The sequence below is a fragment of the Porites lutea genome, chromosome 8 (genome assembly GCF_958299795.1).
Source record: "Porites lutea chromosome 8, jaPorLute2.1, whole genome shotgun sequence".
Lineage (NCBI taxonomy): Eukaryota > Metazoa > Cnidaria > Anthozoa > Scleractinia > Poritidae > Porites > Porites lutea.
In genome coordinates this window covers 11,574,852-11,716,619 of record NC_133208.1, presented here as the reverse complement: position 1 = coordinate 11,716,619, position 141,768 = coordinate 11,574,852, and the positions used below count along the sequence as shown (strand labels likewise).

The 141,768-nt window shown below is 39.2% G+C and overlaps 9 protein-coding genes across 18 annotated transcripts in view; 5 read left to right on the top strand and 4 right to left on the bottom strand.

Moving 5' to 3' along the window:
* Nucleotides 1-29,659, top strand: part of LOC140946757 (uncharacterized) — a 54,105-nt gene extending 24,446 nt beyond the window's left edge. For 3 of the 6 annotated variants that reach the window (XM_073395867.1, XM_073395864.1, XM_073395869.1), the window contains 18 exons: nucleotides 1,269-1,362; nucleotides 2,200-2,325; nucleotides 3,367-3,499; nucleotides 4,647-4,927; nucleotides 5,276-5,391; nucleotides 6,275-6,405; nucleotides 7,879-7,969; nucleotides 8,099-8,170; nucleotides 8,700-8,868; nucleotides 9,513-9,692; nucleotides 11,142-11,438; nucleotides 12,151-12,426; nucleotides 13,240-13,308; nucleotides 14,689-14,856; nucleotides 16,826-17,036; nucleotides 24,851-25,068; nucleotides 25,454-25,593; nucleotides 26,568-29,659. In XM_073395867.1, the coding sequence (XP_073251968.1) occupies nucleotides 1,269-1,362; nucleotides 2,200-2,325; nucleotides 3,367-3,499; nucleotides 4,647-4,927; nucleotides 5,276-5,391; nucleotides 6,275-6,405; nucleotides 7,879-7,969; nucleotides 8,099-8,170; nucleotides 8,700-8,868; nucleotides 9,513-9,692; nucleotides 11,142-11,438; nucleotides 12,151-12,426; nucleotides 13,240-13,308; nucleotides 14,689-14,856; nucleotides 16,826-17,036; nucleotides 24,851-25,068; nucleotides 25,454-25,593; nucleotides 26,568-26,882 (3,087 nt within the window). In that variant the 3' untranslated portion in view covers nucleotides 26,883-29,659. The remainder of the gene's footprint in view (nucleotides 1-1,268; nucleotides 1,363-2,199; nucleotides 2,326-3,366; nucleotides 3,500-4,646; nucleotides 4,928-5,275; nucleotides 5,392-6,274; nucleotides 6,406-7,878; nucleotides 7,970-8,098; nucleotides 8,171-8,699; nucleotides 8,869-9,512; nucleotides 9,693-11,141; nucleotides 11,439-12,150; nucleotides 12,427-13,239; nucleotides 13,309-14,688; nucleotides 14,857-16,825; nucleotides 17,037-24,850; nucleotides 25,069-25,453; nucleotides 25,594-26,567) is intronic. The other 3 variants (XM_073395866.1, XM_073395868.1, XM_073395870.1) reach the window with 3 other exon arrangements.
* A 2,973-nt stretch (nucleotides 29,660-32,632) lies between these two features.
* LOC140946305 (ZP domain-containing protein-like) lies at nucleotides 32,633-40,355 on the bottom strand. Its single transcript, XM_073395402.1, has 6 exons — nucleotides 40,163-40,355; nucleotides 37,119-37,247; nucleotides 36,402-36,770; nucleotides 35,479-35,701; nucleotides 34,301-34,581; nucleotides 32,633-33,832 (listed from the first exon to the last, which is right to left on the bottom strand). Exons 1-6 carry the CDS (start codon nucleotides 40,209-40,211, stop codon nucleotides 33,654-33,656), a joined length of 1,230 nt encoding a protein of 409 aa, XP_073251503.1. The 5' UTR covers nucleotides 40,212-40,355; the 3' UTR covers nucleotides 32,633-33,653.
* A 12,383-nt stretch (nucleotides 40,356-52,738) lies between these two features.
* Nucleotides 52,739-66,407, top strand: LOC140945937 (ZP domain-containing protein-like). The gene is made up of 5 exons (XM_073394998.1): nucleotides 52,739-53,086; nucleotides 58,512-58,892; nucleotides 60,214-60,433; nucleotides 62,183-62,481; nucleotides 64,074-66,407. The coding sequence occupies exons 1-5, from the start codon at nucleotides 53,014-53,016 to the stop codon at nucleotides 64,157-64,159; spliced, it is 1,059 nt and encodes a 352-aa protein (XP_073251099.1). The 5' UTR covers nucleotides 52,739-53,013; the 3' UTR covers nucleotides 64,160-66,407.
* A 1,059-nt stretch (nucleotides 66,408-67,466) lies between these two features.
* On the bottom strand, nucleotides 67,467-82,629 carry LOC140946090 (KICSTOR subunit 2-like). Of its 2 annotated transcripts, none has more exons than XM_073395165.1 (13): nucleotides 82,545-82,622; nucleotides 80,705-80,823; nucleotides 77,872-78,015; nucleotides 77,394-77,557; nucleotides 74,856-74,939; nucleotides 74,682-74,735; nucleotides 73,353-73,491; nucleotides 72,294-72,410; nucleotides 71,727-71,821; nucleotides 70,984-71,146; nucleotides 70,544-70,642; nucleotides 69,199-69,310; nucleotides 67,467-68,584 (listed from the first exon to the last, which is right to left on the bottom strand). In XM_073395165.1, exons 1-13 carry the CDS (start codon nucleotides 82,552-82,554, stop codon nucleotides 68,520-68,522), a joined length of 1,365 nt encoding a protein of 454 aa, XP_073251266.1. In that variant the 5' UTR covers nucleotides 82,555-82,622; the 3' UTR covers nucleotides 67,467-68,519. The 2 variants fall into 2 exon arrangements, with proteins under 2 accessions (XP_073251266.1, XP_073251267.1); XM_073395166.1 differs by lacking the exon at nucleotides 67,467-68,584 and adding an exon at nucleotides 68,852-69,095 and having other exon boundaries at nucleotides 82,545-82,629.
* Nucleotides 82,630-82,697: 68 nt separating this feature from the next.
* On the top strand, nucleotides 82,698-98,014 carry LOC140946083 (V-type proton ATPase subunit H-like). Of its 2 annotated transcripts, none has more exons than XM_073395159.1 (19): nucleotides 82,698-82,776; nucleotides 83,138-83,216; nucleotides 84,234-84,315; nucleotides 85,041-85,149; nucleotides 85,736-85,825; nucleotides 85,952-85,995; nucleotides 86,149-86,218; nucleotides 87,208-87,312; nucleotides 87,814-87,908; nucleotides 88,661-88,771; nucleotides 90,120-90,207; nucleotides 91,018-91,089; nucleotides 91,985-92,032; nucleotides 93,829-93,881; nucleotides 94,536-94,614; nucleotides 94,741-94,787; nucleotides 96,416-96,517; nucleotides 96,625-96,738; nucleotides 97,386-98,014. In XM_073395159.1, the coding sequence occupies exons 2-19, from the start codon at nucleotides 83,147-83,149 to the stop codon at nucleotides 97,417-97,419; spliced, it is 1,413 nt and encodes a 470-aa protein (XP_073251260.1). In that variant the 5' UTR covers nucleotides 82,698-82,776; nucleotides 83,138-83,146; the 3' UTR covers nucleotides 97,420-98,014. The 2 variants fall into 2 exon arrangements, with proteins under 2 accessions (XP_073251260.1, XP_073251259.1); XM_073395158.1 differs by having other exon boundaries at nucleotides 87,811-87,908.
* A 151-nt stretch (nucleotides 98,015-98,165) lies between these two features.
* On the top strand, nucleotides 98,166-100,310 carry LOC140946084 (octopamine receptor beta-2R-like). The gene has a single exon (XM_073395160.1). The coding sequence runs from the start codon at nucleotides 98,927-98,929 to the stop codon at nucleotides 99,989-99,991; it is 1,065 nt and encodes a 354-aa protein (XP_073251261.1). The 5' UTR covers nucleotides 98,166-98,926; the 3' UTR covers nucleotides 99,992-100,310.
* A 3,173-nt stretch (nucleotides 100,311-103,483) lies between these two features.
* Nucleotides 103,484-105,180, bottom strand: LOC140946230 (octopamine receptor beta-2R-like). The gene has a single exon (XM_073395322.1). The coding sequence runs from the start codon at nucleotides 105,039-105,041 to the stop codon at nucleotides 103,962-103,964; it is 1,080 nt and encodes a 359-aa protein (XP_073251423.1). The 5' UTR covers nucleotides 105,042-105,180; the 3' UTR covers nucleotides 103,484-103,961.
* Nucleotides 105,181-106,766: 1,586 nt separating this feature from the next.
* On the bottom strand, nucleotides 106,767-117,588 carry LOC140946725 (uncharacterized). Of its 2 annotated transcripts, XM_073395831.1 has the most exons (8): nucleotides 117,457-117,588; nucleotides 115,770-115,902; nucleotides 115,091-115,163; nucleotides 112,916-112,970; nucleotides 112,749-112,827; nucleotides 109,708-109,869; nucleotides 108,319-108,390; nucleotides 106,767-106,962 (listed from the first exon to the last, which is right to left on the bottom strand). In XM_073395831.1, exons 1-8 carry the CDS (start codon nucleotides 117,580-117,582, stop codon nucleotides 106,871-106,873), a joined length of 792 nt encoding a protein of 263 aa, XP_073251932.1. In that variant the 5' UTR covers nucleotides 117,583-117,588; the 3' UTR covers nucleotides 106,767-106,870. The 2 variants fall into 2 exon arrangements, with proteins under 2 accessions (XP_073251932.1, XP_073251933.1); XM_073395832.1 differs by lacking the exon at nucleotides 108,319-108,390.
* Nucleotides 117,589-118,508: 920 nt separating this feature from the next.
* Nucleotides 118,509-136,434, top strand: LOC140945657 (protein mono-ADP-ribosyltransferase PARP14-like). 2 transcript variants are annotated; one of them, XM_073394677.1, is made up of 9 exons: nucleotides 118,509-118,682; nucleotides 123,314-124,627; nucleotides 127,420-127,653; nucleotides 127,938-129,658; nucleotides 130,698-130,886; nucleotides 131,819-132,989; nucleotides 133,516-134,433; nucleotides 135,100-135,414; nucleotides 135,833-136,433. In XM_073394677.1, exons 1-9 carry the CDS (start codon nucleotides 118,664-118,666, stop codon nucleotides 136,105-136,107), a joined length of 6,156 nt encoding a protein of 2,051 aa, XP_073250778.1. In that variant the 5' UTR covers nucleotides 118,509-118,663; the 3' UTR covers nucleotides 136,108-136,433. The 2 variants fall into 2 exon arrangements, with proteins under 2 accessions (XP_073250778.1, XP_073250777.1); XM_073394676.1 differs by lacking the exon at nucleotides 118,509-118,682 and having other exon boundaries at nucleotides 123,289-124,627; nucleotides 135,833-136,434.
* The last annotated feature ends 5,334 nt before the right edge of the window (nucleotides 136,435-141,768 follow it).

Sequence of the window (141,768 nt, the reverse complement as noted above, 5' to 3'; positions counted from 1 at the left end):
CTTACTCTGTAGTCAAGTGTGTAGACTATAGGAATAATGATGTTTTTCCTGTAAGAGTCAATTATTGAGGAGATGTCCATGTAATATAATATACACTGTAGCTCGTTTGTTTGTGGGCTAAACCCTGTCATGTGACCATTCAAATGAAAACCTATTTAGCAGTCCTTTCACATGGTGCTTTCGGTGTTTGGTATTTGCAAAATGAGGTTTAGATTTTTTTTCATATGTATGTGGACAATCAAGGAAATTTAAGAGCTAAAGGAAACTCTAAGATCACCTTGAAGATAAACTGTATTGGTGTTTAAAACATTTTGTTTCCCCACTAGCTTGCTGTAGGCACCATAAAAGGAGTACAAAGACTTGTGGGAACTATTTTTTTTCAACTCTGAGTACACCCAGGATATATTTTAAAAAGTTTTTATTATCAATGATTATTCTGCACTTCTTTTACTAATGAGTACTATGAACGATAACTATAAATTGCAAAACAGTTTGTTTTAAGGTACTGAAGGTAGGTTAAATGTCTTGAACGACGGTATTTAATTGGCTCTTTTTAATTGAAAGTATATCTTAGTTAAATGTATGTTGTGGTTCAAAGATGTTCATCTCCCTTTGTCTAAGATTTTGCCGGGTTTAAAATGGCCAGAGAACAATTGTCGTTGTTAAACGCGAAGTGTATTCTATACCATGCCGTTCGTGTTTTACATTTTTTTTATAGCCTGCATCGCAAATAATGTTCTCACGATTTTCTTTTTACTTTTCCTTTCTTTGTTTGAAATTCTAACATCCCCTATAGTGATGCATTCGGGGACTGTATACCTTCGGAAACTTCCAGGAAAACCTCTCTTCCATCTTTCTTGGAATTCAAACAGTTGCAAAATTCTGCTGCGTTAGTTGGGCTGATGATCTGAGGTGCTACTTGTAAGGGCCGTGGTTAATTTCGACGTTTAGTAGGCTCATTTTTGTGGCAGTTGTAAGAATTGAAAATTGGCTCCTGCTGACTATCACTCAAATCAAGTACTGGGAGGGTATACTTGGTGGAAGAGAGGAACTATAGGTGGTTTTCATGCAATCTCGGGAGACAGAAATAACAATAGTGAAATGAACAAATGCTGGTGGACAGACAAAGCGAGCTAATGAGCGATCTTTTGTTTACCGTCCACCAGCATGTCGGCGATGACGTAACGTGAAAACCACCTATTTTTCGTCTAAGGATGAAGCTCGTTAAATGCGCCTTTCTTTTTGCTTTTCTTTTTATTTTTTTTCAGTCTTTAGTAAAGTGGTCTCCACCTGATGACGACAATAAGTGCTTAGGAGAGGTGTTCCTAACGATGGATCCAAAACATCGAGGATCCCCCACTGGTAATAATAACTCTATCTAATGTAGAGTTTGTCAAACAGAACTTGTCCACGATGCCGGCCATCTTTGCACTCGCTTAAAGACTGATGGGATAGAAGCGATGTCACGTGGTTTCTCAGGGAGATAAACAAGTGATAAAATCTGACTCGATACAAGAAATGGCGGTCGAGTTTGTTAATTCTAAACAACAAAAAATGAAAAACTTTTCGTCTTTAAGACGATAATGGTAAATTATGGGTGGAAGTGATCATTGCTACTTTTTTTGATGCAGTAGCGGCCTTAGATGTCCTCACAGTAAGCAGTAATGACATAAAACTTGTCGAAACTCGAACGACTTGACTGCGAAACGACTTGACTGCGAAATTACTCCTACTGGCAAATTTTTTTCTTTTGTTTGCCCCTAAAATACCACGTGACATTGCTTTTAGCCCATCAATCTTAAAGCGCGTGCAAAGATGGCGGGAATCGTGAAAAAGGCGAATCTTTCCTGACGTCATTATTTATATTTTTTCCGCATTAGCATACGACTTAATCCATAGAAAGCTTTGCCTTATGAACAAATTATGATCAAAAGTTGAAAGAGCTTGTTGATTTTAGCCATTTGTACAATTTATAGCTCTTTGCAAGCAAAGGTGAAAGTGCTTCAGTAATTTTACGTTTTGTCGAGGACGGGAACACAAGACAACAACTTTCTTTTTCTTCTCCTGAGCTTTGATAGAGACCTTTAGAAGTGAGCTCCAGAAAAATTTGCCAACACGAATTAAACGAGATGGTATAAAAGCGATAAAGTTTGAGTCGCCGTTGGTTGTTGCTTAAGGTCCCTAATGTTAATGTTACAGACCCTTATCCCACGTATGGTCTGAAGGTGATTGGTGGAAAAATGACAGATGACGGCAAACTAGGAGCGTTTGTCACTGAAATAAGAAAGGGAGGTCCAGCTGATAGACAAGCACAACTGCAGACAGGTATAAATTAAATGATAATGCGTACTCTCTAGATGATAAAAAGTGCAGTAAGCTTATACAGTCTACCTATTTAAAGGCCTATCGTAAAATTCCGAAAATAAGCCCCTCCATTTATAAGCCCCTCCAAATATAGGCCCCCCAATCCGGTAACGCAAAAAACCCTCCATTAAATCGCCCCTCCAAATATAAACCCCCTGGGGGCTTGTACGTAAAAAATTGCCCGCAAATACAAAGTAAAACGAAGCAAAAACGGTAAGTTTACTTCCAACTACTAGGCTAGCCCAATCGATTTTGAAACGCAAATTTCCCGCCGTAGATAAGCCCCTCCGAATATAAGCCCCTCCAAAAATAAGCCCCTTAAAAAAGGCCTTTGAAAAATATAAGCCCCTTGGCTTATTTTCGGAATTTTACGGTATTTGATTTTTGCTGAATTGTTCTTGCGGTTTTAGGTACGTTTTTAAATAGCGTGTGTAACCTAGCCTAAGGAATCGCCTCTGTTTGTTTGTTGCATTTTATCGGCGATTTTCTGCGCGAGCATTAGCAAAATCCTTTATTGGCGGATGTGGTATAGGCTGCATCAAAGTGGACAAATGACACCATAACGCCGAGAAATTCGCATCAAAGGTCACCTCGAAAAAGAACCAAAATTGTTCCTTAAACTTTTACTTGATAGATACATGTAGATAAATTTAAGATTTTATTTAATTGCTGGTAAATACGTTTTGCTGTTTGTGGCAAACAGTAATGTGAACTGCGGAAATACGAATTTATTATGACCATCGCAGTGTAATACTAGCAATTTAAGCATGTCTCATTCCTTTCACGGGTTAAAATGAACTCAACAAATTAGTCTGCTCCCAGTAAACAAGTCTTCATCGCTCAGTTACTGAAGGGCTAACGCAGAAGCCATGATGGGTTCGAATTCCTCTGAAGCCCTGAGTTATTTGGGTTAACTTAAAATTGCTTTCATTACACTGCGACGATCATATCTTTATTTCAATTTACTTCAGACAGTTATAATCCGTTAATTTGTTTTTGCAGGGGATGAAATTCAGGAGTGGAATGAGCAGTCACTAGTGGACTGTACTTTTGAAGAAGTTGTAGAAATTATAAACTCTTCCATGGAAGACAATCAAGACAGTAATGAACTTCATCTGATCATCTGCAGAGATAAGTAAGACACCCAGTTATAGACAACTATTACATTGATGACATTATGCAGTGACTGAAACTGTGTTGCCTAATTTCAAACTCAGGGATCTGGGTACGAGTCCGTTTTATTATGGGATAAACATCACGCGATCCGCAAGGTCAGAAAGAGGAAAGCGAGATATACAATATTCTCAAGTTGGGCGTTTATCGGGCCTATATTGAACGAGATACAGCTATTCAAAGACTCAAAAATTACTAAGAAATATATCAGACGTTCGGAAGGTGTGTGCGGCAATCCACGTATCTTTTGGCAAATTTTCAAGTTTTTAAATTGCTGTATCTTGTTCAATATTGGCCCCATTGACACCAATCTTGAGATTTTTCCTAACCGCAGTGTGCTCTTTGCTACTATGTGGGTTCGTGGTGTTTATTCCATAATACACGAAGTCGTACTCAGCCCTCCTTGGTTTGAAATTAGGCCATGCGCGCCACTTCGCGCTGGTCCTTTGAATGCAAGCTCTGCTCTTCATGCTCAGCCCGGATATTTTTCCCACCGATTTCTTGAAAGGATTTGTCATAATTGAGCGCAACATACTCCCTAAATATCGGCTAAACGTTATAAATCTGGATATGAGCTTTTCTGACTGACAGAACTCCAGCAGCTCGTGTCGATCGTTCTCTGTCCTCCTGGAGTTACACCCAAAGAGGTGTCCCGCAGGGGACTAACCTGGGCTTAAGTGATCCATAGAAAATTTCATTATCAGGAATAAATTCTTTTACAAGCTGTTGTACATTATTTTATACGTAAGGACGGCAGAAAGAAGAGGATGGCCAAACGTTTGTGTGTGTGGTTTTATTATAATCATTGAGAATATATTCATCATGAGAAATTTGACCGATAGGCTTAAAACGGTGGAAACCGGTGTGGATCCGCACCTGTGCGTGGTGTTTTGTCGTCATTTTCACTTGTTATTCTGGTCTCTCACCAACACACACAAACACGTAAAATAACTCTTGTGATACTGCCCTTTGAAATAAACGTAGCGCGATTTGTAGCGTTAAGAGGCGTACTTGAAACACGGGCAAAGGATTTGAACCTGACAGGTCTTGTTCCTCATCCTGCTGGTCTACTAGCTAAGCTAACCAAGTTGATAATTTTCTCATTTCAGGAGTAAATTTCCATCAAAGAGGACCCATTCACCTGTTAAGTCACCAAGAGGACAGGAAGTGAGGCGGGAATCTCCAAAACAGGTCCCAATCAGTGAATCCCCGACAAAGCGTGAGCAGCGCATGTCACCCTCCACAGGGCTCGTGTCACTGCAACAGGACAGAAGATCCCTAGACACATCTCCATCGACACAAAGGGATAACACCACAGGAACACCAACCTCAAGGGAGAATGGGATCCCTCTGACTGGAAAAAATGAGCCGTCATCTTATGAACCAGCAGGTTAGTCAAAACTTAACATCAAATCATTAAACAGTTTCACTTTAAAGGTGCTGTTTTATGGCTGGCCAGTAGATTTTTTGCCAGCTTTGTTTTTGCTCTTTCTGATGGGCTGACAGATTCTTGCACCACTTTCTCAGCCAATCAGAGGTTAGATGTGACTTAATTGTACACGGTTTTTCGCGCACTTGGCACTGGCCACCAGTGTTTGCGCCGAAGTTTGATTGGTTCAATGGCCAGGGAAAATAGTTTTGGTTTGTTAAAGAGTGCACTATCGGCAAGCTTAGTTAAGATGACATGTATTATCATTTGTTTGTCTTGTTTATTTATTTAATTATTCGTTTGTTCAAGATGATGATTTCTTCTTTGGTGGTGGGCCCTCACCTGATGATAAATCCAGCAAGTCTGTCAGGCAAGGAACCACGCCTCAGCAAGGAAAGCCATCAAGAATCACTGGACGAATACAGGTAAATTCATTCCTCATTGCACCGGGACGGTGCGGCTGAAAGATAAATGTTTGATTTGCCACCCTAAGGGGCGAACGTTGAATTTAAACGAAAACTGCATATGTCAAAAATGTGATCGCTTCTTCTAAAGATCATTTACCGTGTTAAACGGTAAAAAGATCAAAGGAAGAACGAAAAAAAGGTGACCAACGGTCTGTTAGTGCTACCATTTCAGCTAAGTGTGCTGGAATACAGTTGACATTTGTGGTTAAGAAGTCATCTAGTTAATTTTATTTACTTGGAATTGAATCCCAAGCAGTAAAGAAAGGGAGTGTGTAAGGAACGGATGGGGGACAGGCGCGGGTCTAGCCTGCAGCAATACCGTCACACATACACTAATTCTCATCAAATTAGTATTTACTGGTTTTGAGTTATTCCAGAAGGTGTGTACGGGCCAAGGGCCAACCAGATGTTTTCAGTGGCTTCAAAACACTCCAATATAAAGTGCCAACAGACGTCAATGTTTTCTTAGTAATGAATTAAAATTTATTTTTATGCGAAGGAGCTAAGGTATACGAAAGATTCAATTTATTTAGCTTTAGCCTCAAGTTTCTTATTTGAAGAATGAGAAAAATATGTGCGTCGTTTGCACTCATCGTTAAACGGAAGTTGACATTCAGCCTCAGACGTCGAAGCTTCAGCCGAACGGCCAGAACAGAGCTAGATCTTATGAAAATCTGACGTTTTCTGTTCGCGAGAATACAGACTGGGAAAATTGAAAAAAATCCTGGATGTTTTTAGTCTCTCTCCTCCTTCTTTGGCCACGTTGGGAAGTATACGAGTGCTACAAAAAAGAAGAATAGCTCAAGGTTAACTGATCATTACTGCACTGTTTGTTTGACAGCTTCGACTGTTTTATGATGAAGATGCTGCCAATTTAAATGTGACTGTTATTGGAGGTGAAGGCTTGGCACCTAAAGAGTCCACGACCCCGCCCAACCCATATGTCCGGATTTACTTTCTTCCTGATAAAAGGTATAGATGCGTAGGTCTCTTGTGCTTTTTGCTGAACTAATGTCATTGGCTTCTTTTGTTCTTTTGTTTTGTTTTTTGCGTTGTAAAAAAGGCGGCTCATTTGGTTAGGTTGCTGTGCGTTAAAATGCTCGCGATTCGGAGCTCTACAAGGCAATTTAAATTAAAAATGGAGTAAAATTGTGTATAATATTGACTCAAAATTGTGAAATCCTGTGTGTTTTGAACACCTAATAGTTTGTAAGTACTGTTGATGTCAAGTTACAATATGGGGTTTTAGAAAACCATTTTTGGAAACATTTTTGAGTCAAGTTTTGTGAACTGATTAAACTCCTTAGAAGGCGTAGAAATAGTAGGGCGCTTTAGATTCTAAGACTAGGACGACTACGAATACGAGATTTTCTAAATACTAAGTCGCGCTCGCGCGTGAACCAGCGTCATTTTGGCGGGAAAACGTGATTTTAGCGAGAATAGAGAGCTTTAGATTTGAGGACGAGTACGAGTATGAGATTTAACTTAAAGTTTTTGCTCGTGTTCTCAATAAAAAAAGGCACCCCGGAAAGCTTCATTTTACTTTTTTTCACCCCAAAAAGTTAGTACGGTTTTTTTTATAGTGATAGGGGTTAAGCCCGTTAAGCCTTCTCCCGATAGAAAAATGATAAAAAGCTTCTTACATTTGATAACTTGTTCCCGCCACTACGACATTCTTGCTAAAATTCTTAGTAGATTGACGATGGCTATCACTTTTTCCGCCAAAATGACGCTGGTTCACGCGTGAGTAATACTCAGCATTGAGAAAATCTTGTACCTTTTAAAAAACACTCTAATGTCGTACTGGCGGAAACAAGAAAGAGAAAGTTAGAAGTTTATCATTTTGTGATCGGGAGAGGGCTTACCCTCCTTCACTAACTTACTACTTCGCTAACTTTTTGGGTGAAAAAATGTACAATGAAGCTTTCCGGGATTTCTGTTTTTTGAGAATACGCGAAAAAACTCGAATGAATCTTGTACTCGTAGTCGTCCTCGTCCTTGAATCTAAAGCTCTCTATTATTACGTTACAATAGAGCGATTTTCGTGTGACCTTGAAAAATGGTTTCGATAGGTGTTCTTTATTTGTTTTATCAGCCAATGGATGAAAAGATCAAACCATGGACTCTTCGTTTTCCCGCCAAAGAAAACCCTAATATGGAGAAGACATTGTTTGATTGGCCTAACCAACCAAAAGCCACGCGCGTTTGTATCCGTTCGATAAACCAATCAAATCTCTCTCTGTCCGTTCGTTTGTTGTGTCTGTTTTGTTCGCGCGTTTTTATTTCAAGGTCATACGAAAATCGCTCTAACAAAGCCATAGGACGTTGACGTTTTAACCTTCGCATATTTGGCTACTCTTAAATCTACGCCTAACTGACGTGAAAAATATATATATGATATCTTTCCTAAAGTAAATGTTTTTGTTAAAACATTTTTTACTTTAGTATGCAGAGTAAGCGCCGAACTAAAACTGCTATGAAGTCAATGAATCCTAGATGGAATCAGACTTTCGTGTATCCTTGTAGGCCTCAAAAGGTGAGAAAAATAATCTTTTTTTATGTTGCTTATATTATAAAATAATTCTGGTTAACAGATTGCATTTTCTTTATTCTTTAGTAGATAGACCACCGTAGTATATCTCAGTAAGCAAATTTTGTTTTTCAGTTCAGTGGTCGAGCTCTGGAAGTCACTGTGTGGGATTACGACAAAGTCGGGTCCAGTGAGTTTATTGGCGAGGTAAATGTTCCAGCTACGATTTAAAAATACACATCGTTAAACAGCGTTTTATAAAGGTCTACAAGGCACTCTGTTAAAGATTTACCTTTTACAGTCGAAAAAAACCTCCTTGTGCGACCACGTCTCATACGCGTCCACCTCCGATAAGCAACTGCTAATCCAAAACACCAAAGTTTTTCAAAGCCTTATGGGTGTAACTTCTCGTAAACGACCAGTTTTCAGGGTGACGGTTGGATTTACATTTATTGCAACCTAAAAATTGCATGCAATACATTCTCTTCAAAAGGTAGATGTGTCCGGACGTCCTCTAGTAAAAGACCTCCTGCCGTTCGACTCTCGTAAGCGACCACCTCTCGTAAGCGACTACTAACCCTTCGCATTTCGGGTGGTCGCTTACAGGAGGTTGGGCTGTATTTACAACATTGTTTAGCTTTTGCTGTCCAGTGCAATCATACCTCTTACCGAAAACAATGTTATGTTAAGTTATGTTACGACCAGCTCTGAATGGCATTTGTTTCTCTCGCTCCAGGTTGTATTGAGTATGGCCGAGGCGAACCTTGATGGGAATGGGTACTGGTACACACTGAAGAATCATGAAGACGAAAATGATCCTCTGGTTCCGCCCACTCCTAACCAGTCCCCTCACAGCTCATTTAAATTGAAAGGACCGAGAGGGCCTGGTGAGCCTGGAGAACAAGGTAAGCGAGGATGGAAGACCTCTATCAATTAAAAGCTCGTCTTTGTTTTAAAAAAGGATGTAAAGGTTTAGTCTAACAGTTATCAAAATAAATAAGTTATCAATCTCTTTTCTAGTTTCTTCTCACACTTGGCCCCCGTTGTTCAAACGCTGGGTAGCGGTGTCCACCGGATAAATCCCTACACAGCGGATGAGTGTAAGGGAAACCAATAGGCTCTTTGCATGACTTGATCACGTGACCAACTTTCGGTAAACGCGAAAACAGTTCACTTTTAAAAAATTTTGTTAGCACAAGCTGAAAGAGCACATTAAAATTAGGTAACCTGAGAATTTTCAGCGGTATATCTCAAAAGTAGAGATTGCAACGGCCGCCGAAAGTTTGAAGCATTTGTATGAGATAAACAACTTTTGCCATCCTGTCACGCTTGCATGGTTTTCCATACAAATCCTTGTAAATTCCAAAATTTTTAAACTGTCGTTAAATCTTTCCTTTACGCATTGGAGGGCTTAAATTGCCTTTATGAACTAAAAGGAGATTTGAGCCCTGTAATGGATGGATAGAGATTTATCCAGTGGATAGCGTTATCCACCTTTTGAACAGCTGCGGCCTGGTGGCTGATTTTGATAATCTTTGCTTTTTTTAAGCTGGTTCCCCTGGTTACGGCAGTGACTATGACGAAGAGCCGAGACTCACTCCTAATGGACCAGCGACTAGTGCCCAGCGTCCATACCACTCACCCGACAGCGAACTTTTAAAACAACAGCTGATTGATCATCATCGCGACAGTCCCAGGCCTCCTTTCTCTCAACCACAGATGGTGCAAGGTATGATGGGACTTATGATATACTGTAAATTCTCTATTTAGGGGCTCTCCAAGCATTTTGCATTTCAAGCTCGTTTGAGGAGGGGCGCTTAACAGCCGGGAGGGGGCTAATTTAATTCAGCGAAGATGATGGTCTCAGTACTCTATAAATAACTAGAACGCAAAGGGGAAAAGCTCAAATACGTGAAGTTAGAGGTCGTGCATCCGAAGATCAAAAACAAACCCGCAATTCCAGCACGTGAATAAGTTATACCGGATCAGTCCTCCACATGAAGTGTTACAGCAGTGATTGAGTAACACAGTCTATCACTACAGTGCGACTTCTATAACCAGGGTCACCTGGACAAAGTTGAACAATTGGATGACAGGAAATAACAATACATTCCGAGAAAGTTAGTTGTCAATCATGATTACCACGAAATGAAATCAACAACATGGATCGATTTGAACTCGCTGAAGAAAACCCGCGTTTCCTGTGAGGTCCGTTAGAGCGTTGACGGAGACGAGAAATGTAAACGTTAGTAATATTTTTGAGTTGCGAAGAAATTGCTGGTAGATGAAAAAATAACTGTTTGTGTCAAACAAGTACATCTCTTAGGTGTTATATGTAAAAGTTCGATTACAACCGCATTGTCTGCTTTCTTGAAAAACGCTTGCTATTAATATTTATATTTTTCGCTTCCAGTAATTTATTGTTTGTTTTTTTTTCGAGCTGTTGATTTGCCCACAAGCAACACTCGTGAAATGTATTGTTATTTTCTTGTAATCCGATTGGTTAATTTTGTCTTAGTGGCCCCGGTTGCAGTAGCTGCACTGTAACTTTCTTTCCCTGAAACGGCGAGGGGCCCTTATTAGAGGATTCACGGTAGCTGGAACACAATAAATTGTCGCTGCTTGTTAAAGTGTTTAATACATACATTTGATTACCCATAACGGAGTGTCTTTTTACTTGTTTTACCATACAAATATTAATACAATACTTCTGTATTTAACGACGGTACCACCGTGGGTAAATGAACACAAACGCTACAAACTCTACATCGCCATGTACAAAACCTGAATTACGAGGATACCCGGCAAGCCCAAGCGCTTGGCGTTTGCAAAAGATTAAAGTAAAGCACTGCCAGATTAGTGGGAAAGATAAACCAGCTTGATGATGTAATACTACCAAGCGAAGAGGAAACTAAAGTTAAATGAAATAATTATTTAAAGCCTTCTTTTAAAATAATTTGTGTTTTTTGTCGTATATTAAACAGCACGGCGTAAACTACATTTCATAGCAAGTTACCTTCCGTTATGTTTAAATCCTTTATGAATAAAGTAATTTTCGAACTTTTTTGCCATGATAAGCACAGCCCTTTATGTACGCGCTTCTCATATTTAAACTAAAAACATTTGCATATTTGTAAGGGCAATTTGTGCTAATCGTACTGTAACTACTTCGTTTAAGCTTACACTGTCAAGCAATATCATACGCCTTCTACTCATCATCTGTCCCAGTCTCCTCAACCGAGCTACCCACATTACGCCGTTGACCCAAACAGAATGCAGCCACAACAGTCTAGACCCATGCCTTCCCACCAACATGGACCAACAGGCCGCTTTTACGACGAACGCACATCCCCGAGTATGCAAGGCTATAACTCCCCTGGATCGTACTCCCCTGGTAGAATGTCCCCTAGCGGAGGCCCCGGGGCTAAAAAGTCCCGGTTGTTGCCGCAATTGCCTCCAGGAAGGGAACCGATGGGTAAGACATTCAAACAATGAAAGCGCAGAGGCACAGGCTGGGTAACCAGCTTAGGCTACCTGTGTTAAGACCACTCACACAGCACTGACGCAACACCACACTGTTTTACATTTTGCCCGGTGGATGTTTAAAAATCAGTGAATTAAAATTCATGTTATTCCCCGTTAAAAGTTTCTTTGAATTTGATAAATCAATCCGCGTTATTGTGAATGCTAACGTTTTTACCTTTTTAAACCCTTCTCTCGACCTTAAAATGTGTTAAAAGCTTTATCCTATAAAGCTAAAGATACGTTGAAAAAAACATTTTAGGATCAGAAAAAAAAATACGAAGGATGACGTTAACTTCTGCCATAACTCTGTTCAAATAATAAACGGTAAACACAACATGCTGAACTAAGACTGAACTGAAAACTAGTGGAATCCTCATTTAAAGGAGCCTCGTGAAGTTTCTGCATTTGGAATATTTTGCCTTAACTTTTTGTTTGTGGTCCATAAAGCCACTTTAATCTCCTTCAGCTAAAACCATTGTTTTTAGATTGTTGTTACATCCTAAGTGTTTCTTACTTTCACCAAACTAATATATTGAGGTTTTTTCTATTGCAAGATAATTTCGTTATAGTTGCAAAGTAATTTTAAAATATCTTGACAAAGCTCCTTTAACAGTAGTTTTGCAGAATGACATAAACCCTAACACTAAGTATCTAAACTATAGATGAAGAAGATCGAGCCCGACTTGCTAAACAGAAACTTAAGGAAGTTGATCCTGGTAGAGCTAAACTGGTCATTGGTGGCGCTAAAGGCAGGATAGCTTATGGCCAGGCCTCGGAAACCGCTTATGCTCAGCAAGGTGAAGGCTTCTATGATCCGAGTATGTCTCCGAGGCCTGGGCGCCAGTCTCCGAGGCCTAGAGCGAGAACGGGGAGTCCACCGTTATCAGAGAACAAACCGCATCCTCTGGGTCACCATCAGGGGCTACATAACCCTCAAGGTAACACTAAAACCAGGAAAATAACATGAATTAATATCAGTAAATTAGAAATAATAGTAAAATTACTGATAATAAGAATGAGAATGATGATGACGATAATAATAATAATAATAATAATAATAATTATAAATATTTTCAAAGTTGTAATGATTTAACTGAGTTAACGTTCGTATTTTTTTTTCTTATTTACCTAAAATCGTTTTACAGGAGGGATTAAATAATTATAAAGTTAAGAGCTGTTAATCAATAGTTTTCGGTAAACTAATATTCATTTGACTCATTTCACATTCAACTTGCACTTTTTCGAATAACACAACTTTTCTTTTTCATAAGTTTAAGTTAAAAGATAAACGTTTGTTACACTTTAAGCTCTCTGGTGCATGGTGCCGCACTTGATCACCTCCTTAATTTTTTTTAGTCAAAAATCTCAAAACAACCTAATTGCGCTCTTTCATCTCTTCATAAAGTTAAAATAAAGATACAGGTCCTTATTGAACAACGTCGGTAACTGGTAAAAGTACACAGTAAACTGGCAAACCAGCGGCCGACGTTGCTTAATTTAACCCCCTCCTCTCTCCATCAGTGATCGATTTTTACTGGTATTTAAAGCTACTTAAAGCAACACGGAAAAGAAAGATGTCGTTCAAGGATTTGAAGTCACATCTGGTAATCGAACACGGAACCCCCCGTAAAGAAGGCCGCGCATTAACCGACAGTGCTAATCCTTGCTTCTCCCTTAATACTTACAGTGACAACGTTAACTGCTGATCAGTTGTCATAAATTCTAACACTGCTACAATGTTACTGTTATAGAACGCATGTACTCACCTGATATGACCACGCATGAGCATGGAGTGCCATATGAAAGTCACAGAAGACCTCGTGAGTTCACATGTCACTTATCATCGCCTTAATCTTTTACTGCTAGACTCCAGTCACGTAACACCGTTTCTCATTTGCGTGACAGCACAGAAGAGTCTATGTTTGCAGTCATCTTAAAGGGTTACTTGTGCCAAGAGCGTTTATGTTGCGTGACGACAATAAAATACTGCACTCACCGCTAAAATTATAGGCATTTACCACCTAACATTGCATGATAAATATCATTTTTGCACACCTGTATTAAAATGTTAAGTGCCTACCTTAAAAATTAAAACATAATACATTACCATGAGGACACGCCTAACCAATCGATCAAATAAACTGGATAACCTTACAAATAAACACTTTAAATAAGCTTTTTAGTCAAAAGTGTTTGGTGGTGGCGTTTAGAAGTTTCCGAACGAAGTACAAACGGAGCCCAGATGTAAATTCTGTGTTTTTCAGTTTTCTATCGTCATCTTTCACAATTTGGCCTTAAAACGCATTCTGATAAAACCAGTTGATTGTTTGAATGTACAATAGAAGTCATACCATAAGTAGGTTGAATACTGGAGACGACAACAACCTGCTTTGAAGTCGGACGGATCATCAGAGTCGAAAGGCCATCGTGGATCTTGTGACCAGAGTCGAAATGAATCGTGTATCGCACCGAATCTTCAGTTCATGAAAGCAAAAGTTATCTGTTGACTTGTTAGTTGTCGCGGACTCATTGTCCTTCCCCCGCGTTGTCTATTGTTGGGTGTCCTAGACTGAACTCCTTTCCTTTCTCCGTTCTTGTCTGCCAGCGTCACTCCTTTTTTACTATCCGCGCAAAACCATTTCTTGCCGGTAGGATTTTACGGTTCTCAATTTTCAAAACTTTTAAGAACTTTAAGAGCTCTACCAGCTTGTTAATGATGAGTTGTTTTTTTAGGTTAAAGCATTTTTTTCCATATTTATTTTTTCCTCGTGGTGCAGAAATGCGAGTAACCCAGTGATCAACCGTCATTCCATCTTGGGTTATGTCAGGCCTTGGTTGTTCAAACGTTGGATAGCGCACCGGAGAAATCATTATCCAGCGGTTAAGTATTAGGAAAACCAAATGCATTATCCACTGGAAAGAGATTTACCCAGTGGGTAGCATTCAGTGGTGGATCCAGGGGAGGGGCCCGGGGGTCCGCCCTCCCCCCTTATTTTTAGACCAAACTGAGGCCCAAAGGGCCAAAAAAATTTTTTTGGAGACCGCCCACCCCCCCCCTTTTCTCAGGGTCTGGATCCGGCACTGGCATTATCCAATTTCGAACAACTGGACCCTGTGTTTGATGTCCAGCTTTACCTTATAACCTATCAAACGAAGCTGCAGTGAAGAGTGACTAATGTTCTGTTCTTATCTTTTGTCAGAGACTGCTCCCACGCGGCGCCGTAACAGCCTGAGTAGTTTACCGATCAACGATTCTGAAGGGGAGCGGGCGCGTAGCCCATTTCCTATTCCTAGTCCAGTCCCTCTCGGCCATGGCAGGAGTCAGAGTAGTTCGAGCTTGCATGACAAAGATCGTGGACTTCCCAATGGTATGTGTTGATATGAAGTTCTTAGATTTTGTTAGTTTTCCTTTGTCTCAACTGTTGTGCTATAAATCGGTGCCAAATTGAGAGCCCAGACAAGAGACGATTGGAAGAAGTCTGCAAAGTGCAACATTTTTTGGCAACTTCTCAGGCAGTTTCACTTTGTTCAGATTTCCTTAAAACAACTCGGAGCTACTTCTTTTGAAAGAAATCGCTTCCTCTTGTTTGAGAAGAAAGGACTCCAAGTACTGTTCCTTACAGTTAAAATGGCTTTTCTCTTTTATCTCAGTCTATTTGCTTTTTCGTTTACCGTTGTTTTGTTTTTTTGTTTCTCTTGCTACTGACTTCAATTCTCTAGCTATTTTTCCCTTCTTGGACCATTTTGTAACATAGCTTATGCGAGACTAACAGAACTTAACCAGCAGTCTGATTTACATAGCAGTCTTATTTTATAGTCTTAAAGGTGTCTAAAGAGCGATTTATGTGTACGTAACACCACTTATTAGCAGTGTGACGTAGGATACAACAATGGACCGTATTTACGTTCGCGCTATTAACAATTACCAGCGCCCCATCCTAGGATATAACATCCCTAGTTGGACCGTATTTCTTGGTCATGCTAAGAATAAGTACCAGCAGCTCGACCAAAGGTATAACATAGGACCGTTTTTTATGGTGATGCTAATAACAATTACCTGCCCGAAAAAACAGAATCATTCGATTTAACAGTCTTTAATGAGTATCTCATATTTTTTAACATGAAAACTTTAGTCATGGTTATAAATCTTACCAGCATCTTTACCTTTCGGTTATATAATGTACTTACCAGTAACGACAGAGTAGTATAATCGCGCTTTACCAGCAGCTTTGCCTTAGATAATGTTATAGACTTATTTCACGATCATTCATAAACGATTGATGTATTCCTTTACTTGTGATATGCAGTGCTTTAACTGAGGCGATTAACTGATTTGTAACGAAAATGGTCCATTTCTGTCGGGCAACACTGATCAGGGATAAAAACTGTTACTTCAATTTCTAATGCTAACTGTTATTGCTGGATCGAAGGTAAGTTCGGTCTTTACTTTTAATCACTTCCAAACTCATGTATCTGGAATCTTACTGAACTCGTTTTCTTTGATGCCTCTGTTCTCTCATATTTCAATGCTTCTTTCGACTTTTTCGTCTGTTTTTTTCTTTAGCTGAGAATATAGCACGGGAAAGATAACTATTATGACCTTTACGCTTAAGATGCAAGATGAAAGCGATTGAAATTGATGATTAATCTCAGGGTTGTCAAGATTTTACAAAAATTTATCAAGCGGCTTTTGAATTACCGTGAAATTTGTTTGCGTGGACTAAATTACATACAAAAATGGTAAAGAAAGCGGCCGACCGCGCGCTAATCAAATTTTTTTTATCTCGCATTCTGCCAAAGCAATGCCTCTTTTTTTTTTCTTACACAGTTTCAAATGGAATCAAACCACTATGAGATCAAACTACATTTCCAGATCTCATCATTCTCTTCAAATGTTAGCCAATTATGTTGATAGAATGTCTTTTCTCCGTTTTTATGACCCTTAAAACTTTGTTTCGAAATATTTCTAAAACGCTTTCTTTGAATTTGTTCAAACTTTGCCATAATTGAGGCAACTAAGGGAGGTACAAGCTCCCTTAAGCGATTTCTGATTTCCCGGTGCCGAGAAATACAAAGGCATTACGTTGCCATAGCAACTCCGATGTCAATGAAACAAGAGTCACAACATATTTTAGTACAGCTGTAGCAACCTTATTCCGATATCTTTGTTAATGCCTACGTAGTAACCGCTCAAAGTGGGGAAGCGTACTCCCTAAAAAATTCAGTCCAGCCACCTTTATAATAGTCGCAATAAACATCAGTAAATATAACCCAATGTTGAAGGTGAGTAAATGAGTAAACACTGACGATTTTTCTCCTTACCCCTCTCCTTCACAGGCAAGCTGCTGGTTCATGAAGAAGCTCGTTCCGGAAGTGTTAATGATCTCCATGTCTTCCCTACAGGAGGCTTCATCAAGCCTGCCCGTGGCACGGGACGCAGCGAGAGTTTTGGCGGGAGTGGACGAAGCAGTCGGTCATCGTCAATAGCAAGCGACAGGAGCGGCAGCTTAAACAGCATACCAGGCTCGGTTACTAGTTCTGAGAGTAGGTAGGTACCGCTGACTCGTTATTTTGTATGTTTGTTTGCAGCGCTGTCAAGGAGCTCTTTTCATGATACTGAAAGTCAATATTTTGAACTAAAATAGAACTTAAAATATTAGTCATCAAAATAGAAAAATAGCAAAAAGGTATTAGTAGACTATAAACAAGTGAGGATGTCTTTGGATGGACAAAAGTTGTCATGGATTCAAAAGGACAAACCTGAAAAATTTAGGCTCAATTAAGATGCGAAAATGTGATATAGGTCCTCTAGGGATCTTTCGTTATTTATGGGGATGACCGGGTCGGGAAAAAAGCTACCGGGCTCTGGGATTTTTTTCTTAGTTCCTTATATAGTCTGATGGACTGGTACTACCATCTTATACTTGTTGATGTTAAAAAAGAATTAATGTTGCAAAAGTAGCGTTCAAAGCAGCAGTGAAAACTGCTCACTCGTCACCATTTGATTGCACATAATAATATCATGTAATGTACAGTGGATCAACAAAACAAACAAAATGGCCATTTGAGGTTGCACTGAAGACTGAATCTGTGTTCTGTCGAACTGCACCATGGGACTGTTTTGGAGACAAATTCAAACTCAGTTTCCTGTGCAACTTCGTAATAACCAATGAATAAACAGATAGCAGACCCAAAACAATCCCATAATGCAATTCAACACAACATCGACCCAGTCTTAATCACAGATTCGCAGGTAAGGTGTCAATCAATCAACACCCAGGATCAAGAAGCTTCAAGACCCTCACGATTTTTACTTGTCTTCCTGGCATGTGGCGTGACTTGTAACTTAGCTTTTGTCAGAACTCGTTACTTGCAATTAGGAAATCGAAAAGGCGCAAAGATGTATCAAATTTCGATATTTATTTTTACTTTCGATTTTTTTTTCAATATTATTGTTTTAAAAAAAACTGAATTGGCGAGGTGGTTTTAAAATGGACCAAATTTCGATTTAAATTTCTGGTTAGCGAGGTTACTATTACTTGCTTAGTTCAGATTTTCGTTTTAACAAAAAAATAAAATTACTCATGAAATGTATAAAAAGGTTTGGGTTTTTTTTATCAGCCAATGGTATATTACAAGGAATACTTCAAAAAAGGTCTAAATCTGACGAGGACCAATTACTAATTTATATTTGAAAATCAGAATTGCCGGAAACGTTCACTGATTGTGAGCCTTATGCTGAACAAGGACGTTTCTACCTTTTAGTCTGCTTATAAAAATATAAGGCGCGTTATTCAACAGTTGCTTTCCATTTACTTTAAAGCAAGAAGCCAAAGCGATTTTTATTCGAGAGCCTTTTGCTTTTAAGTCCGACGCTCTCGCGATGTTTCTCCGTTGACAATATCATCATCTCTTCAAGTGCTAAACGATGAAGTTTACGGCTTCAGAATATCGCGATGTGCTTATTGAAAGGATATTTTAAATAATAAACAAAGGCACTAAAAAAAACCATAGCTTTGTTTAAGATGAATCGAAAGAAGGCTGTGGTAGAATACGGGATACCACTCCTATGATTCGTACTTTATTATTACTATTATTATTATTATTATTATTATTAATATTACTATTATTATTATTATAACTGTTATTATCATTATTATTCATTTTTTTAAGACATTCTCGTAAACTGCGTTTTCTTCAAGCACTTTTTATTCATTTGATACGTAAATTGAATCTTTGTTTGTTAAGAATATATGACTTTGTGAAGGAAACTTTCTTTAAGCAAATTTTATGCGTTAATTCTTGCTGTGGGCATTTTATTATTATACTGCAAACACGCACTACTACTTAACATTATATACCTTTCATCCTCCGTGGGGGATGTCAAGATGGTCAGAGTAGTCTGTTAAACAGCGCTTCTAAGTTAAATAAAATGCCTCAAACGAACGATTGTAAAAAAAAGACAAATTAATGGTTAGTAAACTAAACGTGCAAGTTCGAAAATCGAACTTTTAGCAGGGTCGTTAAATGGTCACATTTTATCTGCGTGCTATAATGTACTGTCTTGTGGTGTCATTTTCTCCTTTTGATACAAATTATTTTTAACATTTTCTGCTCGAGCACTTGCCGGTTTTTCTGTTTTCTTGGAAACCAAATTAATGTGAAACAATCGATATATGCTGAGCTCAAGATGATGGTCTGATGAAACACAAAACACTAAATACCTGTGGGACATTATGGCTTCTATAGCGACGGAGCGCAACGATAAACTATTCATTTTTATGACCGGTTTCTTCGGTTATGATTTGATTTAGTTACCAGCTGTGATGCTCTGAACTGATCAGTAGACCTTTTGACAAGACCCTTATTTCCAAGCCTGTAGCTTGAACATTCGCACGTGGCCATGTCAAGAATCGAGCGGGTTTTGCAGACGATGGGCGCCCATCTTTGGGCTCCGGCCAGGTACTTTATATTAGCAGAAACAGCTTTCGGCGTTTTTATGCCTTGTCTTATGTCAAATTGGGTCTGCCTTCAAATAAGATTGACAGTGCGTCATTTTTTTCTCAATCAGTCGTTACCTTTAACCTCGCTTTTGTTTCTTGTTAAAATGAAACAAAATCAAAGTTACGAGGAAAGGTTCATCCGGCCCGCTTTTTGTAAACTGTAAGGAGTGTCTCGTTTATTGCGATTTTTCTCCGGGGGGGGGGGGGGGTACTCCCATACATTACCTATACGGGTATGTGCCGCCCAACGGGGTCGTGATTTTGAAGCTCCTGATTTAGAACGGGATATCCATTTCAGAGGCGTTTTCTAGAACGGGGTATAAAAAATTGTGGATCACGGCTTTATCTTCTACTTAAAATTGTTGCTGATTATGAAGAAGCGTTTATTTGATGTATGAGTCGAACAAATAAAGAAATATCTTTTAAAAAAACAGGGCTATTTCAATTTACAAACTTTCTAGAACAGAGTATAAAAAATTGGCCCATTTCTAGAACGGGGTATCAGTTTTAAGGCGAATTCTAGAACGGGGTATAAAAAATTTGCCCATTTCTAGAACGGGGTATCAATTTTAGGGGAATTTTTTTTTAGAACGGGGTGCCAATTTGGAGTCCCGGGCGGCACATACCCACCCAAAAACTACCCAAGTGCCCCCCCCCCCCCCGGGGATTTTTCGAAGATTTGATAAGCAAATTGTGTTTATTTGCGTTTTACACACTTGCTGTGTTTGGATGTCAAAATTTATGCAAACAAAATGAGACAAGCAGCACAGAGCTTAGCTGGTTAACGAATCATACTGTTACTGTCCCAGAAAAAATACAATTAACAATACAGGAGTATACAATCAAAGTTAAAAGCAACCTTCTGCTTCATGGATTTAAAAATTGAAGACTTTCTCTCAGACTAACATCTTGAAAAAATCACGTAACGTATATGAAAAGTTTAAAGAAAGAAGTTGTAGAAACATCACACTGTTTTGTACTTTCGCACTAACAGAAATACGGTGGCGTTTGTAAAAAAACTGAGTCTTTGCGCAATTCTCATGTGAATAATTAATGACCAGCAATACATACACAATTTATTATAATTCATTGTCCAGATGGTATCTCTTTGTTTCGCAGATTCGCGCTCGTTAACAGTTGCAGCGACAATTGATGTGTGTTACATGACGCAATTTCCACCACGGTTGATAATTTGCACGCGTGTGTTTTTTTGGTTCTAACAAGCATACATGTAATATTAATATTCTTAACTAATATTCGGGACAGCGCTTTGTGCTATTTAAATACGATTAATTGGTACACGAATTGCGTTTCTTGGATTTCAAATTTTCAGCTTAAATGGCAAGTTTTTGGGACGGCGCGCGACAGTTTGTAAAGGCTACAAACAGGTAAGGGTTTCTGTGAAAAATTCACTCCCAGAGTTGATTTTCCGCCGCTGCAACTCCGTGTTCAGACGTATGAGTCCATGGACAAAATGTCCTGAAAGCTACTGGGCGGTGTGTAAGCTGCTCTAACTTTGTTGTCTCTGAATGAAATCTCTCGAGGTCAATTAAATGAAAGCTACTGAGAAACACCTTTTTTGGCACTATTTATTATGCTGTACATGATGCTAATTTTTGAGCCTGTGGATGAAGTCGAAGTTTGACGGTTAAAGTGAAAGCTCCCGAGTGTTGATTCATTTCAGTGCTGCGTATTGCTCTTCGATTCTCTGCAAAACTGGGCGGATTGTTATTGAGATTTTTCCGTCGATGTTCGCTGAAATATTGTTGCACTGTACACTATGGCACTACCTGTAATGTGTCTTTTCTCAAGTGGTATATGGAGTTTAGTCGTGAGTTAGTAACTTTGTATACAAATCCATTCTACTATAAATAATTCGGAATTTTGTTAGTTTTTTTAATGTATCATTTTAAGGCAAGGGTTCTGATTTAAAGTTCTTTACCTCCAGATATTCAAAGAACTGTATATCCTTGTGCAGTATACTATACAGCTTAGCATATCAGGGAAGGGGATCTCTGAGTTGCTTTCCTTCCTGTTGATTTGAAGGGGATGAATCATTTAAAGTAGCTCTTTATAGTATCAAAAACAGCACCGCAGCAAAAGACTGCGGTTTGAATTTTGATGATCTCCAATACATAAACGAAACTACTTCTCTGGTGTCGGGGTATTGTTCAAGGAAGTAAAAAGTATGTTTAAAATGTCAGGTCTCGACGCGTGTCTTTAAAACAAGTCCAAAATTATTATTAAAGCAACACAAGCTTGAAATAACTTTCATTTCGCCTTGACCCCGATCTATAAAAAAAAAATGGCGGCATAATAACATTATGCAAGTATCGCTCTCTAGTTATATTTAAATTGTTTTAATTGATACCGCTTGCTGGCTCGCGAAATGGTTAATATATTTTGTAGATATTGCAGTATTTTAACTGTTTTTTGTGGCGACTGCACAGATTTCTTTCCATGTAGATCGCTTAACCATTTCGAGGTTTGTAATCAGTGATCCAGTGCGAGATCTGACTCATATAACCTTAGCAGTGTCAGAGTTAATATTTAAATTGGTTTTCTGTCGATTTTATGCTAATGGCTGTCTAGTCGAAAGAGTTTCTAATTATTTAAACTGTCCGTTTTGTTTTAGATGTATCGACATATGGCGATCAAGCTTGCGCATGTTGTGTAATTAGTTTTAATGAGCGCTTAAGTTACTCTGTGTTATGCTTTGATTTATTTATAAGGATATAATTTAACATTACTTACGTTTGTAAGTAAAACAATTTCATTTTACTATCTTCGGTTTCCAAAAAAATATAACATATTTGGCATCGTTGATGCATTTGACTGCTTCCTCTCGGTCTTATCTTTGTTTAAAGGTTCTTTCATATGTTGACAAACGTTTTTCTCTCTTTAACTTGATTTCGTAGTCGTAACATTTTCTTTATTATTATTAGTTTTTAAAATATCGACTTATCTGTAAGTAGACGATTTGTTTCAATATGAATAGCACATTTTGATGATCTCGTATGTGTTTTTGATTGGTTAAAAGTTATAAACTCAAGTGAAATTTCAAGACATTTGTAGCTACGAAAAGAAGAAAAGTGTATATAACAACTGTTGTATTTGCAGCTTTTGTAACACAGTTAATGGCCAGTTATTTCGCCGCTGTCATCTCTGGTTGAGAACCTCATAATTTTGTAGTTTGCCGAAAGAGGTGTAACAGAATGCCTCTGTAGCCCATTAAGTCTGTGACTTAAAGCTATCAAAAGACTAAGTGGTTACGTTCGTGGGCTGTTAAATGACAGGTACTGAGCATTACTTTCCTGTGGCATTGTTTGTTATGCTTTACAGAGATCAGATAGTCTACTTGTAGCTTTTGATTCTGGATAAAATTATGAAGATCACGGCCACTTGAGTAGTACTTTCCTAATAATTCAGTTCATATTGCTGTACAGAGAGATTCTTGCTTTGGGTTCTGGATAAAATTCTTAAGTGTGACCATTTAAATGACAGCTACCGAGTAGTACTTCCTATGGTACCGCCAATTATGCATATGAGCGCACGTAACAATTTCTAGTAACCATTTATTAATACTGCCCAAGGTGATTCTGCGTCTAATTCTAAATTCTGCGCCTAGATGATATCCTCGTATGTGACGATTCGATTTCTCGTTGCTTTCTTCATGTCATCTTTCGAAAGCTAAAAAAATGACTTTTTCAGCTAACTGGAAATGCGTTGAACATCGTTTCCCGGCGACAGAAAAACAGATGAAAATGTCTGGTATCCTCATTAAAACACTATACTGGAACATACAACTTTTACCGATCTGTTCTCTATCGAAGCTGGTGTGGTACAATGTTCAACGTAAAATTAGTAATGAAATTATCCCACCAAACTGATGAATTTTCAAAAAACTCTTGAGTTCTGTGAATTAACGACACGCATGCTTGCATGGTCTGAACGAAGAGACCTCTTAAGCTTGTATGTTTTGTTTTCCCAATACATGTCATGTGATAATACTCTAGAGAACTGTTTCTTTCAAATTTCGTCTTATTCACGCGCCTTATGAAAAGACAAAGGGTCAAGTTCCCTTGAGACCTCTACTGGGAAAACAAAACATACAAGCTAAAGAGGTTAATAAGCAAACAATAAAAGCATATTCGTTGTGGCTTCCTCTCTCCTCGCGAGACGCTCTTCCTCGTGCGTGACGACCTAACAGCGCTCCACGCAGTTACCTGTCTCATCAGACGTTTAATTTCCAGACAATCTGACAAGACTATCTTTTAAGATAATGTCAGGGAATTTTTTGTGCCTTTGAAAATATTGCTTTGAAATTACCGACAAAAGTGGTGGTAAGAGCTCTTGCGAAAATCTTTAACAAGAGTTTGTCGTTGCACAGCATATTTCTTCCATGGCAACCGCGTTTTCACCAATTGGCCATTCTGAGGATGGCGCGTGAGACTGGGTCGGTGTTGTGGCGAATTGACCATAGGACTGTTTCTGGGATGCTATCGCTTCTTTTATTGGTTACCACGAGGTTGCGCAGGAAACATACAGTCCCATAGTACAATTCAACTCAACACCGACCCAGTCTCAAGCACAACGGCAAAATATCCAATTCTTGGTTTGCAAACCACGTGACATGGCGACCACTTTCACCGAGACCGTGAGACACCTTGTTTACCCCCCAAAATTTTACATAACCATTGTATCCAATTTCTCCTGGGTATTACAGTCGACCTAAGAGAAATAAGCCTGTTCCAGGCTCTCAGATAGTGGGGATGACGCGTAACTGTAAGGCACGTGAAAATATAATCACGTGATGTGGGAAAGGTTGTGGCGGGAAAAAGCCTTTTCTCTCCCCAGTTTTCTTCCCGTTTTATTTTGGTACCAGCCTCTGCTAGCAGGGAACTATCTAGGAGCCTGGAATAGGCTAAAGAGAAATTGAAGACAATGGTTGTGCAAAAGTTTGGGGGTGAACAAGGTGCATCATTGTCTCGGTAAAAGTGGTGAATACAATAAAAATATTTCAAAGAATTTGTATTAGAATAGTGTTAGTTCCCAAAGGATAGAAATATTTTTGTTCTTGACCACCAACATGGTTGCCATAGTGGCGCCAAGTGCAAACCAACAAAAGATGGATGTGCTTCATAATATTCTCTCTGCTGTAGCGAGTTTTCCAAGTTTTTTTAGACCATAGAATTTCTCGGTGAAATGAGATCACATGTTCAGATATCGAAAGGAAAAGTACAAACGATAGTAATGTTTTTTGTGCTGCAGAAAGAAACGATATCGTAGTCACTCCTGCCTGCTTTCCCTTTAAGGGTCTTGAGAGAAAGTAACCACACTTTTTTTTTTATCTCCACAGTCCGTGGATTCCGCCAGGGATAAAGCTTGGAAATGAAGGTCACTTGGGTGATTTTATCGATGGCCTGGGTCCGGCTCAGATAGTTGGCCGTCAGGTTCTCGCCTCACCCTCCATGGGGGAAATTCAACTGGCTTTATTTGATAGAAAAGGAATGTTAGAAGTAGAAGTCGTACGAGCGAAGGGTTTGTTACCCAAACCTGGGTCAAAGATTCTTCCAGGTAATGTATGTGCGTTTCGCAAATTTGTTTATCTCAGCGAGGGTTAAATAACAAAAGCCCTAATTTGCACAAGAAAACAAGACCCTGAAGGATTCTGGTCGTAGTAGTAAAATGACGTCATGATGCAAATGGCCTATTAATTAATGAAACAATGAATGAACAAACGAACGAATGAATGAATGAATGAGCAAGGGAAAATGAGTGAATGAAGGGATGAGTGAACGAGCAGACGATGAATGAGCAAATGGTTGGATAAATTTCAATGTTAATGAACGGATGGATGGATACATGCTTGTTTGGGCTCGAATGACTGAGGATCACTGACTTCAAAGGTATACTGAACGATGTTGTCTGTTCTCTCTTCTTGTTTTGTTTTTGTATTTAGCGCCTTATGTTAAGGTATACGTGATGGAGGGAAAAAGATGCTTGGTGAAGAAGAAGACTCGTACGGCACGGCGAACTTTAGAACCTTTATATCAACAACAGTTAGAGTTTAAAGTAGAATTTACGGGCAAAACATTACAGGCAAGTGACATAGCCTTGCTTTACTGACTTAAAATTTTAAACCAGCGAATATTTAGGGTAGTGCATAGAGGCGATTTCATTGCACTTCAACAGTTGCGGTTTGGGGCGATTTTAGCGAGGTCAGCCGAGGTTTCTTTTTCCTGTAAACAAATCTGGCGGATGGTAGCGGAGGTTTCCCCGGTGGTGCAATCTACCTTTTACGCATTCATATCATGGGCTATGGCTGGGGTAGAGTGAGCACATAAATGGACTGATAGCGGCTGTCAGTGGCGCCGTGTATGCTGACGTCCGCGCTTACTGTTAACATGTTTAAAATATTTAAAGAGAACGCGTCTTGTTGTCCTGTAATCCACGATATTGCATTACGAAAGGTTGCCTTACATTACATTACATTTTGGTATTTAGATGAAAAAATCGCTTCAAAGTTGCGCAAAGTCCAGGTTTAAAGGGGACAAACAGCCAATTGTTGTTGCTCGAAATATAGGTGGCCGTAACTGGTCATCGCCTAGACTACAAAACAGTCCGTATTTTTACGTATTCAAGTACGCGCGAACAGTCAAAAAAAAGGTCTGGACCGAGGCTGAAAACAGAGAGCGAGACTGCACGCTCGTAGGGCGTATAAGACTCGAGCGCTTCTCGCGCGTGAGACTCTTAGGCTATTCTTACGGTACGTCAAAGCGATTTTGAGAAAAAAATGGACTGTTTTGCAGTCTAGTCATCGCATAACAGGCCATTTCCGAGTTGCCTCAAACCTCCGATTCAATGCGAGGCTTAGTTCCAAGTCATTGATATCAAAAGGATTTTTTATTTTCATGCAAATAAAACGCATTTTCACTAGAGAGGTTTTGCGCTTAGCCTCGTTTTTGGTAGTGAGATTTTCGGAGAGCGGAAATGGAATCGCTGAGTGTTAACACGCGCGATTTGGGTTTGCAACCAGTCGCACTTCCTGTCTAACAAATGCTGTTTTGTTGCAGGTTATTGTGTGGGGTGACTACGGTCGCATGGATAGAAAAGTTTTCATGGGAGTTGTACAGATTTTACTGGACGAGTTAGACCTCAGTAATCTGGTTATTGGTTGGTATAAACTCTTCTCGACTTCTTCTATGTGTGACCCACCCCTCCCCTCTTCTCCTCTTGGTGGCTCGCCGAAGAAATCCCCAGGCCCCTCCCCTCGTTCGTCCATGAATCAAAATGTGGGAAGTCCAATGCGTGGGATGTCACCGCTACCGACCATCGTACCTCCACCAGGTCACATGGACAATATGGATGAGGAGGGAGATTACGTATGAGTCAGTCTGCTGTAGTAGTTTTCATAATTATGAGTGAAGCAAGGTTGAGTTGCCAGAGTGGACTTCTGGGATTTGTAGTGTGGGATACGACGCAAGCATTGCTTGGTTTGGACGACAAGGGAAGGTGATGTGAATGAAGCGCTGGAAGGCAAGCGATGTTTTTTATACAAACAAGCAGAAACAAACTGCAGAACAATGAAAATAATTCAGTGAAGGCGCACCGCAAACGGGCGGCTAGGCCGCTAGTTGCTTCTACAGCTATAAAAGTGCATCGGCAATTAATTTTGCCATTAATTATGTAGTTAGTCTTTAATTAAAGCTGTTAGGAATGATCGCGTTTACCATTTAAAGCAATTGAAACCATGCTAAAAAGCAAGGTCACGTGCAACCTATGCAAAGCGCGGGGAGATTGTTTGTGTAGCTTCTCAAGGAAGTTCAAATTTGTTTTAATTGGTGAGAACGAGTTGCACTAGATTTTAAGGCTGTCTTCATTAGGCCGGATAGCTCTTGCGCCGTCACTAAAACCATGGCGAATATGGATGGCCTTTGGTCACACATTTGAACGGTGATTTAGCCGCGGTTTCTGTAGCAGAACGAAGCTCTGCCGCCCCGATGTTGAAAGTGGATCGTCATATATCCGGTAGATTTCTATGTTACTCGTCGTGGTAGTGTGAACATGCAGTCATAGTTAACATTTAGCTCATTGGTATACGATTTAAAATCAAAAGTTGAAAGAGCTGGTCAGTTTCAGCAATTTAAGTGCAATTTTTCACCGATAGCTGAAATTGTTGTGCTCTTTCAATATTCAGAGATGTTTTGTTAAACAGCTTGATCAGAGAATGAAAGGCATGTTAAATGAGGCAACAAAATGTAACTGATGATTCGCTTATTCGAACCGTAGCGGAAGTGAATGAGCAGGAGCTAGGACTCTGGATCGGAGTGATTGAAGTAAATATTCAGGAGTGAGAATCGGAATCCAGTGCACTAAAACCTTCTCAGTCAACCGCTCCGGTACGATGCTCAATGTGTGTGAAGGACTTGTTCTAGCTCTGGGCCGTTTTTTTTCATACGAAGCCGGAGTATTTTTCATGTTGACGTGAAAAGTTATCCGTTATAGTGTTCAGAAAGCCTTAAAACTGGTTTTAATACTAGTGTTTAGCAGGCACAGTATTATACTAATAGCTGCGGAAATTTTTTTTTCTGTAAAAATATTGATTTGAGTCAAAGGCGTCTGGGTTGCTAGAACATTGCTTTTAAGACAATTGACTTGAGAACTAAGTAATACTTCGCAGAAGGCACAAGAAAATGGACAAAGGTAAAGGTATATCATAGTTAATTGAGTGGAATGGTTATGAAACCCGTCAGACTCCTTCGTTATATGTTTTTGTGGACCTGAAAGTGCACAACGTTCAAAAGAATTCCTATCATTTTGATTGTATTGACCAATAAAAACGTTGCATTAATTTATTCCGTAACAATTTGCCAACAGAAAACAAAGGATTGTGCACTTTCAGGGTGCTTCCAACATAAACTGCAGCACTGTTGTTTTTATCATTGATGTTTGCCGCTTTTCATAACCAGTCTCCTCTAATAACTATGGGTATATGTAGGAAAATTTTCGTTTGATTTGGATTTAGCGTACAGCACGATCCGTCTGTTGAATTGGATACGCTTTGAAATCTTCTGTAAACTGTTGAAATATTTAATTGCCTCCTTAATTTGTTTTATGACAATGGATCAGGTAAAAGAACCCTCTTGAAGTTGGTTCAAATTGTAATGTATTAAGCAGGTCTTTGAAACGTCATAACAAGTAGTTTTAACTTCAAGTTCATGGGAAATGCTGTGCAAGGTAGCTTGCATAAGCAGCCATCTCTCCTCTCCGCTAGGGACGTTTCCCCAGGATTTATTATGTAAACATTGATTTACGTCATCAGTATGGAATATTTCTGTTGCTGAGGCGTAGACGTTCCTCCTAGCAAAACCTCCCTAGCGGCTAGGAGGCTATGTACAAGGTAGTTCTAACTTTGAGGTCTGTGGTTGTAAGCCTAAAGCCTCACCATTTTAATGAAAGCTATTAATTAAGCAGTGCTTTCATGTGGTACTGTTTGTTTTTAATGCTTGGCTAAACGACTTTCTCCCTAATATTTGACCTCGAGAGCTACGGAAATGAAAGACTTTAAAATCACTCAACCTACGAGTACAGACTCATTTGCGACGGCTGGAAATAGGTCAATGTTACCCGGTAGATTTTACCAGGAAGCTTTCAGTGTCTGGAAATTTAGGTCTGGAATTAAAAAAGCATGGGCAAGGACTACAAAGGTTTTCAAAAACTTTTGTCGTAAGCAACCTTATTTAAACAGCGAAGAAAAACGCGATGTATGCAACCAATTTGTAATCGGCAAGACAAGTAACCTGTAGATATTTTAATATTTAATTAATATTTAATTTCACCTATCCAGCAGAATAACCTGAATAGCTTATGTTGCAAGAAGTTTATTATGAGCAAGTTCGCTTGTGTCAGATTAAGCATAAGCATTGAATTATTATATTAAGTAATTTATTTATTTATTTATGAAGAGATCTATTTAGCACTGTAGAGTTAATATATTATAGCCCTGTATTATCTGCATAGACATTGCAATCGATTTATTTATCGCTAATTGTTAGTTGCGGGGAATGGAATTCTTTTCAACGAAATTAGTATTTATGCTCTTTTTAAAGTTTTAAACAAAACCGTATTGATCAAAGAAGCGAAATAAAATACCAGAACGACTAAACCTGTGACATTTTATTTCTTTCGTAAACCCCTAAAAATTCCATGACTGTTGTTTTTTTACCCTTGCTTCTCAGTGCAAAGTTTCTATAGCAACTGTTATGAAGGGACTGGACTTGGGAATAGTGCCTGCCCTATTTCCATATCCCTGGGGATACATTAAGCACTTTTGAGGGGGGGGGGGGCTTAACAGAGAGGGGGGGCTTATTTAATACAAATACACGGTGTGCGACAAAAGATCGTTTTGCATATGCTGGTCCTCGCTCATCGTAGTACGACATACCCAAGCTGTAATTTAAAATGGTAAGAGTTCAGGGAATATCCTTTGTCCAGCTCTTCTAGCAGAAATGATAATTCTACAGGCAAATGTCCAACTAGTTCTTGATCTTGAGAGCTGCTGGTAGACAGGGGGTAAATGCCAACTGAAAATTCATCATACAGCTTTGCTTCTTCCCTTGTATCATGCTTGCACGTGAGTTTTCGCCGACTACTGGCGTCCAGACTTTTTTATAAATGTGATGTTTAAATTTTTATCTCGTGAAGGTTGCAGCTTAGAATTTTCACCGACAAGAACAAGGTTTCTCGAGGACGGACTTGTGGTTCCCGGGCGGTATACTGTTTTGTCTAACGATAAGAAAATGGTGCCAATTCTCCACAGAGAACTAGAGCGCAAAGTTGAGAAAGTTAAGCATATGAAGTTGGAGGTCATTCGGCCGAAGACCAAAAACAATATGAACTTCCAGCCTGAATAAACCATAACTGATCAGTCCACGTTAATCGTTAATTTTTTTTGTGAAGAATAAGGATTGGAGGAGGGGGGGTTAATAGAGAGGGGGGCTTATTAACTTTCCTCCTCTGAAAAGGGGGGGGGGCTTAATACTTAGACATGAAGTGGAAATAGTGCCTGTCCTATTTCCATATCTCTGGGATATCTACATGGGACACAATACTTAGAGATGAAATGGGAATAGTGCCTGCCCTATTTCCATATCCCTAGGATATCTGCATGGGACACAATACTTAGACAGGAAGTGGGAATTGTGCCTTCCTTATTTCCATATCCCTGGGGATATATACACGGGACACAATACTTAGACATTAAGTGGGAATAGTGCCTGCCCTTTTTCCATATCCCTGGGGATACCTACGTGGGACATAATACTTAGACATGAAGTGGGAATTGTGCCTTCCTTATTTCCATATCCCTGGGGATATCTACTTGGGACACAGTACTTAGACAGGAAGTAGGAATTATGCCTACCCTATTTCCATATCCCTGGGGATATCTACATAGGAGACAATACTTAGACATGAAGTGGGAATTGTGCCTGCCCTATTTCCATATCCCTGGGGATATCTACATGTGACACAATACTTAGACACGAAATGGGAATAGTGCCTGCCCTATTTCCATATCCCTGGGGATATTTACTTGGGACACGATACTTAGACAGCAAGTGGGAATAGTGCCTTCCCTATTTCCATATCCCTGGGATATCTGCATGGGACACAATACTTAGAGATGAAATGGGAATAGTGCCTGCCCTATTTCCATATCCCTGGGGATATTTACTTGGGACACGATACTTAGACAGCAAGTGGGAATAGTGCCTTCCCTATTTCCATATCCCTGGGATATCTACATGGGACACAATACTTAGACATGAAGTGGGAATTGTGCCTTCCTTATTTCCATATCCCTGGGGATATTTACGTGGGAAAATACTTAGACAGGAAGTGGGAATTGTGCCTTCCCCATTTCCATATCCGTGGGGATGTGTATATACATGGAGCACATTGCTTAAAGGGAAAGTGGGGATATATACATAGGGCATTCTGCTTAGTTTAGTATTATTATTAAACCGAAAAGCTGTGTCTATCGATCTTCAAAATTTCGGCCTTGTCTGTATCTACAAAATGACGGTACTGTCATTGAATTTTACAGTGACAAACGCAATCTATATCAGTGTCAATTGCCCGCCTTAGAAACAATAGGGAGAATGGGTACAAGCTTTGGTCGCAATGATTTCTGGGATGGTATAGGCGGACAAGCGTTAGTTTTCATTGGTCGATGGTTTTTAAGGCAACCATTAACCAATCATAAGTAACACTTGTCCACTCAACCGATCCCAGAAGTCGCTGCGCCGAAAGCTTGTACCCATTGCCCTTATAGTATCGAGAGTTGTCAGGATGATTATCTACTGCTGACCAGTAATCGCGACTCTGATGAGACACAGGGGCAGGATGGCGTTGTGATTAACTCTGGAATTCTTTTGAAGGTAATGGAAAGAAACGTAATGGAATGGAAATGTGGTCTTCCATGCAATGGTGAGAGCACTCGCCTCCCTCCCACTTATGTGACCTGTGTTCAAATCCCGGCGTCGACGCCATGTGGCTTGAGTTTGTTGTTGGTTCTCTTCTTTGCTACGAGAGGTTTTTCTCCGGGTACCTCGGTTTTTCCCTCTCCCTAAAAACCAGCACTTTCAAATTCCAATTCGATCTGGAACGCACGGACACGTTTTAACGAGTTCTCAAGATCTCCTAAGTGCTCCGTTGTTAAACAAAATTACATTAAAATTACTATTTTCAGTGTTTGTAAGCCTGGTTCGTTCTATTGAGGTTTCCCTTGGGGCAACAAATTGTATGGAACGAATTCAGTTCTAACTGGATCCCTGAGCGGAGGGGGTGGGGTGGCAAGATGCATTGGCAAGGTGCATTGGCAAGGTGTATTATGGTCTATGTAAAAATGGTGAATTCATTTGGTTTATGTCTGGAAAATCGAGAAGAATGAGTCGAGAATTGGTCGTGTGGGTGTGTAAATATTTTATGTTACGTGTTGCATGAAACCTTGAGCTTTTAATTTGTAGGAACGAAGAAAAATAGTCTGCATTAGTGTTGAAACAATATAAAGGTCTTTGTGAGTAAGTCGGGTTTTAACAAGAATGGATTAAGTCTGGATATGAAGAACAACATTCGCTACGTTTAAACCGTTTTATTAGAACACATTGTAAGTGGCACGAAAAGCAACGGTCGAATTACATCAAAAACTAAAAAGAAAAGCTGGAAGAAGAGTGATTGCTAAAAAAACACCCAGTGGTTTGGAAATCAGGCTCAACCTTTCAGTGTAAAGGAATGTTGTGTAATTTAATTTAAACCGAATGAAATGGTCTTTTTCAGTCTCGGGTTGCACTCCGGAATTCCTCAGCTTTCTTTGAAGTTAACACATAAGTAACGGGTTGAATAATAACATACCGTATTCCTAAAAAGAATCTAAACATTGTTTTCGATCTTCGCTAAATGTTAGTTGTTAGTTATTAAAAAGATGCTTAAAAATAAAACAAAAAGAAGCTACGTGCTTTTTAAAATTAGTCCTATTTGATGGTTTAAAACGTGATTACGTCTTTAAAAAAGTCGCACCAAAGGTCACAGTTTATTAATAACTTCTCAAGTTCATTCTTATTGCTTTCCGAGAAAAAAATGAAAGAAAAAGTATTCCGATTAGTTGCCTTATAATAGTCTTTGTTAACAGTCTGAATTGATGTCAGGATAAAAAAAAAGAAAGAGAAAAAAAGGGCATGTCCTACATCTATCGATGGATAAATTGCTAGCATCTTGCGTGCCATTTTAAAAACTTATTAAAAAAAATCAAGAAGAACTCAAATGGTCGGTTATTTAAACGAAATCTAACTTTGGCCGCGTTTAAAGGCTCGTTGAACTTCTAGAATTGTCTTAAAGTGTTTTTTTGTTTTGTTATGAAATTAAATGCTTTTCTAGTATACATTATATGTTTCCATGAAACTCAGTTTATGATAAACAGAATAGGAAATAGGATTAAGCAGGTTCTGTAGATGGCTTAGAGCGCGGTTTGGTTAAACATTAGCTAAACTCCGTTTAAATAATCGACTTAAAGATTTCATTAAAAACTAACACAAAGAAGCGATGTCAGAAACAACATCTATGCAAGGTGCAGCAAAATAAACTCATCAGTTCAAGTCCCCTCAGACAAGCTGTTTGTTGTCGTCACTGGAGGTTTTGGTGTATACAACTCGCGAAGCAGTCTGGGGATTGCGGTGGCGTTTATATAAGATCACCAAGGCAACTACCAGAGCGAACACTACGACGGCCAGGACACCAGCGACAGCGGCAAAAATGGTCAGCGAACTTGCAGACTTTTGCTCTAAAGAAACAAAAAGAAACAAATATTTTCATTGACAATATTAAACGATTTTTAGGTCCGTAAAGAACATTATAGATCAAATGTTTTCCTCTCCGATTTATAGCCTGATGTCGCAGACGTTATTTAACCTCGGTTAGTAACCTCTGCGTATCTTAGTTCTGGGCCCCCAACGGACTCAACGAATTATCGGAAATGCGTCACGAATTTTCTTTCATCCTGATTGGCAAATCCACAATAGCTTTTTTTTACAGGGCAATCATGAAGCGTGCTCAAATCCTGGTACACAGATGAAGGCCCAGAACAAGGATTCCGGTGCTGTTTCACAGACGAACTTAACCAGACTTTAAGCTAGTTTAGTTTCTTCTGCGGCGCAGGCTATGGATTTATGTGCCGCAGGAGTGGACGGTGAGTCATGAAGGAATGCATGACGAGTTCGAGTTTGACTTTTTCACTCTCTAAGTTACTCACGCTTTGTAGCTGCAGATTTGCGTGCGAGTCCAACCGGTCCAATGGTGACGGTTTCTTCGGTTATAGCATCAAATTGTGCGCCACGCCTCTTCCTTCTAGCGTTTTCAGTGCATCCCTCTGCACAACGCGAATCATTGTCAGCGCTGCGGCAGGCCTCAACGTTACAGTGCAGATAAACTACGGCATCAGCACTTTCCCCAAGGAAACGGAAGGCGTCCAGTTTGAATCTCTGCACAGCGCTTAGTTCGTAGTCAAAGTCCAGAGTTTCATCTTTTCCGCAACTACAATAGCAAGGCCAAGTATATCACATATTATTAAAAACTGAATCATTGGATTATGCAGTTCTTGAGTTCTGATTGGCTTAGCGATCATGGTATATGCGCCTTTATACGATGCTCTCCATATATATTAACTGTACGCGTCTGCTCAAAATTAAAAACAAGCTGAAAACGGGAAAGAACTCTCGATATTTTGTGGACGTTATTAATAAAACAATTATTCCACTCGCGTTTGTTAGATATGAGGTGATTATAGACAACTCGGCGCTACGCACCTCGCTGGCTACCCACCATTTCATATCCAACGCGCACGCGTGGAATAATTGTTTTAAAATAGTCATTGTCAATATAGGATAAAAACAACTCCACTTAATATGATCAGCACAAGAAATCTAACGAGAAACAAATGTTGATGTTTCAGCTTAATTCAAAGCTATTTCCAAAACAATAAAACAATTCTCTCAAACTTAATACGTATTATTCAGTCAGTCAAAAACAAATCTTTGCCCATACTCAAAATGCTCCTGTAGAGTTATGAAGATATTTAACACTGAAATTTCACCCAGGAGCACTTACCAAAACAATTTTTTCAGGCATATCGTTAAAAATTGAAACACTGAGCTGGCTTAACTTTCAAGTTTCAATTCATGTCCGCCCTTTCTATCCGTTGCAAAAGACGACAGGAAACAGTCTCAACGCCTTAATGTAGTCTTAAATAACAAGAACGGACCACATATTATTTCTGGTATTCAAGTTTTATCTTTTTAAAAAGATAGCAAACAGCCTTACATGGCCCCTTTAAAAACAATGTTTGGCGTGGAGTTCTGCTGGTACCAGAATTACAAAGATGGAGAATGAAAATTTATAAAGTCGACCTCGGAATAAGAAGATGACCTTTACCCGTTATCGATGAATGCATAAGACTTGTCATCGTCCGGTTCGGGTTCGGCGGTACCCCAGCATTTTACAGGAATCAACACCAACATAGAATCATTTGACTTGACTTGGACTTCCAAGTACATAGGTTCATTGAGGTCAACTCTAACAGGGTAGTCGGCGTAAGGGGTCTCGTACGCATCCGTCTCGTACATATCCATGGTGAATGTAAAGTTACCATACTCAGCTGTAAATGAGGAAAAAAAACTCTCAGAAACTTTTCAATGTCGTCTTAAAGTCGACTGTATTGGGGAACCATAATTACTGGTAGTCCAGGAGTTGAACTACCGAGAACAAAGCCAGCTAAAGGGGGGCAGGACTTGAACTCGAGGTCTCCGGATCACAAGTCCAGCGCTATAACTGTCTATAACCGTGTCTCTAGTGTAATAGCGTCAAGTTCTAATCACAAAAAAAACTGTCCTTTTCTTGTGTTTTAATTTTGCTGTACAGGGTAGTACTTACTAGTACTTACTTCTGTTGATTCAATACTGATTGTGTCCATTTAAATGAAACTATATTGTGGAAGTGTTTCATTTGCCATCCGTTGGTAAAAGCATAAAGTTCAAAAAGTTCGGATCTAAGTCAAGAGGAACTCTGTTCTTTTTGTTCAGTCCAAAAAGCGATCTGAAGCAATTTAACCCTTGAAACTGTGAGCAGTATTCATATGAAAGCTCCTTGGCAGTGTACCTCCCTATATATACTATTAATCTACTTAGTGTGTAATTTCAATTTTTGGGTACGTGGATTAAATCCTATTCAGTATAGTCATCTCAATGGATCCTCTTTTGCAGTAATTTTGCTTAGTACCGAGTTCCTCTCCAATAACTTATGGGCAAGTTTAGGAGTGACCGATTTTTAACAATACAGAGATAAAAGGGAATAAAAACCTGTCCTAGTGTAGATGACTTTTTCTCGTGGAGAAAAGCTGGCCACGGACACAATGGCTGAGCGAGGGTAGGTACACCTGAACGGGAATTCGGCCTGAAACTCTCTGGAAATAATAGCAGCTCCGGCAGATTCACGGGTCTCGGTTACAAGGCTGTTCTGATAAATGATGGTATCACCATCCGTAGTATGGTTAGTCATGCATGAATCAAGAGGTGCATTCAACCAGATGTGTGTGGCGTTTAAGCCTCCTAAATCGGCCAGTTTGCAGTTGGCATCACTCAGTGTGACTTTGTCCACAGCAATATTGGGATGATAGGTAATGTCCAATGTTACCATCATTCCGTCTGTTGTACACTTCACTGACAAACCTGTCAATAGTACCGAATCAAAATACAGTCATTTATCTGGGGGTGGGGGTGGGGGGCACTTTTAAAACTTGACAGGAACCGGAAACCGCGCATGAAAAGTCTCTGTCATCCAGCGTACCCAGTCCCTCTCCAAATTGTGAACGTTACATTTTACACAAAACATTCATTTATCATTGGACAGTGATTGGATTCGTTTGAACCAGTTCTCTTTTGGGCTTGATTAGCTTAAATGAATACAGCTTCGTATAGGGTTAATAAAGCCCTAGTAATTTCGCGCTTTTCATTCAGGGCGTTCCATTCTTCAACTGCTTAAGTTGAAAAAAAAGAAAAAGATATAAATTTACTTACTGTCTGGGGGTGGTTCTGTAGTGGCACCCTCTGTTGCATTGACTGCGACAGACCCTGTGGAAGGCTGTGTGGCAGCCTCTGTAGTAGCAGGCTCTGTAGCATTGACGGCAGGTTCAGTTGCATTTTGAGCTAAAACAAAAATAAAATGCTCCAAAATGTTATCGATCAGCCTTATAACTTGAGAAATAAATGACAAAAAATGGATCCTCAGCTTTCTGGAGTACTTTCGTTCATCTACAGGGTTAATCACTTTAAAGTTAATTTTAATGCTTGAAGTAAATTAATGACAATTCAGATTCAGAGGAAGGCTTCGACGGTGAAAATGGGAAAACCGTCACAGAAGAGTCAGAAGTTCTCGTTCAATTTGTTACTTGGGAGCAAAATGAATTGTAAGTTCACGGGATGTCAGTTTTGAATTCTTTTTTCAATTAATTATTCCTTTCTCCATACCCTAATCATTGACGTGGGTAGATAGAGGGTATAGACCAAATGGTAAATTGAAAACGGAACAAATGAACAAGTGAAAATTTAACAACCTCATCTGCCACTGGAACCATATCGTTTGCTAGAAATCAAATATAAAGTTCAGGTGTTCTCTTAGTTGGAATTAACAACGTAAACCGCCGCTAATGATAGACAGGTCTTTTGATATCTTAGGCTATGAAAAGAACAAAGAGTCAAAAATCAATTATAATATAAGGGGTCTAATATTTTTTTTCTTACTGAAAGTAATCTTAACTTGCTTTTCTCTGTATTTCCACAACTCATTTGTTAAAAAAGATTAATCGTTCAGCCACCTTGAAATTGGCCCTAAACACATGAAAGGCAAAACAAAAAGAAAAGGAAAAATGACGAGAATTTTTCTGGTGTCATCCTAAAGCCATTACCCAAAAATCATTCCCAGCCTCCCTCGTTCAGGATGTGGGGCTGTGACTAACTGCTTTCCCGTGCACATAAATACAGCTAAACTGTTCACACGGTCGCAAGTATTAAACATTGTGCCTTCTATTGACGGTGAATTTAAACAGGAGTCAACCTCGTAGCTCATAAAAGGCATTCTAATTTGTTCCCACAAAGGACATTTTAAAATATTCTTGTCCCTTCATTTATACTGCTAATTAGAATGCTGCAGCTATTTAGTCAGTCTTTCAGCTAAAGATTTAGTTGTCAATCATTTTTTCCTAAGTAAATCGTTTTGCCTCTTCTTTCTGTTTGCAACGTTTTTGGTTTGGACCTCACTGCATTGCCGAGGCAGCCAGTTGTGATCAGCCAATCACAGCGTATCAATTCTGTAGCAGTTTCATTCCATTCCAATATAACAGCGCGGTTTTCAGACTACAAACAAACTCACAGACAATTTATTTGATTATGAATATCTTGATAATATCAGGCAGCCGACAAAGAAAATTGAGATATTTGTCTTTCTTAATCTAGAAAGCTTTACTGTGCCTTTTATGAGCTCAATTTACTTAAAGATTGTTCCAAGATAAAAACCTGCGCGGTTTTTTCAAAGACATCTGTTACAATGGCGTAAGACCTGCCTATGGCAATCTATTGACGTTCTTTACAAACTGTGTCACGGCTAGGTGTTGAATTAAATCCAGAGCACGCTTTTTTTGAGCAGAATATTTGGAGGCTGCTGGCATACTTGGTGCTTGTTGCAATCAGTAAAATCAGGGAGCTGTTGTTTCCTTTGTATAGGATTTGCCTTAAGGTAATAAATGGCTTTTGATCCACAAAGCAGAAATTTAATAAATGTAATATTTCGATATGACAAAACATGCATAGATGCATCTGATTTTTTATCTGATCATTTTCTTCGATTTCGTATGTTTGTCGCCATGAACATCGATATGTCCACTGCTATCATACTCTCAAGTAAACACAAAAAGATCTTAGCGAGGTGTTCCATAGCTCAAAATCTCAGCTGCTGTGAAGGCGTTTTAAAATAATTTTTACCAATCAAGGCTATTCAAGTCCACTGTGCTTCGAAGCAGATCTTACGGCCATTTTTGTTTCACAGCCCTTTTGGAAGTTCTGGAAAACCATTCCGTAACCGACAAGTGCTAGACGCTACTAATGTGACCACAAATATTTTCAAACAAAGCGGCAAACTATTTCATTTAAATCATTTATGAAAACATTTCAGCTGGTTGCCAAATGACTACTGATGAATATTTATCGAATTGAGAGGTTGAGCGAAACTCAACTTTGATTTCTAAAGAAGGTTTAATTACACCACACCCAATGGTATACACTTTACAGCTATACCAGCCAAAATAAGAATTAAAAGGAATTTTTAGACAGAGTGTGCATTCTATTCAATAGATTGATCAACAAAAATGTCACTGAAGTTAGAAGTTGGTAAAAATAAACATTAACTCAATAATCTATTGCTCATAAAGTCTGCCAATATCGAGCTGTTTAATTCATGCAAAAGCCTTGCTTGTGCATTGGTCCGTGTCCGTAATATTCACCTCTCGATGTTTCCAGTATTGCACCTCGATCAGAAGCATTTTAAATTGTATTTTACGGAATATCAGTTAATAACGGTTTTTACCAAGTGAAAAACTATCTTCTCCGAGAGAATAATTCTCTTTGAACATGAAAGTCGAGTGAGGCTTGTCTCATTTTCTGAATAAAACAAAGGCTTTGAATATCGATGAATTATCAAGCACATGGTGCATAGCGAACAAAGTTGCTAGTAGTTTCTCTATTAGCAAACCATGCAGCGCGCGCTGAATCAATGTTTTGCAGTGTAAAATTGCAAAAGACAGGCCTAAAAAGTTTACAAGGGCTCCGCAGGAATTTTTTTATGATTGGCTGATTATCAAAATCATTTAATTAGCACGGGTTAAAACAAGGTATGTGAGGCTTCAACCTTTCTGGAGAAAAGAGTTGCCTTCGCAATAATTTCGCTTACACTCATTTAGCAAAAGGTTTACTGACATGCCTTACATTGGAAAACTCGTGCAATGAAGAACATACAAAAATTTCTGAAATGATCAAAAGCAGAGAGCGTAAAGGCCGTAAAAATAGCTTACCCTTAGTAAGGCCCAAAAGGAGCAACATCACAAGAACGTTGAGAAGCATATTCGCTGAAGTCACTTGGAGTTCTAGTTCCCTAGTCTACTAAATGAAGTCGACCAAAGATCCGAGGACGTCACAGGAGCTGAAGTGAACAGAACCTAGCCGGCTTACCGAGTGACTGGCGTGTGTCGCCTCTGCCGTAATGTATGTGCGATTAGTATGCTAAAGCACGTGATGAGAGCCAATAGTGGCAGTGTTTAGTGGCACAATTAACTCCATTTGTTTTGTTCTGAGTGGGTTTGCAAAAGGCGGCACCAGGTGTCAAATGCATAAATTGCCTTATGAATTGCGAAATGACTGGAAATTGAGCAAATGAAAACGTGAATACTGAAAAATGCAAAGCATACGAAATAACTTGACTTGATGACAGCTAAAATCGCTTCAGAAAGTTTATGACAAGCTTGTAATGTGAAAACATTAAAATCACTAAAAGCTAAGATATCTTCGTAATATAAGAAATCTACCGACTGTCTCAAAAACTTGAATAAATTACATACCTATGCAGTCCGTCAGCCGTGAAAATTAACTGTCTGATGTATGTTTTTAGAAAATAATCGTCTAACATAGCTATGACAAAGGAAGAGAAACCAAAGTACACTAGGTTGGCTAAGTTTGTTTGCTATTTCTCTTGTGCGTTTTCGATGTCTATTTTCAAGATGCCATCGCCTTATAGTTACCAACGCTTTTCTTTCAATAATTTAATTATAGTCTTTGAGCATCAACAAACAAAGATATTCTGTTTGTGGGGAAATAAAGGGCGTTTTATGAACATCTAGAAAACGCAGAGGCTCTTAGCGTCTCGAAAGAACACCCTCGCAATGACAATTCGGCCCCTAGATAAAAAAGAAACAAATATAGCATACGGCGAAATGGCTGGCAAAGAGATTTATTTGAATTGTCGGATAACAGTATTTCGTCCGCTGAATCAAAAGCGAACTTAGTTTTTCAGTGATTTCCATTTTTTTTGTCCCTAGGGCTTAAACAGGTTAAATTGTTTACTAGAATAATTCAGAAGACTAAATTAAATAGTATCGCTTATTTCACATCATTAAATATTCCCTTCGAAAAACAACCATTTGAAACGACTTCTTTGTTGATTCATAAAATGCGGAATTTTGAAACATAACAACAAACAGCTACCAGAGATAAACAATGTAAAGAAAATAATTTTGCCCCTGAGGCGAATAAACTAATACCACAAGAAATAAGATTTGTTAACTTCCTAAGAGAGAATTTGTTTGAACATAATAAACTGCCTTTCTAGGCAATATTGGATCAGTACATATTCTATACAATCACATATTGATTTAATTTCGGCACATGGAGAGCTTTTCTTCAAAAGGTCGCCAAGTCTACGTTGGGGTTTACCGTGGAGGCGTTGCCAGTTTTCCTCGAGTCAACTGGACTTAAAAGTAAATTCGTGTTGACAATTTAAATCGGAGCTTTTCAGAAGCATCTTCCTCTGAAATGTCTGCTCTTTCGGATTGTTTTTTACAAGTTTAACTTGAGAAAGATTGCCAAGATTTCCGTGCGGGTTAATTTACACGGGGTCAGAATTGATACCATTTCTCACGACTTGACTGATAGAGCAACCCGCCGGGTGAGCTTCTTAGTTAATTTGAGAAATTAACTTCCCAGCTGGAAAACACTATACTCATTAAGGTTGATTTGTGGTTTGTTTTATTCATTATATGTTCATAGATTCCAAAGCTTAACTGATCATCTGGTAGGTAAGGTAATAGAAAAATTTTTAACTTGAGTAAAAAGCTTCTTTACAGAGTTAGTCAGAAGTTAACATTTTTGTTTAACTGTCTGTGCTAGCGTGATGTTAACTGCATGAACAAGATTAGCTAAGATTGCAAACATACATAGCCAATTTTGTATATGTTTCTCATTTTTCTCTTTGTCATATTATTATTATAATTATTATCGTAGCTACTTGCTCGCCGGCTAACTGAAAGTGTCAAACGATCGAAGATATCAAGTTGCAACTGATCCCATTAGCTGTCTAGGACTTTTTTTTTAACATAATAGCAAATTTTCTTTCTGCAGTTGTGATACTGAGCGATTTAATACAGCCTTATTTAACCGCTCTTTTATACTCAATATAATGGTATCCAAAAGCTGGCACTTGTTACAAATCGGGTCTGCCGCCCGAGTAGTACGCTACTTCTTTGCAATTCCAGTTTTTCAAGTTCTCCAGGACAGACTCCGTCCGGTTAATTCATTCTTGTTACTTTGGAATAATTCTCGTCAAAAAGGGCAGCCGATATCCATTATCATAAAATCTCAGATACGGCCGTAAATGACTCGAGACCATATCATGAAGGTCTGTTTTGTTCCAGTCATTGATGTGTCAGAATAGAAAAATTCAGTCCCCTTAACATTTATTTTTGTGTCAGATTTTGACCTCTTAAACTGGCCTCGACCCAGCGCTTGCGCTTAACATGCGGCCTTTTTTGCACGCAGTTGTCCTCCCTTAAGGTCACATGCAATTGTTAAGTTTAAAATTCCTTCTTGTGTTCATTGAGGGCAGCATTTTATTTTCGCATTTTATCTTCACCTTCGCGGACAAGGTTCCCATATCCAACGTGGTGGGCGTCAATTAAAAGGGAGGAGAGGGGAGTGGAGGGGAGTGGAGGGGAGAGGAGGAGGGAGGGAAAGATAAGATGAGGATCATGCATTCAACATGTGATCCCGTCTTTCCTAGGAGTCTACTTAATCAGGCTTCATGACATAACAAGTAGCTGTTAAGCCTTCTTCCTTTATTGAGACATCAGAACTTTCAATCTGTGGTCTGTATTCTGTCGCAGTTTAACTTATCGCGTCAAAGGGCGGTGATGTTAAGCCTTCGTCCTATATCTCCATCATCTTTCCTTTTCAGTTGGAAGGGAACCCACACTGCTGTTAGGAAAGATCACGGTAGGAGTGAACGTAGATCCCGATGGCGTGGTCTGTAGTTCATGTTAGGGGTGGGGGAATCTTCACGGCGCGCCGTTAATTACTTCACGCTGTCAGTGCGGTGACCCAATTGGCGAATCCAAATACAAATATAATAGACTCCCTATAATACAAGGATTTTGGCTGGTACTAACTTTGTTTCAATTGCTTTTTGTAAAAAGCCTTTTCGTTGAGTCAAACAGTTCTCTGAGACTGAAATTCAGAGTTCGGCTGCATGGTCGACCCAACTGAATTGACGTGTTTGAGCTTGATGCACTTTGAACATTGTCTGTAACTAAGGTTTCGTTCTATAACCTTTTTAATATACGGGGGCATGACTAAACGACAACGTCCCAGCCTAGTATGGTGTTGACGTCAGTAAATAAACTAAAGCCTGGTTATTCTTGGATAAGTCGACAGTGTCTGTAAAAAAGAAACTTATTCAAAAGGAGACTGAGAAGACATTAATTCTTTTATTAAGATGAGCTCCAGTGACTTGGTTCGTTCAGTTGACTTTACCAACTTTTACTTGTTGTTTGTCGATGCGCGAGTTACTCCACCATTGTACTGTGCGAAACCTCTTTCCCCGCATAAGAGCATCTCGACATTAGTACATTTTCTGTTTAAGCGCGACGTATTTCGTCAAGATTATTCATCATTTTTGTCATTTTTGTTCCTTTGTAAGGCTACACCTATAGAAATTCATTACTGTAATGAGTTGGTAATCGGAAGCCAGCAAAGTAAATAACCTTTAGTTATTGGAACAGCAGAATGAGAGGCAATTAGACCTATTTGACCATCCTTTCATCAGAAATGATTTCAAACAAAAGAATCGTGGATTCATCTGTGAGAGCGTGAATCCCTGGAATTTAAATAAAAATAAGTTTGTGTGCATTAAAAATAAAATAATCAATAAGTTTTGATTTGTAAAAGAACCGAAAATCCCGAAAATGGGCCCCTGATTTCAAGTTAATAAGCGCACCTTAGATTATATTTTTTTCAGAGTTTATCCTTGCACTGATCAAACAGCAAAGACTCATTAGTGGTTGTTATGCCTTAGGAGACCTTAAGATCAATCAAACCTGACCTTGTTCAACGTAATGACAATTTGTTAACACGGATTTCATTTTGGTCATAGAGGTAACAGAAGAATTTTAAACTCAGACTCTAACACTAAACAAACAGCACTGTACCAAGAGTACGAATTGCTCTATAGCTTTTTGTCTTCAGTATGAAAGACAATACAGACAAAAACTAGCCGATTGGAACCATCCTACAAACAAAAACTGTTGCTCAACTCTAACGTTTAATTGCACTTAGAAGTCTAGCTCACGGAATTCATACATATCTAGTTCAAGAACTCCTATGTTTTCCCGGTCGTAACAGAAAGTTACTCTGACAAGTGAAACGATTCAAAAGTTTTAATAAGACACATTGCCTCGGCGGAATGATTAATTACAATTATAAATAAACCGCCCTCACAAATTCCTATGAAAAAAAAAGTCATCAAATATTCACATCACGGAGCCAAAGCCAGCCTATAATCCTCGGGACAAAGACAGAGATTTAGTGCGTTCTTAGTTAATAGGGATACGCCCACGACCTGTGCGAGAAGTGGCGATGAAATAAAGCACACGGGAAGGGTGCAACTACCTTATTTTCCTTAATTTTCGCGGGTTCTTAAATTCGCGATTTTCGCGATTTTAAAAAATTCGCGAACTTAAAGATCCGCGAAAAATAACGACCGCGAACTTTGATCTCGCGAAATTTAATGGACATAGAAAAATTATGTATTTAAGTTTTCAAGGGTCCTAAACAATTTTTAACACAAGGTGTTAGTACAAGGAGCTATCATCTATCAACTTTAGATGTTAATCAGTGTCAAGATTCGCCTCAAGTTCTTCTTCGGCATCTGAGTAATCATCTTCGCACAGTTCCTGCAATACATCCCTTGTACAAATTGACCATCCTGTCCCAGCTCCTTGTAATGTATAGTTACGAGTGCCGTGTATCTTTCCATTATCGCCCTGTTCCTTGGTGTATCGTCCATTTCACATATCACCTCAACAGGGACAGCATATTGGTTTTGTTTCAATTGTTGATTAACGTAAATTTTTTGTAAAAAAGCTAAATTAAAGACTCGCGAAATGTGCCGAGAAAATTTTCGCGAAATTTAAGTCCCGCGAAAATAAAGGAGAATAAGGTATGAAGAATAAATAAATGGCCTTGGCTGAACACAAGCTGAATCTCCCGTATACATGTAATCCATGACTGCGACTATGATTGAGTGCCCATTTAAAACATCAGATGTGGGAGAAGGGTGGCATCAGGGGGAACAAGCGTTAGTAAAAGCACGACTTTTGAGACCGTTTGATTCTACTTTATTTTTCGATAGATAACACTATTTGTCAAGTATCACTAAAGACTAAGTGTCTGGCCCAAATGTAGTGGGGAGTGTGGCGAGGGATGGACACTGCGTTACTCATACAAAGCGCTATGTTTGCCATCGATTAAACTAGGATCATGAGGCTCTTGTTAAGACTCAGAGTGCAGATTTAAAACTGACGAGTTCCTTTTACCGTTGATTTTCTTCTCCTTTTCGACCTGTAATTTGTATCTTTTATCTATATTCTTATGTCTAAGACTACACCCTGACCTTAACCGAGCTTAACATGAAGTTGGATTGCTGGTTCCTGTGCTAATACAGTCGAACTTCTTTCTCTACGGACACCTCTCTACTACGACAGTTTCCAATGAATGTCCCGACAAAATTCTCATAAAGTTTCTTTTAACTGAAACCTCTATAATACGAACTCTCTCTAATACGGACAGCGGACCGACACCAAATTTCGGCTCCAGGGAGTAAATTCATATAAACTAAACCTCATTATAACGGACACTGCGGTGATCAGGTGAATCCCGAATCCCGATCAGGTGAATCTGCACAGGGTGAATCCAGTCTGGCTGATGAGCTATGTAAGGTGATTTCAAAAGTCCAGTCGCTGTACATCAAACAACGATTTACGAAAGGTCAACGACTTTTTTAGGCTTGAATAACCACAGATAGCAGAAACATCTTTTCTGTTACATTTTGTACTTTAGTTACTGTTTACTGCACTTGCAAAATAGTGAAAGACGCTTTCAGAATTGTGTCAGTTTACGTTACAACTTTTTACATTCAGCATCGCGCTTCGTTCTAAAACAGTGACTTGTCTACGACTGTTCTTACTGTGTAGCTGATATGTACAACGTTGTATGCCACTGAAAGACAGTGTCTTTGTACTGTGAATTAATAAACTAAAATGCAGTTTAAAGACGAATGAGAGGCCAGTGTTAGCTACTGAACACTTAAAACTATAAGTAGACTCATAAATTTGACGTTATCGTACTGACCTCTTTTATACGGACACCTCTCTAAATGATACGGACACTTCGCTGTGTCCCCTCGATGTCCGGAGACAGGTTCGACTGTATCTACATGGAGAGTGGAGAGTAACATTTAAATCAGAAATAAAAACACAATTCTCAGTTATTTTAAGACCCTGAGTATTGGTCCAGCCCCGGGAATCGAACCGACGACCTCCCGCTCTGCAGTCAAGCCCTCTACCGACTGAGCTAATCCTGTCGCGGTTAATCAAGGATCTGCCGAGATCAGCGATCACTGAAGTTTCTTAGCGTAACATTCTGTCAGTTGTTTTCTCTCTTGCCTTTTAAGCAACACTTAAATCATAAAAAGTTGTCCTATCAATCCTTGTTTAGTACGAGGGCTGTAAGATTCTCTTCGTTGTGTTTGCCTCCAGTTACGGAAATTACCACGTGCGTTTATTAGGCGTGGTCCTTTTGGCACATGGATATTACTGCCCTGCACACAACGGTGAGCACGCAAACTGTAGGTGATAGCGACGGCAATGTGAACGCCAAAGAGGAAGAAAAACAAACCGCTAGTGCCTCACTTCTTTCAACCTTGCCGTGACAACCGGAAAACTTGGCAAGGCCAAAAACTGCCTCGCTCGAACAGGACTTTTGAAAAAATTGAAGACGAAATGTTCTTTTTTTCCTGAACATGGGCCAGGGCTTGTTTGAGTGCAGTATTCCTCGAACATTCAATGCTAGTAAAGTTCACCTATCTCTTGACAACTTTTAGTGCGTGCGCAGAAGATGGCCACGCAATTTTGAAAGAATGCGTTTTCACTTTACTTCATAGTGAGGTTTATTGTGACCGTCGTTGTCGTGTTTGCTGAGCTTTCTAGCTATTGCCCTAAGGCGGTCGAATTGTAGACAGGAGGGCCAGCGAGAATATTCTTTGCTCCTCAAGCCACAAGTAGTAAGGCGCCTTCCATGCCATTAGTGCTTCAGATAACTACCAAACCGTTTAATTATTAGCATAACTGTTATGACAGTTATACCTAGGAACAAAAAAAGGACGCAGTGAACGATAACGCTGTAATAGACTATAGAAATATAAAGCGATGACCTTGATAACCTGATTATAGCCCTTACGCCGAATTGATGATATACGTTACATTGTACTGAGTTAGAACTAAGCCGCAAATCGCGGACGCTAAACTTGAGTCTTAATTACGGCGTCAAAGGACTGACCATCAACCAGATTGAAAGGAGATTTTTGGATTTTGAAGGCTTTAAATGTATTTCAATATTCGTGAGCCGGATTCTTCGCTGAGGGGCAAATACATTTTAATTTTTACGGTCTCTTAAGTCTTCAATGTGGGTAATCAGACTACAGCGGTGAGTCTTCCTCTTATTTGTGTCATGCTGGGCTATTCAGGTGTCGTTCTTGTGAGTTTAAACCTCATCATGTATGGCGATGAACAGGCTGAAAGTGTGGCCACTATTTTTGAGATTTTGTTTTCTTCATGGGCACTCACTGTTGAACGTCTACAACTATGGCCCTGTTTTAGACTTGGGTTCCACTATAGTCGTATAATATTGACCACTAAGGAAGTTTGAGTCGGCCCATATTTGCATTTTTCTGCTTTACAAGCCTTAAAGGAATATCAGCAATGCTTTTGTTTTATACTTTGAGCCTAGTAAGATATGTATTCTACATGCCGCATCTCTGACTGATGCACAGATCCCGCCAAAAAAAACACTGGAGCAAACAGCCCGGGCTGATTCAGTGGCCCTGGTTTCTGCAATTTCACACTTCAGCTGATACTTGCACTTGAAATTATTGAAGCGCATCGCGTACAGTTTCACTTTGTTTCTGCGACGGTAAATTCATTTTTACGTGGATCCAGAAACCAAAACCACTCATTCACAATTAATTGCATACTCCAGTATACTCATGCTGTATGCTCTGTATAAAATAAGGTAATCATTCAAGTGAATCTTGCAATTCATCAAAGCAGTATTTTCATGTGGTGCTATTTATTATACTGTACCAGGTGGTATATTTGACTCTAGTCTTTTAGTCATAACAAAAATTGCAGCTGATCATTCAAATTAAAGCTCAGTATACAACGGATTGTTTGGCGTCTTCTTACTTTTCCCAAGTGAAAACTTAGAAGTGTGACGATAAGAAATTCCAACTAACGAAAAGTGGTTTCAGCTTTCCCTTTTGTGGTATTGACTCAACAGTGTTGACTAAAATTGCGTCTGTTTACTCTCTTCTTTTCCCCCGTCTTTGCGTCTCCTCTTGTTTCACTTCTGACTGTTTTTATTGAGCGTATCAACTACGAATGTAACGACAACGAATGCACTTCAAACTGTGAACGCCCACAGTGTCCCCAAGTATCGAACAAGTAAGGGCAGATTTCAAACGTGTGGTAACTGTAGGCGGGCAGGCATTGATTTGAGAAACTGCTATATTGGTTCTCTAAAATACAGTCGAATGCCGGATGCTCTCGCCGGCTAGTCGGTTACGAGAGCTCGGAATTCTCGTAAGCGACCAGCTCTAGTTACCACCACTTTTTCGAATTTCTGAGGTGGTCGCTTACGAGGGCTTCGTCTCTAGTGACATAAGTGAAAAAATGACGTTAAGATGCTGAAAATCAGTGGTGTAACCTGAATATGCAGCTTTATGCATTATCCGTGGCCGCAGGCCTTGATGAGGATGAAGCGCGCGCCGTTCACCAGTTGCCACGCGCACGCGGCCAAACAGCGGGTGATTTATAGACTAATTCCTAGAGTTATTTTTGAAATGATTTCTTGCTGATATCCTATTGAAATTTCCAGACAAAAGAAAAAAAAAGTGATATACTCAGCCTAAGTAGAATCTTAAGCTATCTTTCTTTTTAGACCCGACAAATCATTTGTCATTTAACGGTTAAATTTTTTAAAAAGTTATTTTTAATCATTCCAAAATATGTGGTAAGTATATTAATTGCTGGGAGGAATTTGTCATTATCGCATAATCTAAGAGCGGACTGCTAACGGTAATTGGTTTCCATTTCTGAAGCTGCGGTTATTGGTTAATTGCCCCAGGCAATGTACATAATGCCCGATCACTAAACTACTAAAATGGTTCGGCAGCGTGGGAATATGACCTGAATACAACTTGAATGTTCACAATCCATATTTTAAAAACTGACTCGCCACAATATCTGAAAATAAGTCGGACGTGTCAGTAGTTTCTTCGTCCCACCCTATAACGGACAGTGCTGGTCGCGGGGGTGGCGGGAGGGGAGGGGGCTTGGTGATAGAGACGAAGAGACGGTTGATACTTCAGACTAATGAAAACATGGATGGAGAAAGATACCATCAAGACAATCGAAAATGACATGGGAGTAGTGTGGGGGGGTATACATCAGCTCACAGTCGTTTTTTCTCAGTTTTTTAGGTAACATCGATGTCACGTCGCCCGGCATGAGGTTTTCGCGCTAAGCGCGTGCAAGCTTAACAAGCCCGCCAGGCGTTGTAAGCAAGAAAAAAAAAAACAAAAAATAAAAACATTTCGTGTTTCTCCTCAGTCTCACTCTCCCTTTTCACCCACGCTCCGAACCCGCCTTTCGTTTGACCACCTGTGAGCGTTCTTATCTTACGCAAGTATGGGTGTTTTGTGTTCCGTAATCACCTAATGTTGGAAGTTCGCGACACCGTAAGGAGTAGGGCTAAGCAGTGACTGAAGTGTCCATAAAGATGTGTCTTACGAATGCCTGAAGAACAGGAGGAACAAACTGTGAAATAGAAGAACTGTGAAACACTCTACTCTCCGTCTTACCGTCACTGCCGTTGTAGCCCCCCGCACTCGTCATGCATTCCGCCACTAAGAACGTCTGCGCCTGCGTAGTTGGCCTCATGTATACAGCTATTTCGAGAAAGGTTGTCGGCAAAAGTGCACGCGATAATCCCGAAAGGTATTGTGGGTGGTTTTGAGTTCACTGTTCCTCCGGAGAAATTTGAAAGAATGGCCCGAGAGACCATGGAAGTATGTTTGCGAATCGGCTAAAGGAAAGCAACAAAAGTGTAGGTTCGAGAGAAGTAATCGGCCCTGTTCGAGAGCTATAGTGGCAGGAACAGTGCATTGTTCATATCCGTTACCTTTCGAGATTGTTGGGTGCACATTTCTTCCAACCACCTTTCTCGAAATAGCTGTATATATTTTTTCGCTGATCGGACAACGTTACGATCCTGTTTTCCGGATATTCTTCCAGTAGGGCCTCGCGTATCTACTTAACTACAAAAATATTGGCCAATCATTTTTGGTGGTCAATCTTTATATTATTTCTTCGGCCCATCATTTAATCACTTCCGACAGGTAACAACATCAGATCTGGCGCCTTTCTGCGTACGTTGACCCTTGAAGGTAATTAATTTGTGTTTCGTAAACCAAGTGGAAAACGCTACACAGTGCTCAATCGAGTATTCTTGGAGAATGAAAAAAAAAAAAAGAGGGAATTTCGTGAGAATATTCGAGCACAAACCAACAACAATACTAAGAACAAAAACCAAATGAAACAAACAAACGACACCTTTACGTCACATCCCTGAAGGAGTACGTTGCCCAGCTGTTGGAATTTTTAGACGTCGAACATGATTAGAAGAATCTTGCAAGAATCATATTGTTAAAAAGCAAAAAATTCGCTTCTAGTTTCGAAACTAATAAAAGGGGCCCATGCTGCGCGCGAGTCAAGGCACTCTCCCGAGATGGTTCCATGGTAAACCTGTTCCAGCTCCAATGAGATACTGAGATAGTAGGGAGCTTTAAGCAAAGTCGACGGTGACGGGAACGAGAACGTTAAAGAAACAGGTTTTGATTGGCAATGATTTCTTTGCCGTCACTGCACTGATTAAGACGTGAAAATGCCTAGTAATTCTATGTTTTGTGGAGGACGTGACCACAAGTCAACGATCAAGTTCTCTTTCTTTTCCTGACCTTTCGATACAGAGTTTTAGAAATATTTCAACTCCAAAAATAGTTGACAACATTTGACGAATTAAACGAGATTGAATAAGCGCGATAAAGTTAGTTACAAAAGCATCGCCACTTCACTTAAGTGACGATTTGCTAGCCGTCGCCGTCCAAGTTCCCTAAATTGCCCTAAATTGGCTGTGCCCTCTCACCAGATCACGCCCGACCTATTTTTTAAGGAATTTTCCTTGAGCCACGTCCCTAATGTCTAAGAATCTGGCACAGCATAGTTGGCACAGGCTAATCACATGGCTGGCTTTCAAGCCTCAAGGAAATTGTGACAGAAAGGTCAGTAAAAACCCAAATTCTTTGCAACACACTTGAAGTGCGCGGGCGGCAGAGAGGTGTGAGTTACCATTCGACAGGAGCGATTCGATTCGACAGTTAATGTGTTGGATTGTCAAGCAGCGACTGGAGATCAGTAGTAACAAACTGGGCCATCTTTCTAACCCACACATTTTCCCATTTATATCGGCATTTCCCCCCTTTTAGGATGAAGACGCGCCAAAAAAAATTATAATAAAATTAAAAGGAAATGACATAAATAAAAACTGTTGCGTAATACCACTGCAGAAAATTCCTACCCGGATTTTTGGCCTTCAAGAAATAATCGACTAGATAGACGTATAGTGTGAACCATATCATGCTCTGAATGAACCATACTAATTTGACGACAAAACATTTTTAGTCATCGAACACTGACCATAAAAAAGAAAATGCAATTGCAATTTTTCTTTTTTTTTTTTTTTAAAAAAAGCAAAAATTCGCTTCCGAAACAGATGAAAAATTCAGTCTTAATCTGTATGTCCTGTACGGGCGATTTTTTCGCGCGCCATGGCGTGTGAGAGACGCGCCCGGGATTCTTCCAGACGTAAAATGCGTGGAGATTGCAAGGTTGTGTTACAAAACCCATAAAAAACCTGAATTTTAGACAACATTTCACCAAGTGCTTGAAGTGTGCATGGTGCGTGGGTACACTCGAACTGCAAGCCGGTGAGTTGCCTCTAGCTTGTTTTTTTTTTTTCGTTTGCATGTTGTTTGATTACCAAGCCGACAAATAAATACCGAGGTCACAAAATTGACTTCATGCCTATGTTAGAACGATATCACCCACTCAATTTTCCATTTATGTACATACGCCTTTCTTCACATTCCTGACTGTCTATGTAACTATTACTGGAACATTCCACGCGTTGTATACTGGTCAGCGGCTGTACACATAAGTAAGAGTTCCTTTTACCGACGCTGTGATCAACAGAGTGTGCCGTGTTGATTGAAAGTGATTCTTTAAATCCTTCCTTGGACTTCGCTCTGAGGTTGACTATGTCTGTTCTTTGTGGTCGACTACAAATTTGTCTGAAAAAGTAGTCACTCTGAAGGTAGCGCTTCAACATCGGCGACATAAAATCAGTTCAGTTGATGTGAAACTGGAACTTACTAACGCGTACTTCGATTGCATAGAGTTCAGTGACTGCCACGAGACATCACGTAAACATGGCACTGTCGACTGTCGTCAGTCTAACCTGGATTTTATTCGCAGTTTTTTCCTTCGTAGAGGCCGCGGAAAGTAAGTAAAATCATTATGTTTCTTTCTCTTAAGTACGTGTGTGTGTTTTACCATGGGATGTAAACAATGGTTGCGTGAATTTTAAACGTGCGTCTTGCATTTAAATCCAACATGTTTGCATTAAAATAGAACGCACAATGCGGCGAACAAAAAACGGTCGTTAAATTTTTTCAAACTTTGCAGAATTTGACTTTTGGCACTTGCATTAATCACCACTAGTGGCTTCTGTTCCCGGGCAAATATATCTCTAGGAAAACTCGGACCGCATCCAATTTGTTTGATGATTTTCAGTTTGTCTGTCGGGTAGATGTCTGCTATCAATTGATCCCGATGAAATCCTTTCGCCAGTTGCAAATAATCCTTTACAGTCGCGAATACTTTGTGGAACTAGTTTCTTAGGAAATTTTCAAGTATTCTGATATTGTGCACCGTAGTGCACCGTTTCTATTTGAAAACAAACAGCGATACACAATGGCTTAATTTAAACACGATTTTGTAGGCTCTCCTATGATTAAACGGCGGAAAACGTTTGAAAGCTGCGTCCGGGCTTTGGTATAAATACATATTTCTCGCGTTCTGGGTTATTAAGTGAGAATTTCGAATTGTGGTTTTTTTGACGTATTGTTATGGATAACTTGGCGCCGTTTTTTTGGATGTTTTGTCTACATCTTTCTAGAGTTAATTTGCAAGTAAAGAGTATTTTGAATCAATGACCTCGTGTTTATTTTGCAAAGACGGTAAGGGAATTGCTTTTTTGCACTCAAAAACATTTTATACGTGGTTAGTTTCACAGTATAACCCGTAAGCAAGCGTGAATTTTTGATTAGATGGCCTACCAGGTAATATCGAATTATTATTAAACATTAATAACTAACAGTCTGCACAGAGTAATATACTTTTATGAAGAATATAACGTGATATAACTTGACAAACTGCTCACGGGAGGGACTAATTTTTGTAAGAATTTGAACTTACTGTGAAAAAATGGGTGGCATTCTGCAACTATAACTTATAAGCCACAAACGAAAAAATCACACAGAATATTTCTTCCAGGTGTTTCAATTTCGTCAGGGCATGTCATTTTTTTTAATGATTTTGCAATCACTATACTAAAATTGTTAAGAAATATTTGTTTCAAACACACTCGATGTTACTTTTTTCTCTTCCAGAAAACTCCTAGATATAAATTGGAATGTTCATAAAATTATATAATTTCGTGTGCGAGGTCATGCATGGCGACTGCTAGTTAGATGAATATTCTCGTTTTGAATATATTAATTGGGGTACCCATCTAAACCCACGCAATAAACACGAGTTACAAGACCCGAATTCTGGCCCCGTTCCTGAAAAATGGTGACAGACAATTATCGATTTTGGTCATTTCTTTAATACAGTATAATCGACAAAAAATTTGCACTCATTGGCTCATTTTCGTTAGTTTTATTCACACAACATCCGTATGAATAAGAATTATGTATTTGTGAGCGCTGTGAAATTATAATTTTAAATTTGTCTGAAGCTGGGCGTTCTAGTGGAGCGAAAATGTTAAAATGCACTTTTAAGAAGATTTCAATGTAGAGGCTTCGAATAAGCTATAAAATCCGATAATATGCGGCCAGTTCCGAAAGATAATGACAAATTTATTGTATTCACGTGATACTGTAGAACTCCAACTACGGGATCAAAAATTAATGAAAAACATAATTTTAACCACGTTTTGCCCAATAGACAGTGGCTTAATGGATCACTCTTCTGTAACCAGGATTCTGAATCAGTCGTCTATTTCTGGGCTAAGCTGCACGAGATAGCGAGGTTTTTTAGTTCTTGATTCTTGGCAACGGTTTCTTAATAAAAGTACGCCCGGGGAAAGAAAGACTGGCCCGCCATGTTACACGTGAGAATACGAGACAGACAAAAAATATTGAACGAGAACTTTCGATTGCTGCAAGGGTCAATAAAAACGCCTTCTTTTGTTTTCAATACTTCTCTTTTCTTGGCGCACGTCGAGTGGTCCAACAGCCAAGAACGTTACATTGGATGTTGATAAGAAGGAAAGGGAACAGATTGAAAACTTGTCAACATCATTAAAGCATCACGTTATGTTTACATCTTTCTGTTTATAGTCCGCTCTGTATGACACGAAAAGCTAGTAGACCTCTTATGCCGCGAGGTGAAAAAACACTATTAACGAATAAAGTGCCTTGATCTTTGAACTTATCCTTGCTTTTCAAAGAGACTACTTAAACTTTTGCAAGTGCTTAGAGGCTGACTTCTTGCATCATGAGTGATAACCTAGCGAACAGTTCATCGTGACGAGTCCTTCAGCATATAAAGAAATAGTGTGACCCATAAGAATAGAATGAGTTCGCGCGCAATTAACACGCATTCACTCGCTCCAGTGAAAAGTTGAACATATCTTCAATTTTTCCCGGCGTTAGTTAAGTTTCTCTCTTAGTCCTGAGTAAGAGTTAAATTGTTCCTTGACCAGTCCGTGTGCAGGCATATAAAGCCGTAAGCCTCTGGCGGAGTAAAGAAGACGGTGGGGCCATGGCTTTCTTGGTCAAGATGATCTCTTTCACACTGTAGGTTACAATAATAATACAATAACTAAGTAGTTAAATCGACTTTTCCGTTATATGGACGTTTTCCAGCTGTGTTAAGTCCATGTGAACATCCATATTTAGTTTATCCCATACAACTTTTTCTGTTTTAAGTAAAAATACTGATAAGGCGTTTATTCATATCAAGTCCCACGTACAGCTGTAGCTGAGATCTGAATCGGCTCATTTCTCTTTATAATGCAGCTTTCATGAGAGAGCAGTTTTCCTTCTTTAATTCCTCACATCGAGAAAGAGATGAGCAAGATGAGCCACAGTGTCGTAAATGGCGTCTGCCTTAATTACAGGGTATCACTGAGCCACGCGAGGAGCCAGTTCATCAAGTTGTTTTTCTTTTTTGCAAAAAGACACTGTGTAGAAGTTAAGCCGAATTGAGGCAATCTTTCGTAATGCTGCAGCGGCTTCAGCTGGCAACTTCACTGTTTTAAACAGCTGTCCACCGCGCTGTTTGGGTTGCTATTTTTTTAAAAAAATACCCATCCTCAGATTCTGATGATATCACTATCCTTCCCTTTCACGCTGTAAAGTTCAAAATACAACTTAGAAACTCCTTGTGCGGCAGGCAATCAATTTCGTAAGCGACAAACCAATCCCATGAGCGACCACTTAAACTTAACATTTTGGGTGATCGCGTATTGTACACTGTAAGTGCGACTGTAATTAATTTATTCTCGGAAATTTTCTAACTGCCGGGCATTTAGTTTTTTAAAGGCCTTTCTCGGCTGCCGGAGAAGTAGCCTCAGCGTAATTTAAAGTACAAGTATTAGCTCTTGAATTAGGCCCAAGGAGACCGCACTGTTTGTTCTCGACTAAGGTTGGGCTCTTATGTAAAAGCTGCATGTTACTTGTACATATCATCTGATTGACCTGTCAAAGCTCGATAGAAAAATAGGTAAAATACACACATGTAATGGTAATTTGAAGCAAATGACTTCCTACCATACCGATTCGATTATTAATATTATTACTTCAAGAAGGACCCTAAGAAATGGAGACGCTTGCTTTAAATGAGTGTGGATTAAATTACAGGAAAGTTCGATCATACATTGCATGGAATAATAATATTTCGACAAACAATTTTTGTAAAGTTTCATGCCAACAGTCGCAAATAAGATGACATTAAAAAGTAACCGGTAAAGTTTGGCGATTTCTTGTTAAGTTTGTTGTTGGTCAAACGATCCACAATACCACGTAACATTTCTTTTGTTCTTGAAAATACTGTATCATTTTGTTCATGGGAGTTGATGGTTGTTTGGAAATTGACACACTGTTATATGCAAAATATTTAAGGAAGCTCTTTTGACTGCATTGTCCTGCCTCTTGCTGAACAGTGTTTCGACTCAAAGTTCAAGAAAACTTTCGGTATCTTTATGATTGAGTCAGTAAGTAACAGACTCGCATCACTCTCACTGACGGCTTTTAAGCAGCAAAACTGAGACGATGATATTTAGCGAATTTATCATGAACGGTGAATTTTTCAATGATGCAATAAATTTTTTTAGATGTCAGCATTTTGTGGCAAAGGTTAAATGGAAACTGGACCGGCGTTCTTATTTTTCATTTTTTGAGCCTGAAATGTTCTAATCGTGTTCTTATAATTATATTAAGTTACGTGATAAAATTCAGAAAACCAATATGAACCTAAAAAAGATAATTGCGCGCTGTATCATGTAAAAAAAAAAAAAACATTCCTTTACTTGTTTATGGCGCATGTACAAGTGGTAAAACGGAATAAGGATACATGCAGCTGTTAGCTTCAGTTTTGAGTTACGTTTAGGGCCGGTCCGTGTTAGCCTCGACGATCTTAGGAAAAGGCTTCTTATAGAAAAGAAGGAGTGTTGTCTCACTAGATCCGGCCCAGAACTTACTAAATACATATGTTGCAATCCATTTCTATTCTAGCTGATATTGGCAACAGACCATAACAATTATTAAAAAAATAACAATAGAACCGTCTAACTTTGATTGATTATCCAATGAAAGGTTGAGAAATGATATGGCATTAACTCGAGCGAGGCAAACCGCCACAGGATAGACGCAGGCCTCAGTCACGATGTTCTTATTAATAACCACGATCATAAATTAAAGACAGAGAAATGATAAAAGGCGGTCCTAAAAAGCGACCTAGACGTCAAAATTAAAAAATGTACAACCAAAATTCAGGGTTTTTTTAAACTTTTTCTTGCGGTAGCGTAAGATTCACCCTTGTACGTCTGTTTACTGGAAACACCGTGCTGAGCTTATCCAACATGTCATGCTGTGTTTTTTTCAACGATGCTGGATGTTGGAAAGCCGATTAACTTCTTTACTATCAGAGCGCTCAGAGTCAATAATGGAGTCATTTCCTGTTGTGAGAAATTAAGTTGATCAACTCTACTTACTCATTCCCGTTCTAAAATAAAAATAAACGACTTCGGAAAAAAAGTACGCTTGTAAATCCTCTGTTAGACTACGAGTAGTCCCCATTTTTTCGTCTCGCCTTTCTCGCGTGAGGTGATTTTCACGGGCGTTCGCGTTTCGCTCGCTCTACTATCCCTGAGAAAAAATGGGGACTACTCATAGTCTAATCCTCTTTCCACTTTACGTTGAGGTTACACCTCCATCCCTCTTTTCATTTGCATTCGTTAAACACCACCACCACCACCACCATCTTCATCATTATATCATCATCATCACCAATGCCGTGGCTTTTGTACGCATTGCGTGCTTATGTGATTTGTACCATCTCGTCTCACACTATCCCGTTCCTAGTTCTCTTCGATGTTCCTTATTGTTGTTTCAAAAAGTGATTCTACTTTCTTTAACAGGGGATAACAAAGACTATGGAGGTATTCACGTCAAATGCATTTCACAGTATATGCAGCTTACCCTGGAAAGAGATCACTATAACGAGATAGATCCTGAGACCTTACGCTTAAGAGACCCAGGATGTAAAGTTGCCTTTTACAACAAAACAATCATGGTCATTCGAGCGCCGCTAGGCAATTGCGGTACAAAGTCATCAATCCAGGGCAAATTAATACTTTTTACTAATGACGTTTATGCGGAAGTGAGTGGAAGTTCGGGCATTTCACGAGTTCCAGCGTATCAGTTCGGTCTTCAGTGTCTTTACTACACTTCTGTTAAAATATCACTGCATTCGTTCAAGGCAGAACCTAAAGGACCCATAATTATTACCCCTACACCAGGTAAGTGTGCTGTTAATAATGTCTTTTCTTCTCTGATAAACAGATTGCGAGCAAACTGTGGACTCGGGAGGTAGCGATTAGAAATTGAAACTTCCTGAGGCCATGATGCAATCCCTTCCCCCAGTTCACGGTACACTAACACTCACACCACCCAATCCCAGAGTCGAAAGCTTGCTCAAAGGGTACTGGATAAGTAATGGTTAATAGGATTGAGTAGAGTACAATTCAGCTGGGAGTAATAAGACTTATTGTTATTGACACAATTTTATTATATAGATACTGATGAAATACCAAGATTTTTTCTTTTACTAAAAAATCATATCTTCATCGCGCGCAGTGAAGATACTAGTTTTATCTTTCACGTGTGAGGATATTGGTGTCGCCATGGTTACTAACATGATTAGCCAATTACAAGAGAGCTTCCCGTTTTTAATAGAGTTTTCGAAGTTGTCACGACAAACTGAACTCCTCGGGACCCTGTGGAATAGGCTAAACATTTTTACTTTCTCATTGGTTTATTGACTAAGGCTTAGTTCACACACCGGATAGCTTTTCGTGTCGACACTCTCCTCTCCGCAAATGCATCCGCAGATGAGCTTCAAGTTGTGTTTTATGTAGGAATTTCATTCAGTATCTATAAAATAAAGAGATCATCATCATCATCTCGTGCTGAAAGTATCTCTCACGAGTGAGCGAAGCGAACGAGTGAGAGATACTTTCAGCACTCGAAGATAAAATTCGTATCCCCGCGCTGCCATTTAATATCCTCTACATAGCTATACTAGCTTAGAGGTATTCAAATTCAAATAAACTGTATGTCAAGGCACATACGAGCCCACAGGCTCAAATAGCGTAAGCTTAACGCGGCCTCTGAGGAACGGGGCACATAGTTCCGCCATTAAGTTCTCTCTCCGGACTCCCCACCCCTTCGAGCGCCATCTTTATGTGGTAAGTGCGTACATTGATGGAATAATTTAATTATAGTTAACCACTTCACTTGTGAAGGAAAAAATGCGACGGGAGGGGGTGCTCGTTAACTTTCCTTAAAGACGGGGGGGGTGGGGGTGGGGTGGGGGTGAAATTTACAGAGGATTCCATGTATATTTTTTGAATAAAATGAAAGGTTTGTGTTTGGGTTCTTTTTCATCGGCTGATTAAACCTCCAGTCAGAGTCAAACGGCTTTTACTTTATAAACCCACTTGCGTACTGATGGTGAACGTTTGAATACTTTTTACTGCCTGCCTTCCTAAAAGAAATGATCAGCATATTTATGAGACTATGTACACATATTATGATATGATTTCTCGACTTTATTTCAAGGCATTGGAGTCTTCGAGTTTGAAACAAGCATGTACCAGACAGACAAGTACATCAGTAAGTACACACAGTTCCCCGTCAAAGTTCACCTTGGAGAAAGTATCTACCTGCAAGTCAACATCAAAGGCAACGAAAGTGGTTTGTCTCTGCTCCTAGAGAACTGCCGTGCGACACCAACTGCAAATCCAAATGATACAAGATACTATCCCTTGATCAAAGACGGGTAAGCATCAAAAGGATGGTGTTAACTATTTTTAGTCAAGTCAACTACAAAAAATTAAATAAATGATGGCCAAATTTAATTTAGTGCAGAAAAACTACAGTCGAATCTCCTTGTGTGACCACTCCCGTATACGACTATCTATCCAAAAATGTATAACAACATTAAGGTGGCTCCACTAGATTTTTTAGGGGGGATACCTCCCAAGTTTGAGCATTAACTACGTCGGCATGAGTAAAGATACAGGAAAAAGGTTACCACAACTGTATTATATAAAGATAAAAATTTCTTATGATCTGGGTTTTATTACAATCGGTGTCGTCATGGCAACGTAATGACGCCATTAATTACGTTTTTTGATTTATCTTTGTGTTTCTCTGTACTAGGAGTTTTTTAAGAAATCGCTCAAGGGAATATGTACCTGCCGACGTAGTTAATGCTCAAACTTGGGAGGTATCCCCCGTAATAAATCCAGTCCAGCCACCTTAAATTTTGAGGATTGGAAATCAGGTTGGACACCTTATGTTTATTACACAACGGTGTACTCCTCGTAGATAACCATTTATGAGTGTATGTTTGGCAAATTTTTGAGAAAAGTGGGGAAATCAGGAGGGTTGTCCAAGACACCCGCACCGTAACAGTCCGTATAAGCCATGTGTCGATCACACACACATACACATGACTGGAAATCAGAGGAAGGGACAGTTGTGCAAGGAAAAGAGTTGAATATGACGCTTAGCACCGAAGTACAGTGACTAGGGTTAAGCACTCTTTTCAAAACGGTTAGCTTTCAATAATGTAATGATCAATGCCATATAAACTGCGCTAAAATTAACCGATGTCGGTAGTTAGTCCTTGATGGTGTAGATCAGATGGTGCAGGTTCAAGTCCTACATACTACCTACTGTTTCTTTCCGTTTTTTTTCTTCTCTTACTAACTAGTGCTTTAAGTTATAAAACTCCTATCATGTGTTTTGAGTAAAGATGATAGTCTGATTTTAGGGTATCCACACTAAGTCACAACCATTGAGGATTCGACGATACTTTACGTTGTATTACGTTGCTTGATGACTTTATTTTACTACAACTACCAGAATCCCTCAATTTGCTGTTTTCTTGTGCGGAATTAATTATTTTTAAATCTCAGAGGGATTGGCAAATTTGACTAAGAAAGGAAAAATGAAATGAACTGTGATAGTTGTAGTCAAATGTCGTCTTCGTGAAAATGGCCTACTCAGTAGAATTCAGTAAAATGTAATACAACACCTCGCATACTGTGAGGCAATGAAGTACAATAGATGCTTGTGCATCAGTAGACTAGATCTGCGTACGCTTACGGTTCCCAGACCTGCCGGAACTGAGCCCCAAACCCATAGTGCTAAGGGAGCATAACTTGAAGGGCATTCGAGATTAGACTCTTGCTCTTGATCTCAGATCACCCGGATGTGTTACAACATCAAAATAGCACGGTAAAGTGGCGAGCAGCGGTGGAATGGGGCGGGACTCATATTTTCCAAAAAAGAGCGCTTTCCAGAAGTATTTTTTTCGGATCAGTATCCCTAGAAATGTGCGGATCCTAAATCCTAAAAACCTCGATTAATTGGGCCTTTTTTTAGCTAATAAATGGAGCTTGACTTTAGATTCATATCTTTAGTACAGAAATGCGAAATCAGCTTTTGGATTCATAAGTGCGGCTTTAAAAATACCGTCCCCCAAATAAACTAACGTAGAAATTCCTTGGTTGTGTTTCAGATGCCCAGTCGATGAATACTTGAATTACAAGAACTCCGATTCTCCTTATCAGCGATTTAGTTTCCAGTCCTTTAAATTCAACAACACTGAAGTAGTGTATCTTCACTGTGAGGTATACGTTTGTGCAAACAATACCAACTCAACACGCTGTTCAGAAGGCTGCACCCAGGAACCAGGCAACATTAGAAGGCGGAGAGATAACTGGATGGCATCTGATCGCAGGGGATCCACCTCTTTACAGGGTGAAATCAAAATTTTAACGGAAAGAGTCCAAAGGGCACCGCCACCCGATCCTATAGGTTAGACACTATTAACTCAGAATATTTCCGTTAAGTTCATCGCAAAAAGATTATTTAAAATAGGGGAATTACAATTGGTGCAATGCGGGAAAGTTACAACGTTTGCAGTAATGGAAAATTCAGTTCAGAACTCTCTAATTATCTGCCTCTCTGAATGACCTCGACCTCGCAAACCCACATATGAAAGCGAGAACTAGGCTTCTGCTTGTCAAAACTGACGGACCTTTCCGTTCCTTTTACCCTGAACGTGTTTTTGGCCTTGGGTTTTTGTTTCAGTGCCATGCGAGATCTAAAGATTATTTTTGAAGCGGCCGTTCACAATTTCTACAGTAGGCTCAGTTCTATGTACAGAAACGTTTCAATTCCGTAGTATGATTTAGATAAGTAGCCATGTAAGTACAGACTAAATACCTTATTCTCCTTTATTTTCGCGGGACTTAAATTTCGCGAAAATTTTCTCGGCACATTTCGCGAGTCTTTAATTTCGCGATCGCGAAGAAAAATTGTGTTTGTAGGGAATTTAATTTCGCTTTTTTACAAAAAATTTACGTTAATCAACAATTGAAACAAAACCAATATGCTGTCCCTGTTGAGGTGATATGTGAAATGGACGATACACCAAGGAACAGGGCGATAATGGAAAGATACAAGACACTCGTAACTACACACTACAAGGAGCCGGGACAGGATGGTCAATTTGTACAAAGGATGTATTGCAGGAACTGTGCGAAGATGATTACTCAGATGCCGAAGAAGAACTTGAGGCGAATCTTGACACTGATTAACATCTAAAGTTGATAGGTGATAGCTCCTTGTACTAACACCTTGTGTTAAAAATTGTTTAGGACCCTTGAAAACTCAAATACATGATTTTTCTATGTCCATCAAATTTCGCGAGATCAAAGTTCGCGGTCGTTATTTTTCGCGGATCTTTAAGTTCGCGAATTTTTTAAAATCGCGAAAATCGCGAATTTAAGAACCCGCGAAAATTAAGGAGAATAAGGTACAGGCGTAATATACAGGAACATTATATTACCATCAATCAAATTCCAGGTGAGTTTTGGCGCGTAAACATGATATCTTAACACGTGAAAAGGTCACCGTTGCTAAGGCTTCATAAATAAATAAATAAACAAATAAAGGTACATTTGTCTTCTCATGTTCAAAAATACTTCACTACTAGAAGAGAAATTTCATATCTCCGCGCCGCCATGTTATATCCCCTATTGTTATATAAATGGAAATTTCTTCTCAACAGCGCGCGGTCTCATTGGTTACTTCGAGGTCACATGATATCTAACAATGAAATTGTTTCCCGCCAAAATCTCTGAGCGAGTAACATTGAAAAAATCTATAACGTCATAGGGTAACAACGCAATGTTACCCGCGAATGTTGACCGATGACCGCCGTTATAGCGAGGTTTAATGAATTTCCAGCCTCAAAATTTCCAGTTATATAACAAATCACTTATAGACTTGTCCCTCGGGAAACAATAAATTTTCGAGGGAAACAAAATGAACTGTTTCCCTCTTGACCAGTCATTAAGTGTTTAATACTATTTATTGAGACTGGCATTTTCTGATCCTTTCAGGTTCCCGTTCCTACGCCCCTGTCGTAACAATTGAGAAGTTACTTATGCTCTTGACGTTCACTCTGGCATGTTTCTCGGCGTTCTAATGAACTTATCTCTGTTAGTCATAAAAACCACAAGATGGAAGAGGTGCGACCAGTGTTCAAGTTTATTGTGAGAGGACAATAACGCTGATGGCGTACTTTGGAAACCGATTAGTAGATAGCAAGGGAAAAACCCAGATTACTTTCTGCAGCAAGAGATAAACAAATAGAGATCATTTAATAAAGAAGTAAAAAAAGGTACTATAAACTTAGGAACGTAGTGATCACACTTCAAGAAAAATTTTCAAGAACGTGAGACGAGTCGTTCGGATAACTATCTGTGCGCCTTTTCTTCATGTAAAGTCGTGTTTGTTTATTTAATTCCTTAGGTGATGCATTTTTTTATTTTTAACTCTTTTGCTCAAGCGTATTTTCCAACCATTGCAAGGATTTTTTTTATATCACAATCTAAAAGATGGCGTTGAAAGTGAAAATGCAAAATTATAATTATCATGCTTGACTGACAGCCAGGTTAACATATTGTGCCACGCGTAGAATGCAGTAGATAGAAGCCATATATATTTAAGCGCAGCTATTAATATTTAGATTTAGATTTGAATATTTTATGTCGGGCACGAAAACCTACCAGGACGTTCGAGAAACGGATAAAAAGTTACAGTTGTAAGGCAAAAAGATGTCAGTTTTTACTTAGCATTAAGTTTAGGCCCCCATGATCTACCCAAAATACTTTGCGCGCTACTTCGTGATTTGTGCAAATAGTGAACGTTGGCCACAGCACAGTATCTAACAGAATCCACTTGTACACAAAAAAGCTAAACATTGTAACCACCTTTTCTGTCTCTTGAGTATTCAAAATGACAGAAAGTTCCCGCCCAATCAAGGTATTATAGCTGAACATTGTTCCCTACGTGAGGTTTGACTGAACCTCTAGACTACTTTTCCTAGACCAAAAATAAACGCTTGCAAAGTAGTGAGGGTAAACATGGGTTTTATAGATGAGCTCCGAAACAGATTGCATTCAAAAGCCACGAATGTTGTAAAAGTAGAACGGCGAACGGGGAACGGGAAACGGGAAACTGGAAAACGAAAAATGGGAACAAAACGTAACTTGAACCCTAAACCTATCAGTAACTTTGGTCCATTCAACCAAAACTTTCGAAAATTTGGAAACACCGGCAAATGGTGCAGCACTTTTCCGGAAAAGTTTCCAGAAAATCCGGAAACTGTTGAATTTCCGAAATGCGAACCATTCAACAGAAAATTCTAAAAATTCCCGGAGCAAAGTTGAATGGAAAGAAAACTTCCGGGAAAAAAAAATTCCTAAATTTGGGTATTCCTCGCGAGGTTGTCCTCTTTTTTGGAAATTTTGGAAAAAGCTGTTCCAATCGCTACTGGAAGTTGCCGAAAACTCAGACCGGACATTTTGGTTGAATGGAAGGTGCCCTTTATTTTCAATTCACTGCTTCAGTTTCCCGTTCCTCGCTCCCCAGTATAGCAGCATCCTAAAGCCACCCCTTTAAACGGTGAGTTCACGTTAAAAATCACATAGTTTTGAAGTAGATATTTGTAACGAAATGAAGATGTTTTTATAGGTTTTAATCTTTCATTCAGAAAGCGTCCTCTTACGAAATAATTGTTTTGTTTTGCAGTTTAAAATTTAAATCAGAAATCTGATTTGACTCACTTTTAACTTTAGTGAAATGCTTTCATGCTGTAGTTTTGCTGAAAGCAACCTGCGCCCCGGTTTTTAGTACCTAATCGTTTTATTACGAGTATAACGGGTGATTTTAGATAATATACCACTTGTGGGGGATCGGAGTTTGATGGGGATGTGATTTAGCTGATATACCAGCGTGACTATAAATTTGACTATTGAGGTAAACAGGGGGTAACATTTGAACTTCAGTAGACTAACGACTGCTAGTCATTCATTTCACTCAAATATAAGTGAACAAGCAGTTACCAGAAGCACACGATTAATCGCCGCCCTCGCGCCTCCGCGATCGATGAGGAACCTCGTAATTTAAGTGTAAAACATAGATACTTTTATATAAGCATTAAAGACGCTAGGAACTAGAGAATATTAAGAAGCTGTAAACAGATATTAATACATTTTTAACCGAGCTACCTATCAAAAAGTCTTAAAACCATGTTACCATCATGATTGCAGACGTAGAAAAAATAAACAGTGTTCACGTAGAAAGAGGAGAACTCGACAAGCATGCGAATATTCTTATTTACATAGCGCAGTTCAGGCCTTAAAGGTACAATAAAGTTCGCATTTTGTTAACATACGAGTCATTCTTTTTGACCTGCATAGTAGGGTGTGTTGCAGGGCAGTATTTTGTTGTAACGCTCGTTTCGCGGCGAATTCCTCACCGCTAATCTCTTACCCAGATCTCTTGTTGAGGAAGCCGAAAGTGAGATCTGGTCAACTGATCTGGTCAAGTAAGAAAATTCAATTGTTTTGATTGGCTGGATTGTGAGCGAATGACGTGGTGGGGCCACCTGCGTGCGCAATGGCGTATGCAATTCATTCTTTGCAAAGTCTTCAGTTCTGTTCAAATAAATATTTCCACTGAAGAAGTAGTTTTCCGTCTAAATATAACTTGTAATACAATTTTTAACTTACCTTCAAAGTTTTTTACAACTCTCTCTCGAACGGTATCAATATTAAGACTTTTAAAAACGGTAAAAAAATTCTCGCGTACAAGTTGACTTGTACTGCTTTGAGTTTTTAGCGCGCGCTACGATAATCAATTTTAAACCAACTGTCGCGTTGAATTTGATGTTACAAAGAACAACAATAACAACAACAAATTAGTTGGTTCATACTTCTAATCCTATTTGCACAAAAGGCGATTTACACAAAAGGCACATCTTAAAAGATGTGCGGGTAACCACGTTTTGTAAGAGAAAGCTTCACGGCTCTATCAAATTCGTTGTTTAACAAGTCGAATTTTGAGAATTTATCTCGAGCATGCGCTCTTTCGTCGCCTGTAACATTCCTGACAGGCAATCGCTTGTGCAAATCGGATTTGACCAAATCTCGCCTTCGGCTCCGCCAATAAAAAGCTTTAGATTTGAGACGAGTACGAGTACGAGATTTAACTTAAAGTTCTTGCGCGTGTTCTGAAAAAAAGAAAAAAAAAAAGACACCCTGGAAAGCTTCATTTTACTTTTTTTGTTCACCAAAAAAGTTAGTACGGTTATATATACTGAAGGATGTTAAGCCCTCTCCCGATAGCAAAATGATAAAACTTGTTACATTTGATAACTTGTTCCCACCAACTACGACATTTTCGCTAAAACTCGTAGTAGAACTTTTTCCCGCCAAAATAACGCTGGTTCACGAGTGGGCACCACGCAGTATTGAGAAAATCTTGTACTCGAACTCGTCCTCGTCTCAGAATATTAAGCTCTCTAACAACAGATCTGGGTACGACATTACCTTCAGCGCGCCTCAATGACCACAACTACACTCTCGTCTCAAACGTAGTAGACTTGAGTGTCAGACTAAAGGCTTACGTCTTAACTTTATTAACTCAGCGCTGGAATGACAAGCGTCCATTAGGGTTTTCACGGTCACAGACTATTTCGTTGTCGCGTATTGTCGCTACGTGTATTTCTTATCGCTGCGTGTGAGACGAGTGGTCGACAACTAAACGCTGAAATTTGTCGTTTTTTCGACAACTGTCTGTTTCACCATTTTCCCTACATGTGGTCTCTTAGTTGTCTGCGTTTGCCACTTTAAAAACGTGCTGCGCTATGCGCTATGAGCACGCAAAGTGAGCAGTTGGTTATCAAGTCCTCCCTGTCTTGATTTAATTATCGACGGCTGACACTCCAGTGTGTGGAATGCTTGCACCGGGCAGAATTGCTTGTCGATAAATAAATGACTAATCAGTCTGTCGGAAGCACTAATTGTCCATATCACCCAGACATCTACAGCACCATTATTTCGGTGGTTACGCAAAGCTCCTTCCCGTGCGTCAGGCAGGAGAATACCTTTTCACTAGTTCATAAACCAACGTATATGGGTCGTATGAATAAAAGAAAAGGTTACAAAGGCTTTGATTGCGGAACAAATTTTTCTAGTCAGTAACACAAGAATTGAAGAACAGTGCGTAGAAAATGCGTGCTAATCCTGAGTAGATCTTATTGTCATAAAGATAAACCCATGTACACATTTGGTGGCAAGAAACAACGCAGACCACTGTGTTCCCGTTTGGAGTGTAACCATACCGTTTTCTGCTCAAGGCCGCTCTCTTCGCTTTGCCCGGCGCGTTGTAGACTGGGGATGAGGAATGATTCACCTGGTCATCGTTACTTGCGACGCCACTTTTCGTTCAAGAATACCAAGAAAATTCTTTGGAAATCAACAATGTTCAGAAGTCTGCCCTTAACTCTTTCCTCCCTGCTTCAGCATGGCGAAAATTTTCGAGTTTCTAAGGAGGGTGGCCGTTTCTAATGAGAACAATAGCAAAAAAATAAGACGAGAGAGTTTGGCGGGAATTCGGAATCAGGAAATGGAATTTGCATCACTAGTGAACTGTGTTTTTTCAGTGCCACTGAGATCTAAGACAAATTGGGACACTGGGTTTTTGAAAAACAATTTAGCCTAATAAATAAACGGATTTGCCCCCCTTCTCCATCCCCAAGATTGAAGGCACTAACACCATGCATGCGCACTAAGTAATATTTGTCGTATTCTTTTCTCCCCTTTCTATCCGCTTTTCTCATCTGTGTTTTTTTTTTTCGCTTTTATTATTTTTTTATTTCTGTTGGAAAAGTCGTGAAGGAAACATTACAGAATGTTGAGAGTAAGACAAGCATCAAGGATCAAAGCAAAGGTCTCTTTGTTGTCAGATCCTCACAGTTCAATTAGCACGCCCCATCCCCCGTGGTACGCAAGTTAGTCACGCTGAAGGTTTCCAATTATTCAAACAAGCCTGGGGTCGGTCTGGGAAGGTGTCACCTGGAACAAAAGAACTAATGTTTTAATGATGGGCAAATTAAGGTCGGTACAATAGATCATTTCTTGACACGGTGAAACATTTTACCAAGGTTCCTGAACTTACCGCCAAGAAACGAGGTGACGTAAGAGTCTTTCTCTGACCTTTTGCTGTTAAAAATCACCACGAATGTCGTGCGTGGATCCACGCGCGTTAAGAAGTACGTACTCTGAACGCGCTGTGAAGAAAATAGACATTACCAGTTTACAATCGTAGAGAACAGCTTAGCCAGATAGTGATCGTTATCTAACCTCTCCCTTTTCAATATCGCTGGTAGCCTGTTCTAGGGTTTCAGATCATGGGGACGACGCAAAGATCATGGGGACGACGCAAAGGAGATGCGAGCAGAAAAAAACGGCGAGGGGGTGGGGTAGGAGGTGAGACCCTCCCTCTCCCTCTCGTTCTTCTTATATTTTTCCCACTCTCTTACTTAGCGCCGCACTGCACTATCCGAAAGCCTAGAACTAGCCTGTGTACACACCCCGCCTCCCCTCAGGAAAAATCCCTTCTCCGATTTTGCCTGAGGGGAGGAGGATCTGTACACAGGCTATCTCGCTGAGTAATTGATGCTAATGGTCACAAGAAGAATGAAAGTGATCGGAAACAAAAATCTGGATTATTAAGCAAATCCTACTCATCCAAACTTGATGTTGTTAATGTCATATAGGAGGTAGGGATAGATGGAGGAGTCGGTTGGAATAGTAAAACTCCGTCTTACCCACCCCTCTCCCTTTAAACGACCACCTCTTTCGAACAGCCCTAATTCAACATTTGATCATTTCTTTTCTCTGCACTAAACCGCGATTTTCATGGCCCACCAGTGGTCGAAAAAACGCGATCATATTTCAGGTCTATGCATGGCTGTGGTGAAAGTTCAGCTGGCCCTGACAAGTACGAGTTGGGATATGTTTCACCGCCTTGCTCTCGAGGTTTTTCTCAGGGTCCAGTTGGCCGGGTTCCCTCCCAAACCAAAACAAATTTCCGAGAGAATCAGAGGTTTCTTTAGCTTTTGACCTGACGGGCGTTCTATTTTAGAAATCGTGAGAGTTAATCGAGTTTGCTCTCAGGTTACAGGTTTATTTAGTAGGATGACTTTAAAAATGTGCTACCCCAGTAAAATAAAGTTGGTCTTATCCTTTGATAGTTTGTGATGTGAAGACCTCATGATAATTAACATGATTAAAAGGACAACGCATGCTTTGAGAGCTTTTTATCACTTTCCTGTCGTCGGAAAGAGACGAACGATTTCTAACTTCGGACAGATATTTATCACAGACATTGGTGCATTTGCGGCATGTTGAGGATCTTCTCGCAAGCATGTTACTCTACGAGACAAGACAAATTCCGGGGCGTGGTAAATAAACTACTTCGAATAAGAATTCATTTTTACCAATTAAATTAAGGGACTTACAATATCAAAAAAGTACACGATTTTGTCCAGAGAATTTAGTTCTTGGACTTTGTCGAGGATTATAGATACAATGTTCGGCCAGTGTTCAACTGGTTGTTCCTACAAAAAGAAACGGACATCATAAAAATAGAAAAATCAAGAAGAAAATAGCTACTAGACGAGCCAGCAATAAAAACAAGAGGAAAAAAATAGACCTTCCTCGCTGATGTGTATCTACTTATCGTTAAGTACGAGATTTTCGTCTCAGCTTCGCATTGACAGTAACTTAACAAAACAACAACAACAACAACAAACTTCGGTCAGACCAAACCTTATAGATGCCTCGACAGTGTAAACATAATTTGTTCTACTAAATATAGGGGGAATATAAATTCGGAAGGTTTAGTTGTATCATATTGCTTTTGACATTTCAGCATCTGATATGTAGAAAGTTAACTTACGCCAGGGAATGAGAATATGGCCGGAAAAGCTCCCAAGCCGAAGGGTTTTTCTTTGACGTCCTGCGGCAAATGATATCCGTGCCCTTGATAAAGGTCCAAGTTATGAGTATCCAACAGCATGGACACATTATAAGCGTCCGAACGACGGATAAACGCTGCAATTCTACAAGAACAAAATAAGAAGTACCACGGTTTCACGAAGGTGCGAAATAATTCTCCTCAGCCCCAAGCGGGTTAACCAAAAGGACTGTCTCTAGGCCTTAGCTTGGGGCTACGCCCAGCTGATGAGTCCCAATGAGGACGAAGCAGCTCAGTCCATGGTTGCCACTGCGCGGGTGACATGTCTGTGCGCATGCGTAAGGTACTGGCCATACCGCGGACAGTAACCGCGGACAGCGGAGTTGACCATGGAGTTTGGTATTGTGTACTTTCTTCTGGTTTTGGCTTTAAGATATTTTCCTTAGGGTTTAAAAGTGAGTAAGGCACTTTTTGTAATGAAGAAACTCTTGTTAGGAGTTTGTCATTACGTTATTCGTGTCGTCACAAGAAACTAAAATAGACCATTTTTGATATATTTAAATTCATTATTGGCTCCCAGTTTTGAGGATATAAACAAAAGAAATGTATCATATGTATCAACTATAGGACAAGAGGAGCACTTCTTGGTAAATTATGGTTACCCCCCCCCCCCCCCCTACCCACGACCACCACTATTAAAACAAAGTACCTTTGAAAGCATTTACCTGCCTACATAATCAACACTGGCACGTGATGTTAAGGACTTCATGTCTACTGGCGCGGTTTGTCTCGCGAGTATGGTGTAGAAATACAGGGTGAACTAAAAGGGAGGAAAAAAGAAACCATGAATTTGTATAGAATTGCACACAACTGAACAAAAATCATTGTAAAACGAAGAGATAATGGCTAAAAAATGACGTACTATGGTGCCCTCTTTATTATATACCCATCCCTTAAATTTGTTGAGCACCAAAAAAAGATGGCAACTCAAGATGGCAACTTACAATCGCTATAAATACAGTATGTTGAAATCATAAGTGGGGATAAAGTTTTAGTCTTCTGTTGAAACTATGTAATAATGTATTGTTCTCAAAAGAACCAATAAGATTAAAACATTCCCTGTGACAATCTGTCTTACCATTTAATAGTGAACAATACCTTGTCTAAAAATTTGTAGAATTAAAGCACTACTTCACTGACTTGAAAAATAGGCCTTGACTAAAATCAAAACAAAACAAAACCTGAACAAAGAAGAGGAAGAATTTATACACCCCTGCCACTGCGGAATTTACCTTTGAAACCAAGGCATCTTGAAGTTTTCCAAGCCACTGATACAGAAAAGGTGCTTCAATGTGTTTCTTTTGTGTACTTCCAAACAAGGATTTCTTTAATGTGAGTGATGCTGACAGCTAAAATCATAAGAAGACTAAACATAATTCCAACTACATAGCTATCAATAAAAACTAAACCGTCAGTGACCTTCATTCAGTTCTGCCATTCAGAACCAAAATTTTCTAATTTTATTATCATTGGTCATTTCTTGGTTTTGACGAGTGCATGGGCCGGCCGCAACGCAGGCTAACTGTCAAGCTAAGGCAAAAGGAATTGGTGTACATCATTCCCTGACATGATCTACTTTCAAAAAACTTTATAAGGTTAATACAGTTATCTATTCAATATAAAAGTGAGACTTGTCTTTCTGATTGGTTTTTACATTTTACAGTCAGTAACATTTTGTTTATTTTATTTGAAAAACAGATAATATATTTTATTGTTAATGTCTTATGGTTTATAGTTTGCATTTGACTGTTCTTAAAAAGAAAAAAGAGAAATAGTTCAAGAAATAGTTCAAGTGTCCCTAGAATGCTTGCAGTCCGTCTTCTCTCTTAAAATCTGTAGTTCTTATCTCAGCCAGAGCGATTGCAAACCACGACATAATGTTACAATAAGGGATTCGGACAAGACCCTGTTATCAAGGCCTGTGGATATTCGACGAGCAGTGCTCGCGTGCTTGGGTTTCTCTTGTAGCAACTTTGCAACAAAAAACTTATAGACTGCTCACAGTCTAAAGTATCCCCTGTGAGTTGAGAATTTCCTTTGACTAGACATGGTTAACTCTAAAAAAAAACTACATTGAAATATTATAAACATATTAAAGATTTTGATTTAAATGTAATTTTGGATGTATTTCTCATGTGATGACAATATTTAGTTTCTGTTATAATTAACAGTAAATTCAACATGGCTTGCATATTCCATTGGTACTGAAACTGCAACAACAATAATACTAATAATCTAATAACAGTAATAATAATGATGATGACATTACCAACAAATAAACACTTTCCTACCTCCACAGGGGGAAGTATTTGGCACCAGGAGGACAATTTAACATTGCTTTCATGAAGGTGAAGTAGGGAGGGAAGAAATTTCCATTCAGCCATCTCACACTGGGCTTTCAGCAAATTGGACAAAATATCCACTTCAAAACTAGAGGCAAAAATAAACTGTTTAATTGACATAAAAAAATAATCAGTCATTTAATGATTTTGATACTACAACTGGCAGAGTGTTATCTACCAAGGTTGCACCATCCTCCTTGATCTGCATAATTCTTCATAATTATCATACTCAGCCTCATTCAGTTAAGTTATTGTTAAATTAACAGAGAAATTTCTTGCATGCTTATTGGTCACGAGCCAAGGTTTATCACTAAGAGAATTTAGACCATGGAAACAATGTAATGAGTGCATACTAATTTGTTCTACACTCTCTCTTTTCCAAGAAATTTTGTTGGAACTGGAACTAAAGAACCGTCAACTGTGCATGCACCATCCTCCTAATTTTAATCTGCATAATTCTTCATAATTATCATACTCAGCCTCATTCACTTAAGCTATTGTTAAATAAAGGAGAAATTTCTTTTATACTTATTGGTCAAGAGCCAAGGTCTATCAGTAAGAGAATTTAGACCATGGAAACAATGTAATGAGTGTGTACTTTTCCAAGAAATTTTGTTGGAATTGGAACAAAAAACCATCAACTGCAAAAACCTATTAACAAGAAATTTTCCAAGGTCTTACCATATACCATAATGATGATGATGATGATGATGACGATTGATGATTAATGACTGATAATTAATGATTTATGATGATGATGATGATAATGATAGGATTAACAATAATAGAGTTGAACCTGCCAAAAGCAACCACTCAAAATGTGAAGATTTACTGATCGTTTACGGGAGGTGGGTGCCTATGAAAGATGAACCACAGGGATTTTCTTCCAAGAACATATCCACTCCTTGTAAGAGAATTTACTGCATGCAATTTCCAAGATACAATATGTGTAGGTCCATGTTGTTACTGGATGTTCTTTGTATACTCTGAATAGTGTAGTGCATGGATTGAACATAGAGAACAAACCATGCATAATAAAGAGGTTAAAAACAATGGAAAATTCTTAAACCTTCCACCCTAATGGTGGTTTTACTCACTTATGAGGGGTGGTCATTTACGAGAGGTTCAACTGTAGAGATTTGACAAGAATAATTTGGTGTTTTGGATAGGTGGTTGCTTACCGGAGGAGGTCGCTTAAGAAAGATGGTTGCACATGCAGGTTCGACTGTGTTAATCCTTCTTTTGATATTACAAACAACTGAAATGAGCCTCACTAACCTGAAACATGACTTAAGAGAGTCCAAAATAGGGTGATGAAAACCTTTGTTATGTCTGCAAATTTCAATATAAATTTCAGAGTCTGTATTACTACTTTCACTTTTTCCAACATAAACAATTTTAAAAAAATGAGTTGGAATCAACAAAGTGAACATTACACGAAACTGAGCATACCTTCGACATAACTCGTCTATCATATTTGATAAATCAAAACAATTCACATTTGCTGAAGAACTCATTGTTGCCATAGCTTCATAACTGAAGGTTTCGATCAAGTCACAAGGTTAAGGAAATTAATATTAAATTAAGGTCAAAATTTGGGAAGAGGCCTTTACAAGAGTGTGGCCTATTATAAATGTGCAAACACTGTAGTTATTTGTCTAGCCTGCGTAGCAGGTGCTTGGAAGTAGTGGGCACAAGAAAAAATGGGCGCACAAGAAGGAGACACGCAAGGGGAGAGGGAGCGCCTGCACGGAAGGCCCCCAAAAATAGTTTCCCGCCCCCTCTCCAATTACCTGGCAGCCGTTGCATGAGCTGTCAAAAGTTTTGACAGAAAACGACTGACCTCGCACAAACAAAGCGTGCCGCCAAAAAGTGTTGTACATTTTATCTTCGGTCTAAATATATGTTTATATAAAGATCGGCTGGGTTATCTGATTATATAGCGATGGAGCAATAAACTGATGGTTGACTGACACACAACTTTAAATCTTTTTAACCACAGGCACAATAAATAGGAAACAACAAAGTCAAAACTGGGTAGCAGGATCTTCGTCCACGGTTTTTGCAGTTAATTTAATCCTTATCTTTTAAAGAATGCATGCTGTGTATTATAAAAAACTAAAAATATTGTTCTCTGAGCTTACTCAGCCACAACTGGACAGACACCAACGATCACAGCGTACGTGGAAAATGATCATTGCTTTTACTGCGCTAAGTGGCCGACATGTCTTACTAAGCGGACCTAAACTGTACCGACATGTTTTCTACTGCAGTAACGAGACATAAACAACAGACCTCAGGTCGCCTCCGAACGGCGAATAATACTAACAATAGTGAAATGTTTTTTTCAAATTCATGCTCCTGGCAAGTGTTTCATTTCATCAATCATGTCCAAGTTTTGATGGTATACATTCCATTGACAACACAAGCGGCCAAGTTCTCCTGAGCAAACGGAATATTTCCTCTGATCTTCATTGCCACGACTCGACAAATCTTTTGTTTCTCGCCACTTCTGCTAATGCGTATCTGATGTCAATTCTTTCCATCGTGAATACCATTTGAACACTCCAACTTTTCTTTGAGATTACGGCCACATAGTCCCATTAAACCAGATTGAAGTGACCTCCGAGACCTGAACTTCGATTGTATACAATTTAGCGGCTTCAGGAGCTAGTGGTGTAATGTAAGATCTTCACTACGTTCTCCATGTACTATTGATTGACAGTTTTCTCGCCCCGCGCGGTTAATTTTTCCCTCGGGAGCCTCTTGACCAATTGGAAATATCCCCACTCATAGAGTGCGAGTTGAAACGATTTTCGGGGGCCTTCCGTGCAGGCGCTCCCTCACCCCTTGAGTGTCTCCCTCGCGCGCGCCCGTTCTCTTTTTCGCCCACTACTTCTAAGCGCCTGCTACGCAGGCTATTATTTGTCTCGCGTAAAAAGCAAGACTCATAATCTGCAAACCGTTTTTTTTCTTCGTACTTAGTATAGAAATGGGGGTCATGGTCCCAGGTGTTCCTAGTGGAGACAGTGGAAACTAGGAATAAGAATTGTTGCATGACTGAAGCCACACAAGTTTTGCGAAGAAAGATAGTAGGAAAGACTTACGCAATTTAGAGCTTTCCTAGAATGGGTTGGTTAACAAATTCCACAGCTTGAAAGCATTGATTACTTTGGAGCAAATGAATACTTCAGTGGTCGGAAAAAAAAAAAAGAACCTGAATTAGCAAAACTTTGATGGTGAGGCTATTAACTGGTCTTTCATTGTATGCAAATGAGTCTTGTAATGAGCATGCGGTTTATTTTTGGCAATGATTGAAATGACACATCATGTTAATCACAAATTTCTGTGTATTTATACATGCACATAGCCTGCAAGGGCAGATGTATTTCTGGGCCCAGTTGCTCGAAGCATGGTTAGCGTTAACCAGCGTTTAATACCTTGACAACGTATTGGTTTGGATACTGCTTAACCAATGGTTAAAGCTAACCATGCTTTGAGCAACTCAGCCCTGGTCGTTACTAACATGCGTAACAAATCAATTCAGAAACAAATCATCTAATACGATATAAAAAGTAAATATCCTGTAGAATACTCAATAAAGTAGGAAGTGAAAAACCTTTAGAGCAAGTAAAATAATCCTGTTTCGTGTAAAATTAATTCTCTCCTCATTTCTTATCTAATCTCCAAGCAAGTGAGACTTAATGCCGCTTTTAAGAGCATTCATGTTAAACTAAAAAGTAAACACATTTGCATCAATATTGATCATGCTGTCCTTTCTTGCTTCTGCTGCAATACTCTGTTTACAACTAGCATAAATTCTGAGAAAAGTATTAAGGTTGCTGCACAAATAAAGATCTACTTTCCGTCAAACTACAGTAGTAGTAGTAGAATAATAAAAAAAGTATATTACTGATTTTTACAGGAAAGTACGTACCAGTTTTGCGGTAGCTGTCCTATACTGATACACAGCTAAGTTCTAAAAGATACAAGTCAATTAATTCCTGCCTAGCCTGTGCAAACTGACTTAAATGTCTGCACAGCTCTGCCAACAAACTTCCTTCAACTGGGGACCCTGTGGAAGAGGCAGTGTGTGATGTCTCTTCTATTTTCTTTAACTCTGTTATTAGAGTCTTGAAGCTGTCTCGCACAGACTGTACACAAAAATATTAAAAAAGATGTTAAAAATAATTAAAACATATCATATCATATCATACGATAAAACTCCTGCTCATTTAATTAATATTTGTTTACTAACTTTTCATACTTTTTCTAACTTTTTTTACTAATTTTTTCTCCTCTAATAATGTTTCATTTCAGAAGTACACATCTCCTGCTCACATTTTATACAGTACTAATTATATAATATAAATTATTACAATAACAATAAGGATTTAAGATGTAAAAGAGTTAACATAATAATAATGAATGGCCACCAAAGAAATATCTTGCAATAATTCAAACATACATCTTTTCTGAAGAACTTCTTGGCAATGAAAGGTAAAGAAAAATAAGCCTTCTCTGCCAAAGCCAAGTGAGATAGTGACTGTAGTAATAATGACCACGGAGTACTTGAAACAAGTGGTAGCCGTTTTGTCTCTTTCTCTTTCTCCTGCAAAGCAAAATCAGCATTAACATTGAGTACCATAAAGTTCCAATAGTAACAACCCTCGTTAATTTTGGATTTAGCACCCTTCTGCTATCACTACTTTCGGAGGCTTGCTACTCTCGGGGGATCGTAACTTTAGGATGGCTAAAATGTGTACTCCACATGGGCACTTCAAAAAATAAAATTGCAAAAAAATGTGAAAGGAATACTTTTTCATATTATATCCTGTACTTAAGGGTTATGACCAGGAATGTCAAATTATCATCATTAATAAACCTCAGATTAGTGTGGCATTTAATTTGTTCATGATATCTATCATATCTGTTATTTTCTGCAAAAAGGGAAATTAGTTTTGAAGTCTCTACTTTCGGAGGGTGGTTATTTTCAGGGGGATCGCTACTTTCAGGATTTGCTAACACCTGTGACATTTTATAGTTATTTTCGGAGGTTCAAAGTTGCTGGGCATATGCAATAAGTAGTCCGGGAATTGAACTCAGTATTCTATTTTCCAGGTATCAGGCTCCAGGGGCATAGCGTGAGACTTTGAAGGTGTACACATGTGGGGAGAAAAGTTGTAGTGCCAAAGGTGGCCCAACGTAGAGGAGGGGGGGGGGGGGGCGGTTCTGGGGGCACGCTCCCCCAGAAAATTTTTAAATTTACAGTAGGGTTTCAGAAATGCCATTTCCAGCATTTTCTGCAGGACATTTTCAGTAAATTTATAGGCAGGAAAATGCAAAACTTGTTTTTTTTTTCACTTATCAGGGCAGGAAACTTGGGCCGTCCGAACGTCTGGGACGGGTAACTTTTCCGTTCGGACAAGGAAAAACGTGATCCCAGTTGTCCGAATGGACGACTGAGTTGTAGAGGTCCAACTTAAAAAAAGTCAAGAAACTATACTTACCTGTTTTCTTTGGATATATAATAAAATATTCTTTCCGTAATTAATAACCTAAGTGCTCTAAAAATAAGTAGCTCTTACAGAAAGTAAAATAAAATATCATTTTGTTTACGTTGTGAGTTTGATTTCGTCATGCGAGGTGCTGCCATTAAATTCCATGTGAGTCCTGCTGTACAACATAATAGCAGGCTCACGATATCACACGTGCTTGTCAGTCACGTTTCAGCGAGTTTCAGCGCTTTTCTTTAAGCGTCATGTCTTTGTCTCAGTCGACACTTACTAGCTTTTTAAAGAGGTCAGCACCGGAAACACATGATGCAGATGATGGTACTAGCAATGTTGTACATTCCAAAAAGAAAAAAAGCGAAGATAAGCATTGCAAAGGGGAAAAATGACAGTGCTAGTGGAGCAACAGAAATTGTAGTAGAAGGAGAGGAAGAGGAAGAAGAAATTCTACCGCCACTTCCCAAACTGCCTGAATAAACACAACGACTAAAACAAATGTATCAAAAGATATGTTTTTTCAATGTGTGGAGTTCTCTTAGTTTTAATTCTACGAGCTAAAATGAAATATGAAGTTCATATATTACCCTTTAGTATTGTTGTGGTTGTCTATTTTTGGACAAGTAGTTTTGTGGTTCAGACAAGCAAAATACACATTGTACTTGTCCCAAGGGACAAGTGAATTGAAAAGAAACTTTCTTGCCCTGCTTATCTCTAGTGTTTTCAATAATGTACAGAGTTTATGGAAAAAAAGCCAGTGATGGCTGTCAGAATTATGGTAGTAAAAGGAAAAAAGAAATTACTAACACAAACACAATATAGTGCAAAAGATGTATCAGTCATCCCGATTTAATGATAAAAAAGATGCTTTCTCAGGAAATATAAAATATTTTTCCCCACATTTTAGTTATACATGTATGCATGGGTGTAAGGGTATATAATGGAGGCTATACCCCTGGGCACATGGTACAGTAGCTGGTGAAAATCCCTGGACTCCAGCCCTATTCACTGAGCACTACATGTAACTTATAGGTTTTCAATAATTTACTGGCTTTGCCAGACTTGGCAGGGATGCCATAAAAGCTTTAATAAAGGAAATAACCATATACTTGTATGGCCCATACCAGTCCCATTCTCAAAAATTCTAATAGTCTTTTCCCAATTATGATGAAATCATCTGACCTTGAGGAAATTAATTAATATTAATATTAAATTATGGTCAAAATTTAGGATAAGGCCTATACAAGGGTATGGCCTATACATATGTGTGAGAATCAATGCCGCTTTTAAGAGCATACAGTAAAAAGCGAATACATTTGTATTAATCGATCATTTGTATTAATCATATTTTTACGGTAAAGACACTCAGGACAACTGGAAGAAGATTATCCAATTACAATGTTTTCTGAAAACAAAAGGATTCTCAAGTTTCTCAACAAATTTACAAAATAACATTCATTTAATTTGAGGTTCAAACGGTTTTATTATAAAAAAAGTTTTCACTGGTTGCATAGTTGAACCTTAAATTTTGTTGGTCTGCTTGCAAAAAAACTCAAGAGAATCTTTTGTTTTCAGAAAATGTTGAGATTGGACAATCTTCTTTATCCAAGTGTCACGGTTTTGAGTGTCAGCACTGTAAAAAGCCTGGTCAGTGTACAGGTTGACAGTGTAGATGTGGGTTTTGAACCATGAGCTCCCACTTGGCAGAGTTAAGCAATACAAGATCACTGGCTATAATAATACATTACTATAAGATACACTAGTATATTGAATCAATATAAATTGACTAACCACTTGGTCTTTAGCTTTGTCAAAGGCAAATTGGCTAAGAGCATGGAAGAAAGATTCCAGCAAAGCCTGTTCCCTGGAGATTGGTGGTGTGCTTGGAGATGGGCTAACACTCCTTTTATCTGTAAAACAAATCATATACTAACTAGTTATATGCTCGCACTGTTCAATTTGTTTAGAAATGTCCTGAATTACAATAATTTAATATCAAATAATTCGATGGCCTAAGTGAAAATTACCCTGAAAAAAGTACAAACTTAAAGCAAGGGGCATACATACACCAACCCACAGCCAGGCCAGTACCTCACGTATGCGCATAACCATACCAAGCGGGTAGGGGCAGCCATGGACAGCTGTTTCACCCTTACTGAGGCTCATCAGCATGGCATAACCATCCGCTCAGTGAACAGGGAAAACCCATATCTCAAAGGCCCCCTGTTGCTAAAGCAAATACAAAGCAACCCTTTAAGTGCTGGCTATACACAATACGTGGGAGCTGTTGGTTTGGAACCGCACGGCAATTCTCCCACAACATGCGCCGAGTTTATCTTTTGAAAATAGAGAACTAAACTGTTCTACTGCATAAAGAATTTGAAATCCCGACTTTACATGGCAAATTTTCGAGATATTGAAGTTTGTGTTTTTGCTCGAAGTTGCACACATGTCATTTTGCATAAAATTTAGTGGTCTTATAAGCCAATTTAGAATCCTCAAAAAATCATATTTAAGTCCCGGAATTTTCAATCTACAGATTTATATTTGGTCGCTTTTTAAAGCTAAATAGTCAAAGATTTATGGTGCGCGGATGAAGCCTTCTAAATTATTTTGCTTCAAAGACACAATCAATTTTACCGCGTTGTGTTTTCTTAGCGACAGGCAATAAAAAAAATTCCAGCAGGGGCAACTGTGACAGCTATCGCCTATAACTTAAATGAATACCCAGCTGACGATTGGTTGAAGACCACACAGCTCTATTAGGCTGCCGCCTTTTAGCTTCGTGTCTTTGCGAGGCTGCTTGTTGGCAATTACTTTAGAGTCAAGCAGCCAGGTCAAGCATACCCCCAATTATACATGTAAGTTAACTTGCACTCTATAAATGAACTGATTATTTGAAAATTGAATCTGTAAATCCTTCTGCTACTGCCATCAAATTCTTGAATGGATTAAGTTATGAGCAGTCAAGTAAAAACAACAGCTTTGCTGTTTTCGGTCATGCAGAATAAAAATCTATAGCACCATGAATCAATAAAATTCCTACAAAGACATTTTTTCATTTAGTTCAAAAAGAAAAAAAAGCCAGACTGACCAGATGGTGGTATACATTGGCTTCTTCTGAGGTCCTGCCAAGGTAAATTCCGACAAGCGACATGGCCGAAAAAGTAGCGACAGCGCGTAAAACGAAATTGTGACAAGCAACAACCTCCCTCGGCCAAATTGCAACAGTGACGGCAAAGCCGACAATAAGCGACAAGCATTATAAACACCGACACGAGACGTTTTAAAATTCAGACGGGCGACATGGGACCCCCACCCCCCCCCTGGCAGGGCCTCCACTCTATGTGCAAGGGGACTGTGGAATATCGTCCAAATCTAGCAACAGACCAGAAAGTCTAACAGAAGCCGTTACAAAGGGCAGTTCTTTCTCCACCAAATCCTAAGGTAACTAAAGGATTTCCACAGGGTATCCACTTCCGGTCGGCCATAAATATGCATTTATGACAAGCTCGTACAAGCAGTCCGGAAAGGAGGCTTTCGGATCAAGCACTCATAAAAACGTAATATTTTTGGTTTGAAAATATCAAACACAGCAAATTTTATGTGCATTAGTAATTAAAGGCCTTACCTGACGCCATTTCAAAAAGTCATTGCTTTTTTTCCATTTTTTTCTATAAATACCAACAAAATAATTATTTCGATTCCGACTAACTGGCCGCCATATTTGTGCTCGACGAGATGTAACCACGCCTTCACGTCTTATGTTATTTCCAGTCCTTACACGGTAGATCACATGACAAGGGATTTTGGTCAAGGTTCTTCGTCTTCTTGTTTTTATTTTCTTGATCGTTATTTCATAGGTAAGTCCTTTGAATCCATTTTTATTATTTTGGACGAAATTTAATCGTGTAAGGTAAACATTATTCTGTAAATTCCTTAAAAACAAAAGAAAAGATCTTCATATACAGGCCAATAATTATTTCTGTTAAGCTTATAGGTTGTGTCGATTCCACAAAATTATTCAAGATAATAAGGAATCTTCTTAGTGTGTAATTTAAAGGTGTGTGTTATTTTTCAATGCAATCACGTTATTGAAAAAAAATAATGAAAGAAAATCTCGTAAATACTTTGTGAAGATGATTCTAAAACAAGTGTACTGAATTTGATGATTCGTTGTTGTTAACAGTAAACTTATCAAATTATTGTTTTGTTTCTGTTCAGTTTTGCACCATGACGTCTTACCAAAGCCTTGCAGATATTGCTTCAAATACGGTCCCAGAGGATCCAAGTCTATCATCAGGTATTGTTGAACATAGATTATAATACTACTAACCCAGGCGCTAGCCTTTGAGCATTAGCCCTCTTGGGGGTCAGAGGTGGGACAGGAAAAAGGGGAAGGAGAGCTTGCACTTGCGTGTCATAAATAGGTGGTTTTTAAGCAATCTCGGGGGACACAAATAACAATGGTGAAATGAACAAATGCTGGTGGACAAACAAAGCGAGCTAATGAGCGATGTTTTGTTTACCATCCACCAGCTTGGCGGCGATGACGTAACGTGAAAACCATCTATTTGAGTGTTTGCATCCCAGAATGGGATGTGAAAAACTAGTTGGCTGATTTTTAATCATGCAATGATGTAATGTTCTTTTATGTGCACTTTGATGGTGGATGGTGATGAACATGTCTGTACAACCTCGTCCCCAGGTTCCTCTCCTACCCATCCCTGCATCTCATTTCTTGCTCTGCAGGAACAGGTAGGAGAGAACACTGGGAACAAGGTTGACATCTGTAAAGCGGGCCACTTTCTTTCATAAAATCTTAAGTTTGGATTTAAGACCCAAACAATGTCAAGGAGTCAGAGCATTGCTACAAGGCAGAGATGTCCTTGCTGTTTTACCCACTGAGTACAGCAAAAGCCTGATTTCTAAAGACTTTTTAAATTTTCAGCATGAATATCACATGTTTTACATTTAATAAAGCTTAAAATATCACAAATTTTGTTATACTTCTGATTGGTAACAGCTTCACCTTTAGTGCTATCAGCCACTGCAGAAATTAAGACTGAGAATATACATGTAATTGATCTTAAAAGGAAAAGAACAGGCCTGTTTTTATAGGCCTGCATTGCAACCAGACTTATCTCTTGATGATTGAGATCTACATAGAAAGAGAATTTGTTCTAGTCCTTCTGCACAATGGCTTCTATCAGGGACTAGACTGTCTGTGACACAATGACGCACGCTAGTGTTTCTGCTGTCACTTCCATGATTATTCCCTTATTTTTTTGTATTAAGCACGCTCTATTTGCCTTTACAGCTACTGTGATGCCATTCGGAAGGTTATCAGTGGAGAGTGAAGACGTCAGAAAACAGACTGTTAACTGGATGTCTTATGTTCAGTAAGCTGAAATTCATTTCTTCATATAATCAATCTGTCTCACTGCAGTATGCTCAATTAATGACTCCAGCCATCAGAAATTCTTTGGAGTCACACATATTTTTGGTTTAAAATAATGGCATATTATGTGCAAACCTTACAACAAAAGAAACAGTTTTTCATCCAATATCCAGACACCAAAAATTTATTACAGGGCTGTAGGTTACAAAAAAGGCCAGCTAGTGAGTTTTTTTTCAGATAAACCAGTTATGTGTGGTGTCAGAAATTTGACTGCATATTATCCAGTGTTTGAAATTAAAAGACTCTTGAAGAAATTCAAGACTGTAGCTTTCAAATTTTTTGGTAATTTGTTCCTGATATTCAACCCTCCTTGTTTTGTGTTATCCTTGTTTTCTAGGGCTCTCTTTTGGATGTACCTCTACCCATTATACCATATCTATTCCTCAGCAAATGCTCTCTACTGCTATGTGTTGTACTTTTCTTGTCACCAGACAGTTCTACATGTACATCAATTTTTGAGTCCCAAAGAGAGCTTTTTAATCCAGAGGGAAAATGCCAGTAATTTTCTAATTGATGTGTGTTCAGTGACAGTATGACCGAGCAGTCAGAACACTATACTTGTAATCTAGCCCCAGTTTCAAACCCTGCCCTGACTGCTTGCTATTGAAAGTTATTGAAAGTAATGGTAACTAGTAGGGCTGTTTTTTTTTTTATCATAATGATCAGAAGTCAGATGATCAACCAGGAAGATTACACCATGATAGCAGAGTATGACTGCACTAAAATAACGGGAAGTGAAGAAAGGGGTAAAATTCTGGAACAAAAGGGAGACCAGGTAATTCACTCAAATCATTATTTATAAGATTATTACAAAAATTATTATTTCACTGTCAGAAGGAAAATATTGTAATTATCAATGTTACATCATGGTTTACATGTTAATCTATCTTAAGTGTGAAAATTTTCAAACCAGTTTGATTTTTAATTTGTGCTCCTTTTCCCCAGATTTTGGTAGACAAAGAAAAATACATCTGGTTCAAAAATTTACAATTAATATTATTGTCCAACGAAAAAATTTAGACCATGACATAAAGAATATATGTGCATGGTTGCTGATGGAGACTTCATCAGCTATTTGTGACATAATAAAAATAACGCTACAGGAGAGTACTACTCAGTAACTTTTATTTAAATTCATCCATGGACTTTTTGTTATAAATTACCCTTTGTACAGCATGTACCACTGGAAACTGTCACTTGGTAGTTCCTATCCAATTAAATTAATTAATAGTGATACTGGATTTTTGTGCATAGAAGAGGGAAACTTACCTTGTACAGCAGAGAAGCTGAATAGGCAAATAGAAAGTATTCTAAAGGGCAAATTTGAATCATAACAAAATTATTGTATATTTCTGCTTCAGTTTGTGAAGAGCTGTTTGTCACTGTTGGCTCGGCTTTCTCGGGATCAAACAATCAGATATATCCTTGTCTTGATTGATGATGTGTTGACGGTGAGTATGTGAAAAAAGTCTGATGAAAAGGAGAGGAGTCCTCACTTTTAATATTTGTTTTGCAGATAACAGACTAGAACTCATGCAATCAATAGATACTAAAAAGCCATTAATTTTCTTTCCTAGGAGGAGAAAAGCAGAGTTTCAATCTTCCATGAATTTAGTAAAAGGTAAATTATTAGAACTCTCTTAAATTAACACTTTTCGAACACAAGGATACATGTAATAAGTATTCATCTTCATATAAAACCAGGATTTAACATATATATGTTAAAAATTCTGTGTTTTTTTTAAAATTATAAATAACAATTTTTCTCCATCAGGAATAACGTCAGTGTCTGGGCTGCTCTCCTTAAACTTCTGAACAGACAGGATCAGTTCATTGTACATCAGGTAATTAATAATAACAAGAATTATTCCTATTGTGGACACTGAAACCGTCACTAATGTAGTGTCGCACACAGCCCTTCTAATGGCAACCCTATTCACAACCAGAAGTACAGTGTATGAAATCATTGTTGTCCATAATTGAAACTTCTACATGAAAGTCACCTTTACCCAACAGCAAAAGACAGCATCTCATTGTTCCATACTAAAAATTTGCTCGACATAACCTCAACACAGGGACAAATGCGATCATGTTTCCTGGATTCATAGTGCAATTCATGTGTCACAACCACTACACTATGCTTTTGTTGCTGCCTTCCTCCCCATCCCTCCCTTGATCTCTTGAGTTACAGTAATTAGTTTTTACTGATCTCTCGCTGTTTATTATGAGGGTGCTGATGGTACCAACTGGATCAGTTTAGGTTTCTGGGAAAGTCCCCACCTACATGTACCCCTCCCCTAAGCCAACATTAAGTGAGAAGTAAGTTAGTGTTATTGTTAGCTTAGGGGTGGGTTAGGTGGGCAGTTTTCCAGAAATCTAAATAATATTGATAGATCTCTGACTGTAATTACTATGGATACTTATCACTTGGCTTGTATGCACATGGCTCCACCATCCTACAGGGAACTGGTCCAACCTTTAGTTGTTAATAATAATTATGGTTGTTGATGAGTTTGACACTTAAATGTGATGTTGGAAATGTAAGGAGAAACACTAGCTATGTTTACCTCCAGTGGCAGTGCAATCACAGGTCTAGGAGTACATAGCAGATATGGAAGATGAAAGTTTTTAGATGTTTAGGGGATCATATTACACTGGTCCTCTAAACATTGATCACTCCCACTCAATTTCAACCACTTGTAATTCAGTTTTTGTCTTGACACTGACCATTGTATAGTGAAAATGTGGATTTCCGCTGTAGAACAACGCAACCCTGGTGGTGTGACCAAATTTTATTCACAATGAAATTAATTTTTTAAATTATTAATTTCAGACTGCCATCATTGTAGCAAAGTTGGCATCTTGGGGAAAAGATTCTTTACCTGACAATGATCTGAACTACTTTTTGTCCTGGGTGAAAGGAAGCCTGGCAAATCCTGTAAGTATTCCAATGGTGCATATCATGCATTTATTCATCATTTGGCAACCATTTCCGTTTTTTAGCATAGATGAAATTTGGTTAGGTTTAACAATGTGTTTCTCTAGAAAATATCCTTTGATCCCCTCAAGGTTTTTTGTTTTACCCCCACCCCACCCACTGTGCGTGGAAGCTTCAATTTTGCTTTGACAATGCCTTAAATAATTTTCTTTACAGGAATTTCCAGTCCCTTCTGTGGGGAATATAATTATGTTAAATGTCAAAATGAATATTCAGGTTAAGTTGATTGTCAATTTTCTTCGTCTCCTAGCCCTGATTCATGATATTTTTAGGGCTAGGAGACAAAGGAAATAGAGAGTCAACCCAAGTTAAAAATTTTTAACCTGAATTTAACTTTGACCAATAACAGATATATTCTGGAGCAACACAATGCAGGCTTTACCAGTGAAGAAGTGAATCAATTTATTATTTTTATTCTATTTTCTTATTTTGTTTAAGAACAATGATTACCAGCACAGTGTGGCTCAGTGCCTTCAACTGATGCTGCGGCTTCACTCTCACAGGGAAGCTTTCTTCAAACTGGATGGTGTTCAAAGGTGTGTTTGTTTAACAGATAATTACCTGGTGAAACTTTGAGGGCACTATGGCTTGTTGTTATACAGCTGAAATAATATTCTCCTCAGTATACCTTACACTCTCTTTGGTTATTTCAGGTTCACATGACAGCTAACAATATATTTTATATTTTTCAAAGGTCCTTTTGGAGGGGCTTATATTCGGAGGGGCTTATCTACGGAGGGAAATTTGCGTTTCAAAATTGATTGGGCTAGCCTTATAGTTAGAAAGAAATTTACCGTTTTTGCTTTGTTTTGCTTTGTATTTAAGGGTAAATTGGAGGGGCTTATACATGGAGGGGCCTATTTTCGGAATTTTACGGTAATAATAAATCACTTCAAAAATGATTGGCCCTTTAAATGTCAGTGTGGAAACATCATCCAATTTCCCTTTGCCCTGCCTTAGGTAACACTGAGATTCTTGGGAAACAGAATTACCTGTTTTCCTCTGGACCATATATTAAGTGTTCCAAGAAGAGGCCAAAGTAAAAATTACATTGAAAATGCCAATTCATTTTGTAAAATGCTGAAATGCTGAAAGGACTGCTGCAGAAAGAAAGGGGTTTCATTTGCATAGTCACACATTATTTGTCCAGAGTTAAAATTTAGAACAACTTGACACTCAGTCTGTAAGTGAAAGGGTTTTTAAATGTAACACAGTTCTTTCCTTTTTTTCTTCTAGTTGTGACTAATTACTAGATCAGAAGTCATGATTGTTCTCTTTTGTTTTTTAGTGTTGTGTCTGCGCTTCTGGCACCAAATGTTGGTTTCCAGCTCCAATATCAACTTATTTTTGTGCTTTGGCTGTTGTCCTTTGATCCAAGGATTTCAGAGAGAATGATAGGGTAAATAAGTCCATCTATATGTAAATGAATGAAAATACCAGGAATACCAGTCAGGGTTTGGGGGAGTGGATTGGGTGGCTAACCACCCCCTTTAGAAAAGTCCACCAAAAAAACATAATACGTAGATAAACAAACGGAAACACCTTAGTCCCAAAAAATATAGAAATACGTGGGTTCAAAAAACCTTTTGAAGCCAACCAGTCGTCACTCTTCCTAAATCACCATGTTTTGGGACAAACGTAGGACAACTTAGAATAAATTAACGTATAGTTTGGTGGCCGATTGGTATCAGCCACCCCCCATTATAAAATCCTGGATCCGCCCCTGACCCTGAAAACTTCAATAGATCTGCTTAACATACAATGTAACTGTTTGCCTCTAGGATTTTATGGAAAAAGGGTTACAGGCTTGCACTCCAAGTCATTCACAACCTTTGACACCCTTTAGTGCCTACAAAAAGTAAAAACAAACAAGCGAAAAAATCTTCCAATTCTCATTTTTCATCTAATAAAGCGTCCTTCCTACATCAGCAGTAATAATAAATGCAGAATAAAAGTTTCTTTTAAATCAGCAATAGTAATGCCCAAAGTTTCCTTCAAGTAGTTTACTCTTGGTTTTGATGTTATCTTGTTCACACTGGCAGCATTGCTCCATTACACAATATATAAACCACACACAACCCACAATGCCTTTGTTCGTTCCAACAAAGGGATTGCGATGGAAACGTTACATGCAGCTTCTCAGTCTCTCCCGGGTGGCCAATTTATGCCATCAACTCAAGTGTAAGATGCCAAACTGTGACAATTTTCGTTTTTTGTCTTCTTTTTCTTCTCCTGCAGTGAATAGTGTTTCATATATTAAAAAAGTAATTTCATTTTCACCCTCTCCATTTGGGAGGGTCGCGAGAAGTCTCGCGAGAACTGCACGCGAACGAAGACGCTAGTTCGAGGGGCGTTCTCTCGTGACACTTCCTTCGCTCGGTACAAATGGAGAGCTTGCTCACATGCTAGATTAGTTAAATGGGTAGAGGGTTGCGTCCAGTTGTTTTAAAGGTGAGGGTTCGACTCCCGGTCAAACTTGAATTGTTTCAGGTTCTTTTTTCACCACATAATTGGCTTAGGACATATCCACTTTCATGTTCCATCAATTCAGTTGATAGAAGTAAATTATTACGTTTGTCCTCTCCAACAGACGTTGCAATTTTACTTACAATCTTATTTCTTTCCAAATTTTTCATTTTAATGGTCCCCTTTCCATTACAGGGATTTATCCTGGAGATTCAGGACAATGTCTCCATAATTGTCAGATATCAAATGAATACTAAATGACTATGTTTCTGTATTAATAGGGGTAATGCTGTGATTCGTGTTCTGGCCGACATTTTAAGGGAATCAGGCAAAGAAAAAGTCACACGGATCATCATTGCCACATTAAGGGTAAGGAATATTTTTAGAGTTTCAAGGCCAACAACCAGGATATTCGCCCTTAAATGTTTATCACCGTCTTAAACACGTACCTGATACATGCGAATGTCATGGCCATTATGTTATTACAAGAACGAACGGGTCTCCAGCAAAATCTCTAAAACCATTCTCTAAACAGCTCTTGCTTTATCAAACTACGCCTTGTGTTTTAAACTTGATAAAACTCCTCTAATCTGAGGCCTCGGAAGATGCAAAAATTAGCTTAGGCTTTACGTACCATATTCGGAAACATTTCGGTTTCCGAAGACGTGCCCTTTGGGTGACAATCGTTCCTACCGAGGCAACGACTATAGGCGCCATTCGAAGACGTGCTACGCGAAAAAAATGAAATTAAGCTCAAGCATTACCCCTAAATCTCCCTGTAGTATCTAACACTGACATGATAAAAAACGGAGGTTTGTGAAAGCGGAAAGTTTTCTAAAACACGGCTCTTGAGGGTAAAGTCTTTTGAAGATAGAGGCCTATCGTTTTTATCCTCAATGGGGGAAGTAGATAATTAAATCCGCTCATCCGTATCCTGAGATAAGTGTTTTTGCATGGTTTAGTGTGGTCAGACGAAAACTGTGTGAAAATCGTCGTTAGTGGATTGGATACGCTTTTATTATTATTATTATTATTATTATTATTATTATTATTATTATTATTATTATTATTATTATTATTATTTTTATTATTGTTATTATTATTATTATTAATAGAGAACGAAGGTTTTCTAAAAAGTAGTAATGTGGAAAGGGCTGTAAAAAAGTGTTTCTGTTTCAGAATTTGTTGGAAAAACCAGAGGAGAGGAGGAATGAAGCATCCCTGTCCATGATTCAGTGCAAACTGCTTCCTGTAAGTAAACTCCTTCATTTTTTCTTATCGACCTGTATAAGGAAAAGACAAATTGGGAACAACAACGTCGTTTTTCTGAGCCTATATGTAATACTTATAAAAATAGCGTAAAAGTACAAGAATTCATGGGTGACAATAGCTTTAAGTATCGCAGAAAACTGGCTGGTTATCTCCTTTGCTGACGTATCGTCAAAAGCCTGGTGAAATACGTCAGTTGTCAGCAATATCTTTCGCAACCGCTCGGGCCGCTGTCACGCAATGCTCCCCGGCGCTCGGCCTTAGCGACTGCAAAGGAGACTAATTAGTTGTAGCAGGCATCAGTTTTTCAGACCGTGCGTTCCTGTGATGTACAGAACTTATATTCTTAGTAACGAGGAGAAATCTGCCAAAGATTAAAGACGGGTAACATCGTGTACTTAAATGGCACTCTAGTGTATGCACTGAAAAAACTTTGTGCATTAATATTTCAATGGCATCAGTCTTTTTTAAGACTGCTGGAGCCGCTGGTGGATTAATGCAAGTTGGAACTTTTTGAAACCCATTTAATGTGTTTACAAAGGATTTTCTTTTGCTTTCTGTATGTTCCCTCTATTCGTTAATCTAATCCGCCTTTGGCCGAGGTATCTGTTATTTCGCTTAAGAGATATCTGAGTAAGTTTCGTTCCCAGAGACTGCAATCCGTTTGGTGAGCACCAAGTCCCGCTAAGTAGGGGAAACAAATGTTCTGGGAACCCTGGAAACGAGGTTGTTTTTGTGTGGTTGCTTACTGTCAAACTGCGCATGTTCCTAAGAAGACGAGCCTGTGAGACGTATGAGACCTTATCTAAGTCCCCTGGGAATTTAAGTCAAACTCTTTTGCTGATGGAACACGCGACACCATATCTTTCTTTTACAGGTTCTGTCAGTTTTGTATAGTAAAACTTGGGCTGATGAAGATATCAGGGTATGTCAATAACTTTTCGGGTCAATTTAGGTTTCTGGGAAACTGCCCACCAACCCTTCCCCTAAGCTAACATTAACACTTACTTCTCACTTAGGGCAAAATTATGACTTAGGGGAGGGGTAGGTGGGAAGTTTCCCATAAACCTAAATTGATCCAATTTTTCTAGTGCCATGAATTCAGTCCAACCTCATATGCGAACATCAGAGGGGCAGGACCTAGCTGTCCCGGAAATACAGAGGTGTCCGTATAATAGAGCTAGGAATGTATGAATGATGACATTCTTGGGACCAAGGGAACTGTCAAGTTCCAGTTTACAGCCAAACCTCCAGTTTATAAAGACTTCAAAGAAACAAATCCAAGTGTCTTCATTACAGAAGTGTCCATATTATAGACGAAGGGAATTTATGAAGTTTGACATCCTTGGCACCGAGTGAACTGTCCATAATTAGCCCAGTTTTTAGTCTCAAGAATTCCATAGTGATAACATTAGTCTGAACAAAATCTAAACAGGATCCGTAATAGGTGTCCTTTGAGCCCCAAGATCCACATACAAATTCTCCAGACTGATCTCCATACATTTCCTTTAAAGAATTAGTGGAGAGAATTTGATAAAAGATCAAATATTTTTCTCTTTGTGACCATTTGATTAAAGATAGAGATAGATAGATAGTTTATTTATTAAAACTGCATCGCAGCCAAAGGCTGAATTACGCAATTATTTACAAAAACTTAACAATACTTGAAAATTACAAATGAATCCTAGATAATAAGTCAAAAACTGATTTTTAAGATAATATTAAAAATTCTATATAATACATTCATATTAAAATATGTTAAAATATAAAGCATGAATATGTGGAATAAAATTACAGCCCGGACTGTTTCGACATCGCATATATAAAAGTATTACTTGTCATAGACTTTGCTCTCGACAATCTCTGGATATCGTTAGGACAAAATTGATGTTCGTCTAGTCACTATTGGGACTTACAGGCTTAAAGGAGCTATGTCACGAGGATAGAGCGGTTTTCATTTGAGTGTCGAAAAGTAATTGGTTTTGCACTTTCTACACGATGCGATTGGCTTAAAAGATTCGCGCCACCTTTTCATCCAATCAGAAGTAAAACCAAAGCCAATTGTGACGCGCTCGCATGCATTTTCCCGCGCTTTGCGTCAGCCACATGTAATTACTTCGAGTTTTGATTGGTTCAGTGTATTGTCTGTGTCCTATGTGATTGGCCAGAGTAATTACTTTGGTTTTGGTTTTACGACACTCAAACGAAAACCACTCTATTGCTGTTTTAAGTCAATTCTGTGCTAAAGTCATTACTTAGTACCTTTACCCATACAAAAAATGCTCCGTTTGAGACATGATTAGATATCAAACACATTTCATCAGGGAGAATTAAACATAATAAGTTTTTGGGTGTTTTTTTGCAGGCATGGCATTAAAACTTGGAACAGTTGGCCCAACTTTTTCATGTTTCAGTCCATGTCCATCCTTGCCATCCGTTGCAACAGACGATAAGAATCAGTTTCAATGCCTAAATATAATCTTAAATAACAAAACTGGACCATTATGTTTGAAATTCAATTGATGCGAAGACAAGTTTTAGCAAATAGCGTGACAAAGCACCTTTAAGTTGTGAGTGTAGCTTCCACTGTCATTCCTTTAGCCCAAGATCATTTCAGCTGGCGAACCAACAAGTGAGAATTACGCGAAGATATATATCTAAAGAAATTTCTGGTAGTGAGCTACAAATGAACACAACTTTGTGCTGTCGTTCGTGTTTCAGGATGATGTTGAAGTAGTATATGAAAAGCTTAATGAGCGTGTTCAAGATTTGAGGTAAGATGAGCTTATTTGAAGCTTGATCTTCTCCAATTGTGTCGTTCGTGGTCGCCGCTGGGGCGAAGGTGGTGGTGGTGTGGGGGGAGGGGGTAAGATGCCCGTGATCCTCTTTTTGTTGAGAAATGAGTTAACACGTCGTAAAAACAACAACAACAACAACGACCGTGCCTTCGCGATAAAAGTTCGTTTTAATAAAAATGTCCAAAAAAACGTGGAAATTCTGTTTCCGAATTTTCAACAGCTGAGGTTAGGTGGGAGGAGGGAAGGTGAGCTCGCTTCGTATCCCAGGAAGATGCACCCCTCTGCATCGGAAAGGCCTATTTTCCGACAAAAAACAAAGGTCACTTACGTTTTCTAGAGCTATAGCACACTAGACCTGAAAGTTAGAAGTCAGTGGTGTTCTTGACACACCATTTCGAATTTATGTTATCATGCGTGCGGGTATTAGAGTTGTTTATTATTCGAAAGCACATACATAATTTGGGTGAAAATAAGCCTGACGTCTTTCGCTGGCATTAGGTGAATAATTGACTGTATGCTTTAATCCAGTAATGCATAGTTTTTCTAATACACAGCAGGTAACTTAATTCAGCGCTCTTTGCTATAATTCCACAACCAATTGTATTCGTTATTTGATTTTATCCATGCAAGTACTTTTGATGAATATGCAGCCGAGGTGAGGTCGGGGAGACTGGAGTGGAGTCCTGTACACAAGTCCGAGAAATTCTGGGTAACTTCTGTAAAACCAAGAGAGAATGATCTCTCTTGGTAAACTTATTTGTTGAGAGTTTTTATTGATTTCATTGGATTTCATTTTATCCCGGGACAAACCAACTCCAATTTTTTGTGTTTGTAGAGGGAGAATGCGCAACGCCTTAATGAGAAGAATTACGAATTATTGAAGTAAGTTTACAGATATTTTAAAAACTGCTACCCATATTTTGCATGAAATCGCAATCCCATCGCTTACAGGCAGTTTTTGGGATTTATGCTCTGAAATTACTGACGTTAATCTTGATGTCAGAAAATGAATTAGCCAAGCTATATGCAAGCAGGGGGTGTTTGTATGTACATTGATTGGTGTTGAAGTAGAGCAAGAGACGAGTGCACCCCCTCCTAAAAAAGATCCTAGATCCGCCCCTGAAGTGGTGAGGTATAGAATGTACGAGCTCCCAAAGTGTGTCTAAAGACACACTTTTCCAGGCGAAGCATAGTCACTGCCTTAGCTCGTCCAGTTATTTGGGGGCTGGTTCTTTGTATGTTTCCTCGTCGACGAGAATCCAGATGGTCTCCAGAGGGTTCACATCACGTGAGTTTGCTAGCCGGTCGCCCTTTGCTATAAAGTTTCCAAATCCTTCTGACACCATATCTACATGTGCGCCGCTTTTTTCTCTTCAAGGCTTTCCATCCTTTGCTGGCCACATATCTTCATACCGTTGTGCTCGAAACTTTGATATTGTGAAGTTGAAGTTTTTTTTACCATTCTGTCTTGTAGATTTATTACGCATAAAGTTACAGCTTTTTCGATAACATTTCTCACACATTTAAAAAAAGACGGCCATACACTCCTTGCTTTGTCTTCTAAAGTCTTTACTTTCGACCACTTGTTCACTTATATCATTCAGACTTTATTGAACAGTTTAACAATTTCTTTGACTGAATGGCCAGTGGACCAAAAAAATAGATGCCTCAGCTTTAGCACAAACAGTGTAGTTCTTTATTTTCGTGACAGAGTGGAGACAATTGAAGAAAACGGAAAAAAGACGAAAAGAGAAAACCTACGAAATGGGCAGGAAAAATATGGCGGGAAAAAACTCGCGTACGTGCACATTTGGGGCAAAACTTCATAAATATTATAATTTCGTCAAATTTTAGTTTGAAATTGCTTTGAACGGTTATTTAGATAAATTTCTTACCTGAATCAGTTTACATTTGCCTAGAGAAGCATTAAATGCTTTGCGCAAAATACAATTTACAATCGGAGCGAACTATTGAAACACCCTGTATATGCTTGAATTTAATTTAATTTTGTTTGTAAGTTCGATGGACATCAATAAACGTCTATGGACTTCTTCTTCTAAATGAATTAAACTTATTATTTATGGCTTGAAGCAAGTGTAGCAGTACAGACGTAGTGAAATCTCTCTCCCCATTCCTTCATTAAAGATTCGGTTCTCGGGCTTAGCCTGCCTAAGATTAGTTCGAAGTTGAAAACGGCACCCAAATTCTTGGTTTGCAACCATGTGACATGGCGGCCATGCAGAATTCGTTCTTGTCAACCAACATCGCCGTCGGGACGCCCGCCCGCTGCAAACCACAAATTTGAGCATTGCTCGCGTTTTGTACGCGAATCCCCTTGACGTTTTTTTTGTGGTAACTTTCTAAGTTTAGCTGCTTTTTGAAATTTCCGGATACCATTGTTCTTGTTCGTAGCAGTGTCACCCTGATCTCCTTAGTTTCCTTCGTTTTTCTACGCTTGTAATGATTGCGTAATGAAGTAGATTCTGATTGGTTTGCTGGTAATTCTCTAGGATGCTGACAAGGTTACTGGAGACGTCCGCTGATCCAACCATTTTGGCAGTAGCGGCTCATGATACTGGTGAATATGTACGGCATCACCCTCGAGGAAAACAGTATGTTGTTTTCTTGTTCAATGTTGTTTAGCTTCTTCCTATCGTAGTGAATTTTCTACAAATGATTTGTGTTTTCGGTCTGAATGTGTGTGTTCTTTAATTCTAAGTGTGCTTGAGAATCTTGGTTGTAAAGTCAAGGTGATGAAAATGATGTCCCATAACGATCCTAGTGTTCGTAAAGAAGCTCTCCTGGCTGTGCAGAAACTCATGGTTCACAACTGGTAAGGGTTAACAGGATATTTTCTACCGTTTTGAGATAAAGTAACACCACATGTTATATCGTTTCTGCAAAAAGTAACATGATAATTCAACCAACCAATCATAGAAAAAACAACGAAAACTACAACTGAAACCAATCGTAGGATCGTGGATTGTAATCTTTGTGAAGAAGTGCGGGAAACTTGTTGCTCGATGTCAAGCAGGGCGGAAAACTGGAAACACGGCTGTCCAAGGCGAACAAGTGTTTGCACGAGCGGAAAAAGCCGCAGTCACTGCCAAGGGCCGCAAGGAAGGCGATTCAAAAAGTGCCAGTTCTCGATAATAGCATACAAAAGTAATTTAATTCAGTGAAGATAAGTTCATCGCAGTTGAAAGCAACTGCAAATTAACCGGAAAAAAATGGGGAGCTTCAAGGGCATTTGAACCTATGGCCTCTGCGTTAGCGCTAATCTGCGATCAGGCGTTCCTTCTTCCATTTTTTCTCCTTGTCTGTCCACCGAATTTCGCGTTTCCCCGAAAAAAAAAGAAAAGAACGCCTGATCGCAGGTTACGTTGGCGCTGAAGGGCTAGACTCAGACGAGAAAGTTTTTGACATTTAGTATTTCAGATTTACATACATTGATGGTATGTTTAATTGCTTGCCTTTTAGGGAATATCTTGGCAAACAGCTCAAAGCTACGTAAATGAAATATTTATCCAGATGGTGCGGTGTAGTGATTTTAAATAAGAGAATGTCTATAATTGAGCATCTTGTACACGTCATATCCCTGGAATTCGATGCGTCACGAAACAAGGCCGACAAAATGCGACCGACACTGACGTTATGTATCGAATACCTCTGCAAGATTCCCCACCCACACTAAAACTGTCATCAACCTGCAATTCAAGCATTTTATCGCCCCAGATTTGATGTAAGCTATTTGCGTCAGAGTTTACTCTATCGGCTGAGATGGTTTAGAAGGGCGATTAAATGTTTTCGGTTGATTTAGCGGACGGTACATTACCGTTTGAAAGTTGTTGAAAACTTTGTTCATATACGAAATTATAATGCTAGTAAATTAAGTGGACAAATTAGATAGGGTACTTTAAGTTAAATGAGATAACAAATGGGATTATGTGACCCAGATTTTTATAGGCCACGGTTCCTGGTTTATGATGGCTTGTAATTCTATTTGACGTCTCTGCTGGCATTGCATGGCGATTTATGTGATAAATAATATCTTCATTGACAGAAGACGCTTGGAATGAGATAATAAAATAGACTTTTGTTGACCGTTAGACGTTCTCGAACATAGCCTGAGTATCAGGCGTTTCTGGGGGAAAAGGGAAAAGATGGAAGCGAAAAAGGGAGAGAGCCGTTCCTTATGCGGAAAAATCTTGTGGATTTTTTCCTCAGTAAACGTCAAAAGCCTCGAATTTTATGAAGCTCAGTTATGACCGGTTTTTTCCATCTTAGCTGTCGATGTTTCGAGCCTGAGCAAACACTCCTCTGTGAATTTCTAGGTGTGAATAAAGATGACGATAAAGCAAAGATCCTACATTAATCCTATATTTACGTTCTGCAGACATCTGCGACGTAAAAAAAATCATTTATCTCTTTTTCCTTTTCTCTAATTGATCTGGCAGACTGTCTACATCATGTGTGTAAATGAAGTCACTGAAATGAGTCTCCGATGAACCATGATTTGATTATCCTTCCTTCGTTCACAGAGCTATCTATTTATGGGTTCAGTTAACAAATATCGGTTTGAGATTTTGATGTGACCATTAAAAACAAAACGATATAAAAAGAAATCTTGTCGGAAACACTTGCGTAAAACGCCATTTTTTTGTTTAATTTCATTTACAATATTGTTTGTTCTCGACAATGAATCGTTCGACACTGGGTGTAATAATCTGACTCTAACACCTTGAAAAGTAAGCATACAGTCCATGCCAGAGTTATAATTTTCGCCTGTCTTTAGAGACTCTTTTTGTTATGCACAGTTTCAAAACTATTCGGTGTCACAAAGTTATCCTTTTTTGTGAACTGTTACAGTCTTTCATCCGATTATCTGCCAGCACCCTTAATTACGCATAGCTAAGTATCCTTATATCAAATGACGGTAGCCACGAGAAACATCACGCCACACAATATTAAAATCTTCTTCAGCTTTTTGTTCTACCCGACGATTTTGACGCTAAGATACTATGGCTGATGATGAATCATACGCGTCCACGATGTCAGGAAGAGCTAGAATTGTCATTGAAATGGTGATATTTATTTGCATCATTTTAACAACGGCGATAGGCAACTCACTGGTTTGCATTTCTGTTATCAAATTCCGCCATCTTCGGACAAACACGAACTTCATACTGCTAAGCTTAGCTTTCACAGACCTAAGCATGGTTATTATTATGGTTTTAAATGCAGCAACGACAGTGACTGAGAAGTGGATCTTTGGAGAATGGGGTTGTCAAGCCATCGCTTCAATTGGTCTCTCGCTCTCCTTCATTTCAATTCTTCACTTGTGTTTCCTAAGCGTGGATCGCTACATCGCTATCCAAAAACCATTTCGTTATCAATTCATTATCACTAAAAGGAGGGTCAGAAACATTTTACTGCTGATTTGGCTGTCTGTAGCCGTTTTGACGAACATCCCACTAGCAGATTTTGAATTCAGGGCTTATACCTATGGATGCACTGAGTTAAAAAGCAACAAGCCATCTTCGCCGTATATCTTTTTTCTCGTCTCAGTATTTGTAATCATACCCTTCGCAATAATTTTCTTCTCCAACATCGTTGTTTTTAGAACAGCTTTCAGGCAAGCGAGACAGTTGAGTCGAGAAGAGCGAAGGCTAAGAGAGTCCTTGGCAGACATTTGCGACGAAGATGAAACACAACAGGAAAAATCACCGGAAACACATTCTATGAAAAGAGAAATCAAGTCTGCGCAAACTTTTGCCCTTGTTATTGGGCTGTTTCTTTGTTGTTATACACCTTTCTACACTGCGGGTACTTACAGAAAGATTGCTGGATCTGTTAAAGTGCCACCTAGGGTTATATTAATAACGATGTGGATTGCTTTTGCCAACTCGTTCTGTAACCCGATTGTTTATGCCTTACGGTATTTGCCATTTCGTGAGGCGTTCAAAACTTTAATTTCTTGTAGACGGAAAGGCAATTATAATTGTGCTTATCCGCCAGATTCTTCTTGGGTACGTGAAAGACAAGGGACTGCTTTGTCAGCTTTATCGAACAACTCGGTTCAGTGAAAAAAAAATAAGCACTGACTTTTTATTAAATATGCCGTACTGACGCTTTTCGACAAAAAAGGGAGCGGACTGTGAAAAGTATGGTTCACTCCTAAGGACAGCACTAAGGTGAATATTGGTGTATTGAAAAACAAACGAGAGCGCATGAATCTGACGCCGGGCTCTTTATGACAACGTCAATCGTCCACCTTGCAAGCATACTAAACGATTATTACAACGTAGACGTACTATGCGCAGTAGCTTTTTTTGTTACTAAACCACCAAAGTAATTAAAGAGGGCGTGTGTAGGTGTGTCAAGTTTATCTTAAAAGGGAGTTTAAGTAGCGTCGCCAAATGTCGGCTGTTGTCACAGGCTACCACTGGTTTCGCCGCCAAATGACGTCTGAGAAACGAGCGCAGAAATTCCATACTGATGACGCGTCACTACCAAGATCTGGGCAGTGCTTCTGATTGGTCTTACCGCGTGGGAAATTTGATTCAACCAATCAGAAGAACTACCCAGATCTGGGTAGTGACGCGTCATCAGTATGGAATTCTGCTCTCGTTTCTCAGACGTCATTTGGCGGGGAAACCAGTAGTAGCGTCACCAAATGACAGCTGTTTTCTCAGGCTATAGTTTAAGCAGCGACGTTTTTGAGTGACGCACGTCAACCGGAAGTGAGCTTTTTTGCACCCTTAAGCCGTGATTTTAAACAAGTTTTTGGGCAAATCGTCTCTATAAGGGTAAAGACACCTAGCAATACAAAATAATGTGGTAACTTCAAGGAAATTTAAAATAGAAAAAGGCTCACTTCCGGGCGGATGTTGCCTGTGCTTACACCTGCTACGGCTTTGCAAGTCGGCGTAAGGTGGCTCAGCACTGTTTGATTGGTTGTGAATCATGACCACTTCGACATTGGGGTGTTATTAATACTCGTTGCATGTATAAGGCACAAGGACAAAATATATTTATAAGATCAAGTTGATTTGGTTAAACGCTAGATTTCAATTGTTTCCATGACAACATGAATGATTTAAAACAAGCCTAAAATTTTTAACTTCGTAGGTTTAAGAAAAATCCAGTCATTTGATTTCCTTATAGATAAACTGTTCACAATCCCCTATTTTCACGTAAGATCGTTAAGAACGAGCGCTACAGACGGCCATATAATCTCGTACCCAGATCTCTCACTTCTCAGTGTCAAACAGAGTGAGATCTGGGTACGAGATTAGCGGCCATCTTGACCTAGTCTAGCAGTCTAGCATCAAAGATGACTATCTATAAACCCTGACGCCCACCCGCCCGCTCGGTTCTTTGGAAACCAACAACAAAGTGGCTGCCAGTGATGCTGAGCGCTCGATCTCGTCGATCTTATGGAAAATATGGAACTGTAAACTGTCTAATTTCTTTATGAATTTTCGAGAATTTGCTAACAACTTGCGATTTAATAACCCTCAGTTTTCGAAGGTTTTTTTAAGTTTCTCGTAATTTTTGAAAAAAAGCTATTATTTGAAATTTTAATTGTCACAAAACTCCTATGTTTAACTTGTGTTTTTAGGTTATCATTGAGTGAGGTAATAACTGCAGTTCTGCCTAATTTCGTTAAACTCCAATGAGTAGATTTTAAGATATTGCCGTTTGTTTACATTGCCTTTGAAAGTCAACAAAACAATTTAATAGCGCTCTCACCTTGTTCCCTAAGTACGCATGCTCAACACTTGGCCTCACGCTGAAATCAGAATGAATTTCTACTGAAACCTTTCGGCATTTTTTTCAGCATTTGCTCGCTTTTTTTACTTCAAAAGCCCTGTGTTGCTTACTTTCCAGTGATAAAAGATCCGTATAGATCTTGCAGATTATCTTGAGGACTCTTTTGTTAATCCTTATCAGTGAAATTGGTATCCTCAATAAAGATTATTATTATGATGATGATGATGATGATGATGATGATGATGATGATGATGATGATGATGATGATGATGATGTACGTAAAACTTGCCGGATCATATAGATGTTGTAGATCAGTGTCATTAATCGTGTTATTTTTTTTCAGTCCACCGTTTCATTGGAGAAAATCCCAACGGCAAAGTCTCGACGCATTATTGACACGCATCATTGGCACTTCATCTTCTCACCTTCTTGAAAAACTGCGCGGACTTTGTCGCTTATTATTTACCCCCCCCCCCCCCCCCGTCCCCGTCTCCCCCGATGTTTATCGTCCGGGTAAGTCGGGCCATGTTGACCGCCCAACTTCCTAGTAAAAAAAAATCAAAATTTCTGTACGAGAAAAATAACGGTACCCTGGGTACAAGAGGTTTTTTTCCCTATTCCGAAGCCACGAGCGGTCATAAGAAACCGCGCGTGAAAAGTCTCTGGCACCCAGGTGAGATCTCGGGTATCGAGCTAGATTTATCAATCAAGTTCATATGAGAAGCCTGGAGAGTCGTAGCGGGGAGGATGAAGGGTGATTTTGGTTGGGAGGATGGCTTTATTTGACCATTCTATCAAAATATTGGTACAGGTTGGGTCGTTAATACCCGCTCAGAGCGACCAACTTTAGAGTTTAAGACGAGACCAAGAGCATCCTCTCCTCTTTGTTTAGGGAGTCCATCCCCGGAGATAAACACTGGCCAAAGTACGCATGATATTATATAACGTAAACTTGAATTTGGTGTAAATCAATTTTTTCGTTCAGTGAGTAGTAAAAGTAGAATGTAGCATAATGCACGCAACAGCAGACTGAAAGAGACATAATGAGTAGAAAAAAGCGTCAAAAACCATCTGGGCACCTGGCATAAATTATTGCAACAAAATAAACGTCTCAAAATTAATTCTAATATCATAAATTGACCAGTATCAACAGGAGCCGAACAGGCCGAAATGGAAATCGAAGCAGCTGACTCATTAAATTTAACTCAACATTCAACATTAGTTTATTTTGCAGTTATGGAAACCCTAATGTTTTTCTTTTATTTCCTTTTCAAATTATTATGAGGGAAAAATTTTTTTCAGGGTTTGATTTCCATAATGGCAGAACTGTCGTTTTCGCTGGCTAGCGAGTTTCTGTTTATCACTCAATGATAACATCGCATTTAGTGCTCTTCCTTTCCCTCCGTAATTTTTTCCCTAAAAAAATTGTTTTTGTCATAAGAGAAATCTCATCTTTACATCCATTTTTACATAAAATAAACAATTCCGAAAAGACCACACGGGAGGATGGTTCCTGCGAAAAAAGAAAATTTATTTGTCAAAGTTTGCTTCAGGCTAAAAATTAAAAATAATTCTAAAAGCACCATTTCCTTGTTTTAAGATAAACACACCCAATTTGGCTTGGGTTTTTTGGTCCGTAGAAATTTTCTTTTTGAATCTCTTTTTTTTTTTAAATATAATACTAACTTTAAAACTACTCTGTAAAAATTTCTTAAATATGATTAACAAAACAAAAAGCAGAAGCTAAGCGAGGGCAACTTTCTCCACAGGAGATAAGTGCAGCCTTATTAAAAATTCCATTAGGCATCCCCTGAGACGATAAAAATCACAACACGATGGATATTCACTTCATTACAAAAGCAACAGAAAATTTCTTTATTTCGACTTGCAATCATCGGTCTTTTCAGCAATGTTACAATTGCTTTCTACTGTTTTTAATACAAAAAACGAGTTGAGCTCTTCCGAGTGTTTCTTTTATTTTAAGTATGCATGCATAAATTTGTAGGGCCGATGCATGTTCACTTCGTCTAGCACACTAAATTTACAGTTTAAGTGACAAGCTAATTTTATTTTTAAAATAGCCAAGTCATAGCAACAAATTGGAATCGCAGACTTTACAGCCTTTTTCTAGTTCGGTGAAATAACCAGTGTTTTCTCAAATAAAAGCTATTTGATGTTTGTATTCCCGCGGTGACCTCTTTCCATACTTGGCAAAAAAAAACTTTCTTAAAATTTTTTTTCTTTTCAAGGAAGTCTGTTTTAAGGAGCTAAATGTATTTACTACACTGCTGAGTTACGCGACAGAACTGTTTCTTGTCTTTCGCGTCGCCAAGAAGAATTAGAATTGGTGCAACTGTAATTCCGTCGCTCAACGGATCCGCGTTTACCACAACAAGAACATAAATGTTTAAAGGATTTACGAAAAGGCGCATACCTCAAGCCATAAACAATCGGGTTACAAAACGAATTGGCAAAAGCAATCCACATCGTTACCAACATAACAATCGAGGGCACTTTAACAGGTCCAGCAATCTTTCTGTAAGTACCCGCAGTATAGAAAGGTGTATAACAAAATAAAAATATACCAACAACAAGAGCAAAAGTTCGCGCAGATTTGATCTCTCTTTTAAGCGAGTGTGGTTCTGTTGTCTTTACTGGGCGTGTGTCATCTTGATCGCAAATATCGGCGGAGGATTCTCTCAGGCTTTTTTCAACTCGGCTCAACTGCCTCGCTTGCTTGAAAGCTGTTTTAAATACGAGGGCGTTTGAAAGGAAAATAATCGTGAAGGGGAGGATGACAAACAATGCGACGAGAAAGAAAATATACGGCGATGATGGCTTGTTGGTCCTAATGGACTTGCGATCAGCGCATCCATAGGTATCCGCTCTGAATTCAAAATTCGCCAGTGGGATGTTTACAATAACGGCAGCGGACATCCAAATCAGTGACAGAAACGTGATCACTCTTCTTCTGGTGACAATGAATTGATAACGAAGTGGTTTGTGAATAGCGATGTAGCGATCCACGCTCAGGAAACATAAGTGAAGAATTGAAATGAAGGAGAGCGTTAGACCAATAGAAGCGACCGCTTTGCAGCACCACTCTCCAAAAATCCACTCTCCTGTGACGGTTGTAACTGCATTCAACACCATTATAAGCACCATACTCAAGTCGGTCAACGCCAAGCTTAGCAAGATGAAATTCGTGTTTGTCCGAAGATGGCGGAATTTGATCACCGAAATAACAACCAAAGAATTCCCTGTAAGCGTTGCTAGCGTAATGAAGATAAAAACAATCAATTCAACAACAACCTGGACGGTTCCCGGCGTGACGGACTTGTCTATCCTTCCTTCCGCCATTAAAAGGCTTCGACGGGTAAACCAAACTGCTCTTTGAAAGCTAAGATCGTAGAGTTATCTTTTGAGTAGGAGCGCTTGAACTGAAGCTTGTGGCGTGGCTACTTAACTACTATAAAAACGACATTAGAATAAATTCATTTTTTTAAATTTAAACGCATGGCAAGCAGACGCAGCAACCTGCCTGAACTCTAATCAAGTGCGACATTCAGCTAAATAAATGGCTTATTGTTATGGAAACTGGAAAGAACCGATAATATTTCCAAGAGCGTAATTAAAAACTAAAAGTCCATATTTCTTTTTTATGGAGAACAATTGAGAACATCAAAGGTATCCAAGGCTTTGAACCAAAAGACAAAACCCAACGTGTTGTAACTCATTCAGAGGCACGGATTGTGGCTTTTTCCATTCTTAGGAATTTCTCGCGGGAATTGCCTTTAGTTAATTGTTTGGTGCCCATTTTGTCGACCCAGGTTATTTTAAATGAAACTGAGTCGTTTGTTTGTTTTTTAAGTTACGATCAAAACACTAACGCCAATACTAATTCTAATACTAATATTAATTGTAATAATAATCTAGAGTAATGAGGAAGAAAACAATAACTAGGAAAAAAATTCCGCGGTTTAGTGCGAAAGGTTGTTTTCTTAAGCCAAAACCGAAGGCAAGATTAAATACAATAAAGGTGAAACTTCAAATCCTCTCAACTGCTCTGTAAATTGTGATGGCCGACATATATGTATTAAGTGCTTGGCAAACAAAACAGACACCAACACTGCTTGTTAATCGCCGTCACTCTTCGTTAAACGCCACGTTAATTAAATAAATTCTAATTCTGTTTATACATAAGTAATGGCAAACTATGATAGTAAAAACTTATTTCAGTCTCAAAATCTAATATGGGTGAAACGAAAAAAAAAATGCAGTAAGTTTTTTATTGAAGGCTGTGACCTTCACGCCGTACTGGACGGCTTTTGTCCCGTCTCGAAAACCGTACCGGGTAAACTTTTCGTTCACTTTCAGCGATTGTGCCCGCCCGCCACTGGGAATTAAAAGGGAGTTTAGGCAACGACGATGGCGACGGCAACGAGAACGGCAAAAAAGAAAGAGGTTTAGACAAGCAAAACAACAACTTTGCACATGCATCACGCTTTTTGTACATTTCTCTGCCGTCGTTGCACGACTACAACGTGAAACTGCCTAATTTCACGTTTCGTCGAGGACGGAAACAAAAGACAACAACTTTCTTTTTCTTTTCCTGAACTTTGATGCAGTCCTTTAGAATTCAACCCCCAAAAAATTTGCCAAGATTTGACGAATTAAACGAGATGGAATAAGCGCGATAAAGTTTGAGGCAGCGCAAATTCACTTTTTAAGTGACGTTTTCGTAGCCGTCGCCGTCGTCGTTGTTTAAACTCCCTTAAACGACGCTTGCAAAGCGTTATACGTTGTAACGTAGTGGATTTAGGCCATTCTGTGTTGTGACTCTGAGTACAGAAAGGTAGACGTAAACTTCGATAGGAAATCGAGTGAGAAAAACAATAAGAATGAAAAAAAAAAACTTATTTTCAAAACATCAGGCGTGTAGGCCTCTTCGCAGCAGACGTTAAACAATTGCTTATTTTTTTCATTTTTAGAAACCTCCATTTGTAGATAATATCAATTTTTGTTGTTGTTTGTTTATTTGCCTTTCTGCAAAGACAAAAATAAAATTAACACACACAAGATCTATGCAAATAAATATCTTCTTTAATTACTTAACAGACGGTTTGTACACATATTTACATATATAAACATACAATTTTTTAAATAATGCTTCACAAGTGCAATTCAGCCTACTTTTTCTCAAATTTAAACTGCGATCGTTTGCGTGTCTTGTTAGTTTTCTTTTTCTTTTTTCTGGATTCTTCCTCGAACCTTGGGGGCTCTGATAAAAAAAGAAGAGATCAAGTTAACACTTAAAGCACCAAACACAATTTCTCGTTGTCGTTTAACCCATTCGCCCCTGAACCGCCCGTAACCGCCCGTGCGGATCCAGGTCCTTTCTACCCTTTGTGACGTCATCAGTTTTAACGGTCAAGGACAACTTTCTTCGCTAACTTGTGCAGAGTGAAGAGATCTTTCAAACCATACCAGAATGACCACAATTCAGTCAAGGACACCGGAGAAAGAAGCAAAAAACCACGTGACAAGGACCTGAAAATCTCCATGAAAATCTTGTTCCATTACCCACCTACCTTTCCTTTCACCTAATCCTAAGATCCTAAAAGCTTTCCTAAAAACTCTTCCCACCAAAATGAAGCCTACTAAATGCCCAGCAAGAGAAAAAAAAAAATGAGGCAAGAAAAGCGAAAAAAGAAGGGAAGAGAGAAAGCGAAAAGTAAAAGTCAAGACTGCTGTGTCACTTTTAAACCCAAAAACTGTCGAAATTTTGCTTTCTGCGCATGCCCGAACTTCGCAAGCTGATATTTTGCATCTGGATCAGAAGGCCGCCAAGTGTACGACCTGTAAACCGGTTTGTGGTAAGTTTTAGCTCTTTATAGCACGACAGTGACCAGAAAACCACTCGACTAGCTTCAAAACGCGTTTTTCGGCAAAATCCCCAGGAGCGAATGGGTTAAATAAGAAGATAAAGGAAAATAAACCTGACATTATATTTTAACATTAACACGAATTAATTTCAGAATTTCAGCCTTTGAATGAAATCCTAGGGTGTGACCATTCAAATGAAAACTCTTCAGCAGTACTTAAACGTGGTACTATTTATTTAGTATGTAGTTCAAACTTTTGAGTCTGTGGATGAAATCCTATGGTGTAACCATTCAAATGAAACCTCTTCAGCAGTACTTTCACATGGTACTATTTATTTCGTATGTCGGTCTACTTTAAGCCTGTTCGGAGACCCTTTATTTTTCTAGAGATTCAGTCGAACGCACGTATGAAAATGAAAACCGCGGGGGATTTATTAACCGCTAGCGCTCCTTCTGATGTTCTCGGCACTCGCAAAAATTCGTCCAAGAAACAAGAAGAAACGTCTGTGGACAGGCTATAATGTACCTTCCGAGTGTGCGGGTGAAATTCTATGGTGTGACGATTCAAATGAAACCTCTTCATACAGGGTACCATTTATTTATTTATTTAGTATGCGGTTCTAACTTGTGGATGAAATCCTTTAGCGTGAATTTTCGAATAAAACCGTTTGAACATAGCTTGCGAATACAGCCGTCCCTCTCACCGCACCCTGTCGCTGCCGCACAATATAACTAGTCATTATTTTTGTTACCTGTGCTTGGACTTGTGTCAATAAAGAAGTCATCATCAAGATTCACCTTGGGAGGAGTCTCATCTTCACTTTCTATTAAAATATAAGAATTTTACCCACTGACTGCTTGACGTTTCGTAAACCATGCTTTTTTGAGGCGACCAACAATACCTAGAGTACTAAGTAAGCGACGAGACTCGACGAAGTCGCTTCCGTCTCTGATGTTACAATACAGCTTTTGGTTTTGGGAATGCACAGGTTCTATTCTAACAACGGGGCAAAAAACAACCTGGCCTTAGCTCAATTTTCGCAATTTTCCCCCTCCCTCCTTTCTTTTTGCTTTTCTTTCCTAATGCTGTTTTTCGTTTGGCTGGAATTCGACTTGGTGATACTTCCTTCTTCTCGCTAAAACTGGGGAGAGAGAAAAAATAATTTAATAGAAATGGTACCGACTGCAATATTACTTCGAACGTCGACTTCTCGTCGGTGGCGTGATGATCTTAACTCGGTAAGGATCGAGGGTGTGACATTTGAGGTAATACCCAGTATGGGTATAAGTACCCGGTGTAGTTAAGTCAGTTGATATAGTTTACGTCATAGAAAGTGTGGCATATGGGGTTATATTCACGAGTTGTTTGTGTCAAAACCCGAACAAGCGAGGTACGAGCGAGTGAGGGCTTTTGACACAACTACGCTGTCGTTGATTGGTTATACCTTCACATACGAAAACAGCTGTACGCTATTGTGATTGGCCGTATAAGCTTTTCTCACACGTGACAATAAAGCGTATAGATTTCTACAAAATTAATAAGCTTTACGAAATAGCATTCTCGTGATACGCGTAATAAGAAACATACGCCCATTAAGGTACAATAAGGAAGAGCATCGAAGAAGAGTAATGCTGCCTGTACCCCTCACCAGACGGAAAGTTAGAACGCCGCGTTCCCCCACCAAATGTGTCGCCAGTACGACATTCGCCTTTCATTTATTACAAAGTCTTATTATCTACTTAAGGAGACAGCGTGGCCGAGTGGTCAGCGCGTCGGACTCGCAATCCGGCGGTCCCGGGTTCGAGTCCCGCTCTGGCCACTTGCTGGATTTGTGCTCGGTCGTCCCGAGTTCAAATTCTCGGCCACGCTTGTAAATAGCCAACTGGTTGTCTCCTGCCAGTTGGGGTTTTTAATCCTGTTATGTTGTATTTGAATTATTTGTTTCTAATATTTGAGTGGAGTGCCTGTAAATTAGCTGGACAAGCTAAGTGCTCTTTCCACTATAAACAAGCTTTTAACCTTTTTTAACCTTTTAACCTACCCAGTTAACACGAGCTTTCACATCAAAGATTGTATTATAAAAATAACTGAACAGAAATACATTTATGTTCTCATTCAGGTGAATAAATAGATACCTTACCATCTTTCCTTTCTTGTTCCACTTGTTTAGTGTTGCCTTCCATTGACTTTGGTTTTTCAGCCTTTGTTTGTTTAAATCCTTTGCCCATTTGTCCAATTGTCTCGGATGCATCCTCCAACTCTCCAATCGCAATCTTCTCTGAGATGTCTTTAAGAATTTGTTCTAAAATTTTGCAATAGAATTCAATATATAACTTAACAGCGTGACTTAAAGTAACTGGTCCGAACTGCCAACAAATTGAGTGAAACAAGAAAATAACAGCGGCTCAAAACAGTAAAGGAAGGTACATTCCTTGCGGACACCTCTATAATACGGACTGTTCGTTTGGTCCCAAAAATGCCAAAAATCATACATTCCCTACCTCTATAATACGGACACCTCTGTAAAGCGGACACTTGGTTCTGTCCCTTTGCTATCTGTATTAAGGAGGTTTGACTGTAATACGGACACCTCTGTAAAGCGGACACTTGGTTCTGTCCCTTTGGTGTCCGTATTAAAGAGGTTTGACTGTAATACAGACACCTCTGTAAAGAGGACACTTGGTTCTGTCCCTTTGGTGTCCATATCAAAGAGGTTTGACTGTAATACAGACACCTCTGTAAAGTGGACACTTGGTTCTGTCCCTTTGGTGTCCATATCAAAGAGGTTTGACTGTAATACAGACACCTCTGTAAAGTGGAGACTTGGTTCTGTCCCTTTGGTGTCCATATCAAAGAGGTTTGACTGTAATACAGACACCTCTGTAAAGTGGAGACTTGGTTCTGTCCCTTTGGTGTCCATATCAAAGAGGTTTGACTGTAATACAGACACCTCTGTAAAGTGGAGACTTGGTTCTGTCCCTTTGGTGTCCATATCAAAGAGGTTTGACTGTAATACAGACACCTCTGTAAAGTGGACACTTGGTTCTGTCCCTTTGGTGTCCATATCAAAGAGGTTTGACTGTAATACAGACACCTCTGTAAAGCGGACACTTGGTTCTGTCCCTTTGGTGTCCATATCAAAGAGGTTTGACTGTAATACAGACACCTCTGTAAAGTGGACACTTGGTTCTGTCCCTTTGGTGTCCATATCAAAGAGGTTTGACTGTAATACAGACACCTCTGTAAAGTGGAGACTTGGTTCTGTCCCTTTGGTGTCCATATCAAAGAGGTTTGACTGTAATACAGACACCTCTGTAAAGTGGACACTTGGTTCTGTCCCTTTGGTGTCCATATCAAAGAGGTTTGACTGTAATACAGACACCTCTGTAAAGCGGACACTTGGTTCTGTCCCTTTGGTGTCCATATCAAAGAGGTTTGACTGTAATACAGACACCTCTGTAAAGTGGACACTTGGTTCTGTCCCTTTGGTGTCCATATCAAAGAGGTTTGACTGTAATACAGACACCTCTGTAAAGTGGAGACTTGGTTCTGTCCCTTTGGTGTCCATATCAAAGAGGTTTGACTGTAATACAGACACCTCTGTAAAGTGGAGACTTGGTTCTGTCCCTTTGGTATCCCTATTAAAGAGGTTTGACTGTAAGAAAACGTTTAAATTTGCCACCATTTTGCGGCTCCATTCATCTCAGTCTTCTCTCGAAAGCCTCTCAAAAACAAAGGAACACGTGATTAAGATACAAGTAAACAAGTGTGGAAGTTTAGAAATATTTTTCCAATTCACAAACTGAAACAGCAAGTAAGATGCCCGTAAAATGCATTACAATTTGATGCAACAAAACAGGCGATCCTACTAAAAGAATATTATTATTCATTCAAAATATTTCCCCGATTCTGATTGGCTAAAAGCACACACATAATTCACCATAACCAGTTACTGGTGACCAAATTTGGAAGAATTTTGTGTTTAACGAGGAAATGACGTCAAAAATGCAGCGTTCCTGCAGGTTAAGGCACCGTTAACCGAGAAGACCTGGAAACGAAGTTGAGTTGTTTTGGTTGTGAAAACAAAAAATGGCGGACATTTCACTCGTTTCAAGAGTAAGAAATAGGTGAAATTATAGCTAAAAAAAAGGCATGAACAGCAGGAACACAACTAGAACGGCGACATCTGCTATTTGGAGAACATTTGCAGAGCTGAAAAACCCGTAAACATGCACTATCAAAGGTGAACTTAACATCGATAGAGGTAAGCATGTTTTAGCTAACTATGAATTATTTTGAGTGAATATAAAACAATTATTGAATTAGGCTTTCATATCATATGAAGAATTATGGAGATCTTGGAGGGTATTATCCACCTCGGCCTATGGCCTCGACAGATAACACCCTCCTCGATCTCCATAATAAATTCTTCATAAGATACTCAGCCTCATTCATTAATTGTTAATTAAAGTATGCATAAAATCGACAATTTAGAAATCACGTCGCCATTTTTTTTTCGCAGAGGTTCTCGTAGTAATGTGTACTTTCAATTAAATAATAAACGTTATACGCCATGGGCGCTTTAAGGCCTAATAACGGCAATGCCAATGAGTACGTCACTGGAAAATTGACTTCATGTCCTTTCAAACGTTTTCACAAGTTGTTCAGTTACTTAAACAACCCCAGGTAGGGGAGGTATCCCGCTTATGTGGGGTAACTGGCCTGTCCATATAACCTCTCCATTTAATTATGAGTTGATCATGTTTACATGATACTGTAGGTTGAGTGACCCACCCAGGCGGGTTGCCCGATCTGTCAGTCCGGGCACCCTCTCAGCCGAGATCTAATTTTGCCAAGTGAATGTTTCAAGTTGGGGTAACCCACCTAGCCGGCGTTAAATTCACGTTACATCAAATTCGCGCCAAATTCTGGTCTGGCAAGTCAGTTCTAACATTGAAATTGAAAGCATCCCAAGTTTATAACCACAAATATCTATCCAAACATCTAAGCTGCGGCCGAACGATTATAAAATTCTCTGAATGTGGCAGTTGGATAATTTCTCTAAGAGGCCAACTCTTGGCCAACTCTAGTTAAGGATGCTTTCTTTCTTCTTCCTGGGGGTGTTGCTTATGCAACCTTTGACTGTCAAAGTAACGCTTAGCTTTTTTTCCCATTGTATACCTTGTTTCTGAAGAACTTCTACATTGGTGTATGACGTGGCAGGAAAGAGAGAAATGTACTTTACGTCTTGTGGGAAGTGCTATAACAAAAAAAACAACAAAGAAAACTGTAACTTAGCCACTAAAGCTACATACATATATGTAAATTTTTCTTTAATGCCTACTCACAATAATATAATTCCACTGTAGTTTAATTTCTTCAAGTTCTTTCCACAGTGCATTTCTAAAAGAAAGTAAACAAAATGACTTAGCAGCAAAGAAAGTACTTCTTTAGAATATAATTTATGACAATATTATTAGATGGACCGTCAAACTTGTTTGCATTACTGTTGTAACCTACAGTAGTATATTGTGGGCAGTTATGCAGTGTATAGCCTGGGACCAGGCTCTGCTGTGGGAAAAAAATGGCAAAAATTGGAGTTACGAGGCACAAAAGTCGGCGAGCGAGGTGAGCTGGGTAGCAGACTGGGGAAGGAAAAGGGTGGTCCCACCATTTCCCCTCTCTTTAATCACCAATTTTTTTGTATCCATTTCCCCAACTGCGGAGCTTGGTTCCGGACTATTGTATGTTTTGCTGAGTAGTTAATAAAGTTAATTCAGAAGAACACAACTTGGTAACAACACAACTTTTATTACTGCAATATATTGACTGCAACTGCTATTTTATTGGTACAACAATAATGATTCACACTCTGTAATTGAGGCACGCAGCACACTAATCTTTGGTTTTCCTGTGGTTCCTTGGGTGTCCTGTTACCATAAAGGTGTTACATCTCAATTCTAATGTCAGGATAATTCTTAGCAGACATGGCCAGTGGTTTCATTCTAACTTAATTTAAAATTGCAACACATCTTTTGCATCATTCTAATTGCAGTTTTGCATACTATGGCAGGTGCAAGCAGTTTCACCATTATTTAATTAAGTGACTGTAAACTGGCTAATAAAGGCACAAATCACAAAGATTTCATGATTTTAGGACTCTTGTAGTCCTTTAACCAACAACTATCAATTGACCCGATACAAGGGTCTGTAATTAGCATACTAGTAATGTGTATATCAGATCAGTTCATAGTTTTTCAGATGATGTTTAACTGCCCAGCATCTGCTCACAGCATTATACTTACAACATTATTGGTAATCTCTGGTATATCTACTGCTAGTTTATTCTTTTCACAAAATCTTGCACTAACCTGCATGTCAACTTGATACAATTTACTGTATGCTCTTTAGGTACATACTGTATGTACAAGTTAAAGGGAAACAGTCAGCTGGTGCAGTATGCGCATTAAATACCATTTCTTGGCTGATTTGCATGTCACAAGACGAACGTGAAACAAAAGCGTATCCGGAATACTCTAAACAAACCTTGTAAAGTTGAACTTGTTACAAGCCAAAATTGTAATTATAGGCCCTAAGCCACAACAGATCTAGAGCACTCATTTTTTATATACCATTGAGAATTCACCAATGGATTTTTCAAGGGAAGCCAAACATCGACCAATACTTCTGAATTTGAACATCAGTAGAGGTGAGAAATTGCACGAAGTCTGAGTGATTGTACTGTGTGGAAGGTTCACGGTTGAGAACGCTTGATTTTCCCAATATATGTAACCATTTCCATCCATTTTCCAAATATATATAACGATTTTTATCTCGTCAATGTTACTGATTCATTTCTCTCCTTATTTTGGTAAACGAAGGCGATTTCTCCCGCCCAGTGCCTACGCGTTTCTAACCTCTTATGTTCATGTTCCTTTGAACACTGTTTTAAACCAAATATGATAAAATAATCTAATAGGATGAGTAAAAGTTTGCTCAAAAAGAGATTTTCAGTAAAAGATCAAGGATCGAATGAAACACTAGGTAGGATTGAAGCGGATTTCTAGATGTATTGTACCTGTAGATTTGATTTCGGGTTAAGGTAAACGCTTTTCAAACTGGCAAAAGTAGTGTCCAGGTCAGCGAGGTCCCATAGCTTACTGTGTCCCTTTAAACCCATTGACTCCATAGATTTGTTGATTTATACAAAAGACAAAAAATACTGGTGATAGCCTGTGGCCTAAAACCAACCCTTGTTACATTGGCCTACATGTAGCTACACCCTCGGGGGGAGAGTGCGGCTACACACAGGCTATTGTTACTTGACAGGGTTGTCAACAAGAGCTGGGGGCTGGGTATTTCCTTCGGCTAGTATAAAGGCCCCTGGCTACTTTCATTGGAAAATAGAAGAAAAATAGAACCAAAAGAAAAAATCCCTAGCTGTTTAAATGGCAACTTGAAATTCTGGTGACAACCCTGCCTATACATGTACCTACAGATAATGAGGAGAAAGACTGACAAACCTTTCTTCATTTTCACTGCATTCTTTTAGCTCTCTCAGACAGGTTTTGTACTTCCTAAAGAGCTTTCTTTTTTCTAAAAATAAACCAATGTAGAAAGGAAAACATTGACTTAAATAAAACATTATATTAATCACATCACAAAATGATTTTAGTACATAGGCAAGATTTAGACTCATTCACCGAAACGTCCTGGGTAAAGGTAAACCATTGAGTTAGCAGCAAGGTAGACAAATTAACTGCATTCATATTTTTTGACACACACCCATGACATGAATTCCTTCCCACTAATAAAAACGTCTGAAATATGCTTGCCAAAAATGGGACTTACTTACATGAGAAGATTCTGCTAAAATATTTCAGGGATTCCTATTTGCCACTTAAAAAAACAGAAGGAAACTGGCTGAGTTAGCTTTTGCAAATACTTCTGGTATCATTACTGAGCTATTGGCCAATTTGTTTCACCTGTCCCCAGTAACAGTACCAGAACTCTTTGCGAAAGTTAACTCGGTTCAGTTACCATCAAGTTTCTAAAGTGGCAAATAACATACATGTAAGGTTGCCAGGCCTTAATATAAGCTTAAGGTTGACTACATTCACATATATTTTGATCTGATTCATCAGCAACCCTGTTAGTTTCACAAATCAGTGGCACCCCTTGAGCAGCAAAGTTATGACTTACCAAAAAATTTCACTTTCTTACATCGCTGAATAATTATTTTCTCTTTATCTTCCTTTGCTTTGTCTTTGATGGTTTCTTTCAACACTTCAAGCATTCTTTCTTGTACAACTCGCACAGTGGCTGGCAGGTCAGACTATAACACCAACAACAACAGCATATATAAAATGTTTATTAATGAGATCAGTGTTCTGTAACACAAGTCTTCAGCACCACAAACAACTATAATGAAAAGAATAATATCTTGTTCAGGAGGTGTGCTATTGCAGTCAAACCCTGCTTTATGCTTAATACTGACAACTCATTGTTACCGACAGTTTGCTTTGTCCTTGGGGAAAGAAAGCCCTTACATGTACATCTTCTCTAAATTCAACCTGTTTAATACTGAAACTTAATGTGCACACTTTCTGTGGCCTTGTCGGTGAACCCTTTAACAGGGTTTGACTGTGGTTCCTTTTAATTTTAATTTACCTAAATTTTTATGGTTTTGTGTACTAGGTTTCCATGACACCTACGTCCGGGGCTTTCTGAGCTCATTTTTTTTGTATCATTGCCCACAATGGTATACATGTACAACTGTAACATGAGGTTACCACCAAGGTATTGCTCTGTAAGATCTCTTCATCCCTGTTTCTATTCATTCTTCAAAAGATACTTGTGTCAGCAAGTTACTTCAAAGCTTGCCCTCTTTGAACAATCATGTACAAGTAAAAGCCCTCTCACATGAGCTTCCTCTGTTTTTACAGGTGTGTGAAATGTTTCAGAGGAAATGCTGTACAAAAAGCGTAATGTAAAAACATAAAATGGCTTGAACTTGTTGTTCATATTTAGCCAATTTTTGTAGGGAGTATCACCTATATTTTGACTTTTGTTTGAGCACGAGAAAGGATACACAAATTTGGGAGAATAAAAACTACAGTGAGGGGCTAGTAAAGGCTCACACATGTTAGAAGCCCGCTCAGTAAAGGGGTGGGGGGTATACCCCATGTCTAAATTTCAAATACAGCCATCTTGCATTTTGAGGAGTAGGCCATGTCACTGTTGGTATTTATCAGTTATCCATCTTGGTGTTGTTTGTCACAATTAATTATTTTTCAACCAGTCTTATGTTGCTGTTTCCAGGCCATGTCGTTTGTCTGAATTTTACACTAACATGGCTTTATGATAGTTATTTGTTATTTAATAGTTTTTTAATTTATTTATATGCTGGTGTAAATTTAACTGCAATCTGAGTCAGCTCTACATGTATGCTGTGAGCAGAGGCTCTTTAATCTTCTTAAATAACTCGAAAAAGGAAGTCTCCTCCTCTTCATTTTCCTCTTCCCTTTGAAGATCAAAGGGCCTCTGCTCGCAGGTCAATCCAGCTCAACTTGACCATCTTTGGAAGTGTAACTCTCACTAGGTCACTAAAACACAGAAAAACTTGAACCTTCTAGAGTTCTAAACAGGCAGATGAGGACGTGATCAATTTTTGCGAAAATTCACGTTAAAACCTAAAAGTTGAAAGTTGATTGCTTTAGAATTTGTTCATCTAATTACACTACGAAAATTCAATACTATTCAACTTATGCAGCTACAAGAAAGGAGAAGTACGTGTCAGAATATGACCGTACCGGCCCGTTCTCTGACATGCAGCAAACAACACGTGCGTACACATATCAAGATTTGCTGGTGCTGACTGCAGACTTGCCTTTTTAAGCAGCCTTTGCACATCTCTGAGTTTGTTCTTCAGGGATTTAGGCTGCTTGTTTTTGTTGGCACCTCCTTGAGCAGCCTTTCCAGCGGAACGGTTCAAGCCCTGCTTCCTAGGACCCATACGTTCTTTAGCGAAGTTGATTGGAAAGAACATAAATGAGAGCCCGCGGCATCTGATGCAGCGTTTACTTACCCCAGAAAGCGGTAGGTACTTCATATATGATTATTATTATTATTCACCTAAATATGCCTATTATTATTGTACAATAAATAACAATATACCCACACCTATACATCACACCTATACAACACCATATACTCCTACACATCACCATATACCCCTATACATTCCCATACACCCCTATACACCAAGAAAAAAGTTAAAGACCACTTGTCGCCATAAACAGAGCGACTTGGTGTCACTAGTATGGTAAGTCTTCTCAAAGTGACCCAGGATAACCCAGGGTTACTGCGAAATTTGAACTCAGATATGAGAGCTTAAATAGCAAATTCCTGAGTTTAATTCTCTTTGCCTACAATTTGATGAACAGAGAAAATTATCCGAGATAGTGCTTTTGATAAAAAGAAAAAGAAAACCGGGTTAAAATTTAACCCCGGGTTATCGTTAACCGGCGTTCGAACAACTGGGCTCAGTTGTGTAAAGGTGCTATATTTTGTTTTTTTTTTGCAAAGAAAGGTCAGTCATGGAAAGTTTTAAAAGTTCGATAGTGCCAAAGACCGCCGCAGGCCGTTAATGCAGAGCTTTATTTTGTGCGTGCCTCGATTCCGTAGATAACAAAGCCCGCGGTAAATGTGACAGCGTTCAACCAGCATTTTGTTAGACCCCAGGCTTCGGACGCGCCATTTTCCGGGAAACCCGGAAGCAGGATATTTCCATGAAAACTTGCTGAAAACACTTAATTCATAGGGAAACTGCCGATCGAAGCACCCTGTTTTCTTGTGCTTTTAACTTGTAATAGTGCTTACAAGTCTAGCCATTACAAGATTTCAAGGTTTGCCTAGTTTTGTCCAATTGTGCACGCAGGATTTGAACATCTTAAACAGCAAAAGTGGGTCCTTTTTGTGGCCTTAAATAATTGTGACCTAAAAGTTGTTCGCCACGTACTTCAGTGCCAGCTTCCGTATCAAGAAACTTTATAATAGTCTAAAGAACGAGCTTTATTCACAAGCCGGCTGGTGGAATGGAAAGTGACGAATATGGTGAGTGATAGTAATTCGAGATTTTTGCCTTTAGGTACATGCATCTTGCCTCAGAGCGTCCTCATATATTCATCCTTCAAATGTTGAGAATTGCTTCCCTCTATTAAATAAGACTTACCTAATTCATAAGCCATTCAAGCTTTGGGTTTTAAAAGGATCCGGTGATAAGCCTGACATGTCAGTATATCACGATCACTATTTCGCTTTTGGTTACAGCAGTTGGCTTCTAAAACCGGGTGTTCGGTCATGTGTGACTCTCAGTATATTCAGTATCTACAGCAGATAGTGCTTCCAGGCGAATCAATGGTCTAAATCATATTGCTTTGTGTGTGTGTTTATACTTGCTCAAAAGGGGAAAGAGATTGAAAGCGACATATTTATTTTTTAAATCTTTTAGCTGTTTCTAGGAAGTTGCAAGGGAAAGCCCCTGTAACCATCTCTGCCCTTTCGTTTTCTAGAAATGAGTCGAAGAAAAACCAAAAACAAAACAAAACAAATAAACGGGTGTCATTATCTCAGGTGAACTGTCGGGGTAAAAATGACCAGACTTCTCAATAAAAGAAAAACGATTTAAATCAATAGTTTAAGCAAGTCAAGCAAGACATATTTGTCGGTTATATTTCTTGGAATTTATCATCACTCTCGTCTCCATCCTCCTCGGACAAGGGACTTTCCGGAATCACTTGAGATAAGGACTTCTACTTCCTATTTTGGATGAATGCGTTATTTGTCTGACGTACTGATGTTCGTGGGTGTGTGTCGACATTACCCAAGTGACAAGGGTCTGATACAAGGGTTCGTTATAAAAGGATTATCTTGTATATCAACTGGCTGGTGAAAGTGTTGTTCGAGGTGTTGGGATTAAGCGAAAATTTGGTTCAGGATAAGGGGATGAAGAACCCTATTGGGGACCCTCTGTAAACGATAATGTTGGAGGGTAAGAGAACCCTAACAACTTACAAGGGGGTGGTCTACAGCGGACTTAATGAAAAGGGTTGCTATAAGATCCTCTAAAAAAAAGTAATAAAATGGAAGCTTTGGTGCAGGGGGGGGGGGAGGGGGAAGGTAAGTCTATTGTTTTCCACCTAAGCTTCTTAACCCACTCCGCCTGCCAGTATGACGTCACATAGTAACGGGTAAAAGCCTCGGGGCCCTTGTGCAAATTAGCAAGGGATACGACAGTTATTTGGACGAGTGAGGTTAAGGAAAAGCTACGTTAGCAAATGTCGCTATATATTGCTTATTTGATTGAATGTGTATGAGCTTTGGTGTTGCTATAATCTGCTTGTGTAAACCGTTTTGATATTTTGTGTCCGTGATTGTATAGTTTTGTTAATTTGTTTTGCGGGCCGTGTTGCGGGATCGCCATCTATTTCACGGGACCGGCAAGGTCATCAAAACTTAAATCTTTTTTTCTCTAAAATAGGCAGGGTCTAGTCACCTGAATAGAAGGTTCCATTCACAGATCACACATGTTTATATTTCATCTATTCTTTTGCTAATGAAACGGGCCTAACTTCATATCATTCCTTTCGAGCGTGGGCCTCTGTTGATCTCCTAATTCTCCACTAAATTCTGTAAAGCTAGTTCGATCGATTATCTACATCGAGTCGGCCCGTTGAACCCGAAATAATGCGAAATAGCTTTGAAATAAGCGCTTAAGCTAATTTTCCTCAAATGTTTATTTGAATTCACGATAAATACAGCTCCACCAGCTTCAAACAGGGTCTATAGCAGAAACAAAATTGTTTTGATATAACAAAATAACTTTTCAAGGAGTTGCTTGGACCTGCCGATAAACCGGGTTCTACTCCCGGCGACGCTGTTTTCTGTTTCTCTGTAAAGTTTTTTTTTCCTGTTTGGTCTCTTTGTTTCAACACTATTTTTCCTTTTGGCCTTTTTTTCTTTATTCTTACCGCTGACCCTGCTGTTTATGCACTTGGATCAATATATATTTCAAGGTTAAGTCCGGAGTTTTATTTTGGAAAAGGGATTTCAAAAGCTCTTGATCTACATACTGGCCTAGCTTTCGACCAGAAAAAAGCCATAAGCTGTCAAGACATGTCCCTCCTCTAAAAAGCTGATTTTTTTTTTCAATGTTAGTTAAAATCATGAAAAACGACACACGGTACACCACAAAATTAGAGGTGTATGCCCAATACAGTATTAAAATGCGGAAAAGCAACAGGATTCAATGCTCACAGTCTCTCACAACTACCTGTCATTTAGCTTCCTCTTTGCACGCTACAGCTAAGCGAACTTTGAGAGGAATGATATGGGGTTCCAGTAGCTCTGAAGAGCTGAAAATACGCACAGTTTAAACTATAATTCATCCTTTAATTAACTTCCTGTTGCTGTGTCTAAACTCCTCAATCTTGCTGTGCACTGGTCCTGAAAAGTGTGACCGGTCGGTATTATTGCCCGTAAAATTTGGCAGGGGTGTTACGAAAACCTCGAAATCTTAGACCTAAGGCCTAAGTTCGAGATTACGAAAACTACCTAAAATCGACCCCCTAAAATCGAATCCGTCGAAATATGATGAAGTCAAATTATAACAGAAATAGGTCTAATCTGTCGAATTACCTTCTGTCCGATCATTTCCACGGAGTTTTGGGTCACATTTTGCGCTAAATTTAAGGGTCTCAGTTTTCGTAATTTCGAAAACAATTAGACCCCTCTTAGTTTTCGATATTACGAAAACTAAACCCCCGCAAAACCAATCTGTAAAATATATGTGAAGTGGAATTACGACCGTTTAAAGATTATATTCCATAAAACTGCTGAAAACTATCATACGCTCGATCCGATTCTTCAAATTTGCAGGTATATCAGTATTCAGGCTTACACAAGGATGAAAGCCATCGACTACATGCTTTTAATTGTACACTGAAAATATGCCTTACCCTGATTTATCGATAACTTTGGTTCAGTACCCAGTTTATTCTTAAAACCGTAAAATCGGCATTCCCCTGTAGATGGATTTTTGTCTTAGTCGGTTAGTAGGCGCTGACATGTCGCTGCAAACTTGATTGCGTTACCTGAATATCATCAATATCGCTTCCGGAAACGTTAACGCGGGTAGGGAGCGGGCATGAATACTGATATGTCTGCAAATGTAGAAGAATCAGATCGGGCGGATGATACAGTCGACTCCCGATAACTCGAACCTCGCGCTAACTCGAACCAAAATCAATTTACCCTGGATTTCCGTCATACATTCACTGTAATTTTACCATCGGTAACTTGAACTCTCGATAACTCGAACTCCCGCTAACTCGAAACAATTTTCGTTTCCCCTCAGGTCATTTTCTAGATAATTTTACCCTCGATAACGTCGATAACTCGAACCATGTTTTGAGCCCTTAAAAAGTCGGGAAAAAAACCGTCTACGGGCGTCCGAAACATTGAATTTTGGATTTCCTATTGACGTGTTGTAGGAGTATAGTTTACTAGTGGAGGCTGATGTTGATTGTCTCAGGCTAACGTGAAGCAGCCTTCCTTCTCAAAACAGTAAAACGCATGCTATAATTAGGCTATGTTTTGTTACGTTACGATCTGATTTATAATCTAGAAGTATCTTTTAATTTTCACTTGACATTTCTACAATTAAATGTAATTAAAATGTTCACTGTGCAGTAAAAACTGTTTTTTACCTTACTCTCGAATATTTTCTTTGGGACCCGATGACTCGAACTCCCGATAACTCGAACCTTTTCTCGATTTCCCTTGAAGGTTCGAGTTATCGGGAGTCGACTGTAGTTTTCAGCAGTTTTATGGAATATAGTCTTTGAACGGTCGTAATCCGACTTCATATATATTTGACGGATTGGTTTTGCGGGGGTCTTAGTTTTCGTAATATCGAAAACTAAGAGGTGTCTTTGCTTTCGAAATTACGAAAACTAAGACCCCTAAATTTAGCGCTAAATGTAACCTAAAACTACGTGGAAATGATCGGACAGAAGATAATTCGACAGATTCGAGACTTACTTTTGTTATAATTTGACTACATGCTTCGACGGATTCGATTTTAGGGGGGTCTTAGTTTTCGTAATCTCGAAAAGTAAGACGGGTCTTTAGGTCTTAGGTCTTAGTTTTCGTAACACCCGTAAAATTTGCTCGACGATAGAAAGGAATCTTTAAAATTCATTACGCCACTGGACATTTCCTTCCAAAAAAGTACTTAAGTCTAGTTTTCTATGACAATAGAAACCTTAAAATCTCCAAATCCAAGAAATGGGAACAGTATTTCTGTGATAAAATCGAAATTTTTATCCGTCTCTTCGATGAACACTTTGCTCGCCATTTTGAAAGTTACTGACGCGAGACGTGACGTCATACTGGCAGGCGGACTGTACCACAGATTTCCTCGGAGACACCTCCCCCCCCCCCCCCTGCTTTGGTGTAATCTTAAATTAGCCAAACACATTTGGAAATTTCGCTAACGAAATTCGGAGAAAGGGAGAATTTCGGCTCTTTCTAAAGATTTGTCATAAGGCGATCCGCGATATATGGGAAATCATGTAAGGTATCCCTTTATTCATTAACTGAATTGTTTTACTTTTCGGGGGAATGGGAGAGCACTGGATGCAAAAAACCTTTGTAGATCATGGGCAATGCTTTTTATTTTGCAGAAGATGTTAACAGCTACGAAGAGGAAGAGGAAGAAGAAAGTGGAAGCAATGAAGGCGAGGATTTCGATATCAGGGACTTTGTAGTCGCAGACGAAGAAAGGAGAGGCAACGAAGACGGCGAGGAGGAGGACTTTACAATGGATACAGCCTCCTCCAGGAAAATTGAAGAAGAAGAGGATCCAGAAAAGCTGGAGGAAAAGCTGAAAAAGCTCGAGGAAGTTTTCTCCTGCGTACCGAGGGTTCTCATTAAAAGAGTTCTTTGCCGCGATGATGTTAACGGAGACCTGAACTTGGCAAGTCAGAGATTACAGGAATTTCAGGACATGGAAAATCCACACGACCTTTTCAAAACCCCCACGAGCAATCCGCCCACTGCTTGGGGTCCCCCGCCTGCAAAGGCAGAATCAGAAAACAAGGCGAATGAAAAATGTGAATCACAGGGCTCTCAGAAAAAAAGAAGGAGAAGGGGAGGTAGAAGAAAGAAGAACAATGAAAATCAAAACAAAACACAGGAAGAACAAGGAGAAAGGACACTGAGAAATAGTTTCGACAGTTATGAACCAAACGTAACGCGTGGGAACGATCGTGGTATAAGACAAGGAGGCCGAGTGTTTGGAGGAAGGCCAAGGGGAGGATTTAGACCCAGAGGAGGGTTCTTCCAGGCACATGAAGATTTCCAAGAATACATAGACGATTTTCCCCATGGATTTCCAGTGGGTGACAACATGTTTCAGAGCCAGAGGGGACGTGGTAACTGGAGAGGACGATGGAATCAACCAAAACCCCAACCCAAACCAAAGGGTCGTGGCCGCAGAGGACGCGGTGAAAACTTTTTTGAAGGCGATTCAGTTTTCCAAGGCCAACCGCAAAGGGGGCGAGGAAGAGGTCAGTTTAGACGCGGACAAGGAGGCGGCGGCCAAGGTCCAGACTGGAGACGTGAACGTTCATTTTCCCTTGCAGGTGAAATATACAATGACGAGCTTGACTTTTCTGGTAGAGAGGGAATTTATCCAACTAGACGTGACCAGGGGAATAGGGCGAGGTCTGGACCCAATAATAGAGGACGTGGCCAGTTAGGATTAAGACGAGCCCAGAGCCTTTCTAGTGGAATGGATGTTCAAGAGTCTCATACAAACGACAATACAGGAGGAGACGCAAAGTTTGAGCCAAAGAAACTGCTTATTTGCGGGCTGAGTGAGTCGACGACACAAGACGGAGTTTTGAACTTTATTGAGGCGATGAGTGGTGAAGAGGTGGAGACAGTAGAGATGAGTAAAGGCAAAGCTCTGGTTACAATGACCGAGGATATAACAAGTAAGTCCTGCTACTAATAACAAATAATAAGCCGTTTTCAGTTACGTGCCAAAAAGTAATTCATTAGCAAGGTCAGGTATGCAATAAGCTGCTCAAGTTAAGTAAATTCAAGCAATCAAGCAACCATGACTTATCCTATTTTGCTTCAAGACTTGATTGGCCATGGCTAGTTCGACCATCAGGTCGTTCTGTGATTGGTCAGTCAGTAATTTCGGTGGCTTTAAATTCACGGCCCCGCACTTAGCCAAGAACCATGTCCTCTACTGTGTACGAAACTCTCACGCAGAGTTCTAATTATGCCGCTTACCTATCCAAAGCAATAACAGTGGCTATATCACAGGTACTGTCCGATATGGAGAAAGAAATCGTCGACAACATTGGCAGTTTCCGCCGTTATGCCTACGAAGCTGACTGGGGTTCAACTTTTCCGGCATGCTGGCGGCAAATACCTGCGATGGTCCTTGCTACCGGCGGCGCAGTAGCCCGGGGGAGGGGGGGGCACTTGGGTATTTTTTGGATGGGTATGTGCCGCCCGGGACTCCAAATTGGCTCCCCCGTTCTAAAAAGAAATTCCTCTAAAATTGATACCCCGTTCTAGAAATGGGCCAATTTTTTATGCTCCGTTCCAGAAAGTTTGTAAATTGAAATAGCCCTGTTTTTTTAAAAAGATATTTCTTTATTTGTTCGACTTATACATCAAATAAATGCTTCTTCATAATCAGCAACAATTTTAAGCAGAAGATAAAGCCGTGATCCAGAATTTTTTATACCCCGTTAATAGGTAATGTATGGGAGTACCCCCCCCCCCCCCCCCGGGCGCAGTAGTCCCTTTCGTATATGGTCGCTGCCATTATTAAGACACCGAAAAAATGTTTGACCTGTTATTGAAAGCGTTCCAATTAAAACGAAGGAATATAGCAATCCAGGGTCTAACCTCGAAACCGGACTTTTCGTATCCTAATCTCTCTCTCCCTTACCACTACGCTACCACACCTACGCGCCAAAATTCAAAAAAATTTAAGTACATACACTAGCAAACTGTCTTTCGTACCTGATACATCAGTTACAGATGACCATAATTTTTAACGTAAATTAAACTTGGGCTTCAACTTCGTTCTTTCTAAGACTATTCAAAAACGTATTATTTACCTAATTATTGTCACTTAATCCAGGGAATATATAATTACATCCATCATGACTAAAGGTTTGGTTACCAATGGTGGCATGGACCGTTAAAAATGGCAACGACCGTTTACGAAAGGGAAATAGGCGTCGGCGGTGTAGGTGTCAGAATACGATCAAAGGCAGTAATGGGGGCTATCAGGTAGCAGGTAGGTTGGCGGTGCGGAATAAACCAGACTTTCGTGACAGAAAGAGATCCAACGGTCTCGGATTTCCATGGATCGAGGCAAATTATATGAAAAAATCGGAAATATAACATCAATAACTTACTAGAACTAAAGGGGTCTTCGACAAAGTTAACGGTCCTGCAACGTTTTGGTCCTTTCACTGTCAAATTTGGTAAGAACCAATTAAAACCCTCAGAATCTCTTTTTCCAATATTTCTTTTCGTGAGTAAAAGACAAGTGCATGGTGCTTTTGACGTCGTCGCTGGGATTGTATCGTCCAGTATAGAAGACCAGGCAGAAAGTTGAACTTGCAGTTCTTCGGGCGTAGCTGGTTAAAAATTGCGAGGCCCATTTTCACCCGTAAAAACAGCCAAAGTTACTAGTGATTTAGTGGTGTAGTGGGACCTCCTGCAGTTTAGACAAATTTTTACTGTACCTGAGTGATTCATTTACTCGCATTTATGACCCTGGATTATTTTCTAGGCGGTATGGGTGACTCAGCAACGACGCTAAACTCATGATCAGAATAATATTTTAAGTGGTGCATCATCAGAGGGCACAATTGGATGATTCTTAAAAACCCAACTCTTGGATATATTTAACAATTAATGAATGAGGCTGAGTATCTTATGAAGAATTATGGAGATCGAGGAGGGTGTTATCCGTCGAGGCCGTAGGCCGAGGCGGATAACACCCTCCGAGATCTCCATAATTCTTGATATGATACGAAAGCCGAATTCAATAATTGTTTTATTATTCATTCAAAATAATTCCTAGTTTAAAAACATAGCTAAAACAAGCTTACCTGCATCGATGTTAAGTTTATCTTCGATAGTTTACGTTTAGGTTTGTCCAGCTTGGCATATATTCTCTAAATAGCAGATATCGCCCTCCGAGTTGTTCTCTTGCTGTTTTTGCTATGTTTTTAGCCATTATTTCGCCTAGTTCCAGCTGTAGTTCTTACTCTTGAAACGAGTGAAGTGTCAGCCATTTTAGTTTTTACAACGAAAACAACTCAATCTCGTCCCCCAGTCTTCTCGGTTAACGGTGCATTAACCTGTAGAAGGCTGCATTTTTGACGTCATTTCCTCGTTAAACACAAAATTCTTCCAAATTTGGTCATCAGTAACTGGTTATGGTGAATTAAACGTGTGCTTTTAGCCAATCAGAATTGGGGAAATATTTTGAATGAATGATAATTGCTATTATAAAATAACTAAGATAGTACGCGTGTTCTTATTGGTTAAAAACCTATGGTTTATTGTGCCGGTAATCTTACAGAAAACAGAAACATGCTTCAAAGTTATTTTATAAAAGCATTAGACCACACTTTCTATGGGTGTACAGGCGTGATAACCCACCTGGGATGTTGGGAGAACACGAGAAAAGCTTCGCTCATGTTAGTGTAATTAAAGCAGATTTTTCTTACCATTTATTCATTAGATTTTCGTAAAATCAAGGAGAAGGGTGAAAAGAGAGGTATGGACTACGCTCGGGTCACAATCCAACAAGTTCCTGTGTGTAGGAGCATTCTCGTCAGCAGCATTTCAGAGGACACCACCCAAGATGCCATTGAGCTGTTCTTTGAAAGTCCAAGGAACAATGGTGGTCCTGTGGAGACAGTGAGGTTTAAACCTGAAAGTGGTCGAGCTGTGGTAGTGTTTCAGAATTCAACAGGTCAGAATTCAACCGCCCCATTAATGCTCGTTGTCCCTTTTTGGTTAAAATGGAGAAAACTACTACTTACAGTGTGTCCTTCTGCTTTCTGGTAAATGCATGCCGAACCAGTTTTGATATTCTTATGACAAACGTTAATATGCGCAAATACGCACAAAAAAAACTTGGCCGGAGAGCGCCTCATTTCTGCAATTTTTAGCTAAGTACAAAAAAAACTTTCTTTGCTTTTTGCAAACCAGTTTTCGAGGGAGTCATTGTTTAATCTTTGACCTTTTCATTAACAGATATGGAAAGAGTCTTAGCTAGACAGAATGAAAGGCCACTTGTCTTAAATAAAGCTGAACTCACCGTCAGAATCTTTAACGATTTACTGGAGAATGACGATGACGCTGCATTTGACGTTTTGGTTGAAAAGCAAAAGGATGCAGAGGACAGCCATAGCACATCAGCGAGCCAGCGGTATGAGGCGAAAGCACAGGAGCTTCACATGGCTGTGGACCCGGATGTGATGGAATACGTCACAACTACGTCACTTCATGACCAAGTTAAAATGGCGTTGGCTACGAAGACGTGTGAAATTAATTGGAAGCTAAACAACAAAACAGCCGTTCTATTGTACCGCGGACAAGATAAAAGTGATTTGTGGCAGTCGGAATGTATTGAGGAGGTACAAACGTGGCTTGCGAAATTTACAAAGCAAGATGTTCAAGTGAACCAGGATTTCTGGGAAGCCGTGAAAGCTCAGTTAGCGGACATTCGCACCTGTTTCGGTGTGGAGCCTCCGCTGGTTAAAATTATCCATGATTCTTTCGTGGTAAGAATTGTTTCCCTGAGTTCGGATGCAGAAGATCTGAAAAAGAAATTAAAAGCAAAGTTAGAGGACATATACCGGAAGGAAACCAGAAAAATGTATTTGAAGAAAACGGAGGTAGTTCCTGTAGAACATTTAATTTTGTTAAAAAAGATCCGCTTTGTGGAAAAACTTCAAGAAAAAAACAAAGAACTGGAGATAAAAATAGACACTGAAACAGAGGAAATCTATTTTGAAGGCCCACAACCACAGTTCCTGGAAGCGACCATGAAATTTCACAAACAATATTCGAGCATGGTTGAAAAGAAATTAAGCCTTTCAAAAAACATTTTGGAAATTTTGTCTTTAGATGAAGGGCTGGAGAAAGTCAAATATGAATTGGAGAAAAACAACGTGGAGGCTGTTTTCGTGATCGATAGCGAGGCTCGGATCATAGGCACGTCAGCAGCGCATGCAGACAAGGCTGCCAGTCTTGTTAGTAAGATGACATCAGAAGAAAAAGTTCGAGTGGATGCCAACAGTCAGCATCTTTTAAAAACCACAGAATGGCGCCAACTATGTGAGCAACTCAACACCATCTCAACTGTCCGGGTGTATCGGAACAACTGGAATGACACGTACGTATCCGGGTTCAGAGAAGATGTGCATGAAGCAATAAAAACGCTAACTACGTACCTAGATGATAACTGTATCCGAGAAGAGCAAGTGAAATGTTCTTCTAAGTTAGTCCGAAAATATCTCTCTGAGCTTCGTCAAGGTGACTTGTCTTCAATTGAAGTTCAACTCAAGGACTATGAAGTCAAGATTCAAACAGGAAGAGGTGATGATGAATTTGTCATTGGGGGAAACAAAGAGGGGATAAAACGAGCGAAAAGAAAGCTGCAAGCCCTCGCAGATAGTACCGAATGTGAGATTTTTCACGTGAAACAGCCAGGACTTAAGAAACTTTTTGCCAGCGGAAACGGCGGTTCCCTTGTAGCAACTGTGGAAAAAGATAACGCATGCGTTATCCAGGTCCAGAAACAATTTGACGTGCAGACTCCTGTCAAAACATCTGATTCATCAAACGATGATGACGATGATAGTGAGGAAGAGGATATGGCGGCTGCAAACAGCAGAGCTGACTCTTCCACTCTTGTCATGGGAAGTGGGCACAAAATTTCGTGGAAACCAGGAAACATCGTAGCGCAGCAGGTCTGTTCGGTTTCTAATTACTAGTATAAACTAGAGATTATTTCCCTGGGCTGTTTGAATTAAAAAAGGATCGAATTGTCCTTGGCTGTAAAATAGACAATTTCTCTTCTCAGTATTGCCAAGCTTTCTGCTGAAAACGTAAATGGATTTTCTGATTGTTGTGAAGGAGTAATCAGTTATCCGTATTTAAGAATAGTCCCCTCATCGTACATTATTTCATTCCCTGTCAGTATAAAACCGACTACCAATTTATGATCCATCATAGTCTTCATAGACTAAAGCAATTCATTTATCATTTTTCTATCCAAAAAAAGGAGTGGGTTTCCTTAAATTATAGTACTTTTTGTGTGGGGTTCACTTGCGGTTGAAGCCTGGAGTCCTTAGCCTTTTTCACTCGACGAGTATCTGTAACTTTCCTGTCCAACTTTTTGTTAAGGATCCAAAATCCCCAACCTGTCCCAGACTTACTATGAACCAGGAACGCCTGATTCCTTACACGGCTCATCAATTTTCCAATAGTGATATCCTATTCTAGGGCAAAATTAGTAACGCTATCCCAGAGTAATTTGCATGAAATTACAGTTGTACCCTTCAGAGCGACACAAATCTATTTATCCCAAATATGGCAGTAACGTTTATTGTATTGTTTTTAGCTAAAGCTTCCGTCTCTGTGACGTCCAGTCATAACTAGCCGTCGCCAATCGCAACAGATACAGTCGACTCCCGCGAATTCAAACCTTCAGGAGAAATAGAAAAAGGTTCGAGTTATCGGGAGGTCGAGTTATCGAGGGTAAAATTACATAGGAAATGATCTGAAGGGAAATGAAAATTGCTTCGAGTTATAGAGGGTTCTAGTTACCGGGAGTAGACTGTAGAAGTAACTGAGTGTATCTAATTAAACGTGCATGCTTACGTCGCTACATGTTATTGGTAGCGTGGTAGTGCAAGGCTAAAGTAAAGACAGATGCCCAACCTTAATTAATATCGCGGAGCTTTTTAGCCTTTATGGACTCTCTTTTTTGTTTGACTTTAATTGCAGGCCGACATTCTGGTCAGTTCACAAGGTGCATGCTCCCAGGCGATCGTCAATGCGGGTGGGCAGGCAATGAGGCAAAACTTGGTAGCTCCAAACACTGGTGACATAGCAGTTACTCCTGGATATAACCTGGCCTGTAATCACGTGATCCATACAGACTGTTCACAGTGGCATGGTGGAACGGGGGAACAGGTAAGGGATAATTGGAACCCTAACTTATTCTATCGACCATTATCAGGCATCGTATCCAAAAAGCCACAGAGCTGACACGAATCATGAGTCCTCAAATTTCGAGGGTAACATCCTTTGTGGAATGTTAAAGAAAAAGTTATCTCGTGAGAAAGGGAGGCTTGCTTAAGTGGCACATTCCTAATTCTTCCTTTTTTGGAAATTGTGTTCGGCACGTATCACATTTGACAATTTCACACCAGCTTAGAACTAAATTTCCACTATTGGTAGTCTTTACACTAGAGCCTAAATAAGCTAAGAAATATTTCAAGACAAGTAAATTTTAACTACTTCAAGTAAAATGTAGCCTCACACACAACCGATTCTTTTTTACTTTAGGTTATTTTCCCACGCAACAAAGTTAAGATTGATTGAAATGTCTCGCCTTTCTCAAAGCTCAAGAAACCGCAAAACCGCAAGTCAGCTAAATTGGTCATAAGGATGGTTTTCAAGTCACTTGAAACTTTCTTGAATCGTTTCAACTTTTCGACTTTAATGAGATACAAAGCAAAGTTACTTGAGATTTTACTTAGGCCTTCACACACGAATTTTTGGTTAAGTAAAACTTAGCAGCTCTTAAGTCTTACTTAACAGCCTAGTGTAAAGAAAACCGTTTACTACTTACAAAACGCGAAGGAACCTGGGCCAAGTTAACGTTCGCAAAGACTTCTGGGGCTGTTATTACGGACAGGGAAAAAATTGGCCAACAGTTGACCGGTGCGTCCACCGCACCGCGTTATTCCAGTCCCCTTCTCGTTTCTAAAGTTGCAAATAGGTGGTTGAGGTAATGTTAATCAATCAACTCCTTAAGGGTAGATGTACTGATTTTTTCTGTTAGTTTGTTCGTACAAAACTAATTATTATCAATCGTGCAAGTCATTCATGTTTTATTCAAGGTCCTACGAGGCATTGTCCAAAAGTGTCTTCAGAAAGCCGATCAACTCGGAGGGGCATCAATAGCATTTCCAGTCATAGGCACTGGAAACCTCAACTTTCCTCCAGACGCAGCTTCCAGGATCATGTTGGAAGAAACCATCAACTTTTGTCAAACTAATCCGTCATCTGTAGTGAAAGATATTCGATTTGCCGTGTTTCAGCAAGATCAGTCACTAACCACTGCCTTTGCGCAAGAGGTTACTAAATTGCAATCCAAGTACAGTGTTCGTCCTGGATACACTATGGGTGGTCTATTAAGGCATCTACGGTCCAAATTAGGAAGAGTCCGTCAGAACCCAGCAAGGCCAGCCGTCGGTGTTAGTGTGGAAGTTTTGCAAGGAAATTTGTGCCAGGAGGCAACAGATGTCATTGTTAACCTCAACAGCAAAGATATGAATATGGATAGCGCCGGGGCATTGAGCAAGGCGGTGAAACAGGCCGCTGGTCAAGTTGTTCAGGACGAGTGCTATCAACAGGGACATCAAACAGGTGGGTCAGTGGTGGTTACCAGTGGTGGAAATCTCACGGCCCGTAATATCATCCACTTGATACCAGATACTGCTGACAAAAATCACTTGCAACAGTGCGTGGAGAAGTGCCTTGGTGTGGCAGAGGCTAGTGGTTTTCAGTCCATCTCATTTCCAGCGGTAGGAACGGGATCTTTTCACATGTCAGCGGCTGATTCAGCCAGCCTAATATTTCAAGCTCTCAGTAATTTTAGTGCTCGTTTCAACGTCATCAAAAAAGTTAAAATCGTGGTGTTCCAAGCTCCTATGCTTCAGGCATTCCAACGAGAACAGCAGCGTCATCCGCTGTATTCTAAACAGGGCCATGTCTTTAAACCTATGGCCAGGCAGGGCCGAGCCTATCCACGGGCTAGTAGGCAGAGAGGCTTGAATATTAAGGTAGTAAGTGGTGATTTAACAAAAGAAAACACAGACGCCATTATAAACATTAACAGCACTGATATGAACATGAGCAACGCTGGTGATCTAAGCAAAGCTATCTTAGCAGCTGGTGGCACACAGATCCAACAAGAATGTAGTCAATATGGCACTCAAACTGCTGGGACAGCGGTGATGACTGGAAGCGGAAATTTAGCAGTACGCCATATAATCCATATTGTTCCAGGTATTGGTTGATCTTTTTTTATTTGATGTTATTATGTAGGGAATATGGCCTCCAATGGACCATGTAACGTTTGTCGACCCTTAAAAATGATAAAATCTTCAAGAGGAACAGACGATTACGGCCTTTTCCTAATTAACCACTGTTACGTTACCCAAATACATCTTAATGCAAAAGTGGCGAATTGTGTTGTAGTGATACTCTCTCAGACTCCTGACGGTCAGTGTAACCGTTACAAAAGAAGTTGCCCACCGAGGAGGCTATCGTCAGAGATAGTAGAGCTATCGAAATGCTCGAGTGCGCGCGTGAAAATTGGGCGCCACGAGGAAGGTGACACAGCAATGGAAGACAGGACTAATAGAAACCGTTGAGCTACAATTGTAATCCCGTTTACTCCTATCGCCATTTTTAGCTTAACGATGCAACATTCAAAACCTTCTGTTTTCTTGCTGCTTTTGAGGGTAAAATTCAAAAAAGATCTCATGTTGCTTTTTTGTTCATTATTGAATGTCAAATTGTTTACTTGCAGGCTCCCAAGATAAACAGCATCTTCAGACATGTTTGGAAGCTGGCCTTCGTCTAGCAGATCAAAAAAACCTTCAAACAATATCAATTCCATGTGTAGGCACTGGTGGTTTTGGTCTGACGGCAGTGGATTCGGCTCAGGTAACATTCCAAGCTCTCAGCTCCCTAAGAGGAAGTTGTCAAAACCTTCGCAATGTGCGAGTCGTTGTCTTTCAAACTCAAATGGTTCAGGAATTTTTGTTGGCGCAACAGAGACAGGCAATGCAGGATATGGATGAACAAGAGAGTGACTCCACTGCAGATGATGAAGTTGCTGAAAGGCCAAGAATTGCTAGGCAAAGAAAAAATACCACAGCTAATTCGAGTTCAACAGCTGACCATTCTGTGAAAATCTTAGTGGTGGGGAAGGATAAAGGAAGCGTCAGTAAAGCGGTAGGCGCTTTGAAGAAGCGTTTCTCTGACGCTTGTGTGACTCAAAAAGTCGAAAATGAAACCGTCAGCAAACTGTCACCAAAGCAGATTAACAATCTGAGAAGGAAAGCCAAAGAAAGTGATGTCAAACTCGAAATTGAGATTGATGTTGATCGCATTGTGGTGAAGGGTGGCCCAGTTGAAGTGCCTGGTATGGTCGGGGAGATTTGGCAGGAGATTAACGGGAGAAATAAGAAGATACAGGAGGAGGAGCAGGCGATGATGGTTTCAAAGAGCGTAGAATGGAGTTATGAAAGACAAGGCAAGAAAATGGTGTTTAGCCCGAAGGCAAACGGAAAGCTTGAGATGGCGCACATCAAAGAACAACCCACAGTACAGATATCTCTGCTAGGTGATAAATTTGACATTGATTTGAAAAATAAAACTGGCCGCGGACAGCAGAATGGTGAAACAATGACAATATTTAGAAAGGTCAAGGGAGCTGAAGAAGGTTAGTGCATAATAAACGGATTTCAAACACGGGAACTTGTAAACTAAGCTATGCAATTCACTGCTTAGGTAGAGAACTGATACAGTCATTCCTGAATTTGATGCGCGACAATATAAAATTCACCGAAGTCAATAGGACGAAGATACCAGATCGCGCCTTATATCAGACGAAGCACAGGGTGGCGTCTGGTTAGGAGGAAGCCACATGCCAAACCTTTCAAAGGCCCTATTTGCCCTTCAACACAGCGGTTAATCCTTACAGCATAGAATGAATTGAAGCAGGACCGTTTTCCACTGTAGAGATCTGGGGCCGTTGGCTGATATTTCCCTTCAATGCTTCGCAATGTCAACCAAAACCACCACTGACTTCCCTGATTTTCACGGAAGTACAACACAAAATAAAAAGACTATCCAGGTGAACTCCCATGGGTCTCAACCGTTATCCTTTTGGCTATCTAAATTTAAAATCATGAGTCTTTTTTTAAAATTCCACTGGAAATTATCATGAACAAAACAGCCAAGGTGGCTTATTCCTAGAGTGAAAATTTCCATCTCATGTCATTCTTAGATTCTCTTCGAGGTACGGCTAACTGAAAACTCCCTAAACTAGTAATTTTACTTTCCCACAGCAAAATAAAATTAAAAGCACTGATTCTTTGTCCCAAAGGAACTTCTTTCCCGAATACGTGGGTTCCAATGCCCCGCCCTGATATGGAAGTACATACTGTGCCTCTCGCACCAGGCTCCTCTGAGTATCAAAATGTCGTGAGCAAATTTCAAGCAACCGCTAGCGGAATGTATATCCAGAAAATCGAGCGAATTCAGAATCCTCATCTTTACAAGCAGTACATGGTACGAAAGCAGAAGATGGATAAAGACAATGGAGGAAACAATGAACGACAGCTGTTTCATGGAACCGACGCCAAAAATGTACGTGCAATAAACACACAGGGATTCAATAGGAGTTTTTGTGGGGCACATGGTAAGTTACAACTGCGAAAAGCGATGTGTACTCGTATATTATTATGAGCCAGCATAGCAGTACCAGTAAATGTTTACATACACATGCACTATTCAGAACTGACTCAACGTGTACAATTAGAGGGGCTAATTAGGCACTTTAATTTTAACGTACCCTTAAACGAAACGATTTAAGACATGTATTCTCAAGGAAGGAGAGGCTAGTTATGTTTTCTACAACTTGGAGTAGCATTTTGAGTTGCCGTAGACGTCGTTAGAACACAATCGCATTAGTGTTACAATGCGATGTAATGGGGGTTAAAACTGACTGTCGATTGCGATGCAATGGGGGTTAAAACTGACTGTTAGAACAAAGGAAAGATGACCACTACCACTATGATTTTCAGTTAACTATTTTGTCGCTTGATTGTTTTTTATAGGAACTGCCTATGGACGCGGTGTGTATTTTGCCAGAGATGCTTCTTACTCAGTTGGATATGCAGCGGGTGGAAGTGGGGGTCGCTTTATGTACCTTGCCAGGGTCCTGGTCGGGCAGTATTGTGCAGGCAATTCTGGTATGATCGTTCCCCCACCAAAGAACCCTTCCAGACCGGAGATTCTGTACGAGTCTGTGGTTGATAGCCCAGCAAACCCGTCCATCTTCGTTGTTTTCTACGATACTCAATGTTATCCTGAATATCTCATAACCTTTTAATCGTTTTGCTTTACTTGAGCAGATAAACACAGACTTTAAGATAATCTAGAGTGTATAGCTCTTTCTTTATTTACTTAAGAAATCAGTTTTTAGAATTTGATTAATTGCAATTTTAATGGCAACAGGAATGTTGTAAGAAGAAGTTCTTTGTTAGCCATCTCTAGAGCCATGTAGATATATGATAAGGGTGTAGTTTTAGCGGTTTTCATCGTCGAAGAAAACTGTTTATTCTTAAGGTTAGGGGCTTAGGGTGTATATATCGAGTATAATAGCTGATTAGACTGTTCACAATCCTCTATTTTTCCGTAAGATCATCGAGATCGAACGCTTTCCGTTACGGGCTGCCGTCTTGCATGAGTGTCAAAACTACTTAGGGGACGGAGCGAGAAAAATTAAAAGTTTTCTCGCCCCCCCCCCCCCCCCTAGAGCTATAATCCCCGACGCCCGCCCCCTCGGTACATAAGGCGCGCTATATCTCGACGATCTCACGAAAAAATAGGGAACTGTGAACAGTCTAATGGCTGATGCACACAGGAAGTTCAGGAAGCACCAAAGAAGCGGAGGTAATACTAGTTGCTAACTGGCTACACCTCGAGCTATTGTAACTTCTTGATTGCTCTCCTCTCCACATGCAGAGTTGTCTACTTTATCAGGTTCTGATAAGTTTCCAAAATGCGCTGGCTCTCAGGCTCAGCTTGTTCGTTTAACCACTTTTGTTCTTCGTTCATGTTTCATTGCCGAGAAGTTTTAATCTTTAAAATGTTAGAAATTTCTACACTGTCCTCTTTTTTATCGAGACTTTGTGGAAAGCAAGCGACGCAAATCCAGGTTATATTAAACACAACTGAGCATGCTATCTCGTAATATAATCACACAGCCGTGCGTATAGTGTAGTTCTAGAGTTATTGTAGTTCAATACAGACTTGCCCTAATTGAATAAAATCTCGCATTCTGATTGGTTAAGGAAGCGAGGTATTTAGCGTGGAGTTGCGAGTTGAAAACGAGGCTAAGTGATTTTGTTTCGCATCTACATATACGTAACAACTAAGATTAGTGTGAAGCTTGTTTAAAAAGTTTGAAAACAAATGTAAAAACAAGCACAAGGTACAAATAGAGTTGTCGAAGATTCAAACGTGTACGACTGACCTTGCTTCCAATTCGCTAACGCAATGACAGTTCTGACAGTTGACTTTGAAATGGCTTTCTGGAGCGAGCGCTCAGGATAAAAACAAACAATATTATTGCAATTTTATTTTTTCCTTATTTTCATTCAATTTTGCGATTCAACGAAAATGCATTACCTGACTCGTGAATTCCGAAAACCGTTATCGCACTCATCGTTTCGCGAGTCGTGCGATATCAGTTTTCGCGTGCAATTTCTATAGGTAATCACATATTTTTTTTTTTTTTTTTAATATTTTTTAATTAAAGCATTTCTTACGTTTACATACAAAATAGAAATTAAGAAAGAGAAAAAAAAAACAAAAAAACACACACACACGCACACACACACACACACACATATATATATAGTACAAACAAAAAAAAAATACAAAGCTAAACAAAGCTATTACAGCAATACAGTTACTTAGCACGTAAATTACAATGACATCACTTTAAACTAATTGTTGAAATTAATCATAACATCACTTTTACGTAAAAACGCTTATTAACTTTTCCCACTTTCTAAAATGATTGTCTAATTTGTCTCTTTTCCTGGCAATATGGAGTTCGATGTTAAAAATACGCCTTGTCCTGGCTATAAAACCTTGAAGAGAAGGTATACCATTCTGGTATTTCCGAGAGTAAATATAAAACTTACCCAGAAGCAACATATGGTTAAACAGGAGAAAATCTTCTGCAATATCGAACTTACCAAAAATGACGTCCTCCTCTTTAAGGTTATCAACAGAGATGTTATTATCGCGCAACCAGGACAAGACATGTTTCCAAAAACTAGATGATACTCTACAGGAAAAGAGTAAATGCTCTACGGATTCAACCTCTGTTTGGCAGAAAGCACAGGATGGCGACTCAGCCAAGCCGAAACGAAACAGTTTTTCGTTTGTAAAGACAATACGGTTTAAAATTTTAAACTGAAATTCTCTAAGTTTAGATTCTAATGTTGTGCGAAAAGGTAGCGAATAAACACTTTTCCAATCAATATCAATGTTTGAATACTTTGCAGCTAACTTTACTTTAGCAGTAGGCGTTGTTTGTTTTTTCTCCAGGAAAAGCCGGTAGATTTGCTTTGAGGAAGCATCAAGAATTGGAACCAAATTGTTACTTATTAGGATAGCAGGTGAATCCGGAAGTGGATCAATCACCGGTGCAGTAGTTGCCCTTTTAATTGTCAAGCGCCAACTGGCAGGCATAGAGTTAATAATACCCATAATGAAGAAACCTTGCTCTGGATTGAGATTTTCTTTAGTTGAAAATAAATCGCAAATTTTTAAAAACCCTAAATCTGCAATATCTCTACGATACACAGATTTCTTATTAATACAGAGAAGCTTGTTATTCCAAATAACTTCATTTGCAATTTCATGTAGCAAGCTGGGTGTTTTTGCATTTACTTCTGACCACGCATCGAGACATTGCTTGTAGAAACTTGGTAAATAAATTCTTAATTTAGAAGTATCAAAATTACAATGCAATATGAGCTTCCCACCAACGGGGATAAGAACCTCATTTAAAAAAGCTTTCCACGGACTTTTATAGTCTTCCAAATATTTTTTCATACATATCACTCGTCTGGTACGAACCATAGAATCAATATCGAGCATATTTAAGCCACCCTTCTCAACTTCCGAAATCATTACATTTCGTTTTACTTTATCTTTCCCATTCCAAATAAAATAGTAAAAAAGCGAGTCGGCCTCTTTGATAAGGTCTTTAGAAATTGGCAACACCGACGCTCTAAACATAAACTTAGGGATGGCAAAGGTTTTTACAATTTGTATTCTACCTAAGAGAGAAAGACCACGCCATTTCCACAAATTGATCGTCTTCTTAAGTGATTTCAAAGTATTCCTAAAATTCAATTCATCTCTTTGTTTAGCGTCATAGCCAAAGTAGACGCCTAGAATTTTAATAGTGTCACAAAGATTTGGCATATCAGAATACCCCTCCCAAAGAGAACTACTATTTCCTAAAGCTGAGGCTTCGGTTTTGTCATTATTTATTTTTAAACCAGAACATTCACCAAAAGTCTTCAGCGTAACGAATAGGTTGGTATAAGAACTACTGTCTTTGATAAAGCAGGTCATGTCATCAGCGAAAAGGGAAAGTTTAACAGGTTCATCTCGTATCGTAATGCCCTTAATGCCATCATCTTCTCTTATCTTTATAGCTAAGGTAATGTAATACACATGCATGTAATACTCTTAAAAGAAAATTTAAATTGAGCGAGTCGAAAGCTTTTTCAAAGTCTATAGCTACTAGAATCCCAGGTATATCTTTGTACCTAGCATATTCAATCACATCATCGATCGTTCTGACGGCATCAAAAATTGTTCTCCCCTTTACAAACGCGTTTTGACTAAAATGAATTACTTCAGGAAGCACCTTTTCCAAACGCTTTGCCAAAGTTTTAGACGCCAATTTAGCATCAACATTTACAAGAGATATTGGACGCCAATTCTTCACCAACCTTTTGTCTTTTCCTTTCTTTTCAATTAAGGTGATAACGGCCTGTTTCTGTGAGTTCGATAGTTCACCGTATTCGAAAGCATAGTTCAAACTATCAACTACCAACTTTCCAAGCAAGGGCAAAAAGGCTAAGTAAAACTCGGCTGTTAAACCGTCGTTCCCTGGCGATTTATTCTTTTGGAAGGTCTGTAATACATTATAGCATTCATCATATCTAAGGATACCCTCGCAAACGTTCCTATTCTCCTCGGCTAGAAATGGAACATCGGTGAGATCATTTATAAACGAAGAAATTGTCTGCGTGTCTGCGGAATTTCTACCATCATAGAGATTAGAATAATATGATTCCAATTCATTCATAATCTTTTTTGGGTCGCTAGTTAATTCTCCAACAGTTGTTAAGATTTTGCGGACACTGCTTTTAGTTTTGTTTGAATTTTCTAAATTCAAAAAATATTTGTTGTTTTTTTCACCCATTTCATACCAGGTTGCCCTAGAGCGAATGATTGCCCCTTGTGTAATGTAATCGTACAATTGATCATATTCTGTTTGAAGGCAATCCAGTTCCTCGAGATTTCCACTATTTGGATCAATATCACATTTTTCTGTACATTCCTTCAGCTTATCTTCCACCTTTTGTAGTTTTGCTCTTCTTTCACGGGCTTTACCTTTACTGTATATAATTGTTTGCTGTCTTATTTTGTATTTAATTAAATCCCATAAAACACGCTTATCCTGAACCTCTTTAAATTCCTCTAACCAATTCACATATTCAGTGGTTAAAAGTTCACAGTAGTCCGAGTCATTTACTAAGTTCGAATTGAATTTCCAGAAATTCGGTCCTCTCTCAGTTTCATCTAAGCCGCAAATTGAAAGGGTTATTGCCGAATGGTCAGTTTTTATTGATGTTTTAATCTCTGCTGAAATTATCTCATCTTGCAAACTGTCGCTTATAAGCCAAAAATCTAAACGCCTCTGCACAACCGGAGTTTTTTGACGCCAAGTAAATCGTGATGTAGTGGGGTTCCTAATACGCCAGATATCAACCAGATCGAAATCGAGGTGCATATCTTCAACTAATATTGCGGAGTCTTTCTTTCTGTTGTTTCCGCCCCGTCCATCTAAGTCAGGGTCAAGTATGACGTTAAAATCGCCTCCGACGATAATTGGGTAATCCTGTTCTGTTCTAGCCGCTTTCAGAATTTCTGATATTTCTTTAAAAAAGGTACATTGTTCGCTACATTTGTTTGGAGCGTATATATTTAAAAGAAAGTATGGTGAATCCTGAATGGAAACCTCTAAGAAAACGTAGCGACCTTGAGAATCAACCTTGATAGATCGCATTTGAAAGTCTAAGTTATCCCTTACCAGTACAAGTACACCTCGACTATGGCTACTACCGTGCGAAAAGAACATGTTTCCTTTCCACTGTTTTCTCCAGATATTTTCGACTTCTTGAGTACTGTAGGTTTCTTGCAGAAAACAAATATCGGCTCCAGAATTTAAAAGCCAGCTAAAAATTGCTTTCCGCTTTTCAAAAGTACGAATCCCTCGAGCATTTAGTGACAAAAGGCTAAAATCAACGTTACTACGCTCTACTTCGCCAAAGGGAAAAACAACTTCATTAGGTGGGAAAAGTTAAGCGTCAGTTTGGCACCTTCAAACTTTAAAGAATATATCCTCATTAACGCGCCAGAATAGCTTTGAAAAACATAGTAAAAGCAAAGCAGAACATCTACAAAAGCAAAAACGAAAAAATTACATTTCAACGAGATACTGAAAAACACAAAACTTAAAAGAGCAGCAAGATAAATATCCTTAACGCTGCCCTTGAGGATGGAACTAATTAAATAATTCGACATCTCTCCTAGAGAGCTTTTGCTGCATGGTTATAATATACAATAACCAAACGATAACACCTTACAGCCTTGCTATAACAAATAAAGGTCACAGATAATATAACCCTTACGCAGAAATGAACTTGCCATCAATAATAGGTAATAAATATAG

What these genes read in the sequence shown, in the direction of transcription:
- LOC140946725 (XM_073395831.1), bottom strand. Translation starts at nt 117,582, where the DNA reads ATGGGTCCTAGGAAGCAGGGCTTGAACCGTTCCGCTGGAAAGGCTGCT. An exon ending in AGAAGTTCTTCAGAAACAAG is followed by an intron (nt 109,870 to 112,748) that starts GTATACAATGGG and finishes GCAAAATTTTAG; the next exon opens with AACAAATTCTTAAAGACATC. An exon ending in TGACACAAGTCCAAGCACAG is followed by an intron (nt 106,963 to 108,318) that starts GTAACAAAAATA and finishes TTTTTTTATCAG; the next exon opens with AGCCCCCAAGGTTCGAGGAA.
- LOC140946084 (XM_073395160.1), top strand. Translation starts at nt 98,927, where the DNA reads ATGGCTGATGATGAATCATACGCGTCCACGATGTCAGGAAGAGCTAGA.
- LOC140946305 (XM_073395402.1), bottom strand. Translation starts at nt 40,211, where the DNA reads ATGCTTCTCAACGTTCTTGTGATGTTGCTCCTTTTGGGCCTTACTAAG. An exon ending in AGTCATCTACACTAGGACAG is followed by an intron (nt 35,702 to 36,401) that starts GTTTTTATTCCC and finishes CCTCATTTACAG; the next exon opens with CTGAGTATGGTAACTTTACA. An exon ending in CAAATCTGCAGCTACAAAGC is followed by an intron (nt 33,833 to 34,300) that starts GTGAGTAACTTA and finishes TTGTTTCTTTAG; the next exon opens with AGCAAAAGTCTGCAAGTTCG.
- LOC140945657 (XM_073394676.1), top strand. Translation starts at nt 123,289, where the DNA reads ATGGGCAATGCTTTTTATTTTGCAGAAGATGTTAACAGCTACGAAGAG. An exon ending in AATGACCGAGGATATAACAA is followed by an intron (nt 124,628 to 127,419) that starts GTAAGTCCTGCT and finishes TTTATTCATTAG; the next exon opens with ATTTTCGTAAAATCAAGGAG. An exon ending in ATGGTGGAACGGGGGAACAG is followed by an intron (nt 130,887 to 131,818) that starts GTAAGGGATAAT and finishes GTTTTATTCAAG; the next exon opens with GTCCTACGAGGCATTGTCCA.
- LOC140945937 (XM_073394998.1), top strand. Translation starts at nt 53,014, where the DNA reads ATGGCACTGTCGACTGTCGTCAGTCTAACCTGGATTTTATTCGCAGTT. An exon ending in CTTCGTAGAGGCCGCGGAAA is followed by an intron (nt 53,087 to 58,511) that starts GTAAGTAAAATC and finishes TTTCTTTAACAG; the next exon opens with GGGATAACAAAGACTATGGA. An exon ending in TATCCCTTGATCAAAGACGG is followed by an intron (nt 60,434 to 62,182) that starts GTAAGCATCAAA and finishes GTTGTGTTTCAG; the next exon opens with ATGCCCAGTCGATGAATACT.
- LOC140946090 (XM_073395165.1), bottom strand. An exon ending in TCTCTTAAGTCATGTTTCAG is followed by an intron (nt 73,492 to 74,681) that starts GTTAGTGAGGCT and finishes TTTTGCCTCTAG; the next exon opens with TTTTGAAGTGGATATTTTGT. An exon ending in AGTGTTGATTATGTAGGCAG is followed by an intron (nt 71,147 to 71,726) that starts GTAAATGCTTTC and finishes TTGTTCTTGTAG; the next exon opens with AATTGCAGCGTTTATCCGTC.
- LOC140946083 (XM_073395158.1), top strand. Translation starts at nt 83,147, where the DNA reads ATGACGTCTTACCAAAGCCTTGCAGATATTGCTTCAAATACGGTCCCA. An exon ending in TGATTGATGATGTGTTGACG is followed by an intron (nt 85,826 to 85,951) that starts GTGAGTATGTGA and finishes TTTCTTTCCTAG; the next exon opens with GAGGAGAAAAGCAGAGTTTC. An exon ending in AAACTCATGGTTCACAACTG is followed by an intron (nt 96,739 to 97,385) that starts GTAAGGGTTAAC and finishes CTTGCCTTTTAG; the next exon opens with GGAATATCTTGGCAAACAGC.
- LOC140946230 (XM_073395322.1), bottom strand. Translation starts at nt 105,041, where the DNA reads ATGGCGGAAGGAAGGATAGACAAGTCCGTCACGCCGGGAACCGTCCAG.